Here is a 144,179-nt window from a genome sequence, read left to right as displayed (position 1 = left end):
TCCAGGGAATCCCATCCATTGGGCAAAATGACTCCTGGGAAGCTCCCGTAAAGCCTGGTAGCGTAAAGCACCTGACATGTTATGTAGCGGGACAAAGAGCGGCATGTCTCAGTGAAATGTGAGTCTGGCTACTGACACCTCAAAAAAAAGAAAAAGCTTTTGAGAGAGTTACATTGTCCAAAGTGCTGTCTGTCTAGATTAAATAAGACTGACTTTACAGGACACAAAATGATCTTGAGCCCCAGCATTCAACAGGCAGGAAGCAGGCTGATGATACTGATAAGAAAAACAAAGAAAATGTCAAAAAAACGGTAGACATTTCACAGAAGAGGAAACACTTACGGCTGATAGACAGATGAAGAAATGTTCACCTCAATATTGGTCAGGGAAATGCCAAGCCAGACCAGAAAAGAGATCTCAAATTTGGTAATTTGGTAAGCAAAGATTGCAAACTCCGACAATACTAAGTGTTCAAGCTAATGCAGATCTATGTGATCAATATATTGTTGGTATTTTTATGCAACTAATTTGGAAAATCATGAGAACCATCTCATAACAGTAAATATTCTAAGTCGGCAATTTCATTTTTTTAAGAAGTCTTGCTTATACAAAAGTGTTTATAGCTGTACTGTTTACAGTGGTAAAAAGATGGAAAAAACTCAAAATCCCATCAAGAGAGTGGATGAGTAAATAGTACACTTAACCAATAGGATATTGTACAGCAGATGCAATGAATGAAACACAGGGCACTCGATGTGGTCATATATTAAGAAAATATTATTGGGCAAAAATAAGTCCCTACAATTATGGACAGTATGATATCCTTTTAGTAATTTTTAAATAGCTACAGCAAAAAAATACACATTTTAGAAACACATGCAGATTAGAACTATGAACCAGATTAGAACTAAAGGTAAGCATGGGAATTCAGGGTGTTTGTTATCATGGGTTGAAGAAGTCAGGTGAAATAGAATGGAGGGAAGGTAGAACTAGAAGTAGATTATAGACAAGCTGCCAGCTTTCACTTTGAGCTGTGGTTCACATGGGTTTATGGTATTATTAAAAGAGGTAAAACTTTAAAAGAAGAAGTTGTTTTGGTTGTTTTTTAAAAGTCACAGATCATTAGAATTAAAAGCATCCTTAGGAGTCAGTTAGTTCTCTGCTTCCTTATTTTCCAAATGAGAAAATAGGCTGAGAACAGGGAGTGACTAACCGAAGTTACTCTGTTCTTGAGTGGCTCAGCCCAGCCGCTCCTGCTGTGATCCTCCCATCTCAGTACCAACATACCCAAGCCAGGGCTGCATCCTTCATTACTTCCCCCACATGAACCCACTTGTCAGTCCCGCTCTGCGGACACACCTGGGTCCACCACTTTGTACACCTTCTGCCAGCCGAAGCCATGAGCACCTCTTGCTTGGATCTCTGCTTTTGCCTCCTGAGTAGTCCTCTTACATTCTCTCTTGCTCCTCCCCAAACCTGTTCTCCACACAGCTGAGGGAGAAATGTTCTCTCTGATGAAACTTCTCGGCTGTCCTTCAAATGCACTTAGAACACAATTCAAATTCATCCTGGCCTACTCGGCTTCAGGTGAGCTGGGCCCTGCCTTCCTCTCATACTCATTTCCTGTCATTGCTGCCCTCACTGGCTTTCTTTCTCGACACTCCAGGCTGGTCTCTGCCTGCAGCAAATGCTGCCAGTACCCCGTCCAGGTCTCTCGGCCAGGCATTCCATCTCTGCACACCAACTGGATTCCGCCATGGAAGACTCTTCTGCCCATGAGCAGCCCTTGGCAATGATTGGCAGGAGCTTGAGGGTAACTGTCCCGGCTCCCTCACTCCTGGACGGGATCCCTCAGGTGCTCTACATGTTTGCCTAAGTGTCCCCTTGAGGCTCAGTTTGCGTCACCCACAGTTGCGTTGGCCTGATAACATATCCTTTATTAAGTCCTTTCCTTTCCTTGTTTTGTTCCCCACTCGCTTAATCATCCTTACTTCACTTTCCAAACAAACTGCTTTCACGTAGTTCTTTGCCTCAGGTCTTACTCAAAGGGTAGTGTAAGCTAAGATACCGCGTCAGGCCTTTGCACTCATGTTTTCTCTGCCTAGAATATTCTCCTCCCCTTCACATCTCCTTGTCATTCAGGTCTCAGCTCAAATGCCCCTCGGGTCTATCCCTTTGTTGTTATGCTCCCTCACTGACTTATTCTGGTTGAAATTATCTTGTTTACATAATTAACTTGAAAAGTTCTCTCTCTCCCCCAGGGTGTTATCTCCACAAGGGCAAGTAGTTTCCAGCACAAAGGAGAGTGCCTGCACATAGTAGGCATCCTTTAGATATTTGTTAACTTAATTAATGACTGATTTTGCTGGGAGGGATGTCGAATCCTGCATCAGCAGAACGATTTACAGTAGCTGTTTGTGTGTATGCATTTCTAATTGACACAGCAAATACTGGTCTGTAAATGGATACAGCTATTGTTTTTGAGTAGCTGATTCTCTTTAGTGGGTTTAATCTGCTTCCAACTACTTACAAGGGCTCACGATTGCTCTGCTAATTACAAATCCCGATAAACTCTCCATTAAAGTATAGCTTCTAAGTACCTTCCACCCGATAATACTGTTAGGAGGAATTACATATGGTTGAAAGTAAGAGAACCAGATTTATTTAATAACAGTCTTAACTTCAACTTGCCTTTCCGTCGATGTACCTGAATTAGTAAAACCACACTGTCTTTCTCTGCTTGTTTACCCACGTGAGATACTGATGGAGGTTTACCCTGGGGAATACAGATGTGGAACCAGGAAGAAATGCTCCGTGTGTGGTTCTTTGGAGAAAACTCACTTTTTTGTGTGCCTTGGCCCACCCCATGTTCACCTGGCATGAACCTGCTTTGACCTGGGACTCAAAGGGCACGTCCCTTTGCTGAGGGCATTCAGGCGGAGGCCTGTGGTGGGGGGGTCATGAGGCTTAGATTTCCTCATTTGTAAAACAGATTTATAATAATGACTCTATACTGTCGCTCTGGGCTGGAGGGGTTTCCCAGCTCCTGGCAAGTTCACTCTGGATTCTTTGAGACCTAAATACAACAACGGAATGTTGGGGGTGGGAGTAAAAGGTTTAAGTACCAAGTTTTATTCTCACCGTGGCAGGTCAAGTGCTAGAGTCTCCTCTGCATCTGGCAAGTCCATCTCTGTCTCTGTCTCTGTCTCTGTCTCTGCCTCCGCGTAAAAGGTTTAAGTACCAAGTTTTATTCTCACTGTGGCAGGTCAAGTGCTAGAGTCTCCTCTGCATCTGGCACGTCCATCTCTGTCTCTGTCTCTGTCTCTGTCTCTGTCTCTGTCTCTGTCTCTGTCTCTGCCTCCGCGCCAGCCTCCGCTCCGCCCCTCTGCTCCACCCCAAGCACTGGGCGGAGCTCTTTATATAGCACCACAGGCAGCATTGGCTGATTGCCGACGGGTGTGTAAGCTCCAGCCTATGCAGTAAGCTGATTACATCATCAAGCAGATTAGGGTGAGCTGAGGATCCTGGCCATACAAACTTCCATTTTCCCTACACATACCCTGATGTGAATGTTGTGGGCTAAAGTGTCTGGGGACATCCAGGGGCAGGTATCTGCCCAGAGGCTGTGCAAAATACTATTTCAGAAGTGGTGCCCGACTGCTTACAGCTGTTCCACCTGCCTGGTGGCTAGCTGAGTAATCTTGGGCAATTTCTCTGGGCCTCCATTTCCTCATCTGTAAAATGGGGTATTGTCTCCTACTTCCAGAGCTTTGAGGAAAATTAGACAGGTTAACACATGTGAAGTGCTTAGAGCAGTGCCTGGCACACAGTGATGTTGGCTCTTAACTATTGTTATTCCACGGAGGGCTAGGGGAACATCAAGGTTAAGGGATGGATGGAGGGTAAGGAGCCTCTAACAAGTCCTAGAAGTAACAGCCATAGAGTTTGGAGGAAAACTAGGAGGATCGTGTGTCATAGAAGCCACGGCAAGAGGAAGTTTCCAGAAGGAAGGGTCAACAAGGTCAAGGGTGCTGAGAGGTCAGGCAAGGTGACAGCCAAGGGTGCCATGGATTTCGCAAGAAAGAGGTCCCTGGTGACTTTAGCCATTGCAATTTTGGTGACATCTGAGGGACAGAGGCCAGTCTGCAGTATATTAAAAACATGGGAAGGGAGGAATTGGAGAGCATGGGGTGAAATATTTCAGTTGCTTGGCTGGAAAGGGATGCAACCGAGAAACAGCAGTGGCAGAGGGACAGTCAGGTCAGTAGCCGTCTGTTTTGCCAAACACACATTCCATCCAGCCATCATCTCCTATGAGACTCATGACCTCTGGTCAGCTAAGCAGGGGAAACGTTAGAATTCATAACTTATCCACGCAGACACTTATGTAAATAGAACTCAAGAGTGGCAGGGCTGGGACAGAAGCCAGGCTGCTCATTTCCTCTCTCTTTTCATGATGCTGGTATAACTGTTAAAGAAGGGACTGAGCAAGAGGGCGTGGGGTGCTCAGTGCCATCCACCTGCTTTATCACACCTGTATCTCAAAGGACCCATCTGTGGAAGGTGGATGGAGGAGGTGGCAGAGGAGGGTGGTGACAGGTTCCTTTAATGAAGGAGGACCTGACATCGGCTGGGTGCCCAACATGTTCATCCGATTAAATCACATATCCGGGGGTAGGCGAAATCTTTGGCTGAGATTTCTAGTTCTGGCTAGAAACAGGGGGGCAGGATGGACTCAGGTCAGTGGAAGGAACACCGTCTATTTTTCATATCTGCCCTCCTCCACAGTCCTTTCTCTGCCGTCTTACATCTGGCTGGCTGACAACAGCACTGGCCCTTGATTCTGCTGCAGGGCAGTTGCGGGTGTGTGACTTGAAAGAGGATGTGTCACTTAGAGCCGTGCTTGTGGGAAGTGAAATGCATCCTTCTGGCTCATTTGGGAAGTGTCTTTGTGTCAAGGACTTTGGAACAAGAAAACCGTAACGGTGTGATTTTGGAAAACCAGGGCAGAAGAGACCCAGTGTGGGCTGGAGGAGTGTCCAGGGAGTGAACTGATGGATGCCCATCCAACATGAAGCAGAAGCACGGCCGGAGGGCCGATGGGGCAGGACAGCCTTCATGGAGCACCGCCTGCGAGGTCTCTGCTGTTGCCATTCTGACATTCTTAGCTTTTGAATGCAGATCCCTTGTTTTCATTTTGCCCCGGAAGCTGGAAATGTTGTGAACTCTCCTGGTCATGGGCACGGGTGGGTGGAATGCAGACTGCGGACTTTGGCTGGGTCTGGCAGGCAGCAGCCCTGACTTCTGATGCTCCCCATGTGAACTTGGCTCCTGAGACTCACCCACCTCTGAGCAAGCTAGGTGAGAAACAGGACTTGGCCGATTTGGAATCAACTCTTCAGAGCAGCTGTAAAGATGCCTCAGACAAACCTAGCAGGGAGGGAGGAAACACAGGAACCCTCAGAAACCGCAGTAGGTAAGCTGGGCTGTGCTGGAAGCCTTTGCACACATTTCCATGTTAACCTCACAGCGATCTTAAGATAGAGTCACTGTGAACCCAGGTTTAGAGGACATGACTCAGAGGTTTAGCAAGATGATTAGTATTTGCCAGGTGCTACAAACTGCCAACCTGGGCTAAAATGCAGGTGTCTAGACCTCAAGACCATGCTCTTCCCACCACACTAGAGGACAAAGGTGAAGGCCAGGAGACCTGGCTGTCTGGGTTCTGGTGGCTGGCACATCTGAGGCCCAGCTCCAGTCTTGAGGGGCAAGGAGTGTGAGTTCAGTGTGTGAATCTGTAGTTGATTCAGCTCACTTGAGCCCAGGAGGCCAGACCTGGCAATGGCAGCATTTCTGGGGTGTGCCAGCTCTGAACTGAGCCCTGGAACCAGGCCTGAAGACACCGAAAGAAGGGCATCCTAACCTAGACCAGCCTGGGCTCCCATCTTGTGGGCACAGGATGCACTGGAAAATGGGCTGTGGGCCGAGGTGGGGCTCAGGCTGTTCACCTACCAATCCAGGAAGAGAAAGGCTCTTCAGGGGTCTTTTCCAGCAGCCTATGGGCATGTCACCTGAATCATAGGGGGCCTTGCTTTAGGTGGGCATATTTTGGAGTCAAATTACTGCTACTTCCTGCCCCTGCTTCCTTGCTCCACAGGGTGGAATTGTGGGGGCTTTTTTCTCACTGTTCCTTGCAAAGCCGGCACCATGCCCTAGCTTTCAGGTGGGGAACAGAAATCCCACAGGGCTTCCCACCATCCTAGGGGCCCTGATCTTGCCCACCTTTCTCTGACCACAGCCCAGCTCTCCAGACAGGAGACATTGCCAGAAAATATCACAGAGGAAGAGCGCTGCCTGGGTGTTAAGAGGCAGAGCTGTCTTAAGGGCTCTGTCACTGGGTTCCATGTGACAACATATTTTTCCTTTCTGGGCCTCTGGCTCCTCATCTGTAATGTGAGAGGGCCCACCCCCCATTTGTCCTGCTCTGTGGGGACTGGGGTCCAAAGGGAGAAGGACAAAGGGCCGCCGGTGTCCTTCTGGTGCCAGTCTGTGCACACCCAACCTACACCGACTCCTCGGGTAACTCACAGGTGTTTGGCAAGGTGGACATTTTTGATTCGGGGCCAAACAGCTCAAGAACCACAAAACTGAATCTGTGACACTTCTGGATCCAAGCCCATGTCTTGGGCTTCTTTGAACATCTGGCTTCCTGGGTGTTAGAATCTAAGTTTTAGCTGGAAGCATTTTAAATGTGGCTTGGCTCTTAGGGTGGGGAGGGTCTAATGTCTCAGGGGTTGGGATCAGCTCTGTTAGGCTCTGTTGCCTTGATCCCCTTTGGAGAGGGAAGGGTGACCCACCCAGCAGGCTCCTTCAGCATCATAGGCCTGACTCCAGGGGCCAGTCACACAAGGGATGGCTGACGGGCTGTTTGGGGCATGGTTTGTGGGCAGGAGTCTACCTGCACGTGGAGGTCCAGACAGTCACTTAATGCCAAACCAGAGAGGGTCTTGGTGGTCATCCAGGCTAGGGGCTTCTGATGGAGGGAAGCAGTAGGGGTGGATTACCCGGGGAGGCTTTTCAAGATACCCCACTGCCCTGGATTTAGAGTACAGAGGTCCAGAGTGAGGTTTAAGCACATGTCTTTTAGTACAAGTTTCCCAAATGGTCCTAATAGGATCCCATTTCCAAGGAAACAGTCACTGATTTAGGCCACCTTCCCAATCACCTTCCCAATAGGTGAGGACACTGAGGCCCAAGAGGGGGTGAAAGATTTGCTCAAAGGCCCACAGAAAATGAGCAGCGGGGCCCAGAGAGTCTGGCTCCTGATTCTCATGCTTTCTCCCCTGAAGAAACCCACCTCCTCACCTGTCAGCCCACCTAGACTCTTTCAAAATTCCCAGCCCGACTGCCTTCCCTTCATTCTGTCCCACAGCCTCTAGCATGAGCCCCTCAGTCCACACCACACATCTGGCCACAACCTTGTCCTGAGCAAAAGATTGCGTAGGGCCCTCCGCTGCCAGCAGGGTCAAGTCCCAGGGCCGGAGCCTAGAACCGGGATCCTGTGAGACCTGGCCCACGGTCCTCCTGGCTTCACTTCTGGCCACTCCCTGCGGGCCGGGATCCTTCCCCTACACTGCAGCGACACCAGCCTCCACACTGGCTAGTCTTGTGCTATAAAACAATTGTTCGATTTTCCTTAAGAAATATGTCACGTTTGTTTTCACAAAAGCCTATAAGCAGGTGTCATTATTATCCCCATTTGGACATGCAGCCCAGAGGTTAAGCAAGTGAAGTCACACAATACATACCAGGGGCTGGGGCCCTGAGCCAGGAGGTCTCCCCGGAGCCCACTCTCATAACCACGGCTCCCCATCCTCTCCACCCTGCCACTGGGGAAATCCCACCTTCATCCTTCCAGGCCCAGTGGAAAGGCCATGCTGCACCCCAAAGAGCCCCCTCACACTGGGCATGCACCACCTCTGGCCTGCGCATTACGGCGTCCTTACCTGTCGCACCCACTCCCTGGTTTGTGTGTTCGGTTCCCTCTCCAGGTCCTGGCTCTTGTGGTCAGGTCTCTTTGACCTGACTGCCATGCCGGAGCTGGCACCAGTGGCCCTAGGAGTATGTTTGCTGAGTGAATGAGTGAAGGAATGAACTAATGATACCTGAGACCTGGCACCAGGATCCCGCACCGCAGTGCCCCCACCAGCATCCTCAGACACTGCAGGCAGCCTGGTCTCCACCGGGTGTGCGAGGCGCAGGAGACAGTGTAACATAATCAGGACTTGGGCCTGTGAGCAGCAGAGTATGTGGAAATCCTAACCAAGCGGCCACTTAGTTGATGCTCAATGAAACAGTACTCTGCTCCCCTATTCCCCTCAATCCTGGACCATCTGAGGCTTCATCACATGAATTAGGCTGCACAGCCATGTCCCCCATCTGGTCTCTTTCCTGTCTAATCTGGTGCTGCCCAGCTTTCTGTTGGCACCTGTGAGCACAGTGTCCTCTCTGGCCCCTTCCTCGGCACCTGGCCCCAGCTGCCTCCTGGAAGTGCAAGCCTAGCCCCCAGCACAGTGTCCCGGCTCCCCAGTGCCTTGGAATGCACAGCCCCGTCTTACGTTTTCCAGGGCCTCTTGCACTGCACAGCCATTGAGCTACTGGGCTGACAGCAACTCAGCCCATCGTGCTCGGTGAAGTGTGAATGTCTCGGCTCGGCTTACAAAGTTCTGCAGCATGTGGCCGACAGGGCTCTAGCTGCACGGCACTGCCACTGTGCCGCTCACTCGCCGGGGCCTCCCCGTGCCTTCCACCTGGTCTGCTTGTTCCATCTTTATCGGCCAACTTCCTGCAGGCTGCCCTGCCTGAGCTCCCAGTGTAAAGCAGGCTTGCGCTTCGGAGTAGGCACCCTGAACTATCATCACTGCTTGGGCGCTCGCACTCCTCCCTTGTCTGGGAGCTCCTGGAGGGCAGGAGTCCCTGCGTCGTGGTCTGCATTTCTGCCCCAGGAGTGCAGTGACTGTTGGCTGGAGAAGAAGGAAGAAGAGGCCTTAACATCACTACTGCTGTCCTCTGCCATGGATGAGAAACAGAAGGCCTGGAGGTTAGGGGAGTCACACAGGCAGCAAGTGGCAGAATTAGGATGAGCTCCGGCCCAAATCCTGTGCTTGTTTATGCTGCACTCCACTGTCTCCAGCACCTCGCACACCTTGGTGGAGACCAAGCTGTGTGCAGTTTCCAAGAGTGCTGGTCGGGGTGCTGCTGTGCGGGATCCTGGGGCCAAGTCTCATTCCTGATGCATTCATTCATTTGTTCATTCCTTCACTCATTCACTCAGCAAACATCTTCTGAGGTCCAATGTGCCAGCCCCCGTGAATTTCTCTATCCTGATCTGTAAGGATCAGGCTGAATTGTAACTGGCAAGCAAGCAGGGAAGGCCAGGCTCCAGTCCACACCAAGGCAAGAGGCCTGGGAACCCCTGGGACCTCTGGAGGAGAGGCTATCAAGTTGAATCTGTACCTGAGCTCTGCTTGGTCTCCACCAATCCTCAGTAAATTGGTGCGTGTTTCACAAAAGATGACTAATACAAAAACCCTTCTACAGGTACTTTCTGGTTTTCTAACTGCTAAGGAAAAGTGTGTTCATATGAATAATGGTTCAGCATGCATGCTGAGAGCAAATCTTGTTTATCAGTCCATCCTGTGCCGTTCTGACCCATCTCATGCAAGGCCACACGTATTTTTTGAGTTACTTTTGCCCTCACCTTTGTGCAGGGCCTAGACAAGAAGAGGCCGAGTTGGGGTGGGGGAGATACCCCCAGGGAGCCCTGGGCTTCTGTGCAACAGGAGCCGTGCCTGGCCCTTCAGGTGCTGAGGGAGCTGAGGAGAGGGTGTGACTAAGTCTTCCTTCTCCCCCTTTTCCTGTCCTGGGCTCGTGATGGCAGAAGTAAAGGGGAGATAGGGGAGGTGATATCCTGGAGAGGCAGCCCCATCCCCTTCTTGAGTGAGCCAGGCTGCACCCCCAGGAGGCAGGGACGAGTGAAGTATTTCCTGAGTGGCCCCATTGGCCCAGCACCAGGTCCCAAGTGAGCCTAAAACACCGACAGTTACACTCAGCAGTTAAAGCACACACCTTTATCTCTTTTAACCAAAATGACAGTAGAGGAATAAAAAAGACTCCAGCTGCAAGGACAAAGGGCAGTGACAATGGCAGGTTAGTGGTCCCATTACTTCCAGTCCTTTCAGGTGGCAGGAGCCGGTGGGATGGATGGGCATGGCTGGAGCAGAGCAGCAGGTGGTGAGGGCCCGGCTGAAGGAGCATCTCAGAGGCGGCCGCGTGGCAGTCTGATCACCAGTGTTCAAGTCCATCACCTCGTCTCTGCAGTGAATTCCCGTTATGACCTTGGGAAAGTCAGTTCCCTCCTTCTGAGATGCCTTTTTCCCATTTGTAATATAAACATATGTCGCATCTATATCTGTAAAATACACTGGATACCTGATTCTCATCTTCTGGTGCCTGAATTACCGGGGGTTTTTCCTCCTAACATGTGTAGGCACATATGTTTTGATTCTGATTCTGGAACAGGGCCAAAGCATTTGCATTTTTCTAAAAACTCTCCCAGGAAACTTTAAGAGCCGTTGTTGCAAATGGTTTTCAGGGATCTTTCAGCCCTGACGTGAGGTGTTAGGCTGGAGAATACACTGAAAAGAAGGGCTGCAGGGATACAAGGCCTGCATGTGGGTGACCCAGGGACAGGGGGTTTCCAAGGAGGCTGAATGACTATCTGTTGGAGAGAGCAGAAGGGGCTTTATGGAGACAGTGGCATTTGGAATGGGTAGAAAGTTCTCAGAGGAAGGCAACGAGGAGGGCCCCACAGGTGATAGAGTAGGAACAAAATCTTAGAGATAGGAAAGCGTGCAGCATTCTCAAGGGACTGCAAATATTCAAACATGCAGGAATCAGTGGAGACGTTGCATGAGGAGCCAATGAACACCAGGGTGAGCAGCTTGTACTTCATCCAACTGACAAGGGGAAGCCATGCAGGTTTTTGAGCCAGAGAATATGCCTTCGGAGCAGATCAGCCTAGCCAACCCTCTATGGTTATATGATGCATGTGGGCCTCATGACTTTAATACATGGATGCGGCCCAGCCAGTTATATTTTCTTGAGCACCTACTGTGTGCTATTTATTCCAAGCACTGCGTGCAGTGTCTTCACGACTTGGCCCTTCTGTAGCTGTATAGTCGCATCCCTCTCCAGCCACCTCCCACTCCTGTCACTCTCCTGACCTCACACTCCAGGTCTTTCTGACCTCTCAGAATGAATCTGCTCCTTGCTGCCTGTCTGTCCTGACATAAGCTCCTTCCTCTATTGTCACGCCCCCTCCCATGTCAGCCCATCTGCGGGAGACTCTGCTTAGACAGCATTCCCCTGGGAGGCCCCCAACACCTGTGGACAGTGCCCCGTTCTCTCTGCCTTCCACATATCCTCACAATGGATGGTTTTACTTGTTTATCTGAGTGTCAAAGGGCAGTGAGTCAAGGTCAGACACCACACCTCACTGGGAGCTGTCTTCCCTGGGCCCATCCAAGGACCTAGAACACTGTTGAAGTGTGGAGTGATTGAAAAACTAGAAATACCAAGTAGTGGGCCAGGCACTTGACACAGCAGATCTCATCTAATTCTTATCCACATCCTGAGACACATGTTACTATTTCCATTTTGCAGGGCTTGTGACTTGGGTGGGTTTCCTCAACCACTAATTTTTAGAACTGGGGTTCAAACACCGGTGTGTCTTGGTCCTGGTCCAAGGTTCTGCTGCTCTGCCATTTCCTGGGACAGTAGCTCCATCTCCGCATGGAAAGACGTGGGGTGGGAGAAGCCCCAAACAGGCCACTTCCTCTCACCCACCTCTCTCCCTGGCTCACTCAGCAGGGACAGCTCCTACTCGTTTTCTCAAGATCCTTATCTGCTCCTCCACTCAGGGAAGTTACCCCACACCTTGCACACCACCCAGGAGAGGTGGCAGGAGTTTTCCATGTGGTCACTGGACACGAATAACGTTCTCTTCTCTCTGTGACTTCCCCACCTCTGCACAAGGTCTGGGAAACCCCACCGAGGCCTTCTAATAAAAAGCTCTGGCACTGCAGGATGGGTCAGGGGGAGCTCTTAGCTCCACCAGATGCATTGAGGCTGCTCCACAGGGGCCTGCGCCGCACTGCCCAAGATGAAGCTCGTCACTACGGCCCTGGCATGTCTGCTGCTGGCTACGATGTGGCCGCAGGATGTGGACAGCAAGAGCAGTGAGTGGGGCTGGAGGCACCTTGGGGAGGGCAGAGGTGCAGGCAGGCACTCTGGGGTTGGAGCGGACTCACTGCCTCCCTCTCCCCTCCTCTGGGAAGAATACTTGCAGGAGAGGCAGAATGGAGGACTTGGGTGGGGTGGGGCAGGGGCGCCAATCCGAGAACCGTGAGTCTGGGGCAAAGCCAGATGGCTGAGCTGCTAGCTTCAGCAAAAGGAAGCCCTGCCTCACCCAGGCCTTGCAGACTGATGGAGGGGAACTGGGAGGCTACGTAGGCCAAGCCTGAGGTCCAGAGCAGGGACTGGGTTTTGTTTCCACAGTGTAACAGGCAGAGTTGGCAGTCAGGACTTGGGGCTGTAACAGCTGGCTCACCTTGGGCAAGTGACTAACTCTCAAATTCTGGGTTCTCCATCAGTGAAATGGGATCGATAATGCCCACCCCCCGAGGCTGTTGAGAGAATACTGACCTAATACGAGGCACACGAAAGGGGCTTTGTAAACAGTAGAACTAGGAGGAAGGAACCAGGATTGGAACGCAGTTCTCTGGGGTTGCGGGTGGGAGAGAGCGTGCTCACGGCTCACAGCACAGTGGCTGTGAGTGGGGGCTGGGGGCCCGGGGAGGAGGGCCTCGTGGAGAGGGAGTGGGGAGCTGCCTGCTGAGTGTGTGGACGCTGTTGCCTGTCATTCCATCAGTTTGAACTCCTTGAACAGTTCCTAATCCTGCCCCAGGTCCATGGATCACAGTTGCCCTGCATGTACCAGACTCACTAGGCCCCCAGAGTGTGGGGTCTAGAGCCCTTGAGCCCCAATATTGGGGTGGAACTATACACTCATGGTGGGCTGTCAGAACTGGAAGGGCTTTTAGAAATCGGTCTAGGAAGTCCTATTTCACAGATGGGAGTCTGTGCTCATCTTGATCAAGGCCACACAGCTCGTGTGTGGGGAGCAGGGATCTGAATTCCAGTGTCCCAACTCTCCCTGAATATAGAACTAGGTGGCTGGTGACACAGTGCTGCACCAGAGCCCCCTGGATGTGGTAGTCCCCAAGCCTGGGCCTGTCCCAGAAGGCATTTTTTTGGTTGTTTTTTAAAGCATCTTGGATGCAAAAAACAAAGTCCTGGTTGAGAAATGGATGCAAACCATTTTTGTGCTTCTTTCCTAGTGATTGTGTCATCCTCCAACTGTTGCTACACATTTGTGGAGAAAAAGATTTCCCAGAAGAGAGTTCAGTGTTACAGAAACACCAGTTCCTCCTGCCCCTACCATGCTGGTATAATGTGAGTGGCCCTCCCTGTCAGCCCCCAACTCCCTCCTGCAGGGAACAGAAACCGGCCCACATGCAATTAGAATGGCAGACACGAGATGGAGCTATTCACCACCAGATTAAGGTTTCCAAACCCAGCCCGCGAGGCCGTCAAAACCTTGGGTGCAGAGCCGGGCTGGGCGCTTGGGGGAGCGCTGCGCTTCCTCGTAGGTACCAGGAACTGGGCTCCCCCAAGTGACTTGCTTCTTGGAGCACCAAGCTATCAAGAATTATATCTTAATACTTTGTACCCAGGGGAAGGAATTGTTTAAAATCTCCAGGAATTACTGCGTAGTGGAAAAAATAAGGGGTAGGGGTCACAATTAGTGCCTGCTTCTGGATTTGCCAACCTCTAGCCTTGGGCGACCGTGGGCACGTAACTCGCCTGCACCTTATTATCTGGACATTCCTCTGCATCTTTAGCTGGGGAGAGGCTTCAACATGAAGCTTGACTGAGGTCGCTTACTCTTGCCACTCAGTGTCTTTAAGGCACTTTCAGTGTATTATTTCTGCTGAGTTTCTTGGGGCACACACTTTCATTATCATGAAAACTGAAGTTCAGGGAAGCAGAGAGATTTGTCTAAACTCACTCAGATAATAAGGGCAGAGTTGGTCTATAGCTTAGATGATAGCCATATTTAGGAGGTGGGCAGTCCAGAAAAGAAACGCATGTACAAACACACACAGGGACCCCAAAGCAATGACTGAGGATCCCAGATGGACACAGACACATGAAAAGATGGAGCAGGAGTGGGGGCCCTCGGAGATATTCTAGGTGGAAATTTTCCGGGCTAGCTAATCCTCAGAATGTCTCCAGCCTTCACTCCACGCTTGTACACTGAACTGTGCTCTCCAGAAAAGGGGTTCAGGAAACTCAATTTGATAAGCTCCCCTGAGCTTGGGTGTCCCTCCCAATGTGTGAGCCACACGTCTCATGCAACGACTTCATTTTACAGGCCCAGAGAGGCAGCTTAGGGGCACCCAGCAGCGAGGAGTGGGAGGTGGGACTTGTGTGTGGCACCCAGGGGTGACTCAGATGACTCAGCTCTTTTGTTCTCTGCCCACAGAGTCGAGCTGAAGGGAGGCCAAAAGATCTGTGCCTTGAACACAGCCCGATGGATTAAGAATGTGTTAAAAGGGATAAAAACCTGCCCGTGAAAGCACATGTGAGCAGATTCTTTTCCACCCTGGACTCCAGAGACCTCATGGTGTCACCTGTCCCTCCAGCCTCTAACCCCACATCAGTCCTTTTGCCCAACTTTGCCAGGTTGTGGAGGGTCTGCTTGGTCTTGATAAGCTATGTTGTTGCACTTTACATATTTAAATTTTGGAATCTTCATCTCCTGCTTCCCTGGACCTCTTGTACCACAGGAATTCCGGGGTGCAAATTTGATTGGCACTGGGGGCCTGGGGACAGGGGCATGTGGGGGGGGGAGAGCGGGCACACTTGTTGGACTTGGTGCCAGTCCTCCTTGTCAATAGGATCCAATAAATGACTGACATCTCCCAGCTGACTGCCTTTGTCCTGGGGTGTGAGCGTGCATTCACAGCTGTGATGCAGATTCTCTGCTTCTGGGTTTGGCGGTGAGGGTAGGCTCAGTGAAGCAGCAGGCAGGGAGCTGGACTGAGTCCATGTCTGGGTGCAGGAGCCTCTCCCTCCCTTTCGTGCCCAAAGGGGCTGATGTCATCCAAAAGTCACAGCTGCCCTAGCGGGAGGGGATCTTGTGAGTTCTTCTGCCTCTAAGATGTTGTTAACCCCATTTGATAGATGAGGTGACCAAGGGCTGGAGAGGGACACCAACAGGCATGAGGATACAGAGCAAGTCAGGGAGAGATCTGGCACTCAAGCCCAGGGCTCCTGCTTCCCAGGCCAGAACTCCTTCCCGTGTTCCAAACTGCCAAGTGACCACCTGACCCAGCCTGGCTCAGGAACCCTCTCTCCACTGGAAAGACCCTGCAGAGTTGGTTAGCAGGAGCTTGTCCTGGGAGGGAAGGGTCCTGGTGAGTGTGCAGGCCCAGGTGGGTCCTAGATCTTACAGAGGTGCCAACGCAGCTCATCCTCTCACCTGGGGAAAGGCAGCCTTGGGAAGAGCAGGAGAACCCTTCACGAGCAGGAAGATGAGGCCCTGTCCCTTCCAGAGGGACAGTCAAAGGCTTTAGCTTGTATAATGCATAACTCTAGGGAGACTAGCAAAGGAGGGAAGTAAATTCTGGATCTCAGGGCTGGCACCCTTTAAAGGCCAGTGTGGTGGCTTTAGGGGAGAAATTCCCTGCTTTGCCCCATCTCCTCTTGCCTGGACTATTGTAGTAGGGTGCTCTCAGTTCTCCCTTGACAGCTTTATCCTGCCCATGGCCACAGGCTTCTCTTCTCGGCCTCCCCTGCCCTGGCATTCCCCTGCCCTGGCATCCCCCTGCCCTCCTGATGGCTCCAAAGCCTTCAGTACATACCTCCTGCCTTCAGAACTAACTCCAAACTCCCCATCTTGGTATTGCAGTTCCTCTAAAACCATGCCTCAACCTTCCTTTCTAAGCAACTCTAACGTTTCCGTTCTGGAGCCCGAAGTGACGAAATGGGGATTTTTCCTCCAGGCCTCCTCCTCACTTTTCTATTCTGCACCTCTTCTAGAGAATCTTTGCTATGACTATGCTGTGCTATCCTCCAAGGCCAGTTGTGCCCAAGTCCCACCCTCTCTGTCAAGTCCAGGGCTAACTAGGACTGGGGCATCTAGTGGTCCCCTGGGGGTCAGGTGCACGTAATGTCTGTATTACTCTGGGGACTGCTCAGTGCCGGGAGGCATATGGGTAGAGGCCAGTTAGAAGCTGATGCTAGCGACTGGAACACTCGTTCTAGAATATGCTGGGATGGCAAGCCAGGCCTTCCCTGACACATTCAGAGGAGCCCAGGTTGGCCACTGGAAAGGCCTCGCTATATCCTCATTCCTCTGGCGCCCCTGCCATCCACCTGCACCTCGGAGCACTGCTTACTGGTCGGGCTAAGAAACACTATTAGAGATTTTAAACAAAGTGTATTTTCTGCAAAGAGTCAGCAGGCTTATGAATTGCATTCTTCTGTTACATATTTAGTAACACCTTCCAATCACAAGGCACTCTCCTCCCTAGACTGCCTTCATCTCCATGATCCTCAGGGAATGCTCACAACCCCTGGAAAGTTAAGCAGGAGGGAGACCTGCTCCCTCCAGGGGAAAGATCTGGGGCTCATCAAGGAACCAATTGGCTTGAGCTCTTGCTTTTTTTTTTTTTTAAAAAAAGATCACCAGTATTCAAAATAAACACCAAACCAGCAACAATTCAAATACTATTAAATATTACTTATGACATAGTACATTTTATATCCCAAACAGAAACCACCCTACTTGAAAATGACAGCAAAATTAGTCCAGGGTATAGACAGGAAGGCTGGAGGAGAATAAACAGTCATTTCTCATACTCCAGCTTCGTCTCAGTGGTTGGAAGAGTTCTAGTCTTCTGGGTATGAGATTGTTGATCTAGGTGTTTCATGTAATTCTGGACCCACATCTCCTTTGGGGAGACACAGATGTCCTTGCCCAGTTTCATTCTGAGGCTGAGGGTGAAGGAGTGCCATACAGTTAGATGGAGCTCTTTGAGGGTTTTACCTAAGAGATGACTCACTGGATTCCAAAACCTGCTTGGCCCACATGCTGTAGGTAAGGGGGCCACCCTGGGACAAGAGGAAGTAGGGGTGTGGGAAGAAGGGGCCTGTGGAGGTAGTTGCCATTTTTGCCACCCTAGGAGGAGCTGGCCTGGCATCTGCCAAAGCGGCGTGGGGGTGTGAGCTAGGCTGTTTAGGGAGTGAGGTGGCCCTCTCTGGGCCAGTTTATGATGTAATAATAGATGGCTTTGGATTACATAGTCTGGGTAGATCTTATCCTCTGATATAAGATCCCAAATTAGCCTGACGTCTGTCTTCTGGGGCAGAACTTTGAATTGGAGGTGGGGAGGGAAGGGGAGGGGGGAAGGAGGTCGGGTTTTCTACCCACATGACAGCTTCTGGGGACATTGGCTGCTGGTGATTCGATAGCTCTTCAACTTCTGCAAGGGGATCCTCTTATTATTAAATGTAAAACAGCAAGTGGACAGGGCAATGAGTGCATCTAGAAATAAAGTCACAAAGAAAAGGCCTTTTAGGAAGTGCTCGGGTTTCCTCAGCATGAATGCAGCAGGACGTGTCTGTGGGGGAAGGAAAGCAAAGAGTTAGGAATGGATCTGATGTGCCCCAGGTCCAGTGCTTCCACCCCGGTCCCGAGGCGGGGTGGGACCTGGAACATGTGGCTTAAGATTTTGAAGTCCCTTCTCTCAGCGGCACGGTGGGGATGCCTCACTGCTGAGCAGGAGAGGCCAGTGTGACAGGTCCTGGATATGGCCCCCAATCTGCAGAGTTTGGGAAGATCAACTAGAGTCAAAGAGAAGACCCTGGATTTGGAGAGGGCAGCTTAGGTTTTATTCTGGTTCTGGGATGACTGCAGGTGTGGGGGTAGGACCCCTCCTAGGCCCCACCTGGGCTTCAGCTGTCTGTCTATAAAATTAGATGTGTTAAGTGCAGCTCTGAGGATCCCTGGTGCTCTGATAGGCTCAGAAGTGGGACAGTTTGACTTAGGCCTTCCAAAAAGGAGAGAGAAATGGAAGAAGAGGGAGGGAAAGAAGGAGAGAGACGGAGCTTACCTGGCTGAGCGAGCATCTGGGTGCTGAAGGTGGCTGTTGTGAGCAGCAGGCACAGAAGCGCTGCAGAGACCATCAGGTCGGAGGCTGGGCGTGGGACCTTCAGGGCGAGATGGGTTCTGAGGTTGGCTCAGCCTGTCTGCTCCTCCAGCTGCTCTGCCTGCCTTTTATAGGAAGCAGTCGGTGGGGGAGCTCCCAGAGGGATGGACAGGGTCATGGTCAAGTCCAGATGGAGAGGGGTCCTGAATTTGCTGAGCTGGAGGCTGGGCTTCCAAGGAGTTTTCCAGGAAATGCAGGCGGGAAGCTGTGGGCTGCAGCAGGGCGGGCACGGTTTCCTTCCAGCTGCCCAGGCCAGAGGAAGCGGGAACACAGATGTGCCGTCACCACCCCAGGCAGTGATCCAAGGAGCTGTTCCATGGCCTTGCTTTCTCCAAAACGAAAAACAACCCCCGTAGAGAAAGAGCACTGTGCAAGGGCTTCACACAGTTTGTATTTAGTCCTGACAAGGTGTCCCCCATTATCGCCACACCCATTTACAGATGAAGACGCTGACAGTAAATAACTTGTCCAAAGTCTCTTGGGGAGTGAGTGGTGACAAGGGAAGAGAGAGCCGGTGTGCTTACATATGAGTACAGGCGACTTCACGCTTGCATTGAGCTGCAGAACCCTCTTTCCACCCAAGTTTTATGAGGAAGTCCAATGCTTGAGACAAATCAAAGACACATTCTGATGACAGGGGCTCCTCACATAACATGCTTGTGCGATGTCCCCTTCTACCTCTCAGGCCCATGGAGATAGAGTTGAAAAGCACTGATTTGCCCAGGCTCCTTGTTTTCCAGAAGCACTATTGAGTTTCTAGAGCTGTTGGCAGGAGGGGGTGGGAGAGAAGGGCAAGGACGTGGTTCCTTGCTTCTGTGACTGGCTCCCTCCTGTGACGGATGTGTGCCCTAGCCAAGAATGGGGGCTGCAGTGGGCATGGTGGGAGGCCAGGAACAGCGGTGGACTCCCACTGGAAACCTACAGGGCCCTCTGCCTGAGTGACCCACTCCCCGTCTCAGTCCCGGCTCCCAGACTTGGCTCACTTCTTGCACCTGCCTGGAATACCCTCCCCTCGGTTTTCCATTCTGGTGAATCCTTCCACTCTGGCAAAACTCCAGTGAGAGTAAAAGCAAGGAAATAAAGAGCTACGATGAGCGAAATAGAAAGTGACATATATTAGAAAGGCTGGACAAATCCCAAAGTTGATTCTTTGGCCAGTCAATAGTGAAGCTAGCGCTCTCTTGAGACTGACCATGAAAATAGACAACAGTAGAAATAGAAGAGGGTGTCACCACTCAGCCTGCAGACACCAAAAAGAAAATGAGAACCTTATGCCAATAACCAGAATTTGGATGAAATGGATGAATTTCTAAAAAAATATAATTTACTATATTGCAGGAAAAAATGAAAGAGCAAGTCACTCTAAAACTATTAAAGAAATTGGATCAGCAATTGAAGATCACTCTGAAAACATTCAAGAGTTCTAACAGCTGGCTTTTCCAAGCATTCCAAGAACTCAATTCCAACTTCACACAGTCTCTTCCAGAGTATATCAAGAGTGTACACTCTTCAGATTGTTTTATTTATGAGTCCTACATAATTTTGATACAAAAACTTGTCAAGAACCACATGAGAAAAGACTGCAAGCTGTCCTTCCAGATGCATTCTATTCTCGCCCATCCTCTTTTCGGGAAGCCAACCTGTGTGGATCACGTTAATGGGACTGCAGGTCTTCTAGCTTCAGGTTGGGCTCGGACACTGGGAGCCTCTCAGGCACTGGAGAGGGAGAAGAGAACAGCTGAAGCACCCATTTCTCTGCTATTCCTCCTGGATGCAGCCCTCAACCAATGGCTTTCTCATCTAAGTGGCCTTTTTCATCTAGTTTCGGGGAACCAGTGCCTGTACTTTAGGGGTGGTCACCACACTGTTACTAGCCTCTGAGGACTGAAGCACCCCTCTGGTTTCTTTACACCCAGACCACATCTTGGTAAATAGGCTCTTAGGACACCTTCCTCAAATCATTCAAGTGTTACCTATTTCTTTCCAGGATCGTGACCAACATAGGTTTAGGTACTGGAAATGGCTCCTGGAAGTAGACCTTCTAAGGGGAAAATGGAAGTTCCTATGGCCAGGATCCTCACCCAACCCTAAACTACTTGATGATGTAATTGGCTTACTGCTTCACACCCAGAGGCAATAAGCTATTATTGACTGAGTCACTATATAAAGAGCTGTGCCCAGTGCTCTGGGTAGAGGCAGAGATGGAGGAGCATTGTGGACCTGCAGACTGCTGGATGCAGACATGATTCTTGTGCTCAACCTATCACCAGGAGAATAAAGCACAGGTATAAATCCTTTTACCCCAAGAACATTCCATTGTCATTTCTCAGTCTCACCGAATCCATAGTGAACTTGCGTGGGGCTGAAACCTTCAAGCAAGACACCTTCCAAACAGGGTTCTGGGGTTGGGTTGCTTATATGTTTTAGAAGCACCACAGTGGCATCTGTTAGCATCATGAATACTTAAGCTGTTACCAGTAGTTGTACAGCAGACTGTGTTTTGACAAGCCCTCAAGATGATTGTGATGTGCACTAAAGTTTGAGGATCATGGAATTACAGCATATCCCCTGGCCTTCTCTGATCTAAAATGAAGCCTCCAGAGAGCTCTTAAGGATGCTGCTCTTTCATCAAGGCCTCATCAAAGCATCCCTTAATGCCTTGGTAAAGGAAGTGTGTCTGGCCTTTCCTGGGAGTGCATCTTGCATACAATAGATCCAACCAAACAGATCCACTTTCCTGAGCCTTTGGACTCCTTCCTAACATCCCAGGGATGTTTCAGCATTTCAACTTCATTAACCGTAGGCTTATTTTCCAGTCTAGACTCCAATCAGCCAATCTAGCTGAACATTAACATCACTCCCAGGCACTAGTGCCAACACATTAAATCCTGAATCCTGGGCAAATATGCCCATGTCAATGAATTTGACCAATTGCACCTTGTATATTATTCTTACCTCGGATCTTCCTCCAAACTGAGTAGGTGAGACATTCAACCCACACATATGTAAGGGCTCCTGTCTGTCCTTCCCTCTGCTTCAGGACCTAATATCTCATGGGAAAGTGTGTTTAAGAGCCTGTAATCTGGGTTCAATCAGACATGGGTTCTAGTCCCATATCCACCATTTACTGATTATGTGATTTGGAGGAAACTGCTTGGTTCTGTTAGAGGAAACTGATGGCTAATTATTCCGGCCTTGTGATGTGAGAATTGAATAAGACAATGTGTGGAAAGTACCCAGCACAGGGCCAATGACATCCATTTCTGACCAGTTCCCAGCTGATGCTCATGCCTCTGGTCAGGCTCATGCCACTGTTGTAATGGAGCTGGTTTGGATCTCAGTGGGAGGAATGGGATCCGGGGGTTGCAGAGGCTGGACGATGGTGCTTACCAGGCAGCAGAGACAAAGTGGGCACAATTACTCCGAGGAGCCCCAGGACTGGAGTGCCAGTAAGTGTTTTGATCAGCAGGAATCTGTGACCGTGATTATGGGCTCCCTAGGCATGAGATAGATGAGGTGCTTACTAAGATACTGCTTCACTTTAGCAGAAAATTCTAGGTTTCATGGGCAGAAACCTAATGTAAGTCTATAGAACAGAATCATGGCCTTTCACCCAGTTACTAGATTTAAGCCAGTTCATAGATCCGGAGTGCCCAGAAGGGTGGGACCCAGTTCCCTTTTAGGAAGGACCATGCAATGCTAGGTTGCAAGATTAAATATAGGACACTTAATTAAATTTGAATTTCAGATTAACAATGAATACATTTTTAGTATAATTATACCCTTGGCAATATTTTTGCTAAATCTAGAAACTCACAGGTTTATACTGTAAATCTTCCCCAAGCCTTCCCCAGAAGAACCTGCTGCCATATAACCAGGGTGACTCTGCACTGGGGAAAGAAATACTGAGACCTGGGATTATCTGATATTGGCTTTAAATGGATGGTATTCTCTGGACCCCTGAAAATCCGGTCAACCCACCACTCAGAGTGAGAGTTTATGGAGGTTCTATACCAGTTGCTCAGTTATGCCAGGGCAGAGCTCAGCTAGCTCTTCTCCGGCTCAGTCACCTTTATACAATATAAGTCTCCTAGAACTATAGAATCCTGTGATTTTGGAACCATTAAGTTGCTGTGGCATCCTGCAACGTGCCTGTAGCCAGGGGAAATCTTAGTTCCCTGCTGTCTTAGATGAGAACATGTAAAGTTGGCTTCACTTGACAATGTGGTTTTCAGAGGCTTGTTTACCCACTGAAGTCTGTTCTCATGATTTTTCGGGAAGCCCTGATGTGTAACAGATTAAAAGTAAAATTGCTCAGGGAAGCAGAGCTGGGCCACCTAGTGCTTAACACTTCTCCCTGTCCATCTCACTGTACTCTTCAGGGTTCTAAGGACTATTGAGCCACAGCAACCTTTGAACTTTATAGAATGGATACCCGACCACTGGAGTGGCTGATGGAAAGGGAGGGGGCCAGCACTGACTGGCCTTCTCTGCCCTCAGACTCGGTCTCTCCAGAGAAAGGCAAAGCCTGCAGAGGAAGAGGATACTGTCATTTTGACCCTGGAGGAGGAAAGTCCATCTACCAGCCCTGAAAACAGTGCAAGACTGCTTGCCTTCCTTCTTGCTTCTGACCACCTTCTCTCCCAGATCCATGTTTGCTTCTAATAGCTCATCCCCAGTAACATTCTTCTCATCTGGCCCAAACAGGAATTACTCGAGGCCTGGCTTACATTGTGTGTCACTCACATAGGCTTCCAGCTGATGCCAAATCTTTCTCTGAAATGGTTAAAAAAATTTTTCTTTAACAGAAAACAAAAGCACTAATAAAAAAGGAACATATTGATAAATGGACTATATTAAAATTAGGAAGCTGTTTTCATCAAAAGGCATCTTTAAGGGTGTGAAAAGGAAAATCACAGATTATGAGAAGATACTTCAATTAACACACCTGACCAAAGATTCCCATTCAGCATATAAAAAATGCTTCTAATACATGAGAAAAAGATGCCAATCTAAAAAATCTTAAAAAATGGACAAAAGACAACATGGACTAGGACCCAATAAAGGAAGATATTGAATAAACATTTGAATAGATGCTCAACTGCACTAGTCATGAGTAAAAGGTCAACTTAAACCACAATTATCTGGATTACATGCAACTATCCTCATAATCAGAATGGCTAATTTATAAAGAATGACAGTATGAAATGTTGCAGTACCAAATGTGGAACAACTCTACCTCTCATACACTGCTGGTGGAGTGAATGTAAATTGGTGCAACAGCTTTGGAAAATATTTGGCAGTATTTTGGAAAATTATTGGGTGGTTGAACGTATGCTCAACTTGCACATATCTATGATCCATGTATGTAGTTCAATCTGTCAATTATCTATCTATCCATGTATCTATTATCTACCTTTAAAACCTTGAGTTCACATCAATACCTCCAGTTTCAGGCCAACACAATAGTATTTTTTCTAGCCTTCCAACATTCCATTTTTCCTCTATGGAAACTTCTCCAACAGCAAGTGACTTGGCATCCATTATCTTCAACACTTTTACTTATTTACTAAATTCCTCTCCATGTCACCATTTTAGTAGCTATGTGGCTGACTCAGTCCCAGTTCTGTTGGTCCTGACTTGTAAGCCACCCTCATACCCAGTCCGGCCAAATATGCTGGTTGAGTCCATGGTCTTGGCCCCACCGTTGGCCCCAAAGGGCTCACTGGTCTGATCCCCATCCCAGCCCCAGTGCTGGTGAATGCATCCACCCAATGCCCAACTGAATTGCTGGCCCCGACCAGTGAATTTGCCCAGTGATATCCAGAGATTGACCAAGAGGAAGGAGAACAAATGTTGACTGTATCAAACAATGAATCAGTAAGACAGAGCCTGAGACAAGGACCAGTGTGTAGATAGTTTCATCTGGTAATTGTCCCCAGGGATCAGGACTAAGAATGAGATGGAGAAGGTGGAGAGGCCAACGCAAGTATACATAGTCAAGGTCAGCATCACGGGCAACGGGAGGGATTCTCCTAGGACTACCTGAGAAGCCTACAGATGGCTCCCAGAGTCAGCCTGCGGGAGGATGGGCGGCAGAAGTCTTCACTTCTCCATCCTTCACTGGTGGAAGGTGGAACTCACCCAGAGAGTTCCCTCCCCAAAACATCTGAGTCTCATGATGTGCCTGCCAAGCCAACCCCTGACCCTAGATGGCACCCAAAGCAAGAAGCGAGGAGACACAGAGAGCAGATGTCAAGAGAGTGAAGTGAGTCGTAGCCTGTAGCAAACCATCTGCCTGAGCCAAGGGCAAAACCAGAGGTGAGCCCAGGAGAGTGCCTGTCGGCTTCAAGTGACTTTCCCAGTTCCTGGCCCCCTTGACAAGGGGATGAATCGGACTCACAGATATGAACCAGTCAACGTAAGGGTGTTGATTTTCAAAACACCAATATTCTAATTAAAGCACATAAAACAATAATGTAAATGAAATGACACATTAGTTAGGACATTGGTGTTTAATGTAATTAAACAATGTTCATTGTGATTTGAAATATAATGGCATAATGCCAGAGTGCAGATAGCTGGGCAAAGCTCAGAGCAAACAAATGGGCCATGGCCTGGTGTCAGTTTGGAGTGAGTCTTCATGCCTTGGATTTGTGGTCCAGCTGCTTCATGAAACCCTGGGTCCAGATCTCATGGCCAGCTGGGCCTTGAGGCTGTGGAAGAGAGTAGTTGGAACTGGATAGAGCCTTTTGTGGCTGGGAAGTGTTCCTCTTACCCAGCGGACACTTAGGTGCCTTATTGTTCTTGGGCTTGGGTCACTCTGCTGGCCTTTAGTGGAAAGCTTATCTCCAGGCAGTTGACATATCTGACTTACAGGTTTAAGGCAACTGGCTGGCTCGGTGGTTTGAGTCACAAGCACTTTACCTCCCCACCTTACTCTAGCCAACGGGCTTGACCAAGTTTCCAAGAGATGTGGTTCTGGAGCTGGAGGGGGCTTGTAAGGTCACCTGCCAGATCCCCTCACTTCCTGCCTGTGACGCAGCATTAGCTCCAACCTTGCGCGGCATCTTAACACCAGAGAGAGATGCGCCGGAAGTGACAGTGAGCGTCAGGATCAGTTCTGGGATCAGAACCCGTCTCCCGCCTTGCCATGCTTCCCAGCGAACTGGAATTGTGGCATCTCTCCCTGTGACCACAGTGACAGGCGCTGAGGAGCTGGATCAGCAGGGCAATGATCCTCTTTCCCTTAGAGTGAGGGGTGTGGCCTTTGGGCCTCAGAATGGTGGCCCCATGTCTCAAAAAGAAGCCAGCTATGCTCAGAAAATACAAAGGAATCCTGACTTTAAGAGTCAGTTAAGGAAAGGAGTTCCCATTCCTTCAAATCAATGCTTGAGAGTTTTTAGGATTTAGGGGTTAGTTTTTAGGAGTTGGGGGCACAGTAATGGAGATTGACTCATTCTGTGCCTCAAGGACATCTGCCCCGTCCGTGGTTGCTTTGTGAGATCTTCCGAGAAGGATGTATGTCCCGGGTCAATTGTTCTCCCCTTTCTGTAACATTTGACTTACCGCTCTGTCTGGCCTATTCTTCCCAGCTTTACCCTCATGACTCATGACCCCCCTGTTCCAGAGCCCCTGCCTCTCCCCCGCACCATTTCAGTGGCCTGCTCTCTCTCGGCCCTCCCTCCCACACTCCACCCTGTCCTCAGACACCAGGTTACTCCTCCTGATGCACACCTCTGCCCATGGCCCTTCTTTCTTGCCTAGCAAACCTCTTACCCACTGACTTCTGAATCTGAAATTCAAGAGCCCCTGAAATCTGGCTCCAGCCATTATTTCTAAACCCCAAACTCCTCCATCTTCGCATAGTCCGGCCAGATGGAGTTCCTTCCTCCAGCCTACAACCTTCCTCTCCCTCCTGCACCAGCTCTGAAGAACACTTTCTATTTGCCACTGCATTGCACAGACCAGTCCTATTAAAGACTCATCTTCAATGAAAAGCCTTAAGTGGGCTTCTAGGTGATAGACATCTAATTTCCCCTTAGATTTGGCTTCACTCCTCGGATATTACAGGTTTGAGAATTAGTTAGATGGAGACAACCTGGGGTCATGGAGAAAAGTGTGAAGACTCCTGCAAGAGATCAAGAGAGAGCCTGGGCAAAGAGGTGTGGCGAGAAAAGAAATGGGCTTCAAGCTCCTATTGAATAAAGGCAGGTGGTATTAGGGGCTGGAGCCAACGGGCTGAACAGCCTGGTCTGTCCTGCTAGATTCTCCATGAACCACAGTTGTATCCAAAAGACTTCTTAGAGGCTGGCTTCCAAGCCCTGAATTGCCAGCCATTGCTGCCTTCCTCCCTGCCCGGTTTAATGTTACCCCATGAAAAATAAGACCAAGTTGTTTAAAACTATGTATTTTTTCTCTTAGAAAATTCCACAGTCGTCTAATAATAATAATTTCAACAACAACACTGCACAGTACACCTTTGACATACAGGAGCCCTGATTTCCTAAGAATACAGACTTGTTTTCCTCTGATGACCCACAGAGGGTCTTACAGCACTACGGACAGGTGTGGAGAAACAGTGACATCACGCCATGAACTTAACTGTTTTCACAGAAGAGAAAACATATCACCGGACTTTGTATTTCACATTCATTAGGATTTATGGCAGGTACAGTCAAAACATCAATAATTTAAATATAATTAAATATAATTTAAGGAATATTGTTCCTTTAATTATTAAACGAAGTACCTCTTTTTGGATATTGTAATAAAATAATATCGCTCTGCACCTAGGCAAGGCAGGGGAGAATAAAGAGAATTTTCCTCAGGCTCTGACTGTCTCTCAGTCCAGGTATGAGGGTTCAAGGCTTCAGCATTTGGGACTTTCGGTCCAGATGCTTCATGGACTCCCAGACCCATTTCTGCTTGGTGTCAGCACAGACCTCCTTGCTCAGTTTAGTCTTGAAACTGTGAGGGGAGAGGGCACAGTTAGATGGAGTGCATTGAGGATTTTGCCCCTTGGCCCCTAAACCTGATCAGCCCTTGCTCCCTGGGTGACGGGCTTGGATTAGGACCAAAGTAAGTGGGGGTGGGGGATATGGGAGGTAGAGGCCACAGAAAGCAGCTCTGCTCTTGTTGATCCAGGGAAAGCCCCCCAGGCTCCTGGCTGGAGGAATTTGGGTGATCTGATCAAGCCCCCAGAAGGGGACCACAGAGTATGGACTCCTTCTGTGGGCTTTGTTTCTCTATGGGGTAAAGGGCTTTTTGCATTAGGTGGTATATTTTTCTGACTCGTTTGGATGTGCATCCTGACGTCTTTCCCTTGTATAGAACCCCAAAGTCTGACAACTTTTGGCTGTGGGCACCAGGGGATGTTCTACTTACATCACAGCCTCCTGGGGACACTGGCTGCTGGTGATTCGGCTGTAACTCTCCAGCCTCTGCATGGGGACCTTCTTACTGACCACACCGAAGCAGCAGGTAATCGGGATGGACACAGAATCTGCAAAACATTTCACAAAAAATGAGTGATATATGATGTTTCGTAAGCATGCATTTCTAAGGGAAGGAGGAGAAGGTGGGAGAAGACAAACACATGAGCTCTGTCTAGGACCCACCACTCCCACGTTCAGTGCCTTATTCTGATCCCACAGATAAAATGTTACCCTTGAGCTGGTTTCCTCTATTGAACTATGGGGCCCCTAATTGTTGACAGGGATGGAGAAATCTTGAGTAACAAGGCGAATCACTAGAAGGTCTCCTGATCCCAAACCTCTGATGCTGGACCTAAGTTCTAAGACCTTGTTTCCCAGCTTCTCATACCCATGGGTTTTAGAGCCAACCTGTGTCACATGCTGAGATGCCTCTGGGTCCTTCCCTCCTTACACAGCCACTGTTCTGGAAGCTACACTGGACTATAATCCAAAATATGAAACCTCAAGCAATTGTTTATTCCTCTCCACTACTGCCTGAAATGTCCTTCACATCCCTGATGAGAAATGGTGCTTCCTTCTGTGACACATTCCCATGCAATGTGAGTGCCATTGAGATGGTGGCTGCATTCAGTGTCTCTTCCCAAAGCTGGTGCCAGGACTGATCGCGGGGACCAGCCCCAGCAGCCTGGGTGTCTGGCTCTGGCTCTGGCCTGACTAGCTGTGACACGGTGGCTCTTCTTATTTCCCATCTTAGTCTCATTTTCTTCGGCTTTGCCATGTAGCCTATGCAGCAGGCACGGGGTGACTCCTGCTGGGAGCTAGTATCTGCCCAGATGTCAGTTCAGACGTTAAGCCTTAGGAAGAGAGGAGCCTTACCCGGCTGAGCGAGCACCTGGGCGCTGAAGGTGGCTGCTGTGAGCATCAGGCACAGCAGGACAGCCGAGCCCTTCATGCTGGAGGGTGAGCACGGGAGCTGCAGCTGAGAGTGGGAGGTTTCAGGGTTGGTCTCAGCCGCTCTGCTGCTCTGGTGGCTCTGGCCATTTTGCCCGCCTTTTATTGGGAGCAGAGAGCGTGGGCAGGGTCCTGATCAACGAAGGATGAAGTAAGACCCTGAGTATGCTGAGTAGGCACCAAGCTGGGGTGATTTCCCAACACCGAGAGAGGGACGCTCTGCAGTTTCTATCATTTTCTTAGACTATGTGGAGCAGTGGTGGAAGGGTGTGTGACTGTGTCCAGCAAAGTATAGGAAGTAACCTCATTGGACTCTTAAGGACAGTGATTTCTTTGAAATGGAAAATGATCTGTCAGAAAGGAAGAATGGAAGCTAAGGTCACAGTGGAGTGATGAGAACCGAGGGCCTGACCCGCCCCAGGGCCCAGGAGGCCTAGGATGGCGCCCTTTGTCTTAGCACTCTCTATCAGACTCTAGTCCCTTCCATCCTACAGTCAGGCTCCTTTAGAAGCCCACACAGGTGGCTTGCAGGAACCTGGGCAGAATGGGAGAATGCAGGAATCTTCAAGTCTCAGGGCCCTGGAATCTTGTGGCATGCAGCCTAAGAATGACAGCACGTGCTGATCGTGTGGGATGGTGGTTTCCAAATATTTATTCAGGCATTCAAGTTTCTCTCCAAGTGAAATCATATAAAGAAGCTAATATTTCATGCAGATCCAGGTAGAAATGGTTTATCTGAAAAATGCCTCCCAATTCCCTTCGTTCACACACAGTGGAGCAGGGAATGGGGGCTCAAAGGGAAGAAGTTAGGTTTGCAAATCACTGACCTTTTCTACTTTCCTCCTCTACGTATCTACCATTATAGAATATAGAAGTTCTACTGCCCTAAAATCCCCTGTTTTCAACCTGTACATCCTTTCTCTTCTCCCCCACCCCAAATCTCTGGCTATGACTGATCTTTTTACTGTCTCTGTAGGTTTTCTTTTTCTACAATATCATATAGTTTGGAATTATGGAGTACATAGCCTTTTCAGACTGACTTATTTCACTAAGAAATAATTCATTTAAGGTTGCATGGTGTCTTTTCATGGTCTGATAGTTCAGTTCTTTTTACTGTTGAATAATATTCTATTCTGTGTATGTATCACAACTTGTTTATCCATTTGTCTATTGAGGGACGCCTTGGTTGCTTCCAGTTTGGGGAAATTATGAATAAAGCTGCTATAAGCATTCATGTGCAGAATTTTGTGTGGACATAAAATTTCAACTTATTTGGGTAAATACCCAAGAATGTGACTACTGGATCATATGGTAAGGACTATGTTTAGCTTTGTAAGTTGCCAAATGGGCCTCCATTTTGCATTCACTGCTAGCAGTAAATAAGAATTCCTGTTGCTCCACATCTTTGTCAGCATATGCTATTATCATTTTTTTATATTAACCATTCCAGTAGGTGGGTAGTGATATCTCATTGTTTTGATTTGCAATTTCCTAATGACATGATATTGAACATATTTTCATATGCTTACTTTCCATTTGCATATCTTCTGTGAGATGTCTTTGGTGAGATCTTCCACCTGTTTTTAAATAATGTTGTTTGTTTTCTTGTTCTGGAGTTTTAAGAGGTCTTTGTGTATTTTGGATACAAGTCCTTGAAAGGGTATGTGTTTTACAAAGATATTCTCCCAGCCTGTGTCCTGTCTTATTCCCCAGTGGTGTTTTTCACAGAGTAGACATTTGAAGAAGTCCAGCTAATCAGTTATTTCTTTCATGAACTATACTTTTGGTGTTGTATCTATAAAGTCATCACAAACCCAAGGTCACTTAGGTTTTCTCTTGTTATATTCCAGAAATTTTATAGTTTTGAATTTTACATTTAGGCCTTTGATCCATTTTGAGTTAATTTTTGTGACAGGTGTAAGTCTGTGTCTAAACCCATTTTTTTTTTTTTGCATGTGTTTGTCAAGTCGTTCCAGAACCATTTGTTGAAAAGATTATTCTTTCTCTATTGATTTGCTTTTGCTCCTCTCTAAAAAACAGCTGCCTATATCCATGTGGGTCTTTTTTTTTTTTTTTTTTTTACCAATACCACATTATTTTGGTTAGCATAACTTTAAAGTAAATCTTGAAGCTGGATAGTGTCAGTTCCCTTTGTTCTCCAGTAGTGTGATAGCTAGTCTGGCTGTTTTGCCTTTCCACATAAGTCTTAGGATCAGTTTGTTAATATACACAAAATAACTGGGTGGGCTTTTAATTGGGATTCCATTGCATGTATAGATCAAGTTGGGAAGAACTGATATGTTGACAATATTGACTCTTCCTATGCATTAACTGGAATATTTCCCCATTTATTTAGCTCTTTATTCTTTCTTCAAAGTTTTATAGCTTTCATCATATTGATGTTGTACATATTTTCTTGGATTCACTCCTGAGTACTTTTTGGTGCTAATATAAATCGTATTGTGTTATCAGTTTCAGGTTGCAATTATTCACTGTTGGTATATTGGAAAGTAATTGCATTTTATATATTAACCTTGTATCCTGTAACATTGATATAATTACTTATTAGTTGCAGTTTTTTTTTTCTTATTTTTCTACAACGACAAGTGTGTCTTCCACAAAGACAGTTTTATTTCTTTCTTCCAAATCTGTAAATATTTTATTCCTTTGTCCTGTCTTATTGCATTAGCTGGGATTTCCAGTATGATGTTGAACAGGAATGCTGAGAGGAGACGTCCACATCTTGTTCCCAATGTGATGTGTTATTTAGAATTGTTTAACCTCCAAATATTTTGGGATTACCCAGCCATCTTTCTGTTATTGATTTCTACTTTAATTTCACTTTGATCTGAAAGTAGACATTGCACAATTTCTATTATTTTAAAGATTTTAAGCTGTTTTATTACCCAGTATGTGGTCTATGTTGGTAAATGTTCTATGTGATCTTGAGAAGAAATTGTATTTGTTTTGTTGGATGAAGTAGTCTATGGATGTCAGATCCAGATGATTGCTTGTACATATATTCTTTTGGCTTTTCCTGTTGGATCTGCCCACTACTGATAGAGGTGTGTGGAAGTCTGCAATGTGATAGTTGGATTTGGTATCTGACATTAATTTTGGTAAATTCTCAGCCATTATTGCTTAAGATATTTCTTCTGTTCCTTTCTCTTTTCCATAATCCTTTTGGTATTCCCATCCCATGTATGTTATACCTTTTGCAATTGCCCCACGGTTCTTAAGTATTCTGCTTCATTTTTTTTCCCATTCCATTTTCCCTTTGCATTTCAATTTGGAAAGTTTCTAATGACATATCTCCAAGCGCACTGATTCTTTCCTTAGCTGTGTCCACTCTCCTGGTAGGCTTGTTGTTTATTTTTGTTGCAATGTATTTGATTTCTAGCCTTTTGTTTTGGTTCTTTATTAGTGTTTTCATCTGTATGCTCATATTTGTCTGTTCTTGCACATTGTCCAATTTTTCCATTGGAGCCCTTAGAACAATAATCATGATTATTTTTAAGTCTGGGTATGATGATTCCAAAATCTCTGCCATTTGGTTCTGTTGCTTGCCTTTTGCTTTCAGACTGTTTTATCCTAATCTATGGCTTCTTTTCTTTTTTTTTTTTTTTTTGAGTCTTCAAATTCATAAACACATAGGTCACTTCATTTATTTAGTATTTAGGTCTTGATTTTTTTTTTTTTTGTAGATAATTATTTTTTATTGAAGGGTAGTTGACACACAGTATTACATTACATTAGTTTCAGGTGTACAACATAGTGATTCAACATTTATATACATGACAATTCTGGGTACCAGCTATCACCATACCAAGCTGTTACAATATCTTGATTATATTCATTACATCCCGGTTACTTATTATTTTACCATTGGAAGTGTGTACTGTATTTTTTTGTTGTTGTTGTTTTGTTTTGTTTTGTTTGTGAGGGCATCTCTCATATTTATTGATCAAATGGTTGTTAACAACAATAGAATTCTGTATAGGGGAGCCAATGCTCAATGCACAATCATTAATCCACCCCAAGCCTAATTTTCATCAGTCTCCAATCTTCTGAGGCATAACAAACAAGTTCTTACATGGGGAACAAATTCTTACATAGTGAATAAGTTCTTACATGGTGAACAGTACAAGGGCATATGGCTTATTTTCTTAACAGTGTCTTTCACAGAACAAAACTTTTTAGTGTAATAAAATCTAATTTATCATTTTTTTCTTTCATAGATCTTTCTTTTGGTATTATATTTAAAATTTCATCATCAAACCCAAGGTTGTATATTGTCTTTTCAATGAACATTTCTAGATTTTCCACAAGTTATTTATTATTCCCCAATAATCCTGAATGCTAAAGGCACCATAGGATTCCGTATATAAATGCACCATAATTAATTTAAGCATTTGTCCACAGCTGGGAATTATACAATTTCCATTCACAATAATAAACAATACTTGTGAGATAGCTGATGTAACATTATCATTAATATCTATATTCAATTCCACAGCTAAGAGATTATCAGATAAAATGTGTGCATATCATAAAGATTCTAGAGTTTGACAGAATTGAAAATAGAATTGACACATTGGAAAATGGACATTTGAAAATTCTGCATCTTCACTAAAAATGTGAATTTATTATTCTTAGAAATATTTGAAAGTTGCTAAGGGATGGTGTTTATCTTGTTAAAAGGTAAAACTAGGGGTTAACATCCAAAATATATGAAGAACTCACATGCCTCAACACCCAAAAAAACAACTATTCTGATTAAAAAATGGGCAGAGGGATGAACAGACACTTCTCCAAAGAAGAAATTCAGATGGCCAACTGGCACATGAAAAGATGCTACACATTGCAAATTATCAGGGAAATGCAAATTAAAACCACAATGAGATATCACCTCATACCAGTTAGGATAGCCAACATCGAAAAGACAAGGAACAACAAATGCTGGCGAGGATGTGAGGAAAGGGGAACCCTCCTACACTGCTGGTGGGAATGTAAACTAGTTCTACCATTGTGGAAAGCAATATGGAAGTTCCTCAAAAAACTAAAAATAGAAATAACGTTTGATACAGAAATTCCACTCCTAGGAATTTATCCAAAGAATACAAGATCCCAGATTCAAAAAGACGTATGCACCCCTATGTTTATCGCAGAACTATTTACAATAGCCAAGAAATGGAAGCAACCTAAGTGTCCATCAGTAGATGAATGGATAAAGAAGATGTGGTACATATACACAGTGGAATATTATTCGGCCATAAGAAGAAATCAAATCCTACCATTTGCAACAAAATGGATGGAACTAGAGGGTATTATGCTCAGTGAAATAAGCCAGGTGGAGAAATACAAGTACCAAATAATTTCCTTTATTTGTTGAGCAAAACTGAAGGAACAAAGCAGCAGCAAACTCACAGACTCCAAGAAGGGAACAGAGGTTACCAAAGGCTGTTGGAGGGGAGAGTGGATGGGGAGGGAGGGAGAAGGGGAGTGAGGGGTATTATAATTGGTGCACATGGTGTGTGAGGGGGTCACAGAGAAAACAGTGTAGCACAGAGAAGACAAGTAGTGACTCTGTGGCATCTTACTATTCTGATGCCACAGAGGACAGTGACTACAATGGGGTGGGGTGGGGATTTAATAATATGGGTGAACGTAGTAACCACAATGCTTTTCATGTGAAACCTTTACAAGAGCATATATCAATGATATGTTAATAACAAAAAAAAGCGAAACTAACCAGTGGAATAGTGGTTTCCTTTGTGGTTTTGACATCATGAGGGAGTCTTTTGAGAAGGAGGAATGTTCTATATTTAAAGTGGAGCTTAAATAGTTGTCTATATGCAAAGTTCATGAAATTGTGTACTTAAACTTTCTACACTCTATATAAATTATACTTCAATATAAAGTAAGTAAAATAAGAAGGCAAAGCTTTATTTTGCTTACATTTCAATTTATTTGCTTTTTATGTGTATGTTGGTTTATTTTTTTCTTGTGATAAAGGCTTCGTTTTCTTATATCAGATGGACTTTTATTTTTCATATTGATTCACAAGAGATTTTTGAACATTTACTTCATGCATTTCCATTTATTGCAAATATTGTGTGAACTTGTAACAGTAAAGAATTTGCAAAGCGTGGGCTGCATCAGTGTCATCAGGATTTCTTCTGGCCAAAAGGGAAGTTGAACTCTTTGGGTGGTGGCTTTTTAATCACTTTGGGGACAGTCCCTCTTCCAGGTGTCCCATGTAGCACTGCTCCCTGTGCAGGTATGTTCGCTAAAAGGCCAAGCTTGCATCAATTATGCATCAGAAATAAAGTCACTTTCTTACAGAATGCCCTCCAGAGCTCATTAATGTCTCCTCTGAGCTGCCTTTATGCGGAAAGTTCATCTCTAAGCAGATGACAAATATGTGAATCATAGTTATTGGGAGTCAAAAAGGTTTTTCAAATGATCCCTTTTAGTGGGAAATGATATTTAGAAAACAAGATCTAGGCATTAAGCATCCTTTGCCTCTACTCTAACTTGAAAGAAAATAGGGTTTTTAATAGTAACTCTACAAATTTTACAGTGTTGAGAAAATCTGACTCACACATAGTAGGCACTCAATAAATATTTACTGAATAAATGAATGGAATTAATAAATCAAGGTAGAATGACTCTGCAAAGTGTTCAAGACCAAAGACCAAACTTAGTTAAATTTGGCAACAGTCAGGAGGCTGAGGCCAGTACACATTACATGGGAAACAACAAAGATGAATTTTGGGGCAGGAAAGCAGTCATATTTCAGCCCCTGGGGGAGAGGAGAAAAGGTACATCTGAGAAGGCAAGCTCTTGGAGAATAAGAGGGATGGTATTGATGCCGGGGTTCTTGTTTGCGGAGTCAAAGAATGAACTTAGCAAACAGTCAAGGTAGGAGAGCCAGGGAGAGGCTTTCATTGAGAGATACAGTGAGAGGTCAGAGCTCCTGGCTCACACCAGGAGGGGACAAGAGAGCCCATGGTGGTGCTCTAGGGGTTTTATAGGCAGTTAAATATTTTGGGGAATTTGATAAAGGGCTTAGGGGTGTGGACTTGTTAAGTGGTCCCTGAATATTTCAAATTAACTTAACACAAGAAATTTACTTCTTTGATTTCTCTCTGAGATACTGGTGTCTCGGTCTGGGAGCATATCAAACAAGACTGCCTGCCCAGCCCCCAAGGTGGGCTGAGTTATTGTCTGTTTGCTAAAGAGTAAGTTAAGAATCTTACTTCTTAACTTCCTGGGTATTAAAATGCAATCTTATTTTTAAGATGGAATCCTTCCTGCTTTTTACTATGTTGTTTATGGCTGGGCTTGCTTGCCATTAATTGCCCATATTGCAAATGATCTTACCAGGTCTAAAGGAGGAAAAACAGCACATAGGCCTGGGCCTTTTAGCATGCTAAAGTGAATCTTACACATGATTACAAATGATTAGCGTAATAAAAAACATGGGCTACTTTCCTTTATCTGGAGAATATTAACTGATATTACTGAAGAATGACTCTAGAGGTTAATGTTCAACACAGAGTTTTGGTAGGGGGCTTCCCTGCTCTGACTGTAATTATCTTGCTTTGCCTTTTCCGGAGGCCCTCCCCCTACTCTGACTGCACCCACGGTCCCTGTCTCACTGCTATGAACCAGAAGAGTGGAATGTTTGGGGGCTTAGAGAGGATGTGGGGGTCAGATCCTGGAGCTGACACAACGAGGGGCACCAGGGCCCTAGTTCTACCAGGAGTGCAGAGATCCCAGTCGGTAAATCACTTTGATTATCCAATTCCCCTCTCTTGTTTTGTTTTTAAACTGAATTCAAGAAATCCCAACATAAAACGTTAAAATGAAACTTTAGGTCATGCAAAATCCTGTCTAGCTGCTTGGCCGTGCTGTTTAAGGAAGTGGCTATTCTGCCTCTTTTTTTTCCTCTTGGTGTCTTCCAATCAGCAGCTTCCTAAAGCAGCTTTGAGAACACCCCCCACCCCCCCACCCTCCGCCCCCGACCCAGCTCAGTGGTTGTGAAGCGTAGCCTGAGGTCAGAAACAAGTGTCTGTGAATAGAGGGCAAGAGAGGGTACTTTGCTGTGGAGCTAGATCTGGGTTCTTACTTCTTACGTGGTTCTAGAGGAATGTGATTAGATGGGCCCACATTGTGGGTATCACAACTTCTGCTTTTGTGTTTCAGCTCTGTCCCAAATATCCTCAATGGTCACAAAACTATAGGATGCGCTGGAAGAGACGTTTGTATTTAATTTATTCAACCCTTTCCCTTTACAAGCGAGAGAAAGAATTATAAAGGTGAAACCATTTGTCAAGGCAGTGCAGCTGCTCCATAACAAGCCAGGACTGGCGAGTGGCTGTGTCAGGACAAAAGCCATTATGAGATTCCAGGTTAGATGATAAGAAGCAGACAGAAGCTACAGTAAGGGGCCCAGAAGCCTCAGAGACTATCCAACACATCTTTTCCTCAGATCTCCCTGTAATATCATGATGGGCAGCTATTAGTAAGAGAGGCCTTAACCCACTCCAGCAGAATGACTCAGAATCCTTAGAGGTGATGCCTCAACTCACGCTCCAGGTCAAACGATGGCCAGTTTGGGAGCCACTACCTTTGTTCAAATTCCTCATTTACAGATTTGTAAATTGAGGCCCAGGGTGGGAGAATGATGTGCCCAGAGTCCCTCTGACAACTTAGTAAAGAACTAAAACCAGAGCTCAGAGATGCAATCACCATGCCCATTTATGCACTAGGCCCCTTTGCTTGGTCCCTGGCGGGACAGGCCCTAGAAGCTCTAATGTTTTGTGCCTGAAAATTCATGTTACAGGGAGAAGCAATTGTGAGCCCAGTGGGAATGTAAATAATTTCACAAAGGATTACTGATACGTCTCCCATGGGTTGCACGAGCAGATTCTCTTTCGGCTTGGGGACATGTAGCTTATTCCACCAAGCCCTGGCATCATCTTGCCCCACTCAATGCCTAATATTTGTGTGGCACAGAGCACTTTCTGAGACTCAGGAAATTATCTCCTAATGTCTGTTGTTCTTGTTCTTTATAACTTCATGGAAAAAACTGGAATGTTAGGATAAACTTCTCAGTGGTGTTGGGGGATACCGGGTAGGTGCAAGGAGGAGAGGTAGGCAGGGTTGCTCGACTTAATGGGGCAAGTCCACACTATTATGAGAACTTTGTGTTGATGGCAGCAGGCAGGCTGTTCAGTTGCTCCTGCCCTTTTGGGGTGTCATTGGGGTGTGGATGGAAGCCTCCTGGCCTGCTCTGAGGTCATGTGGGGTCATTTGTTGTGATCCTGGGTTTTTGGCTGGCTTGGTAGTGTGGACTCTAGGCACTGCCTCACCCTGCTCTGTCTCCTCTGGTGGCTGTGGAACAGTGTGGAACAGCATGGCACAGCATATCATAGGTTGTTCTTAGCCATCTTCCAGTAGTTTCCTCACTATAACTGAGTGGAGGGCTCTGGTTCTGCTCTAGTCTTTATTCACTTGGGCTGTTAGATTTCTTTCATCAGGAATATGCCTGGTCACCAAGGCAGGTCAAAGAGACATGGAGATTCTTATATTAACTCTCAAAGGCCTCTGCCTGGAGTGACATATGTCACTTCTGCTTATGTTTTATTGATCAAAGTGGGTCAGACATCTTGCCTGTCTTCAAGATGGCCTGGGAATATAATCCAGCCATTCTGAATAAGAACTGGAAATATCAGCTGGGATTTCTAGTCCCCACTGCATGCTCTATGTTATCCATATTGGTTTACTAACTGTTAAGCATTGTAAAGAAGCCACAGTTTTACGTGATATTCCTCGATTAAACAATTTCTAATATTTCATGTTCAAAATAGCCCACTCCTTTTTAGAAAAGACTTTTATGTTAACTCAAGGCCGAGTGGTGAGTCTAAATAGTTTCATCATATTTAGGGCACTCCCATAGCATTCTAAATTAAGCTGTGTTATTTTTGCTCCCCCACCCCGCTGCATAATTGACTTTACCTAAATGTCAAGGAACTATATTAATGACTACCATGTCACGTTATCTACATCAACTCAGTAAAAGGAGGAAATTATTACAAAGCCCTTAATGGATGCAGATGTTCCTTAGGGCAATGCTTTTATTTCATTTATGAAGTCACGATTACACTTAGGAAGGCTAAGAGCCTCCAGGTTACACACTGCAAGAAGTCATTGTGCTATGAAATGTTCTTTATCACATGCAAAATAGTCACTGTTTACATCAGTGTTCTTTTAAGTTTTGACCAGTCTATCTGATGTAATACTATATATTATACTCCAGAACATTCTGAACCAAAATGTTCTATTATCTTTATGTCAGAACAACTGTTTTTTTTTTTAATTTTTAATAATACCTTGTTTATTAAGTAAGACCTCATAGTTATTATGTTGGCTAGAAGCCAGTTTTAGGGGCTTTGATTCCTTCCTCTTTTTAATTTAATTTAATTTTTGAGAGGGCACCTCTCATATTTATTGATCAAATGGTTGTTTAAGAACAACTGGTTTTTATTCTACATTTTTAAAGATAAGAGTGTGTAACATTAAGTAGATGGTAGAAACTTTAGGCCAGAATAGTAAACATTCATGTATTCTAGCACAGGAACGACTGGAAAGCTGTGCATCTCTCCAGGCGCCGCCCGCTTGGGCGCCCAGCCCCGGGGCTCCCGGCCTGAGCACCTTGGGGAAGTGACCTCGTTCTCCGCCTGCAGCTGCCAGGCCGGCCTCATTCCGCACTGGGAATCTCCGGTAAGAAACTGTGACTGCAGCGTACAGCTCCAGAATGGGCAGCTTTAGCTCTGTGGTGTTTAATTCTATTGCTTTTCTCATTGCAGTCTCCGAGGTTGCGCTAATCACACCCAATCAGAGGAGAGGGGCCTCGGGTGCTTACGGAGGGGAGGGGAGGGAGAAGGGAACGGGGAGGGAGGGGACAGGGGGAGGGGTGGGAGGGGAGGGAAGGGGGAGGGAGGGGACAGGGGGAGGGGTGGGAGGGGAGGGAAGGGGGAGGGAGGGGACAGGGGGAGGGGTGGGAGGGGAGGGAAGGGGGAGGGAGGGGACAGGGGGAGGGGTGGGAGGGGAGGGAAGGGAGAGGGGAGGGGAAGGGAAGGGGAGGTGGGGGAAGAGGAAACTGCAGCCGGGTTCAGGTGGGTTTCATTTGAGGAAGGCCTTCCTTTCTTTCACTTACTGGAAACGTTGTGAGGATTTGTGACACTTCTAAGAACTTCTAAAATGTTTCCCTGGCATTTCCCCTAACTCAGAATAAGATGCCAGAAGAACTTCCAGTGATTTTTGAATGGTGGCACCCTTATTGTAGGAAACATAAAAATACACCAAATGCCTAAAGGAAAGGACTGAGTACATCTGCATTTAGGGTGACTGGTTCTTTCTGAGGAAGCCTGGAATTACTCGCTTTTGGCATTAGAAGTCCAGCGTCCCAGGAAATCCCTCAGTCCTGGGTAAACTGGGGTGGTTGGCCATCTTATCTGCATCTTAAATACTAAGATTGAATCTGGCTATTTTTACTTATTTTATCCCTTTCTTCTCTCTTCATTGCACTATGTGTATGTATACATGCATAAATTTATGTATATTGTGTTTTTTATATCACACTTATGCATATATGTGGTGTATACATATACACACAGACATAAGGAACATTTGTTGATATTTGTATCTTTTATCACTTCACATTGATCTTTCAAGTCTTGAATTGCTTGATATTTTTCAATTGCTTGAATTGTAAAGGCTTCATATATATACCACATATATACCATAGTTAAAGCATGTGGTGTCCATCGTGACAAAACTCCCAGGCCAGATGAATACACCGTTGAATTTTATCAGACATTTAGAGAAGACATAATACCCATTCTCCTTAAACTTTTTTAAAAAATAGAAGAGGAGGGAATACTTCCAAACCCATTCTATGAAGCCAGCATCACTCTACTACCAAAACCATACAAATACCCCTCCAAAAAAGAAAATTACAGACCAATATCCCTGATGAACATAGGTGCAAAAATACTCAACAAAATATTAACAAATTGAATTAAAAAATACATAGAGAGGATCATACACCATGGTCAAGTGGGATTCATCTCAGGGATGCAGCATTGGTACAACATTCAAAAATGCATCAACATCATCAACCACATCAACAAAAGGACAAAAACCACATGATCATCTCCATAGATGCTAGAAAAAGCATTCGACAAAATTCAACATCCATTCAGAAAAAACTCTAAACAAAATGGGTATAGAGGGAAAGTACCTCAACATAATAAAGCCCATATATGACAAAACCACAGTCAACATCATACTTAACAGCAAGAAGCTGAAAGCTTTCACCTAAGATTGGGAACAAGATAGGGATGCCCACTCTCCCCAGTTATTCAACATAGTACTGGAGGTCCTAGCCACAGCAATCAGACAACACAGGGAAATAAAAGGCATCCAGATCGGTAAAGAAGAAGTGAAACTGTCACTATTTGCATACAACATGACATTGTACATAAAAAACCCTAAGGAATCCACTCCAAAACTACTAGAACTAATATCTGAATTCAGCAAAGTTGAAGGGTACAAAATTAGTACACAGAAATCTGTCGCATTCCTATACACTAACGATGAACTAGCAGAAAGAGAAATCAGGAAAACAATTCCATTCACAATTGCATCAAAAAGAATAAAATACCTAGGAATAAACCTAACCAAGGAAGTGAAAGACCTATACCTTGAAAACTACAAGACACTCTTAAGAGGAATTAAAGAGGACACTAACAAATGGAAAATAATCCCATGCTCTTGGCTAGGAAGAATTATTATTGTCAAAACAGCCACCCTGCCTAAAGCAATCTACAGATTGAATGCAATCCCTATCAAAATACCAACAGCATTCTTCAACAAACTGGAACAAATAGTTCACAAATTCATATGGAACAACAAAAGACCATGAATAGCCAAAGCAATCCTGAGAAGGAAGAATAAAGCGGGGGTATCTCGCTTCCAACTTCAAGCTCTACTACAAAGCCACAGTAATCAAGATAATTTGGTATGGGCACAAGAACCGACCCACAGACCAGTGGAACAGAATAGGGAGTCCAGATATTTATCCAAGCATATATGGTCAATTAGTATACAATAAAGGAGCCATGGACATACAATAGGGAAATGACAGCCTCTTCAACAGTTGGTGTTGGCTACCACCAACAGGACAGCTACATGTAAGAGAATAAAACTGGATCATTGTCTAACCCCATACACAAACGTAAATTCAAAATGGATCAAAGACCTGAATGTAAGTCATAAAACCATAAAACTCTTAGAAAAGAACATAGGGAAAAATCTCTTGGATATAAACATGAGCAACTTCTTCATGACAATATCTCCCTGGGCAAGGGAAACAAAAGCAAAAATGAACAAGGGGGACTATATCAAGCTGAAAAGCTTCTGTACAGCAAAGGGCACCATCAATAGAATAAAAAGGCATCCTACAGTATGGGAGAATATATTCGTAAATGACAGATCTGATAAAGGGTTGACATCCAAAATATATAATGAGCTCATGCATCTCAACAAACAAAAAGCAAATAATCCAATGAAAAAATGGGCACAGGATCTGAATAGACACTTCTCCAAAGAAGAAATTCAGATGGCCAACAGGCACATGAAAATATGCTCCACATCCCTAGTCATGAGAGAAATGCAAATTAAAACCACAATGACATATCACCTCACACCAGTAAGGATCGCTACCATCCAAAAGACAAACAACAAATGTTGGCATGGATGTGGAGAAAGTGGAACTATCCTACGCTGCTCGTGGGTATGTAAATTAGTTCAACCATTGTGGAAAGCAGTATGGAGATTCCACAAAAAACTCAAAATAGAAATGCCATTTGACCTAGGCGTTCCACTCCTAGAAATTTACCCTAAGAATGCAGGAGCCCAGTTTTAAAAAGACATATGCACCTCTATGTTTATCACAGCACTACTTACAATAGCCAAGAAATGGAAGCAACCTATGTGTCCAACAGTAGATGAATGGATAAAGAAGATGTGGTACATAGACACAATTTGATATTATTCAACCATAAGAAGAAAACAAATCCTACCATTTGCAACAGCATGGATGGAGCTAGAGGGTGTTATGCTCATTGAAATAAGCCAGGCAGAAAAAGATAAGTATCAAATGATTTCACTCATCTGTGGAGTATAGGAACAAAGAAAACACTGAAGGAACAAAAGAGCAGCAGACTCACAGAACCCAAGAATGGACTGTTACCAAAAGGAAAGGGACTGGGGAGGATGGGTGGGAAGGGAGGGATGAGGGGAAAAAAAGCCGGGGGTGGGGGCATTACTATGAGCATTCATAATGTAGCGGGATCACGGAGAGGGCTCTACAACATAGAGAAGACAAGTAGGGATTCTACAGCATCTTACTATGCTTATGGACAGTGAATGTAATGGGGTATAGGAGGGGACTTGGTGGGTGGGAGTCTAGTAAGATAATGTTCCTCATGTAATTGTAACTTAATGTTACCAAAAAAAAGAAATTAGAGATTGGAAATATGTTACTAATAGAAGCTATCTTTGAACAGGAAGATAATAGATGATAACCAATTTATTATTTTGGATAGAGTATTCTTGGTTCAAGGCCCTTCTGTTTCATTAAATATATCATGCCATTCTCTTCTGGCCTGTAAGGTTTCTGTTGAGAAGCTTGATGATAGCCTGATGGGTTTTCCTTTGTAGGTGATCTTTTTCTCTCTCTGGCTGCTTTTAATACCCTGTTCTTGTCTGTAATGCTTCTCTGTATTCCTGTTCTCTGATTTCTATTCCATTAACAGTTTCTTCCACTTCATCCAGTCTGCTCTTAATTCCTTCCATTATTTGTTTCATTCCTCTTACTGCCCTCTGGAATTAATCCCTTAGCTCTTGCATATTTCTCTGCAGCTCCATCAGCATGGTTATGACTTTTATTTTGAATTCTTTTTCAGCAAGATTGGTTAGTTCATTCTCACCACACCCTCTATCTGGTGTTTGAGTGATTTTGGACTGAATCACATACTTCTGCCTTTCCTTGGTGATGGAATTGATTGCTGGCATGTGGCGTGTGTGTCAGCTAAGAGCACAAAGTCCCTTCCTGCTTGCTGATCGCCTTGCCCATCTCTGCTGTCTGTGCAGGTTACCTGCACACAGGTAGCAGCCTCTGGTTTAATTCCCTGAGCTGTCATGGGCAGGGTGGTCCTCGGGATTGCCTAGGGCACTGGCAGGAGTTGCAGGCAATCTGCATGTGTTTGCTGCAAGAGCAGAGCCCCTACATGCCTTCTGGACTTTGCACTGGATTCCTCTGCCTGTGTCAGTCAACAGGGTGCAGGGGGAAGCTTCTGGGTTAATACTCTGAGCTGCCCTGGGCTGGGGGCCTTTTGGATGGCTTAGGGCACTGTGGGGGTTGCAGGTGAGCAGCACGTGCTCGCTGTGAGAATAAGCCCCTTTGTGCCTTCCAGCTCTGCACTGTCTCTCTGCTGTCTGTGCCCGGAAGCTGCACACAAGGGCAGCCTCTGGGTCTGGCCTGGTTAGCTGCTTGCTGGGAGAAGACTGTGTGGTTGCTGTGGGCAGGGTTGCTCCCCGGCTGCTCTGCAGCAATGGCGGGTCAGCCAGTTTGCTTGCAGTGCTGGCAAGGGGCAATCAATGGCAGGCTGCTTATCACTATGAGGGGCTTCAGAGCTGCATTGCCACCCAGGGGATTAGGGCACCTGAAGTTCCTTAACATTCCCAGCCTGCTGGGATGAGTGTGCCAGGACGATTTTGTCCACCTGTTAAACCCTTGTCCCTTTAAGAATTTTTTAAAAATTAATGAATTAATTTTTTGGTATCATTAATATACAATAACATGAACAACATTGTAGTTACTAGATTCCCCCCATTATCAAGTTCCCACCACATACCCCATTACAGTCACTCTCCACCAGCATATTAAGATGCTATATAATCACTGCTTGTCTTCTCTGTGCTATACTGCCTTCCCCATGACCCCCCCATTATGTGTGCTAATCATGAGGCCCCTTTGTCCCCTTATCCCTCCCTTCCCACCCACCCTCCCCAGTCCCTTTCCCTTTGGTAACTGTTAGTCCATTCTTGGATTCTGTGAGTTTGCTGCTGTTTTGTTCCTTCAGTTTTTTTCTTTGTTCTTATGCTCCCCAGATGAGTGAAATCATTTGATAGCTGTCCCTCTCCACCTGGCTCACCTTTAAGACTTTTAAAGTGCCCGCTTTTCTTTTGTCCCAGGGCAGCCGGCTGTGGGGACCTATTTGCAGTCTTAGTCTCGGATTTTACTTTTCTTTTTCTCTAATATCCATTACACCATGCAATGTGGCCGTGCTCCCAGCGCAGATTACTAGGGTTGGTCATTTAGCAGTACTGTGCTTCCACTCCCTCCCCACTCTGACTCTTTTCCTCCCATGGGTGAGCTGGGGTGGGGGTGCGTGCTCGGGTCCCGCCGGGTCATGGCTTTGTATCTTACCCTTTTAATGAGATGCTGAGTCCTTGTAGATGTAGATGTAGCCTGGCTGTTGTACTGTATCTTCTGGGCTCTCTCTTAGGAATAGCTGTATTTGCTGTATTTTCAAAATATATATGGTTTGGGGAGGAGATTTCCACCACCCTACCCACACTGCCATCTTGAGAAGCTCCTCTTCACCGCTGAATTTTATCAAACATTTAGTGAATACCTAATACCCAACCTCCTTAAAGTTTTCCAAAAAGTAGAAGAGGAGGGAATACTCCCAAACTCTTTCTCTGAGGCCAGCATCACTCTAATACCAAAACCAGGTAAAGACACCACAAAAAAAGAAAATTATAGACCAGTATCCCCGGTTTGGGTCAGGCCGTTAAACACTACAATTGGACATCTAAGAGCTTTGCCATGAAATTTAAATTAGTCATTGAGAAAGAGGGCAGCTGCTTTGACAGGAAGCTCCATCCTGGCCTCGCAAACAACAATGAAGCAGTTTAAAGAGGCGAGATGTTTACCAAAAGCCATATCCTAAGGCTTGGTATGGGGAGTTCCTGGGGTTACAGTTTGAGGTTTGGATAATCTTAACCTAGCCTTGTTCTTATAGAGCAAATGAAAAGAAAATGAACTATCCAAGAATCTAAATTGAAATGCAAATAACACTCAGTTGTCTTAGGCAGGTTATTCTGTCCTGGAGAAATTACCTAGCTCCTCCTCCCCACATTCCTCACCTAACATTCTTTCACCATTTCTGATCAGGAGAAATAACAAAAAAATGAAATCCAAAGAAGCCATTCTACTGCTGGGTAACAGCCTCTGCATAAGGCTTGATGAGGAAGAATGTCTGACACCCGGCCCCCCTCCCCCAGCACCTGGTGCAGTGGGGATTTCATTAATTAGGGTCTCCTGTCCCATGTGCAGGACCGCAGGATTATGCAGAACTGCCAGCAAAGTGGAAGCAGCCCCGTGGTGTTTTAACACCCCTCACCTCCCCCCTCCCCACCCTGCTGAAAGGGCCCCTAAGGACTAAATCTGGATCATGCCTCTAGGCCAGATACCATGGGACTCTGATTTTTTAAGATAATATCTTTTGGAGAAATTATGGTTGGTTTCCTTTCCTTTTTCATAGGAAAGCAAGCTTGCAGGGGGTGGGTACACAGACATATACCTTTTCGGGTATAGTCTTGAAGCTCTCAGAACAGCAGAACAGCCCTCGTCCAGGTTCCACTAATTCCCTTGGACCCACAGCACTAACACCTAAGCCCTCAACTATTTCTCCTCTGTGGCCTTTGGGCTCACAGGCTATCTCAGGAAGCTGCTTCTTTCTCATCTCCTCATTACTTGATGGCATCACTACTTTTTCAGTCCCCTTTGGCCAAGAAAGTACAGTTCCTATTCAAGCAGGCTTGGGTGACCATGTCCTTTAGTCTAGCAGTGAAGGAATCACCTGAATTGGCTCTGCTTTGGTTAATAGCAAATCACATGACACCAGTTAGAGAAACCCCAGCTACACTTTTCTGAGAGAATGTGAGTCCCTCCTTGAACAGAGTAAGCTACAAGTTTGAGGAAGCAAGGAACAGACAAACCCAAAGTACCACTGACTTGGAGTTTTCCAGGTAGTGAGTCTTCAGCGATCCTCTCAGGCCTCATTTGCCACCTCTTGGTCTCCTCATTACTCATAAACACCTCCAGGCGGTGAGGGGGAACACTCCAGTGATGTAATTAAAGGAGGCATTACTTCTGAAGTAGAGACTGGGTCCTCTGTCTACACCAATGAATCAGAATGCAGGAAGCAGACAGCTGCCTCTGCAGGCTTCTTTGAGTTCTGCTGAGTTCTGATTTCTGATACCTAAGTGTCTTGCCAATGGGTTTCAGTCCTGGGCAAGTTCACTATGGATTCAATGTGACCAAAGAGATTGACAGCAATACGTTCTTGGGGTGAAAGGGTTATTCCCAACTTTATTCCCAGGTGGCAGGTCAGTCCCTAAAGTCCTGTTCACTCAGAGTGAGTCTGCATGCAGCAAGTCGGTCTCTGCCTCTGGGCCTCTCAGCCTGCACAGCCATCCTCTGGGCCTGTCTGTCCACACAGCCATCCTCTGGGCCCCTCTGTCCACACAGCTGTCCTCTGGGCCTCTCTGCATAGTCGTCCCACACAGCCGTCCTCTGGGCCTCTGTCCTCAGTGCTGTCACCACTCCAGCCTCTGCTCTGCTCTCCTGCAGCCTTGCAGCCCTGCCACCGTGTCACACCCAGAACACTGGGCAGGGTTCTTCATATAGAGTCAACAGCCATGTATTGCCCACAGGTGTGCAGTGAGCTAGTCAACCAACGCCAGGTGAGAATCCTCGCCACAGGAACTCTCATTTTATCCACACTAAGGCTGCTAAGTGATAATTTAACTCTCTCAAAAATATAGTATTTTATATACTTATACATAGGTTTCCAGGGTGACTTGGCCAAAGATGGTAGTATGAAAAACATATCACCAGATCCTTGCTTTGAGATTTGTCATCTCTCTGTGCCACTTGGCACAGATCATGGGAGGACATGTGTGGGGAAATAAGGTGGCCTAGATTAGATATAAGTTCTCTTCTCATCTGAGAGCCGGTGAACTGAAATAATGCTGTTGAGCTCAGTGGGTTTAAAATTGTCTGGTTGGTTTATGGGCTTGAAGATCAGATCACAGACCTGATCCAGATCCTGGGAGTTGGGAGATGACATAAAGATTTTAATTAAGATAACTCTGCTAAAGTGATGAGAGAGTAATTTAAAATAACCAATAATCTTGCATTAAAGTGTCCAGGAAGAGCTAAAAGTTTGAAAAGTGGAATTTCATGAAAACAAAGAATAAAAGACACCAATGCATCAAAAAATAAACATCTCTAGCCTTTCAGTCATCCTGTGTAATCAGAGAGTACCTTGCCCTAGTGTTTATCACTAGTGTGGCTGAGAAAAAATCTCCAACTCGTTCGCCTCTGAATAATATATAAATTACAGTTTCCCTGCAATGATGGCATGTCATTATTTTTTGAATGCCCAGAAAGAAATGTTCTGTCTGTCCTCTGAAGCTCTGTGTGCTGAGCCATGCTCGCCCACCTGTGGAGCTGGCAGAGCCCCCCTGTCCACCCTCCATCCTCTAGGTGCTGCTTTGTAGATCTAGCCTCTGTGCCCAACATTAACCAGTAGCGGCTCTGTTTAATCAACAACCTGGCCTCCTGCTCTGGGCTAATAATTTGCCAGCAAGCTCAAAATTCCCTGATTATCAATGGTATCTATGTAGAGATATTTTCCAGAGGGCAATTAGTAACTTGTGTGGGGGATAGAGCACTGAGGTAGTTTGGAGATGTGGCTTCTAGTTTCTACTTCATCTGACTCATGACCTTGGGAAAGTTATTTCATGAGTTGTTCCCTATGAAAAGACTGAGACTGTGAATAGACCTTAATTTGGTCTGTTAGAATATAATGAAACAGTCAAAGTAGCTAGATCCTGTTCTCCGAGTCTATTAAAGACTTCTATGATGAAATGGCATCTACTTTCTGATCCGAATCTATTCTCCAGTTCTTACAAAGCCAGACGTCCCAGTTATTAATTCCATTGCAAAGTTGGGAAGGGCCTGCAAGATGGGCATCTCTGAGGCTCTCAGGCTGGGCCCTGGGCTGCCCACTGTACACTCCCCACACACAGACACACACACTCTGAGAACCATAATATGGCTGATGAGTCTCACACTGGTTCATTTGTTCCAGCCAGAAACCACCTGTTTTCCTATTTCTTTTGAATCATGGTCAGAGAAGCTGTGCTTAAGGTCTCACAACTAGTATTGATGGGGCTGAAGATGACCCAGATCAGTGCTGTGAAGCAATTCCCACAAAACGTGTGACCCTCTGAAGCACCTCAATCTCACCATGCCTCAAAGAAGGCACAATTGAATGGACCAAAAAAAAAAAGTCCCTGACAAACTTGCAGCATTGAGAAAAAGAATTAGGTTGTCTTCTCTCTGAAAAAGTCAATGCAACCCTTTAGTGTTCATGGATTTCTACTTTTTTTCCTACTTCAAATGAGGCCAATTTAATAAACAAAAGTCAGACAAAATACATTTATTTAATAAACAAAATACATTGGTGAGGGGATACAGGTGTTTCCATAATAACTTGTTCTGGCACATGCTCCCTGCTGTGAGTGGCTCATAAGAATCTGGGTGGGGTATACGGAGAAAGGCTTTAGATCTTTTCACAAATTTCTTAGGATAGAGTTGCCCAAAGGTGATGATGACTCAGGCCACTGCTGAATTCTGTTTTTGCAGTTTTCAGAAAATACCCTATCTAACCAGTTTCTTTTTCCTACGTGCATTATGTGTGTGTGTGTGTGTGTCTGCATATTTGATAAATACACATACACACCAATTCCCCTTTTCATAAAATTTCCCCAAAAGTTAAAAACAAAAAACACAAAACCCAACAGCTAAATACTATGACATCCCAATTAGTAAACACAAAACAAAACGCTTTACAAAAATGAGTAAAATATACCACATGCACTCAGCTTCCACACGGTATTAGCCAAGTGAGGAGGCTGCTGGGGTGATGTCTGTAGTGGCGGCCAGCTCAGCGGAATTGCCATTCTCAGTTATTAAGTTACGTGTAAGACATGTGTGACCCACTGGATGTTTGTGAAGTGACGCTCGTGCTTCTGCTCATGCCCTGTTCGGTCCATCCCCCAGCAGCTGTCCGCCTCAGAGCCTGAGGGCCATTGCCAACTCCCATACTGCTACCTCGGGGTACCCAAGGCATTGGCGTGGAATGGTGACCTCCATGACTAGGGACCCACCTTGCATTGGATGGCCGCAGGCTTGTGGTGGGCCACCTATGGGATGCCCCGAGTGAGGTCCTGGACCCCCAGTTGGACTGTGAGGCAAATCAGAAGCTCTGGAGGAGCTGTGGCTGAATGCGTCAGAGGAAAGGTTACTAAAACCTAGTCTTTCGCTTTCAGACTTGAAAGCGTTCAATTGTGTTGCTCGACGCTCCAGCAGGCTTTGTATTCGTTCCGTAGATTCATTCTGAAACGTCAGTACCTCTTCTTCTATCTGTTGTGGTTTGGGGGGGGAAGCAAAAAGAAAGCTCATTTATTTTAAAAAATCTATAAACTACAGAAGCAATAATTATTGTGGTTTAAAGTGAATCATAAAATGTCCACTCAGGCTATTTTAAAGGATGTACATTTAAAAATCAAAGAGATGTACTGTAGGAATCATATATAACTTATATTGCTAAAATATATAAAAACAAGTTCTTAAAAGCAAAGGTCTTAACCTCTATTAAAATAATAAATGAAGGCAATTATCATCAATGGCTACTAAATCCACTAGGTAAAAACAATGAAAAAGAAAATGTATAAGGAAAATCTAGCCTTATTAGACATACCATCATGTCACTCTAATAAAATAAATATGGTATTGGTGTAGGAACCAGCAATTAGTAAAACAGAAACAGAATGAAGCTTGTAAGTTTTTAATGCAGAACGAAAGCACTAATTAATTTAATGGGAAAAACAACACAGGCACAAGTGGCCAACCACCTGGAGAAGAATAAAAATGGAACCTCATCTGATACCATATTCCACACAGATCAGAGCATTAAGGGATTAAGAGTGTAAGTGAAGGCACTGAACAAACAAAAACTATAAAGTTTCCATTGGAAAGTTAGGACACTCTATGTACTTAGAAATTAGTGGTTGGGTAGCCATCACAATCAGTTCTGGACAACTCACAGGCTTACAAATACATACAGCTGACTATAAATTTTTTTAATGTGAAAAAATACATAATAAAGTCAATGACAATGGGAAGAAGCTGATGGAGAACTTGTTAATGAATGAGAATACCTGATCCCACTCATCAAATATCACTTCAAAGTGGGACAACTAGACATTATACATCTTTTGATGTGATGCAAAAGGAAGTGTAACAGAGTAACCCTTACGAAAATTCCTCACCAAAATTTTTAAAAGGAAAAAAACTTTTTAATATAATCATGCCCCTAGATCTAATTACCAGATTACAGGAAATATAAAGTAAAGAGGAATGCATTAAGTGACACCATGAGGTTGGAATCAGCCAAATCCAAAGGTGAGAATTCCTACAGAGCAAATGACCCAGTCCACAATAATACAAGAAAGGGCAGGGGAGACCGAAAGGCTTAAAAGACAATCAAATGCAATGTCTAGACCGTGTTTGGGCCCCAGTCTAAATAAACCAAGAAGACATTTTTTAGATACAAAGGAAAATTTAAGTATGGACTGAGTATTAGGTAATCTTAAACATTTATTATAATTTTGTTAGTTAACACAGTGGAATTATGACTATGTTAAAGTAAAAGAGTCCTTATTTCCTTATCTGTGTTTGGAGTGAAATGATTCTATGCTGGGATTTGCTTTAAAATATTCCAGATACTCTGCCCCATATTCTGCCCCCCTAAAAAGCTGCATGTGGAGTGGGGAAACACATGAAATATTAGCAAGATACTGGTAACTGTTGAAGTTGGGTAATGAGTATTTGGGGACTTCATTGTACTAATTCTTAATAATTCCACTAATATTTTTGTGTATGTTTGAAAATTTCCATGACACAAAGATTTTTAAAAATAGGAAATAAAGAGTATTTTAAATAAATATTCAATTAGGTTTCAAGATATTTGAGGACTTAAACCAATAGTCATTGTTCTCTACAGAAACCTAGCTCAACGGATATGTTTAATTTTTGTGTATTTTTTTTTTACTAAGTTATCACTGATATACAATCTTATGAAGGTTTCACATGAGCAACATTGTGGTGACAAAATTCACCCATATTATCACGTCCCCTCTTATATGTCATTTTTTAAAGTGCCCTTTATAAAAAACACAATTTAGCATGGAAACACATGCAAATAAAAAACTACCACATAATGTGATCAGAAGTAATAACAGATTTATAAGGTGAAGCAGAAATACAAAGGGATGGAGTAAGTCACTGTATAGGGGAAGAAGAGTAGGGCAAAGAAGTCTTCTCAGAGAAGGTGACAGAGACTGGATTCTGAAGGAAAAGCACAAGTTTACCAGAAGACAAGGGAAGGGAAAGATATTTTCAGCAGAGGGAACATGGGCAAAGGCATGCAAAATGATAAAATGTGTGTGGGGAATTACAAATAGGACTTTGGTAGGGTGAATTTGAAAATTATTAAACTCTAAGTGCTCAAGTGTTACAAAGGTTTAAAGAGGGCATTTCGTAATGAAGGTTGAAAGAGAACTTAGATTAGACACAATGCTTCTTTTAAGGGAAAGGTATTAAATTGTCTGTGGTGACTTCTGAGTGGTGGGATTAAAGACATTTTAATTTCTATTTGTTTCTCTATAATTGCCAAATTTAAAAAAATGTGTATTTGTAAAATAACTTTTCTACTCTTTAATATCTACATATAAAATACCCAATTCATATAGAATTAAATTAATATATCTGCAAGGATTCAAATAACTTCAAATTTTTCTTTTAAATATTTTTCTTTCTTTTCTATTTTAAATTTTCAAAACTCCATTTATTAAGAACATTTAATTCAAAGGACCTAATAAATGATAGGCTTGTACTGAGGATTTAACTAATTTGAATGCCTTGTATATTATTTGAAGGAAACTCATGATAAAAATGTTAAACACATTAATGCTTATCCACTTTTATTCAGTAAGCACAGCTTCAATTTTGTTTTGAATTAGTTTTGTCATTTAAGAAACTCAGAATATTTTTCAATAAAAATTAAAACTAATTAAGAAGGGTGGTTTCACTGAATATAAGACTTCTGAGACTTCTCTCCTAACCTATCTTTTCTGAAATCAAATGTGATATTTTTGTGTGAATACTTTCAGTTTGAAATGTCCTATAAGATATTCCAATTGTCAGTTCTTATTTAAAAACTACCAACCATGTTATTGATACTAAGTGAAATATTCAGGAAAAATTAAAGGAAATGATAAAACAAAGAAAAGCCTATTTATACTTGGAAATACTGCCACTTTTTATGCATGTATGAAATTCACATAGAATTTTAACGTTTATAGTTATGTTGTCATTTTGCTGAAATTTAATGTAAATGAAGCACAAGAAAAGTTGCAGTAAGACCTCATGTGAGCCTCAACTGAGGCTTACTCTGCTGGTGACCTGGAGGACAGTTCTTGGTTCATTTGGAGGCTCAAAGCAATCTTCAAACAGAATTATTATTCATCTAGAAACAACTAACATTCTCTCTGGTTCCACCTCTATTTTCAGATGACTGTTTCTTATCTGTACAATCAGTAAGCACAAAGTACAGAAAATATAGATGTTACGATGTTTACAAATCATACCATGGGTGTATCACGGCCTTGGGAGTAACCAACTGGCTGACCCCAAACTGCTTTATATTCATGCACTTCACTTGAAATGTAAACATGAGCCCTAAAAATCAAGTAGCAACTCAAAGCACTGTAGATTTATTCCACTGTTTCTTTTATTATTTTTAATACTAAATGACCTTATGCATGTCCATTATCAAAATAATGTAAACCATCACAACCAGTCTCCTATATTAATATAGCCACTATAAGCATTAGTTCAATTCACTTTAAGTGTGATTTGTCTTTATTTTATTCAACACCTCATAAGCATTTTCCCCATTATTACTATCTTTGTAGCCATCATTTAAATGGTTGAGTAAGATTTTAAGTGGCTTGGTCATGAGCACTTAATTATTTTAGATGGTTAGGTGTTTTAAACCATTATAAATGATGCCATAATTAACATATTTATGCATATTGCTTTTACTGTATTCAGGATTTCTTTTCTCTAAATTCTTTGCTTAACATTTTCAAAGATCAATACATACTTCCAAATTGCTTTCCAAAATGCACTAACAATGTATGAGAGTTCCACTGCACTTCTGGCAATGCTATCAGCTCTATGCCAACATTTTACCTGGTTTTGTAGAACATAAAGGCCTTAGTTCATATATTGAAATTAGACTACACCTAAGATACTTATTAGCACTCTTTAACTGAGCCACTAGGTGGAGCTACAAATACAAATAAAACTACCAATATTTCTCTCTCAACACTGTTACAGAAATAGTATAGGTTTTTCTTTTAGTGATAATTTTGAAGCATAAGAGATGGAACTTTAGATTAAATTTCAAATATGCAAGTTGAAATCAGGCAGATTTATGAATTCTGTACATGGGACAACTACATTTTTCTAAAAATTTATATGTGTTTCAATCTGCCCATCTTGAACGAGAAACATAATTGAGATCAATTTCAGAGGCAAGTAACTGTCAAAGGAGCCAGTAATAAAGACAGCTGAGCCAGCGAAATAGCAACACCTTAAGACCATATTTTCTTAATATAAATGAGGTATTCTACTTTTATCACAAGAACTGTAGAAAACAGAGGAAAATCTATGGGCCAATTAATAGTCCAGAAGCAATGACAATTTTTAATAGACAGAACCCTTAGGCACATGGTAACTTACAAGGGACCAATGCACCTAAGACCATACCAGCTGCTGAGAACTTATGGCTCAGGAATTCTGGAACATAACATTCAATCCTGGATACAACTGATATTCTACTACTACTCAAAACAAATGTCTTTCCTCTCTTTCTTTCTCTAAATCTTCTGCCCATTATTCTTTCTCCAAACACACACAGACATAGAGCCTCAGTACCTTAAAAGATACAAGTGAATTTAGGGATTCTTGTTCTAATGTATATGACAGAATAAGTAAAAAAAAATAAAGATACATCTAGAAATAATATTTTCAGCCTAACTCTTCATCTGTGTAAAACTGGTTTTACCTTGTTTTCTAGTAATCTACCAATCTGTACAGTGCCAGACCAAGGATGAATGAATAAAGTATATTCCTAATCCTTATTCCTTGTCTCTCCCAAGCAATTACTAAAGTTTTTTCCTTTACTATCCAACTTTTTCTCCAATTTATTTAGGTAAGAACAAAAGTTTTTTGATTACTGCTTCAATTTACTTGCTCGTAATTGGTTTGTTTAAATTTTGTGTTTCTTCCTTTGTCAGTCTTGGAAGGTTGTATTTTTCTCAGAAGTTGTCCATTTCTTCTAGGAATCCATATGTTAGCATATAGGTTTTCATAGTATTCTCTAATAATTCTTTGTATTTCTGTGGTGTCTGTCGTGATTTCTCCTTTCTCATTTCTGATTCTGTTGATGTGTGTTGATTCTCTTTTTCTCTTAATAAGTTTGGCTAGAGGCTTATCTATTTTGTTTATTTTCTCAAAGAACCAGCTCTTGGTTTCATTGATTTTTTCTATTGTTTAATTCTTCTCAATTTTATTTATGTCTTCTCTGATCTTTATTATGTCCCTCCTTTTACTGACTTTAGGCCTCATTTGTTCTTCTTTCTCCAATTTCAATAATTGTGAATTAGACTATTCATTTGGGATTGTTCTTCCTTCCTTAAGTATGCCTGGATTGCTATATACTTTCCTTTGCTGTGTCCCACAGAAGTTGGGGCTTTGTGTTGTTGTTGTCATTTGTTTCCATATATTCCTTGATCTCTATTTTAATTTGTTCGTTGACCCATTGATTATTTAGGAGCATGTTGTTAAGCTTTCATGTGTTTGTGAGCCTTTTTGTTTTCTTTGTACAATTTATTTCTAGTTTTATACCTTTGTGGTCTGGGAAGTTGGTTGGTAGAATTTCAATCTTTTTGAATTTACTGAGGCACATTTTGCGGCCTAGTGTGTAGTCTATTCTGGAGAATGTTCCATGTGCCCTTGAGAAGAATGTGCATCCTGTTGCTTTTGGATGTAGAGTTCTACAGATGTCTATTAGGTCCATCTGTTCTAGTGTGTTGTTCAGTGCCTCTGTGTCCTTACTTATTTTCTGTCCAGTGGATCCATCCTTTGGAGTGAGTGGCGTGTTGAAGTCTCCTAAAATGAATGCATTGCATTCTATTTCCTCCTTTAGTTCTGTTAGTATTTGTTTCACATATGTTGGTGCTCCTGTGTTGGGTGCATATATATTTATAATGGTTATATCCTCTTGTTGGACTGAGCCCTTTATCATTATGTAATGTCCTTCTTTATCTCTTGTTACTTTCTTTGTTTTGAAATCTATTTTGTCTGATACTAGTACTGCAACACCTGCTTTTTTCCCCCTGTTGTTTGCGTGAAATATCTTTTTCCATCCCTTGACATTTAGTCTGTGCATGTCTTTGGGTCTGAGGTGCGTCTCTTGTAAGCAGCATATAGATGGGTCTTGCTTTTTTATCCATTCTATTACTCTGTGTCTTTTGATTGGTGCATACAGTCCATTTACATGTAGGGTGATTATTGAAAGATATGTACTTATTGCCATTGCTGGCTTTACATTCATGGTTACTAAAGGTTCAAGGTTAGCTTCTTTGGTATCTTACTGTCTAACTTAACTCGCTTATTGAGCTGTTATAAACACTGTCTGGTGATTCTTTATTTCTCTCCCTTCTTATTCCTCCTCCTCCATTCTTTATATGTTGGTTGTTTTATTCTGTGCTCTTTTGTGTTTCCTCTGGTGACATCTATTTAGTCTTAGGAGTGCTCCCACCTAGAGCAGTCCCTCTAAAATACCTGTAGAGGTGGTTTGTGGGAGGCAAATGCACTCCACTTTTGCTTGTCTGGGAATTGTTTAATCCCTCCTTCATATTTAAATGATAATTGTGCTGGATACACAGTATTCTTGGTTCAAGGCCCTTCTGTTTCATTGCATTAAATATATCATGCCATTCTCTTCTGGCCTGTAAGGTTTCTGTTGAGAAGTCTGATGATAGCCTGATGGGTTTTCCTTTGTAGGTGACCTTTTTCCTCTCTCTAGCTGCCTTTAAAACTCTGTCCTTGTCCTTGATCTTTGCCATTTTAATTATTATGTGTCTTGGTGTTGTCCTCTTTGGGTCCCTTCTATTGGGAGTTCAGTGTGCTTCTGTAGTCTGAGCAACTATTTCCTATCCCAGTTTGGGGAAGTTTTTAGCAATTATTTCTTCAAAGACACTTTCTATCCCTTTTTCTCTTCTTCTTCTTCTTCTGGTACCCCTATAATGTGGATATTGTTCCTTTTGGTTGGTCACACAGTTCTCTTAATATTCTTTCATTCCTGGAGATCCTTTTATCTCTCTCTGTGTCAGCTTCTCTGCATTCCTGTTCTCTGATTTCTATTCCATTAATGGCCTCTTGCACGTCATCTGCTCTTAAGTCCTTCCAGAGATTGTTTCATTTCTGTAATCTCCCTCCAGACTTTATCCCTTAGCTCTTGCATATTTCTCTGAAGATCCATCTGCATGGTTATGACCTTTATTTTGAATTCTTTTTCAGGAAGATTGGTTAGGTTTACTCCTTCTCAGGGGTTGTCTCTGTTAGTTTGGTCTGGATCAAATTCTTCTGCTTTTTCATGGCGATAGAGGTAGTTGTGTGGAGCTGGCGCATGTGATGGCTGGGAGAACGTCCCTTCTTGCTGGTTTGTGGCCTTCCTCTCCTGGGAGAACAGTGACCCCTAGTGGCTTGTGCTGGGCAGCTGCTCGAAGACAGGGTGTCTGATTCTTGCTGAGCTGCTGTGGATGAAGCTCTTCCCAGTTGCTCTGGGCATGGCCACTGCCTCTATGGTGGAGTTGCGCCAGAGGGGGAACGGGCCGGAGGCTGTTTATCAAAATGAGGGGCCTCCGTGCTGCGCAGGTGGTTGGGGCACCCGGAGTTCCCTGGGATTCCCAGTTACTGGGCCGATTGTGCTGGGGCGCTTCCATCCAGCTGTGAAGCCCCTGTCCCTTTAAGATTTTCAAAGGGCACTCGCTTTTCTTTGTCCCAGGGGTGCCAGCAGTGGGGACCCACTCACAGGTCTTCCTGTCCTGTTTCCCTAGCATCCAGCACACCACACACTGTGTGTCTGTGCTGCAGTGCAGATGGCTGTGGCTGGCTATTTAGCAGTCCTGGGCTCCCTCTCCCTCCCCGCTCTGACTCCTCTCCTCCTGCCAGGAGCTGGGGTGAGGGGCGCTCGGGTCGCACATGGCTGTAGCGTGTATCTCACTCCCTTTGTGAGACACTGGGTTCTCGCAGGTTGTGGATGTAGTCTGGCTTTTGCCCTGTGTCTTCTGGTCTCTCTTTTAGGAATAGTTGTATTTGTTGTATTTTCAATAATATATATGGTTTTGACTGGAACAAATAGTTCAAAAATTCATATGGAACTACTAAATATCCCAAATAGCCAAAGCAATCCTGAGAAGGAAAAGTAAAGTCGGGGGTATCTTGCTCCCCAACTTCAAGCTCTACTACAAAGCCACAGTAATCAAGACAATTTGGTACCGGCACAAGAACAGAGCCACAGACCAGTGGAACAGAATAGAGACTCCAAACATTAACCCAAACATATATGGTCAATTAATATATGATAAAGGAGCCATGGACATACAATGGGGAAATGACAGTCTCTTCAACAGCTGGTGTTGGCAAAACTGGACAGGTACATATAAGAGAATGAAACTGGATCATTGTCTAACCCCATACACAAAAGTAAATTTGAAGTGGATCAAAGATCTGAATGTAAGTCATGAAACTATAAAACTCTCAGAAAAAAACATAGGCAAAAATCTCTTGGACAGAAACATGAGCGACTTCTTTATGAACATATCTCCCCAGGCAAGGGAAACAAAAGCAAAACTGAACAGGTGGGACTATATCAAGCTGAAAAGCTTCTGTACAGCAAAGGACACCATCAATAGATTGAAAAGGTACCCTACAGTATGGGAGAATATATTCATAAATGAGAGATCCGATAAAGGGTTGACATCCAAATATAAAGAGCTCACATGCCTCAACAAAAAAAAGCAAATAATCCAATTAAAAATGGGCAGAGGAGCTGAATAAACAGTTCTCTAAAGAAGAAATTCAGATGGCCAACAGACACATGAAAAGATGTTCCACATTGCTTATCATCAGAGAAATGCAAATTAAAACCACAATGAGATATCACCTCACACCAGTAAGGAATATCACCATCCAAAAGACAAACAACAACAAATGTTGGCGAGGTTGCGGAGTAAGGGGAACCCTCCTACACTGCTGGTGGGAATTTAAATTAGTTCAAGCATTGTGGAAGGCAGTATGGAGGGTTCCTCGAAATGCTTAAAATAGAAATACCGTTTGACCCAGCAGTTCCACTCCTAGGAATTTACCCTAAGAATGCAGCAGCCCAGTTTGAAAAAGACAGATGCACCCCTATGTTATCGCAGCACTATTTACAACAGCCAGGAAATGGAAGCAACCTAAGTGTCCATCAGTAGTTGAATGGATAAAGAAGAGGTGGTACATATACACAATGGAATATTATTCAGCCATAGGAAGAAAACAAATCCTACCATTTGCAACAACATGGGTGGAGCTAGAGGGTATTATGCTCAGTGAAATAAGCCAGGCAGAGAAATACAAGTACCAAATGATTTCACTCATATGTGGAGTATAAGAACAAAGAAAAACTGAAGGAACAAAACAGCAGAATCACAGAACCCAAGAATGGACTAACAGTTACCAAAGGGAAAGGGACTGGGGAGGATGGCTGGCAAGGGAGGGTAAGGGTGGGGAAAAGAAAGGGAGCATTACAATTAGTATGTATAATATGGGGGGGGTACAGGGCAGGCTCTACAACACAGAGAAGACAAGTAGTGATTTTACAGCATCTTACTACGCTGATGGACAGTGACTGTGAAGGTGCCTGTGGGGGGGACTTGGTGAAGGGGGGATCCTAGTAAACATAATGTTCTTCATGTAATTGTAGATTAATGATACCAAATATGTATGTGTATATATATATATATATATATATATATATATATATATATATATATATATATATATATATGGTTTTGGGAGGAAATTTCCACTGCTCTACTCATGCCGCCATCTTGACTCCACCTCCCCACAATTACTTTTTTCTATTACTTATACCTGTTGTTGTATGAGTGCCCTGCGGTAGGAGACCCTCTGTTCAAGCTCCCGAAGCTCTCGATCATCTTGTGCCTCAGCCTGCAGCTTGATTTTGCTGTGATATGCATTCAGCAGCTCCAGTTTCTGCTGCAGCTGCATTTTCAAAACCTGGCACTCTGCCTCCTGTGCTTCATCCAAATGCAGCTGAAAGAGAGAAAGAAAACAGATATATCCTCCTATGAGCTATGAGCTATCTTTTCATGACGTCTGGAAAGGAGGAGGTGTAAGTTAAGACAGACTACTCTTCTATAGGGCACAGCTGTTCTCGCTTACATCTTGGAGTAAACGTCTCCGAAAAAAGGAAAACATAGTACCAATGATGGCATTATAAGGAAAAAGCTATCATAAGCTACTTGGATGATGCCTAAATAATCATTATTTTTTTAAAGAAAAATATAGATTCTGATTGATATAAGACTCTGAATCTTTTCTCTCCAGTGGAAATAACTATAGAACAGGGACAAGCATGCTACAGCTTATGGGCCAAATCTGAACAGCTACCTGATTTTTGTTTTTGTTTTTCAACAGCCCACTAATTAGGAATGGTTTTTACAATCTGAAATGGACATATTTTAAATGGCAATGTAAATACCCACATAATAACCCCAATTTTTCCTCCTGGCCCACAAAGCCTAAAATATTTACTATCTGGCCAATTAAGAAAATATCCGTAAACTTAACATAGCAGATATTTTGTATCTGCACTCAAATGGAACCACCTGGATTCCCAATCAAGTACTACTTTTCAAACTCTGCTTAACAAAGCTGCTTCTCCAATCTTGATATGCTGCTGGTGTATGTACTAAACCCCTGCAAGGCACCAGCAGAGAGCCTATGGAGAACCTCATGTCCAAGTGTATCAAAGAGGATTATATATACATCATGCATATTTCCAAGCAATGCTGAGAACAAGAAGAATATGGACCAGCAGCACTATTTCCCAAGGTGCCGCAGAGTTTTCATTTCCACCTTAATATTTTAATTGTTGGGATTTTATTAATGTGGTGGAAGGAAAGGGGCACTATATTTGTTTTGCCTAAGTAAAATAAACTTACGGCTTGAGTGGAGAGCATTTCACGAATGCTGTGGTCACACTGCTCAGCTAAGATGGCTAACTTCCGGGTCTGCTCCTCCTTAAGCCGTTTCAGAACAGCTTTGCGCTCACTCTTTGGTGTAGATTCCCGTAAGAGTTTTCTTAAAGCTTTGTACTGTCTGGTTTGGATTTTACAGGTGTCCTGGAACTGCTTTTTGATTTGGAGTTTTTTAGACTGTAAAGAAAAGAAGCAAGACATATAATTTTTAACATATGGCATTTGGTATAGCTTATGCTTACATGAAAAGGCTAGAATAGAAAAGAAGAGGAAACAAAAACTCAGATCATAAGGTGACAGGTACCTCTATACTTGGGTCAAACCATTGGATTCCATGCAATTTTATAACAAACTCTAAAACATAAGAATACCAAGAACTTCATTTATCATAGTACTTCAGGCAACATTTATTTTGTTTTTAATTTAGTGAAGTGAGTAAATATTAAAATTACCTTTGATAACTGTGTATATAGATGGCAGAAAATTATATTTCTTTTCATGCACTTAGTATATATAAAATAATTTTACTGGCCAGTCAGTATTTTATCAGATCTCTGAAGCAGAAAATAAGTATATTTACTCTGTTCCTTGTCTAAGACATTTTGCTCCAATTTCTTTTAATGACAATCTCAACTGTAAATATAGTCTGTGATGGACCCCATAAAAGTAGGGTACTAGTAACTGACTGATACTGTTATTACAATTGTCTTTTCCTTACGATACTGAACTAGGTAGAAACTACTTCATAAGGGTTTACTCTTTAGCACCATGAGCAAAAACCTGAAAGTTAACTAATCTTTCAAAGGTCAAAGAAAAGTTATGAGGCAAGGGAAGGGACAACAACCCTTCTTGCGGTAATGATAACAGACATGAACTACATAAGCAGTTTTGAGATAAAATAATTTGGGTTCAGAAACAGAAAAACTCTGGCTTTAAATCACAGGTTAATTTTTCTGTGAACTCAAGTTTTAACAAAACTTAGTAAGATGAGATATATTTTATAAGGTATATCCCTCAAGCCTACAAGTAACAACACTCATTTACTACACAAAGGCAGAACCTATAGTTGAAATTATTTCCCTCAATATATATATTGCCAGATATTGAATGGTTGAGTCAGTGTGCAGATGCATGTATGACCAAACACTCTTGTCAAGGAACTAGTTCACGCTTTTTGCTCCAATACTACAAAATCAAATATATATCCTTTTCTGCATTTTACACCAATTGAGGTACTAAGCCATAGTTATGTACCTTTATTCTGTGAAGGGTCAAGAAATGTCTAGCTAGAAAGACAAACTCTTGGTTTAGTTGGCTTAGCACTGCTCTTAAATACTGCCCTTGGTTAATAAAATTCCTCCATGTTAGGAATGGAACAATGAAATTTAGAATTCTCTTCTGACTTTGTGTAACAGACTCCATTCTTTAAAAAACTTTTAAATATTCAAATATTTTTGCCAAGAAAACTATAGTACTCCGTATCACTAGCTAATGACAAAAAGGAATGCCCTGAAATTTTTTTTTAACAAGATTAATACTTATACCAAGAATTAACTACATCCCACAATGTTTCGCTCAAGTGAAAGCAGGATAAACGTGTTCCAGTTGTTTCTTAATCACTTAATACTGACAAAACATCACCTGATGGCAGATGAAGAAATGGCAGATAGACAATAGGTGTTTACCCAAGTCATTCCACAGAAATGGTGCCCAGTGTCTACAAATACTGTCAGCTTATCTAAGTGTGCACACTGACGTCCTCCTATCCCCCTTAAAGTCTTGGAGAAAGCTGGAATAGTTGCCACTATTGCAGTTGAGCTATTACTTAGTAAATAAAAATTTACCTAAAAAAATTGCAACTGTTACTTACATAAATGAAATGACCTGGTGTTAAAATAGAGTCTGTTTTCTCCACAAAGGGACTAGGGTTACCAAAGGGAAGGGATTGGGGATCGTGGGTGGGGAGGGAGGGAGAAGGGGATTAAAGGGCACTATAATTAGCACTCACAATATAGGTGGGTCATGGGGAAGGCAGTACAGCACGGAGAAGACAAGTAATGACTCTGTAGTGTCTTCCTACGCTGATGGACAGTGACTGCAGTGGGGTTGGAGGGTGATAGTATGAGTGAATTGATAGTATGAGTGAATGTTGAAACCACAATGTGCTCTTGTGAAACCTTCATAAGATTGTTTATCAATGATACCTTAATTTAAAGAAAAAGAGTCTGTTTTGTTCAAATTGTGCAAGTAGGTAGATATATACAACTAAGAGGAACATGGTGATTTTCTTTCCCACTAAAGTAACAGAAGAATTTCTTTAATGGAAAATCTTGAGCTTAAGTATCACGAGAAGGAAGCTTTCTATCCAAGGTCTGACTATGATTGTGAAACATTATTTTTCCCCTTGATTTTTTAATAGTATCTGTGAGAATAAGACTAGTGTTGTACAAGCTTTCAAACTGAGAAGGCTGTAACAACAGGGAAAAAAAGGAAGGGTTAAACAGCAAACAACTAACCTATGCCAAGCCCCAGAGAAATGAAGTCGTATCAGATTTGTGGTCTGACCAAAGAAAACCAGGAAGCTTTCAGTGTGGTTTACTTCTGGGTGCTGCTCACTTTAAAATTGTAATTAATTTTATAGACATGCTTTAAATATCTTTTGGTGGGAAACTGTACTGTGTAGCTACTACAAAGACAAAATAAATCTGGACAATCATTAAGAATTCTAATTTTCATAAGCATTAACTAATTATGGTTATGTGGGTAGTCAACATATGAGCCACTCTGGAAGCGATGTTCATTAGCTGTTTTGAAGATACAGCAAAGTAACATTTTACTTAGATTCACAAGGAAAGGGTGAATCTTAGCTTTGCTTCTGTATTTTGTTCAGGACAACCTGTATGAATGGAGCTGAATAGGAATCAGAGATACCTCTGATTTTGCTTCTGGTTTTGACACAGATTACTTCTGTGAGTGAAGTTCACTTCACTTCAGGACAGTTATTCAGGTAAGTGTTGTTACATGATAGTTCTATAATTAAATTGTCAAAGAGTTTGAAAAAGGGGGTAAAGAAGATACTGTGGGATCTGGGCCTTATTGGATGTAAATAAAAGTTTAAAATGTGCAGACTTGTACAGATTAATTGACGTACTACTATGGATGACAACATATATAGTGGGTTGTTTCAGTTTTTTGTTTATTAAGATGCATGTGATTAAACTTCACATATTTATTACAAGTTATAAAATTTGAAAATTCCTTGGAATTGTTAACTCTGGTTAATTCTGGTAGAGGGGCCTGGACCAGGTGGCTTAAAGGACAAGGAGAGGGAAACCTTTAACTTTATAATAAATACACTTCGGCATCTTTTGAATTTTGTATCCTATGAATAAATTCGTCTGTGCAAAGCAAATACAAAATTTAAAGTCCTTAGATATTATATATCACCAACACTTGTCTTTCCTTATTTGTCTACAAGAGGGCATATAATAATAGCTTGCTTCACTCTGATGTGCTAATTAAAAAAATACACTCCAACTACACATGCCCTGGTCTTACCTATGCTACCAAGCACAGAAAGAATGGGAGTAACAATGTGATAATTCCACTATTCTTCTTAGGATGAGTATAGACAATGAAGGGAGAGGGAGTAAAAAGGCATTTTTCATTCACTGGTTTCTGTACTAATCAAGAACTTACTGCCTCTTTTGGATACAAATCACATTCAGAGGAAATAAGATCCCAAAACTATAGAACTTGGAACAACAGAGAGAAGCCAACAGGTTAGTATGTTGATATATATTTGTAGTATCAACATTGGACATCTGGGTACAGTTAAAATAAGAATTTTGAATCTCATTTATGGCACTTTCTGCAGTGAAAATGTTCTGGCCATTTTTTGGTACTCTGCTGAGAAATACATAAGCAGAAATCTGTAGCTACAGACCCTCTACATCAAAACTAACCAAGCATGCTTAAAATGAAAAGAAAAAAAGCTTATTCAATTTCTTTATGGCAGACATCTGGCTTAGACTTTTAGTGTTTACATGATGCCTTTTATCTGTTCTCCTTTGTCAAGAAGCTTAGGCTAAAGGTACCTTTAGACTCTTAGACTGTTGTTGAACCTCCATGGCATGCTTTCGCCTTAGTCCTTGTTCTCTCCGTTTATTATGCTCCAGCTGGTTAGTGAGCTCGGCTTGATGCTGCAGTCTGATCAGCTCAGAGCGCATCTTCTGCCTTGTGTTGAGCTGGCGGAACTCCAGTTCTTGCATGGATTCGTGATGTCGCAGTAGCGTTGCATGCTCCAAGTCCATTTGAGTCTGCCTCTTATTTAACTCCTAATTCATAACAAAAGACAAAGGCATAATTTACTGATGTACAGTGCCAGGCGAAAAAAATCCTAAGAAGCAGAATAACCAGGATATAGATGTAATCCTCTGATTTAATAATGGCTGCACAGTAAATATTAGGGTTTTATTACTGTAACTGTAGAAAATGGGCAATTGGTAGCATAATTTCCTTATCTGTTCATTAGCTATTTATACTATTTTTAGCAATAAGCTTAAGATATATCAAATCTGTCCCAAGAGACTTAATGTCCTTTCCACTCTCTTTCATTTATGTTTCCTAATTTTGTATTTGAAGAGGACTTCTAAGTCATCCTTTGAATTTCTTCAGTGTATACATTCAATTCTATTACATGCAGTATACCCAGTATAGTGTAGTGGTTAAGAACACAAGACTCTAATAACAATGAAGCAAATCTGAAGGAACAAAATGGCAGCAGACTCGGACTCCAAGAATGAACTGGTGGTTACCAAAGGGGAGGGGTGTGGGAGGGAGAAGGGGACTGAGGGGTATTATGTTTAGTACACATGGTGTGGGGGATCACGGGGAGAACAGTGTTTCACAGAGAAGGGACATAGTGGATCTGTGGCAACTTGCTGCCCTGATGGACAGTGACTGCATTGGGGTATGGGTGGGGACTTGACAATATGGGTAAATGTAGTAACCACATTGTTTTTTCACGTGAAACCTTCATAAGAGTGTATATAAATCATACCTTAACAAAATATTAACAAACAAACAAACAAAAAAGAACACAAGACTCTAGGGCTAGACTGCCTGCTTTCTAAACCCTGGCTCTGCTTCCAACTAGCAGTGAGTCCTTGGGTTAATTACTTAAACTCTCTGTGCTTCAATTTCATCACTTCTCAAATGGAGACCATAACATAGCTGTTTCATAAAATTAACATGAGGCTGAAATGAATTCATAAGTGGAAAGCTCTCAGAATACCTACCTCATGATCAGTAAATGTTACAACAATTTTTTCAGTTTAAAAAGATCAAATATACAACACACACACATACACTCACACACACTCTCTCTTTTTCTCTGTCGAAGGAAGCCAGACTTGGCCCTTTCGCCTCTGCTGCCCCTTCTCCAGGGGCCAACATTTGGTGCATATGTTTCCCAACCTTCCCCATGCTGTCATGACACAACTATTGCATGAAAACATATAGTTTTAAAATTGAATAAAAAAATATATTATAGGTATATAATATGCTTTCTTTACCGAAAAATATAATGGACAAATATCCAGATCAGATCAGGACATACAGATCTTTCTTTTAAGTTTTATAGTAAGCCTCTGCTTTGTGATGCCGTAGTTGTTCCATTTTTTGCTTTATGACAAATTTTCAATAAACATCTACACATGATACACCACATGATTATGTTATTATTTCTTTAGGATAGAATTTGAGAAGTGGATTTGATGGATAGAAGATACATGCAAATTAAATTGTAAAAGCTGCTGAATTATGCTCCAAAATGGCAGTAGCAATTTATACTCTTCCCAACGTTGCCCACTTTCCCGTGCCACTACTAGGACTTACCAATTTTGTAGACTGATCTTATCGAATTGATTCAATTGTTTTAATTTGAATTTCTTTAATTAGTGAATTTGAATAATTAACTTATATTTGAAGTTTAAGCCATTCTTGGAAAGAAATTGATCTTTGCTCATAGGTATACCTGATAATGAGAACCATTGTTTTCATTGGCATAAGTTTCTACATATGCCCAATGAATAATTTCATGATTATAAAAATATGTTAAATGGTAGTATATATCTTCATGGCACCCATTTTGGATGAAAAGACATAAATTATCCAATTAATTTTCTCACATTTAAAAATTAATACTTCTTTCACTCATGGATTTGATATTTATTAAATATTTACTTAATACATATTTATTGAATACCTGTTATGGGCCAGCCACTAGGTATAAGGCCTGGAGATATCTATCCACTGGATATAAAAGCCCGGAACAGAACCTGGGAATTCATATAATTTCCATTCTCCTTGGGGAGAGAGAGATCCCCCGAAAAAAGTGTGCATATGTGTGTGTGTGTGTGTGTGTGTGTGTGTGTGTGTGTGTGTGAGAGAGAGAGAGAGAGAGAGAGAGAGAGAGGGAGGAGTGCAAGAATATTTAAAGAAGGAGAAGGATTTGGTGATCAGAATTGGGGAGATATGAAGTGAGGGAGAAGGTGAACCGTGTGGGTTGGGTTTCCAGGGAAGAAGGACTTAGGCAAAGGGAAGCAGAAGCGCTCTCAGGCCTTGAGGGTGGGATGTGACTGACATCTTTTCAGGAAGATTCTGATTTCACACCAGTTAAACAAACCTCCATGACGAGGTCCTGCTCCAAGTTACAGCGCCCAAGGAATATCTTTCTTTGGAAGCGACGGCATTGCAGCCCTAGGCACTGTCTCTGATGTTGAAGAAGATCAGTCTTTTCCGCGGCTCGGAGATGCTGGATGTTCTCTATCTGCTTTGACAGCCATTCCTGTTTTTCTTTCCTTGGGGCGCTCCGGCTTTCATTCAGCGCCTGGCAAGATCAAAAACAACTGAGTTCAAAATACATAAAAATTAACTACATGAATATATTATTTGGCAGCTGGTAATCTTCAGTAAAAGTACTTAATTTGTGCCCTCTCTCAAGGGCAGGCAGGGCGATGACCTTAAGGAGGTAGGTAGTATTTTTCCATTTCTTGAGTTATCCATGAAGTAGGACAAGAAAAGAGAAAACATACACTAGAAAACATGCATACTTTTTAGCTTTGCACAGCCATATTTATGATGGCTCGTAGCTTTGAAAGCACACAATGATTGGTGAATGAAGTAAAGCATCTTTCTTTAAATCCCTCCCCAAAAGGGGAAGAAGGCAGTGCTTTCAAGTAAAAATCACACACGAATTAAAATCAAGGTTAAAATATAGTTATGTCTCACTTCTTGATTTTCAACAATAGAAATGCTAAGTTTTTGGCAAAGTTAAGGATGGGTTCAGTATAAAAGACTTTGGAAATTAAATGGAAAATCAAGAAAACTATAGGAAAATAGAGACCTTTTAGAATGGATTTAATATTCAGCACTATAACCACGGTACAAGGCAAGACCAATGTTTTTCTACAGCATTTTAAATATCATCTCACAAACTACCTAAAAAAAATTTATTTATACTGGACAAGATGAGAATGTTGACAATACATTCAATGATACAAACCCGAGGATGCTAATTAATACTAGTATATTTCAACCTAAAATGCATCAACCTTGTAGAGAATATAAATCAGCCATCTTTCCTAGGTCTAAGATGACTTTTCAGAGACTATTAACCTTATGGTTCTTCATCTGTTATTCAAGAAAGAAACCAATTATTCATTACTTTCATTAATAAGATATTCAAACACATAAAAATAAAAAGCTCATAAGCTTGTAGTTCTCAACTTACAGATGTCAGTGATAAGACAGGGATAATACAGGCATGTACACAAAGCTCACTTGGCTGTTTTTCAAAATCTTTTGCCAAGGAAACTCCCCACCCACCAAGACTCTAGTATGTCCCTTCCTCTATACCGATAATAATCATTCTAAATGAACACACACACACACAAATACACAAAACTACCCTCTAAAAGAAAATGAACTTATTAGTTAGACTATGAATTATATGCTTGAAGGATTATCTAAATCAACACATTCATTTATAAAACGAAAAGCTCATTTCACTAAGAAACAACTATAGAACTGCATTTTGTTGGTATTTATTTACAGTTGGGAATCCTATTTACCATCTTTTCAAATTCCATGTTCTAGTACTGAGTTTAGCTTTTAGATTACAGTAATGGGAATACATACCAGGTTATACTCTTTCGAGTCAGAAAAATCTTATCAATGAACCTCACTTGGCAGGATATATATAGCAAGGCTTTGTGCCACCAATATGTCCTTAATAAGACTTGAATATCTAATTATAGGTCAAATTCCTACACACACAAAAGCACTGTACCAAAGATATTATGGTTATATTATCAAGATTAATTTATCTGTGTGCTAATAATTTATTACATGGGCTAAAAATTTCAGCCCATCAGTTTGTAAGAGGGGGTGTAACTGGAGAAGTCTTGGTGGGTGGGGAATTTCCTTGGCAAGAGATTTTGAAAAACATAGCCAAATGATTCTTTGTGTGTATGCCTGTATTATCTCTGTCTTCTCATTGACATCTTTAAGTTGAGAACTACAACTTTATATGATTTTTTTATATTTATGTGTTTGAGTATCTTATCAACAAAACTAATAAAGAATTGGTTTCTTTCTTGAATAACAGGTAAAGAACCATAAGGTTAATATTCTCTGAAAAATCACCTTAGACCTGGGAAAGATGGTTGATTTATATTCTCTGCAATATAATAAATATGCAATAGCTGACACATATCATTTTCATGTCCTGACCACTATCCTGAATAATAATCCCCTTTCAGAAATTGCCTTGGAACAACCATGGCTTTCCTCAAAGTTAAAGTACATCTGCGATAAAAAGAAGTTCAAGAAAGCAGCACATAAAGGGCAAATACACATGAAATCATGTAACCACAAAGACATGATTAGCATGCTTTCCTATTAAAGAAAATGGGATGAGCAGAAATGCCTCTTATCCTTATTCTGTGTTAAAATCAGAATAAGAACAAATTATTGTAATCTGAGCCCAAAGTAAGAAGGTATGATTTACTTTTAAAGGAAGAAATGTATGGCTCTTTTTCACAGCTAAAGTATTTTTATTTCTAGTGACTCAGTTACTCAGTAAGTGCTTAGGAAAGCTATTATAAATAATAGCTTCATAAAATAATTTAAATGTTCAAGAGATCACTCTTTCTAGATCCCACTCAACTGAGGATATCAGCCATTGAGAATAGGTTATAATCAATGTCCTCACTTAAACTGATATATAGCTAGTGGCCACAAACAAAAGAAAAATTTATGCTAATGGTTCTATGAGTAGATCACTATTGAATATAATCAGTAAGCGGGTAAGTGGCTTGAAAAGTTCTATAAAGTAAATACCTTCTTAAGCTGTTCCTTCTGAAGTTTATATTCTCTCTTCTGGGACTTCAGAAAGCTGTTCAGTTCTTTCTTCTGCTGGGCCTGTAGATGTTGCTTAAATTTTTCCTCCTCTTTGGGCATCACTTCAGCCTATAGCAAAATTTTTTAATGGATCAAATTAGCTCAGCAGATAAGTTCAAAGCAGCCGTTTAATACACATTAGCAAGGATACTTCCTCCCACCTAAGAATATAACATCAGTATAATCATTACCAAAGCAAGAATATCCAGTAAATTATTAAGTATTACTCAGCATCCTTATTTGAATTTCAGAGAACCAATAAAATGGAACTCATCTTTAAAATGCTGATCTTTTACAGGGTCAGTGTTTTCACCTTCTTTCCCCCATACTGGAGTATGCTGCCTGACACCCCTCCAATAAAGCAAAACAAATGTAATTAACTTATGACCTTTTTTCTAGCTTGACTTGTATATTAAATAATGTAATACATTCATCTTCAAATTAATCCCTGACTTTTAATTTGTATTTTAAGTAATATGAAAATGTTAAATATTAAATCCCAGTATAATATTATCTTATTTCTGATGATATATGCAATAGTTGACCCATAAACAATGTGGAGATTAGGGGTGTTGACTCCCAACACAGTAAAAAAATCCTCATATAACTTTTCACTCCCCAAAAACTTAACACAGCATGCTGCTGACTGGAAACCTTACTAACAACAGGAACAGATATTCACACATATTCTGTGTGTTGTATAAATTATATACTGCATTCTTACAATAAAGAAAGCTAGAAAAAAGAAAATGATCTTTCAAACCATCTCTCAAAACATTTTCCAAGATGTTTATTGAAAAGCAATACGTGTATAAATGAGCCCGTGCAGTCCAAACCTATGTTATTCAAGGGTGAAGTATACATATTCATTGCAGAACATTTAGGAAATACAGAAACACACAAAGAAGAAAAATCTTGTATGATTTTACCAGCCAGAGACAACCAATATTAACATTTTGGTGCGGATCCTTCCTAATTTTTTCTAGGCATATATAGACATAGATATAAATATATAAAATGAATCTAAAATCATATTGCACATCATGTTTCATGAATTGCTTTCCTAAACATGTTAGTATCTACCACTTTACAAATTATTCAAGAAAGTAAACACCAAACACGATTCTAAATATTTTTACATTCTCTCACCAAATTATTTCAAAATCAAATATTCATTTACACCAGAAATTATTTTGCTAAATTCTCTATTACTGTGAGAGAGTGATTCTTCTTTTTTTGCAGGGAAGGGTGAGCAGGGTAGCTATAAATGCCTCAGGGTGGACTAGCCAGACATATTTGAAGATATAGTGTAAGTTTATTGAGAAGTTTACATTTTACTTGACAACTGTGATGATCAAAATAAATTGAAACAAATGGGAAAGCAAGGAAATTAGAAGACAAGTTTTCACATAACTCCTAAAAAAATGCAACTTTATCATATAGTCGAATGATACTTATTTGCAGTAAACAAATGGGCTAAATCTGGATCTGAAACCCTCTTAATCCCTCTTACTTCAACATTCTCTGTATATTATAGTACTCTTCAATTCTTCTGATATAAAAATGCTACTATAAATTTAAGTCCAAAAAGTATACAGAGAATGATGAATGATTTCTGAAACCGAAATTAAATACTGATTTATCAAACTCCTCATATAACCAAAGTGTCCAAGGCCTAGAGCAGAATACTTAATGACTTTTTTTTAGTAAGTTATCATTGATATACACTCTTATGAAGGTTTCACACGAAAACCAATGTGGTTACTACATTCACCCATATCAAGTCCCTGCTCAAAACCCCACTGCAGTCACTGTCCATCAGTGTTGTAAGATGCCACAGTCACTACATGCCTTTTCTGTGCTACACTGTCTTCCCCATGATCCCCCCCACACCATGTGTGCTAATCATAATAGCCTCAATCCCCTTCTCGCTCCCTCCCCAACCACCCTCTCACACCCCTCTCCTTTGATAACCGCTAGTCGCTTCTCAGAGTTTGTGAGTCTGCTGCTGTTTTGTTCCTTCAGTTTTGCTTCATTGTTATACTCCACAAATGAGGGAAATCATTTGGTATTTGTCTTTCTCTCCCTGACTTATTTCACTGAGCATAATACCCTCTAGCTCCATCCATGTTGTTGCAAACGGTAGGATTTGTTTTCTTTGTATGGCTGAAAAATATTCTGTTGTGTATATGTACCACTTCTTCTCTATCCATCCATCTACTAGTGGACACTTAGGTTGCTTCCATATCATGGCTATTGTAAATAGTGCTACAATAAACATAGGGGTGCATATGTCTTTTTGAATCTGACAGCTTGTTTTCTCTGGGTAAATTCCTAGGAGTGGAATTCCCAGACTAAATGGAATTTCTATTTTCAGTTTTTGGAGGAACCTCCATATTGCTATCCACAATGCTTGAACCAGTTTACATTCCCACCAGCAGTGTAGGAGGAATCCCCTTTCTCCACATCCTAGCCACCATAATTGCTCATAGTTTTTTCTATGTTGGTCATACTAACTGGTGTGAGGTGATAGCTCATTGTGCTTTTAAAATTAGTGATGTGGAGCATCTTTCCAAGTGCCTGTTGCCCATCTGGATTTCTTCTTTGGAGAAGTGTCTGTTCATATCCTGTGCCCATTTTTTAATCAGGTTATTTGCTTTTTGGGTGTTGAGGCATGTAAGCTCTTTACATATTTTGGATGTTAATCATTTGTCAAATATGTCATTTACAAATATATTCTCCCATACTGTCGGATGCCTTTTTGTTCTGCTGATGGTGTCCTTTGCTATACAGAACCTTGATGTAGTCCCATTTGTTCATTTTTGCTTTTGTTTCCCTTGCCCAAGGAGATTGTTCAGGAAAAAGCTGCTCATGTTTATGTTCAGGAGATTTTTGCATATGTTGTCTTCTAAGAGTTTTATGGTTTCATGACTTACATTCATGTCTTTGATCCATTTTGAGTTTACTTTCATGTATGGGGTAAGACAATAATCCAGTTTCATTCTCTTGCATGTAGCTGTCCAGTTTTGCCAACACCAGTTGTTGAAGACACTGTTGTTTCCCCACTGTATGTCCATGGCTCCTTTATCATATATTTACTGACCATATGTGCTTGGGTTTTTATCTGGGATCCCTAGTGTGTTCCACTGGTCTGTGGGTCTGTTCTCGTGCCAGTACCAAATTGTCTTTGCAGTAGAGCTTGAAGTCAGGGAGCATAATCCCCCACCTGCTTTATTCTTCCTTCTCATGATTCCTTTGGCTATTTGGGGTCTTCCGTGGTACCATATGAATTTTAGAACTATGTGATCTAGTTCATTGAAGAATGCTGTTGGCATTTTGCTAGGCACTGCATTGAATTAGTAGATTGCTTCAGGCAGGATGGCCATTTTGACAGTATTAAATCTTCCTTTCCATGTTTATTGGTATCTTCTTTCTCTCGACTGTCTTGTAGTTTTCAGGGTATAGGTCTTTCACTTTCTTCATTTGTTTTTATCCCTAGGTATTTTATTCTTATTGATGCAATTGTGAATGGAATTGTTTTCCTGATTTCTCTTTCTGCTAGTTAATCATTAGTGTATAGGAATGCAACAGATTTCTCTGTATTAGCTTTGTATCCTCCCACTTTGCTGAATTCAGTTATTAGTTCTAGTAGGGTAGGGGTGGATTCTTCAGGGATTTTTATGTATGATATCATGTAATCTCAAACAGTGACAGTTTAACTTCTTCTTTTCCAATCTGGATAACTTTTATTTCTTTGTGTTGTCTGATTGCCATGGCTAGGACCTCCAGTACTATGTTGAATAAAAGTGGGGAGAGTGGGCATCCTTGTCTTCTTTCTGATCTTAGAGGAAAAGCTTTCAGCTTCCCACCGTTAAGTATGATGTTGGCTGTGGGTTTGTCATATATGGCCTTTATTATGTTGAGTTACTTGCCCTCTATACTCATTTTGTTGAGATTTTTTACCATGAATGGATGCTGAATGTTGTTGAATGCTTTTTCAGCTTCTATGGAGATGGTCATGTGGTTTTTGTCTTTGTTTTTGTCAATGTGGTGGATGACGCTGATGGATGTCTGAATGTTGTACCATCCTTGCATCCGTGGAATAAATCATATTTGATCATGATAGACGATGTGGTTGGTATATTTTTTAATTTGATTTTGTTGAGTATTTTTGCACCTAGGTTCACAGGGGTATTGGTCTCTAATTTTCTTTTTTGTGGGGTATTTGCCTAGTTTTGGTATTAGAGTGATGCTGGCTTCATAGAATGAGGTGGAAGTATTCCCTCCTCTTCTACTCTTTGGAAAACTTTAAGGAGGATGGGTATTAGGTCTTCACTAAATGTTCGATAAAATTCAGCAGTGAAGCCATCTGGTGCACGAGTTTTACTCTTAGGTAGTTTTTTGATTACCAATTCAGTTTTGCTGCAGGTAATTGGTCTGTTCAGATTTTCTGTTTCTTTCTGGGTCAGCCATGGAAGGTTGTACTTTTCTTGAATGTTGTCCATTTCTTCTAGGTTATCCAGTTTTTTAGCATACAATTTTTCATATATTCTCTTCTAATTCTTTGTATTTCTGTGGTGTCTGTAGTGATTTTCCTTTTCATTTCTGATACTCTTTATGTTTACTCTCTATTTTTTCTTGATAAGTCTGGCTAGGGGTTTATCTATTTTGCTTATTTTCTCAAAAAACCAGCTCCTGCTTTCATTGATTCTATTGTTTTAATCTTCTCAATTTATTTAAGCGAGCTGTAATCTTTATTATGTCTCTCCTTCTACTGACTTGGGCCTCATTTGTTCTTCTTTGTCTAGGTTTTTTAATTGTGAGTTTAGACTGTTCATATGGAATTTTTCTTCTTTCCTCAGGAAGGCCCTATTGCAATAAACTTCCTTCTTAGCACGGCCTTTGCTGCATCCCACAGATTTTTGTGGTGTTGAATTAGTGTTGTCATTTGCCTCCATATATTGCTTGATCTGTTTTTATTTGGTCATTGATCCACTGATTATTTAGGAGCATGTTGTTAAGCCTCCATGTGTTTGTGGGCTTTTTCACTTTCTTTGAGTAATTTATTTCTAGGTTCATACCTTTGTGGTCTGAGAAGCTGGTTGGTACAATTTCAATTATTTTTGAATTTACTGAGACTCCTTTTTGTGGCCTAGTACATGATCTATTCTGGAAAATGTTCCATGTGCACCTGAGAAGAATGTGTATACTGTGGCTTTTTGGTGGAGCATTCTGTAGATATCAGTTAGGTCCATCTGTTCTAAAGTGTTGTTCAGTGCCTCTGTCATGTTACTTGATTTGTCCTTTGGAGTGAGTGGTGTGTTGAAGTCTCCTAAAATGAATGCATTGCATTCTATTTCCCCTTTTAATTCTGTTAGTATTTGTTTCACACAAGTAGGTAATCCTGTGTTGGGTGCATAGATATTTATAATGGTTATATATCCTCTTGTTGGACTGACCCCTTTATCATTCTGTAATGTCGTTCTTTGTCTCTTACTTTCTGTGTTTTGAAGTCTATTTTGTCTGACACAAGTACTGCAACTCCTGCTTTTTTCTCCCTATTAGATGCATGAAATATCATTTCCCATCCCTTTACTTTCAGTCTGTGTATGTCTTTGGGTTTGAAGTGAGTCTCTTGTAGGCAGCATATAGACGGTTCTTCTTCTGTTATCCATTCAGTGACTCTATGTCTTTTGATTGGTGCATTCAGACCATTTACATTTATAGTGATTATCGATAATTATGTACTTATTGCCTTTGCAGGCTTTAGATTTGTGGTTACCAAAGGTTCAAGGGTAACTTCCTTACTATCTAAGAGTCTAACTAAACTCACTTACTATGCTATTACAAACACAATCCAAAGGTTTTTTTTTTTCCTCTTTTTTCTTCCTCCTCCATTCTTTATATATTAGGTATCATATTCTGTACTCTTTGTCTACCCTTCACCTACTTTGTGGTAGTTGATTTAATTCTGCATTTGCTTAGTAATTAATTTTTCTCCTTTCTTTACTGTGCTTTCATGACCTCTGGTGACAGCTGTTTAGCCTTAGGTACACTTCCACCTATAGCAGTCCCTCCAAAATACACTGTAGAGACAGTTTGTGGGAGGTAAATTCTCTCAGCTTTTGCTTTTCTGGAAATTGTTGAATCCCTCCTTTAACTTTAAATGATAATCTTTCCAGGTAGAGTATTCTTGCTTCTGCTTCATTGCATTAAATATATCATGCCACTCCCTTCTGGCCTGTAAGGTTTCAGCTGCATAGTCTGATGATAGCCTGATTTGTTTTCCTTTGTATATGATCTTTTTACTCTCTGTGCCTTCTTTTAATACTCTGTCCTTATCCTTGATCTTTGCCATTTAATTATTATATGTTTTGGTGTTGTCTTCCTTCGGTCCCCTGTGTTGGGAGATCTGTGCACCTCCATGGCCTGAGAGACTATCTCCTTCCCCAGACTGGGGAAGTTTTCCGCAATTACCTCCTCAAAGACACTTTCCCTTTTACTCTCTCTTCTTCTTCTGGTACCCCTATAGTACAAATATTGTTCCATTTGGATTGGTCACACAGTTCTCTCAATATTCTTTCATTCCTAAAGATCCTTTTTTCTGTGCCTCAGCTTCGTTGTATTCCTCTTCTCTACTGTCTTTTTCATTTATTGTCTCCTCTATCATATCTAATCTGCTTTTAAATCCCCCTATTGTATTCCATAATGAATGGATCTCTGCCTTGAATTCGTTCCTGAGTTCTTGAATATTTTTCTGTACCTCTATGAGCATGTTTATGACTTCTTTTTAAAATGTCTTTCAGGAAGGTTGATGAGTTCATTTTCACTTGATTCTTTTTCTGGCATTTTTGGGATCAGGGGTTGAACCTGAGAAGAATGTGTATCCTGTGGCTTTTTGGTGGACTATTCTGTAGATATCTGTTAGGTCCATCTGTTCTAAAGCGTTTCATCCCTTTGATGTTCCTTATCTATATGTGGCACCCTCTATTACTCAGAAGGTCTACTCTCTGGAGCTGCTTAGCCCATGGAGGGAAGTCGGGGGTCGCAGGGGAGTGGTGCTGGTCACTGGGGGTTGGGAAGAGCTGTTTCCTGCTTCCTGGCTACTGTGCCTCTCTCCACAGCCAGACCAGTGGGCCGAACACACAGGTGTAACCCTGTATGCTTTGCATTTGTAGCTGCTGTAGGCAGGGCTTCCCTCTGGCTGGACTGACACCAGGGCAGGGGCAGCTGGTTTGCAAGCCAGTGCCAGCTGTCTGGAAGGTGCAGCAGGCTGCGTATCATGGTGGAAGGCCTCGGAGCTGGGTAGCCAGCCTGGGGGATGTAGCGCCTGAGGTTTCTGAAAAGTTCCCAATCTGCTGGGCAGAGTGTACCTGGACAATTTTGTCTACCTGTCCTTTTTCCTGAGCAGCTAGCCCTATGTAATCCTTGCCCCTTTAGTAGTCCTCTCACTGTTAGGAAGTCTCTCATACTGCCTGCCTTTCTTTTGTCCCAGAGCAGCCAGATGTGGATCCCCATTTTCCACAAGCAGCTGGAATCTCAGTCTCTCCAAGTGTTCCTCCTGTCTTAGCTTTCCAACCCCACTAACTGCCAGAGCACCATGCAATGTGGGTTTGTGCTCCCACAGCACTGCAGCTCTCCAGGGCTGGGTGTTCAGCCGTCCCAGGCCTCCACCCATCCCCACTCCATTTCTCTTCCTTCTGCCAGTGAGTTGGGGTGGGGGAAGAGTGTGGGTCCCTCCAGATCACGGCTTTCATATGTTACCTTTTAGAGGTTTGTTTTTTCTCCAGGTGTAAGCAGTCTGGGGCAGCCTTTTTTCCTGTTGATCTTTTAGGGTTAGTTGTATTAAATATATTTTTGTATTATATGTGGTTTTGGGAGGAGGCCTGTCACCTGTCACGTCATCATCTTCAATCTGATCTACCTGACTTAACCACTGTTACACGATAAAACTATCAAGTCATCAATCCCATATCTACAGGTTCCCAGACTCAGCACTGGAAATTTTACCTATTATATAAATATTTCTCCCTTTCCTCAACTGATTTGCTTGGTTCTGGGGAACAGACACCCTAATAGCAAAATGCCATCTTGGTTAATTTGAAATAGTCACAAGTTAGAATAAATACATTAGTAATACTGATCAGCTACCTCTTTTTCCAGAGCAGCCTGATGTTTCTTGATAAGTTTCGCCATTTCTGCCGCAAAGTTGTTACACTGAGTTTCAAAATCTTTTTCTAATCTGAAACGATGTTCATCCATCTCAGCCTTTAGCTTGTTTTCCAGAGTCACCAGCTTTCTTCGATGTTGCCGCCTCATTTCGATGTAACAAAACATTTGTTCTCTAGGCTCCTGTTCTTGTATTTGCCTTGTAACCTACAGCAATGGAGAGGAAAGAGTGAAATAAAGCAAAACCTTTTTCTTTCAAAACCATCTTGGACCAGTCCACTATCAACTAAGCAGGTAATTCATGTAGGAGAACCCAGTCAACAGCTTCTAATAAAATTTCATCTGAAGAAGCAGACAAACTAGCTGGTTCTAAAATTTAAATGGGAATGTAAAAGACCTAGAATAGCCAAAATTTTGAGGGGGAATAAAAAGTTGGAAGACGTAAACTTCAGTAATCAAAACACTGGTACTGGTATAAGGACAGACTGAATAGAGCAAAGGTACACAGTAAAATCTGGAAACTGACCCACATATATTCAGTCAATTGATGTGCTACCAAAAAGTCAAGTTAATTCAAAGAGGAAAGGAAAGTGTTTTTAACAAACCCTGCTGTAACAACTGGTTCTCTGTATTCAAAGTGAATCAATGCTCAATCATTCTATATACAGAAATTGATTTGAAAAGAATGACTTGACCTAAACCTAAAATCCAGAATCATACAGCAGAAGAAAACACAGAATATTGTCATGATCTTGGGGCAGCAAATATTTCTTGGAAAGGACACAAAAAACACTGATTATAATGAAAAAATGTACCAACTGCATTCTCAAACAGAGACAAAATTCATAATGTAAGATTAATCATGTAAAGTGAACAACTGAGTAGCATTTTGTATATTCATGATGTTCTGCAACCACTGCCCTTAGTATAAAGAAAAAAATGTACAAACTGGATTCTTAAATAGAGGCAAAATTCACACAATGTATGATTAATCATTTAATGTGAGGAATTCAGTAGCATTTAGTATATTCATGATGTTCTGCAATGACTGCCCGTGTCTAGTTACAAAGCATATTTAACACCTCAGGAGGAAACAGAAAACCCTGTATGTGTTAAGCACGTGCTCCCCATTCTCCCCTTCTCGTCACCACCAATCTATCTTTTGTCTACGGATTGATCTATTTTAGATGTTTCATATACTATGTGACCTGTTGTATCTGGCTTCTTTCACCTAGCATGTTTCTAAGGTTCATCCATATTGTATAGCATGTATTAGTACTACATTCCTTTTTATAGGTGATTAATATTCCACGGTATGCACATACCCTAATTTGTTTATCCATTTATTTGTTGCTGGACCTCTGGGTTATTTCCACATTTTGGCTATTGTGAATACTGCTGTTATGAACATTTGTGTATATGCATTTGCTTAAGTACCTGCTTTCAATTGTTTTGGGTGTATATCTAGGAGTAGAATTTCTGGGTCATGGGGAAATGCTATGTTTAACTTTTTGAGAAATCGTCAAGTGTTTTCCACAGCAGCTCACATTTTACATTCCTACCAGAAATACAGAGCAGGAGTTCCAATTTCTCCATGTGCTCCCTAATTGTTATTTTCCATTTTTGTTTTTGCTCTTCTCTTTTCATAGCTAGCCATCTAACAAAACAGCAGCAGACTCACAGAGTCCAAGAAGGGACTAGCAGTCACCAAAGGAAGGGGGTGGGAAGGGTGGGTGGGGAGGGAGGGAGAAGAGGATTAAGGGGCATTATGATTAACACACATAGTGTAGAAGGGGGAGACGGGAAGGCAGTAATAGCACGGAGAAGACAAGCAGTGACTCTATAGCATCTTACTACGCTGATGGACAATGACTTCAATTGGTGTTAGCAGGGGACTCAATAATATGCATGAATGTAGTAACCAATGTTGCTCATGTGAAACCTTCATAAGATTGTGTATCAATGATACCTTAACAAAAAAACAAAATAGTTAGCCATCCTAGTGGCTGTAAGGTGGTACCTCATTGTGGTTTTGATTTGTGTTTCCCTAATAACTACTTATATTGAGCATCTTTTCATGTGCTTCTTGGCCATTTGTATATATTCTTTGGATAAATGTCTATTCAGGTCATTAACACATTTAAAAAAATTGAGGTACAGTTGATATATTAATCCTAATAATATTTTGGTAGAGTCTTTAGGGCTTTCTCTATGTACTATCGGGTCATCTCCAAACAGTGACAGTTTTGTTTCACTTCTTCCTTACCAGTGTGGATGCCTTTTATTTCTTTTTCTTGCCTGATTAATGTAGCTAGGACTTCCAACACTCTGTTGAATAAAAGTGTTGTGAGTAGGCATCCTTGTCTTATTCCCGATTTTAGAGGAAGCTTTTTTATGGCCTTTACTCATTTTTAATGGGTTGTTTAAATTGGATTTTAAAACTAAAAAGTTTTAATTTATTACAGATGGAGAAAAAATATTTGCAAGACATATCTGAGATATAATACTTGTACCCAGAGTATATAACAACTCCTACTAATCAGTATTAAAAGATGAACACCGGAATAAGAAAACAGACAAAAGACTTAAGAAAACACTTCACTGAAGAGATACACAAATGGACAATAAACACATGAAAAGGTGATTCTGGTGCCATTGTCAGTCATAGGGAATTGCAAAAACAACTATCATGAGATTCCATTTCATTCCCACTGGAACGGCTAAAATAAAAAAGACTGACAAACCAAATGCTGGAGAATATGTGAACCAATTGCAACTCTTATACATTGTTAATGGGGATGTGAAACAGTACAACCATTTTGGAAAGCTGCTTGACAGTTTCTTATGAAGTCCAACATACATATGCCCTATGACTCAGCAATATTACCCTATGTATTTGTCATAGAAATTAATACATCATGTTCACATAAAGACATGTACAATGTTTATAGTATCTTAGTATGCTGATGGACAGTGACTGTAATGGGGTATGTGGTGGGGATTTGATAATAGGGGGAGTCTAGTAACCATAACGTTGCTCATGTAATTGTACATTAATGATACCAAAATAAAAAGAATAAAAGTATTTATTTCATTTTCCACTTGCCCCTTAGCAACCTCTCATCTACTTTCTATGAATATGACTATTTTAGATATTTCATATAAGTGGAATTCTAATAACATTTTCCCTTTTGTGTCTGGCTTATATCACTTAGCATGTTTTCAAGGTTCACTCACATTGTAGCATACATTAGAATGCCATTTCTTTTCACAGCTGAATAATATTCCATTATATGTATATATTATGGTTTGTTCATCCATTCATGTGTTGATGAACACTTGGGTTGGTTCCATCTTTTAGCTATTGTGCCCAGTAACTTTTTGGTAATATTGAAAATAGTGAAGTTAAAAAGGAAGCATTTCCATCAATTGCAAAAAGGAGTTACCTGACCTTCAAATGTTTTCAAGAAAATTTAAAATCTTACACGTGAAAGTGTAGCAAACATCCGTATTTCCTAAACCAAGAAGGTGTAATTTTCTACAGTTACACTGTTTTACTTAAAAAATGTAAACATTATGGAAAATGCAAAAATCACTTTTGATTGTCACCCACCTTAACCCTTTCTCCACTTCCCAAAGGCAACCATTATCATTAATATCGTGTTGTATACTTACTATTTTTAAATACCTTCATTTTCATCTATGTAACTTCAGATAATACATTATATGGCATTTCTTTCTCTCTTTCTTTTAAGATTTAAAAAATATTCTTTTTGCATTCCAAAACATGTTCCCTAAATGCAGACATTAAACTGGGAATTTAAAAGCCTTTTGCCACTTTAAAATAAGTTGCCTAAAATTATGTTCCAAACTTCTGAAACATCAAAGGAAAAAAAAACCCAAACTCTTAGACTAACCAGACTAAGAAAATTAGTTACCAAATTTGAAATTTTTTTCACTGAAATCCAAATACTCACAGGTTTTAAATCGATGACAGAACTACTAGGCGTGACTGGGTGGTTTCCCTCCATCATGTCTAGCTCTCTCTCATCATCTGAGGCATCTGGAAAACAGCTGACACTAGTGCTTTGACTACTGGCCCCGCTGGACATACTGGGAACAGCCTGATGACTTTCAACACTATTCACTGTCCCTTTCCATCCAACACAGTAATCTAGTTCCTGAGGGAAAAGAGCATTAGATTCAAATATCTTTATCTCCTAAATACTTGATTATTAGCACCTAGCACACTGCTTGGCACACAGTCTTTAGAAAGTTGGTGGTTTATTTTGAGAAATTCCTTGTATTTGCCAAGACCAGGAAGTTTATCAATTGTTAGTTGACAGATAAAAAAAGTGACCAAAAAGTAAATACCAAAAAGCCCAACCATGTCAATTCCAAGTTATTTCCAAAGTGTAGTCTTTTTCTATAATTTTTGACATTAGTTTGAAATCCATTTCTACTACACATCTCACAGGGTATACACAGGGACGCTGCTCATTTCTCAATGATTCCAATGGTGAAAACAAACACCAACCTTTTTTTTTAATCCTATAAACATCACTTTTACTTATTTTTTATTGAAGCCTTTTATATTTCTTTTCTTCTCAGAATATAGTCTTTAGCCTAAACTTTTTCCACTAAGTAATTTAATATTAATTCCTATCTATTTCTGTGTAAAATTAAAAATTGTATATTTAATCATAATTAGAAGACTATTCTGAACAAATCCGGCAAGCTTTGGTATCTGGGCCCCAATATTATAGTCTTACCATACCAAAATTATTTAAGATAAGCAGAATAATAAATACAGACCCATGGTATATAGAGGGTCTTTTCTTACATCCACAGCCTAAAAAAGTTGCTGTTATTCTAATGTTTAATGACATTAGGATTTTATTAATTTCACTTTACTGAAGTATTTCGTATACCTAAAATAGCCCCAATTTTCTAGTGACTACTGTTAGATCTAAAAGGCAATATCAAAAACACCAAAACTGTATGCAAGAGAGTCTTTTATTTTATAGTTCATTAATCATATAGTGCTTTTAAAAAGAAAAGTAACTACTACTCCTGTTTTCAGAATGCAGGGATCTTTCTCAGTAGAAAGCAATAAAAAAGAATCAAAGCTTTGGCATTGTGACATGAGCAAAGAAGAAAACAGAAAACACTTAGACTAAAAAAGATAGCTCCACAAATAATAAACTTTATATTTTCCTTGTGAGAAAGTTCTATAACATTTCTCCAGCAAATTTGGAAACATGGCAAAATGGAAAGAACTTGGTCTCAGGAGTCATATATGAATCCGAACACATATGCTTCTACAGTAATAAGTTAGTTAACCACTCTGAGCCTTACTTTACTCACCTATAAAATGAGTATTTTAGAACCATGTAGAGGAATGAATCCCTGTACACAACTGAAAAGAATCAAGTGTTCTTAGTAACAGAATAAGAATGCTTGGTAATTTTTTTCCCTCAGGATAAGTTTAGTTAAGTTACATGTTTATTTTATTTACTTATTTATTTTTAAAGAAGCAAGAAATTTCCAATTTAATAAACACTTATCAAACATTATATAAAAGGCACTGGGGGAAAGGTTTATACAATAACCAAGATAAGGACAATGGTTGGTAATTCTAATGACTTCTGTGTGAGCACCGTCAACTTCCAAAGCCTGTAATTTCAAATACTTCCAGAAGCATGTCCCAAGCCATCAGACAATCAGGAAAAAAGTGCCCCGTAGCCCAGAATTTTGAGAGGGACTAGATTAAATAAAAGTTAAACAGGTTTCTTTAATAGACTTCACAGAGCTTTACTATGCTAATGTGCACCACCAAGAGGATGGTTTAAAGAATGGAAAACCTTTTTCCCCATCTGGGTGGAACCTTAGAGAATCACTGTTAAGGCACAATTTGGAATCCATTGATATAAAAGATTCTTGGCAAGAAAAGTTGCATAAGGAAAGAAGTCAATAAAGAGACCCCAATACTTGAGCCATTTCTAAGTTATTACCTCTTCTTCCTGTGACTCTACTGCTGGTCCATTATGTGCCTCCTGGGAAAGCACCTTTGTCCTCTGAATAAGATCGATTAACACTGTTTCAGGGCGCTCCCGACGAACAAACATGTGCTGGTTAAGAGTAGAAGGCAAAAGTCAGGTTGAGACCTACATATTTTTTCATTCAGAACAAATGAATCCCTTCTTAGACCCTAGAGTTACTATCCTAAATAATGATAGATAATGCATGTAATCTGTAGCTACCTAGTTCTGTTATGCTTTTTACTTCTTATATTTATAAAATTTAATTTACATGTATACACTCTGTGCCTACATAACATCCCCCGTACTTTTTATGAAAACTTTGAACATGACACCTTTGTTGGCCAACTGAAAATGCAGAGTTGAAATAATCAAGAGTCTAAGTAAACATTAAGAATTAAGTCCAATTACATCCCTAAGTAAACGCTCACAAATTCTTAGAACTGATTTCATAGAGGAGACATGTTCAGTTCTGAATTACATTAGATTTCAACAGGAATGTATTCAGTGATGGTGAATTATGTAACATACCACTTGGGTATTTCGGGTTCCTTTATGTTGCTTAAATGACACTTCATAAAACACTAGCAGTTGATTAAAAGACATGTATCAGTGATTTTTACCATTAATACTTAATACAGCTTAACATTATCAAATACAGAAAAGTAGAAAGAACAATTCTGCCATAAGATTATCATTGTTACTTTTGGTATTTTTTGGATATTTATTTCTTCTCAGAAATTTTCTGTGTATAGATTTTGTTTTGTAGTTAGCACGGATTGCAGAAAGATGCCTTGTGCACTGGAGTTCATGAGATAATCTTGAATTCTTTTAAGACTTCTACCTCCTTTACTAGCTCAAATTTATTTCTTCTCTGAAGAGTTGTAACTATATATTATTCTCTTTTCATTGCTGTAAGTATTATACTATTTCAACTCATAAACATAATGCCTACAGACTACTTCATCAAATGTTCATGCCAAAATTACATAACCGTTATTCTAATTCTGGATAATTATTTTCAATTTTGCATTCTGAGACAAATAGCTTCATACAGTAAGTCACTTTTTTCCATCTTAGTTTTTTTCCTTATGACAGACTGTAACAGAAATGTGATCAGGCCAAAGTGAAGGATGCACTTGATAGATACTTCCTATCACTTCCAATAAGGTCAATATACAAAATGGACCAGGTAAGTGAATATATATATGCATGTTTGGGATCTGATCACCCAAGGCCAAGTATCCACTCCTGGAGGGTTGGGTTATTACCGAAAGGGCTTCTTTTACCTTCATTTGGCAAATGTAAGAAGCCAGTCATGTTCTTCCTTTTCCTGAGCCTTAGCTTGGTATGTACCACTATTTATGATATTTGGTCTTTTTTTAATCCGAGAATAATATATCTTATAATTCTAAGTTAGTTAACAGTTTTCTATGAATGGATCGTGCTTATTTTTCACTAACATAATTCGCAGCTCTACTAAACCTTTTGTTGCTACCGTGAATACCTATTTTTTGGGCTTTCGTTTGAGACTGTAAGTGTGCTTATGGCCTAGAATTCCCGAAGTGTTACTGAAACTTTATACTGCTCTTCTACATACTGTAGTTGCAAATAACCTTACTGAATATGTACATGATCCTTTCAGTATCCTTGCATCTTGAACTGTGTGTTGGTGAAAATAAACTGAACTTCTTTAAAATTCTAAAACATTCATGCAGAAATTCTTATTTTCTAGTGAAAAATCCACAAAATTCCTTAGGGTCACAAAGAGATAGAGTTAACTGCTACTCAATAATGCCTTATCTAGATGTTTTGAAAACTATATTAAATTGAATAATACTATTATTGCTATTAATAAGATATCAACCTCAAAATGAAATAAATATATCTTGTAATTCTGCTTTTAACAGTTTTCTACAAATGCATCCTGCTTATTTTTCACTAACATAACTCATAGCTATAGTAAACCTTTTGTTGCTATTGTGAATACTTATTTTTGAGAACAGAAAGCATATACTAGTAATTTATTTAAATTAGGTAACCAAGCCTACTGAAAAATGAATAGAATTCACATTACTTTTAAAATATTTTCATTGCTATGTTAGAAAAACATGTTTCTCAAAAGGAAATAAAAATGTGATATCCATTTTTAGCAGTTCTTTTGAAATCTCCTTTCTCCCACAGTATTTACGTAAATGTATTACACATCATTTCTCTTACTTTCATATTATTTTATATATGACAGATGGATATATCAAGTGTGGTACATACAAAAATTAAATCCAAAGTTAAACTATGTTTTGCCAATTCTGAAATGCCATGGTTCCACATGAATTAAAATTTATAGTTGTAACTCATGAATATATGCTTGCACATATAAAAATTAAGCCATTTAATACGACTGAATTGAACATTTAACTATATATTCTATTCAGACATGGTGAAAGCAGTTAATTTTGAAAAACAAATGAAAAAACTTAGTAACTTAGAAACCAAAGTTTCCAAGAAAGAAGAGTATTATGAAATTAGTATTTTAGCAACAACTGGTACCGTACTTAATACTGATTCAGAATCAAAGAAGAATAAAACACATTCTTTAAAACAATTTCTTAGGTGTACAAAACAGAGTATAACTGACCTTTAAAAGTTTCTGTGATGTAGGACGATCTTGAGGGATTTTCTGGAGGCAAGAATCTACAAAGTGTCGAAAATGATAAGACCTATTGAAAGGAAAGTATCAAGTGAACATATTGCTATTTCCTTTAAAAACATATCCACAAATCAAGGCATGTGCCTATAGGTGGGAGGGAGAATAGAAATGATTAAAAACAAAGCAGACAAAATACACTATATATTTCATCATGTAAGTCTATAAAAAGTTATGCAAAGTAACTAATGAATCTTTACCATTTCCCAAAGATAAATTTGCACACATTATTTTAAAATCCTGCTCTCACATACTTAAGTATCACAACTCCTTCTACGTTGAGGTGAATTAGGGAAGTCAATCATTTTCCTTTTCACATTCAAATCTAAGATAATATTCTTCTTAGTTTTTTTTTCTTTTCCCTAGCCACGTCTCTTTCTTGCTTGACCCTTGGATCATCTTCCATATAGCATGTTTCAGAACATCACGCTATTTGTTTTGGAAGGAACATTTTTTATACCTATGTTTTTAGCATCCTTGAGCAAATGGATAAAAGTTCCAGAAAATAGTAAGATTTTTTAAAATTAGAATTCTGTAACATACTATCATATAGTGTTAATGATGAGAGTTCAGTAAGGCAGTAGGTAAAAAATACTCCATCAATATTTGTCATCAATAGTCAAATAAGATTTTTAATTCTTTTATACAAGATTGTCATCAATATTCAAATAAGATTTAATTCTTTTATACAAGAATTCTTTTTTGAATCCCCAAGTATCAGCCAGTGTAAAGACAGCCTGTGTTTAGTGTATCTATTATTTAGAAGTACCATAATAAACTCTTTGTGAGGATTTCTTCAAAACATCTCTACAGAAGGAGCAAACACCTGTGAACGTGCCTTAATTCCGTAATGATAAAAAATAAATTTTTGCTAATTTATGCATTTTACTTGTGAATTTTAAAGTATTTGTTAAGTATGGTAGGTAGTCCCCTAGAACTTTTCAAATGCTACATACACCTGAAGAATTTCCCATTAAAATTTTCTATCACTGATAAAAATCCTTGTTTCCTAAAATCATCCGTTTTCAATAAACTTCTTTACATGAATAACAGTATTATCAAAGAAGCACTAGGAGATGCAACATCAAAGTACATTCTGAATAATAAATAATGACAATTAGAATGATCCAAAAATTATCAATTATCTGGTAACTCTGATAAATTATCTAATCATTTTTACCTATGTTTTATACCATATCAATTATAAACCATTCCCCAATTAAATATCTGTACAGGTTGTGGCAATCTATATATTGCAGTTATAAAATGTGAATCTTTAAATCATGCTATTTATTACGTAATTAGGGTTGTATGTGTTGCTAAGGTACAAAAAATATATTAATTTTTATACAAAAGCCATACTTTTTGCTCCCATGTAGCATCATGTATCTTTTATTTCTAAACTGAGTTACTTATATGCTATGAAAAATAGAGGTAATAAAGGATATACATGATGTATGGATAAAATTAAGCTATTTTAATATTTCTTCAGGTTATATACACTTCACCTCATTGAAATGAAATCACTTTGATAACATTATGAAAAATATTTAAATTTTACCGTGTGAACAATACATCTCTCAGCCATACTCACCATTCAGTAGACTGTAGTGTAGGGGATTCACTTCTGATTATGCGACTGAAGACACTTACTGAACTATTACTCTGTAAAGGAGGCTTCATTTCCGCTGTAAAAGAAAGAAAAGTTCCTGTTAAAATATGTGCCTGTTATACAGGAGAATGGAAGTACTGTTAGTTTTTTTTTTTAAATAAACCCAAACTTAGCAAAAAAGTTGAAAGTAGAGTTCAGAGAACTTATTCAAGGGAGTCCAATAGAGAGGAAATTGCAGCCCTGATGCACATCATCTCTAAATAGTGTATTTTCCAATAAGCAAGAACATTCTAAGAGAACCTAGTACATTCATTAAATCAGACCATTGATATGAATACATGACTATTATCTAATCCTCAAACTCCATTGTAGTTTCAATCAAGTGTCCCAATAATGTCCTTTGTAGCAAAAATGAGCTTCAACCATCTGCATCCTTCAAGGAAATAGTCCATTTTTTCTAAGTTTTAAACTTACATAAAATTGTTCATAAAATTTCCCTATAATCCTTTCAATATGTGTAAAATCTGGAGTCATGTCCCCTGTCATTCCTGATATTGGTCGTTTGTGTCTTCTTTCTGCTCAATCTAGCTAGAGGTTTATTAATTTCATTACTTTTCCCAAAGAACTAATTTGTGATCTCATTGATGTTCTCTACTGCTTTCATTTTCTCTGCTTTGATCTTTTGTGGGTCTCTTTATTTCTGCTTACTGTGGATTGAATTTGCCTTCTTTTTCTAGTCTTAAGGTGACAGTTGAAGTCATGACCTTGACAATTTACAAGTATAATTTTGACTCTCAAATGTCCCTCAGTTTGGCTTTGTGCTGTTACTAAATTTCGTTTCAACATCTCTGGCAGGAATATCACAGTAGCAAATACCACACTTTTCTCAGTGTATTCTGTGATGTAGTTCATGGTTTCAGATGGTCTTGTTATTGATGGTGTTCACTTTGATCACTTACGGCCATTCCACAAGTTTTCATAGTAAAGTTTCACTTTTTTCCTTTGTAAAATATCCTTTGTATTGTCTCTGACAATAAGAGACCTCACTCTGATTATCCTTAATATATGTGATGAATCTCCCCTGTACATAGCCAGTCTCCCATCTTGGCCACCACCCTTTCCGCTTTTCCCCATCAAGTTTTCAAACCCCATTCCAAGTCTGTCTACTTCATCCACTCAGTTTCTGACACCCCATCCAAACTGGATCACTTTCTGCGGTGAGGCCCTCCTCATCAGTCCTCAGGAGGGAAGCCCCCTTCCTTTCAGTCAGGCACCGCCATGTGTCAGGTTTACCCACCCCAAAATGTGGACCTGCTCCTTGACCTCTGACACCCCATGCTGGGCTACTTCCAGGTATGAGTGCTTCGGTTACCCCACCAGGACTCTGATCTCCAAACGTGACTGCCGCCCTTCCTGCATAGGTTCTGCTTCCACTTACAAGGCACTCTGTCTGTGGGAACTCCCTCCTCTCCTCACAGCACTCTGACACGCCACTCCGGGCTACCATGACTCAGCAGGTGACGTGGACACCTGCTTTATACTGTCCTCCCAACAGCTTTAAGAATGACTAGTTTGGTCCAGGAAGGGGAAGGGATTACTGAAGAAATTGTTAATAAATAAAATAACTTGTGTTTCTACTGTGATTTATTAAAGTATTCAAAAATTCTAAATGGTGTACCATCAATATATCAGACCAGAGGATGATTTTTGATTCTGTCGTTTACCATAAACCTGACCATCTCAATTCAGTCAAAGAACACTGCACTTCGCTAAAAACCATAGAGATTTACTCAATCTAAACTGTGGGAGCCTTCAGTGGATTCAAAGGACATTTTACATTTCAATTATTTTTTTAATTAAAGTATCCTTGATATTCAATCTTATATTGATTTCAAGTATACAACACAGTGGTCCTACAGTCACCCATATTAAATCCTCAACCCCCCCCCACTGCAGTTACTGTCAACATAGGAAAATGTTACAGAAGCAGTGCTTTTATTTTCCATGCTATACTACTATCCCTGTGACCAATTTATGACTGAAAATTTTTGTGCCCTTTTATTCCCCTCACCGTCAACTACTCACCCCAACCCCTCCCCCATAGTAGCTTTCTTCTTTCTCAGAATTGCTTTGTTCTTTCTCAGAACTGCTTTGGCTATATGGGGTCTTTTGTCGTTCCACATGAATTTTAGAACTATTTGTTCTAGCTCATTGAAAAATACTATTGGTATTTTGATAGGTATTGCACTGACTCTGTAAATTGCTTTGGGCAGGATGGCCATTTTGATGATATTAATTCTTCCTATCCATGAACATGGGATTATTTCCATTTATTGGTTAGTTTCTCTCATGAAGAAAGTATAGGTCTTTCACCTCCTTGGTTAGGTTTATTCCTAGCTATTTTATTCTTTTTGATGCAGTTTTAAATAGAATTGTTTTCCTGTTTTCTGTTTCTGCTAGTTTGTTGTTAGTATATAGGAATGCAACAGATTTCTGTGTATTAATTTTGTATCCTGCAACTTTGCTGAATTTGGTTATTAGTTCTAACCATTTTTTGGTGGAGTCTTTAGGGTTTTCTATATGTAATAATATCATGTCATCTGTAGACAGTGATAGTTTTACTTCTTCCTTCCTGATCTGTATACCTTTTGTTTCTTTTTCTTATCTAATTGCTTTGAATGTTATTTCCAATACTCTGTTGAATAAAAGTGGTGAGGGGATATCCTTGTCTTGTTCCCAATCTTAGAGGAAAAACTTTTACCTTTTGGCTACTAGGTAGGATATTAGCAGTGGGATTGCCATTTATGGACTTAGTTATGTTGAGCTATGTTCCCTTTATACTTATGCTAAGAGTTTTTATCACAAATGGATGCTGAATTTAGTCAAATGCTTTTCTGTGTCTAATGAGATAATCATGATTTTCAGCCTTCATTTTGTTAATGTGGTGGATCACACTGATCTACAGATAGTGATCCATATTTGCACCCCTGGGATATGTCACAGTTAATCATGATATATTATCTTTTTAGTGTATTGAATGCTTTAGAGACCCTTCATACATGGTAAATCTATAACCATAGACATATTCTAGGTGTTTAACAAATACTCATTAAATGTTAGACACAGATACCTCAAAATTAATACCACATTATAAACTATTTTAGACCTAATTTAATACAGCAAATATAATACACCTAACCTAATATATATATATATATAGCCAAATAACCAATGTGACAATTTTAATAGATTTATTGCTCCCCTTAAACACTGACATAAAAATAAAAATTTGTAATTTTGTACAGAAATTGAGGTAAAACATTGATCAAAACTTACTACACAGTAATAAAGAGCAATGCTTACCTAGTTCAATACATGTTATTCCAAGAGACCAAATATCTACTTCGGTACCATATTGTTGTTCTTCATCCTTGGCTAAAATTACTTCTGGGGCCATCCTAAAACATAAAATGTCCAAGTATACTATTCTTTAAAAACATAATGACCGTCTCCATGGAGAACACCTGTGTGAATTCCACATGATATAACTGGACAAAAGAATTCTTGTAAAGGGAAATAAATGCATTACAGGTTGTGAGGTAAATATTTACCATTGCATATACAGTGCTAGACTTATTCTTACCATTTGTCATGATCATGTAACAGCGTCCTGGAGGAAAGATTCCCCAGAGCAGGGTTGTATTCTGCATCAACTCAAGTTTGCAGATTCTAATATTGTATATCCTTTATGCCAGTGATTCTCAAACATTTTCATTTTAGTATCTTATTACAAAAGTCTAAGTTTTGCTTGAAAGGGGGCATTTTATCACTGGCACTTGTTTCCTTGAAGTAAACCAGCTCACTACATTTAGCTGAGAAAATATCTGCCACAATAAGCAACAACGAATAAGCAGTTTGTCAGTCTTTTTTGCAAATAGGAGTAGTGTTCTGTGATAAAAGTGGCTACGACAGCCACTCATAACTAAATAAATCATACAATTATTAACTTTATAGGTGTCTTGGTTATAAAATGAAATGCTCATTCACATCTTCAGCTAGACTCTAATGTTCTCACTGGTATGCTTCACCTTATACTTCCTTTGTACTTGTTGTTAAGCACAGACAGACATTTAGAACAGTTTCTGACTGCTTAGTAAGATTGTCACCAGGCATATGTGTGTTCCTCTGTGTAAAAACATGTAAATATGTACACAGTGCTGTGTTCCTAATATACTATATACAAATTCATACATATGTAACTTCCAATTGCCAATAATAGAGGGCTTCTAATGTGTTAAGATGTTGAAGTAAGCTTGGGGAGTCAGTAAGTTCAACAAAGTTAAAAAAGTAGTTTTGTTTTTAATGCACAACTTTCCAGCTCCTTTCTAGTATAAAACATTGATCACTGACTTGTGAAAGGGGACCACGAAAAAGAATGATTTCTCCAAAGAACCCTTTTTTTATACAGGGGAAGAGGATTCTATCTAAACTAGGGTTCAACATAAGAAAGTTTTGGTCATACAGAACAGTAGCCTTCAACCTTTTTATTTTCTTACTTCCAATGAATTTATTTTAAAAATGTACCTGCTTGTACATTTTTGAGTTGGTATCGAAATTTTATAAACTTAGTTGCAAAGGATATAGTGTACACATATGTATATACATTATTTTGTATATGTGCTTTACAGATATGTACAACTTGGAGCTGAGGACCTAGCTCATTCAATTCATTAAAAACACTGCTGTATAATAACCTAATTAGCAAACCCAGTCTGCATGGTCATATCAACCATTCAAATCAGAATTATTTTCTATCAGGAAATGCCAAACTTCATTTTTCAATGTAAATAACATGTTAATGTGTCCTCATGGCAATTGTCCCAGTTATAAATGAGGTAATTTATGATCCACTAGAAAAGAAGATGGGAGGGAAGATAATTGGGGAAAAGAAAGAGCAAGGAGTAAAAGGAAGTGAAGAGAGATGACTGTGAAGGCAGAAGGCCCTTGCCAAAACTTTGTGTCCTAACTCTTCAATATTTCTGATGCTATATACTCTAGATGTTATGTATTCTCAAGTTGTCCCTCTGGTGATGGTTTGAGGCTTTTAATCCTCAGAACAATGCATCATTCTACTATTCAGGATGGGTGAGAAGCCTTTCTTTAACAAAATGGGAGTTGGGAGATTTGAAAGGTAAGTGGAGAAGATGATGCAGTAGACCTAAGACACCTCTCAATATATACAGAGAGAAAACACTTTTGGAAGTTGAAGATGTGGAAAATTATTCCCTTCAGGCTTGCTGACATTAATATGGAATTATTTATGAATTAAGTTAGATGATGTCTAGAACTCGTTTCAAATAACTGGAGGTGGAGGGAGGGCAAGAGGAGCAAGTACACAGGGCAGCTGGGCCCCGGGGTAGTGCTGTTAGGCTGAGCTGACCGCTGTGTGAGCCTCCCTTATATTTTTGTCTATTTCCCTGTATACTTGAAATTCTCCAGAATAAAAAAATTTTTTTATATTTGTAATTAGCTACCAGTCTTCAGATACTCGTATTCAGAGATACTGACACACAGTAAGTATAAATCTAAAGAAAATTTCCATTTAGCACTTCTATCCTCTCCCTTCTTAAATATTTAAATGTTTTCACTCCTACACCCAATACATGATGTAGATGATAAGAGGAAAGAAACATTGGGGGGACTAATGAAACAATAGGAGATACAAGGGCAGCACTCCAAATCTATATCTGAAACTAACTGTAGTGCTTAGAGTAATGTCTAAAGCAGCACTGTATTTCCAAGAAAAAAGATAAAGCATCTGAAAAAAGTATAACCACACACTGCCTATTTCAATTATGGGGATCAATACCAGACAGGACTATTCTTACCAATTCGGCGTTCCCACAAAAGAACTGGCACGAGAGGCCATGGAAGCCAATCCAAAGTCAGCAAGTTTCACCTGGCCTTGTTCTGTCAGAAGGATATTTGCTGCTTTGATATCTCTGGGTTTAAAGAACACAGAAAATTATTTGTCTTTCCATCATAAGATTATACTGAAAATGATAAAAATCATATAAAATTTTATAAAACACAGAAGGAGAAATCAGAATAATGAAGGCCTTTGATAATCTCTCAGTATGAGATAATGAGAATTAAGATCCAAATTAAGAAGTGAGATACACAGAATTTCTGTAAGTATATAGTAACAATTTTCTAAAAGAGAAGATAAAATAGCAGTAGAAACAGAAGAAAAAATTAGGTAATTAATAGCACATACTCTATATTTGAGTTCCTGTTCATTGGTACAAATAATGGTTTTAAAAATTCAGCTGAAAATTCTTATGTAACTGTAAGATTTCTGAGTATACCCTTAACATTAAAATGGAAAAAAAAGAACCTCATTCCCTAAATTTGTTTTTTTTAATTACTCATATCATTCCAAACTTTAGCATAGTTCTCCTACCTAAATATGAAATGAAAACTGAAACACATGGATAAGGTAATATCAATGATCCCAAATTTACTTTTAAGCTCTTTCTAAATCAACAATGTACAAGTGAACTAAGAAAATTATAATGGAATTATATGCCCAATGGGTACCATACATTCAAAAAAAATAAATTTCTAAGCACTTGTCAATTCATACTACATAGTACTATAATGGATATAATAGTAAGTCAATCTATTTTCTTCCATTTGATTTTGTTAACAAATGGTTGGTTCTTTGAAGTTGAGAAGACCTTAGGTTTTACTTCCAACTCTTCGATTCTCTTACTTACTATGCATGTGGATTTCTCTTGGACCTTAGTATTCTCATCTAAAAAACTGATAACCCATTAATTTGCAATGACTCTACTATATAAGTTTACTATGTATTGTCTAGTTCTCATAGATAATTTTAAAAATGCTAGTTTCCTTCTAAAACCAGGGAAAACCAATACCAATGCTAAAAATGTAGTTTATGATGGTTTAATCTTTAAATTACTATTCACTATCAAGGATTATCAAGGATTATCTCAAAAGCATAGAGTCTTAAGTAGCTTTCACTTGTCTCTGTCATGGAATCAAATCTGGCATTATGAGTCACTAGGAGGACAAAAGATCTATCTAGGTTAGTTCTAGTCTAATCCATCTTGCTTGTAAGCTTTGGGAAGTTAGTCACAAATTGGGGCATCAGTTTCTTCATCTGTAAAATGAAAAAAGTAAGAATACATCATCCCAATCGTCTTTTCCGCTTCACAAATTAAATTATTCTATAATTAAATTTCTATCACAAATCTATAAAGTGCACATACTTCACACAGCCTGGCAGCATGTGTAGAAAAAGATAAAAATTATCCTCAACAAAGAGATCAAATAAATTAGTATATTCTTTTTAAGACATGGATAACCTAAAAAAAAATATGAGTTTGTAAAACTCCAGAATACTTTTATTTACCTAAAACAAATAAAGCTTTCAGGATTAATAAATTCTAGGTCTGATAAATTCAATAAGCCATTTGCTTATTGACATATGATCATTTTTAAAGTACTTACCTATGGATCATGGCATGAGAATGTAAGTAGGCTAAGCCCTGGAGAGCACCATGTGTAATTGCTGCTATTTCCATTTCTTGTAATGGCTTTTTGTGAACTTAAAATAAGAATTCATTTAAAAATGATTATTCTATAGAACATTTCTATTTAAAAATATATATACACATATCTAATATATGGGGAAATCTTTAAAAACTAACATTTAGCAAGAAGGAACTTTTTGCTTTCCAAGATAATAAAACAAGGCAGTTTAACTTTATAACAAGTGTGCAGTTGTGCCTATTTGTTATAGTTCACAGGCAATTTTCCTCAAAGTTAACAAACAACATTTAACAATTATTTTGTGATTATAAAAACAATGAAAGAGAAGCTTTCCCTTTTTATATTCCTACATATCTTCATTCTGAACAGAAGGAACAAATCAAATTTAATGATAAAGAATGCAGAAAAATGCCTGTTAAATCATAATGAACGAAAACTCATCTGTATGCTGAAACATAATATTTAATGAGGACAGTGCACACCACGCTGAGACTCTAGAAAAGACAAAGGTTTTCACTCTTCCTGAAGAGTTTTAACATTATTAAAAAAATCTCTTACTGCACAAATTCTCATTTTATTATACTAATATTTCTCTTTTCTTAATAAATAAAGGAAACTTACCTTTCAGGAAATCTGAAACAGATCTTATACAATATTCCATTACAAGCTACATGGGAAAAAATGATAAAAACATTAAAATACACTATTAAAACTAAAAGATTCTATATGAGATAAAACAAATTCACCAAGGAGATCGAGAAGACACTTTGAAGTAACAAACTCTAGTTATCAATTACCTTTAATTACACATTTTTGGAACTTGTTAAATGCATACATGAAGTTAAGCCAATACTACATTAATCTTTTATAATGCCAACATAGAACTGCTTGCAGATGTGTGTTTCACATAATTACCAACCAAAGCTATAAAGGAATATACATATTCTATTAATATTAACCTATAGTAGCAATACTGGTATTGTTAGGAAACAGAAAATTATCCTCTGGTACTATATATACAAAGTTTAGGTTACAGTTTAAATCTTTCCTATAAAGCCAACACAGAGCACCTCTTATGTGCAAGGTATTTTATATATATTAACTAATTTAATCCTCATAACCACATTTGGAAGTAGACCCTATTATCATCCTTGTTTTACAGATGGAGAAACCTGAAAGACAGGGAGGCAGTCTACCCTGTCGGCCACTGTTTTTTCTTTAACCACAGCCTCAAATTTTGGAGTACCATCACCACTAAATTAAACCAAACATTACAAATCTAAATCTAAGTTCAGTATATTAAAATGATAATCAGCAATAGCTTATTAAAAGTAAAAGGTCATTCCTGTTGAAAGAAAATTTATCGTTCCTCTTAAAAGACATAATTACTATGCCTATACTGTTCTAAGATTACTACCTTATCTTAGTTTTAACAATGGGGCAAAATTAATTTCCATTTTCTACAATAAAATGTCTCAATTTTCTACCTTTAGGATCATTCAGCCAAAGAATCACAATCAGTTCAGATTCCTTCAGGATTCACCACCAATATTCCACACAAGATCCTTGTGGTTAAATAGTTTACAATACATTTATGTCAAAAATATATGCTGATTTTCATCCTTGAGTGATAGGATTGTTCTCAACAAATGTCTGATAAAGCATTTGAAGAATGATACCGCTAACATACATCAGAACATTTTCCCATGCACGTAATGATCAGGTGAATCTCTGAAGTAAACTGGCAAAAGTTCTATTATCTCCTACTGCCCAAGAGTTCCAGGAAAAGCTGCTCCTCCTTTCTCGGTATGAACTAACATTTCAAGGTGCTTGTGCATGGCTTTACACAACTATTTTGAGACATTTTTGAATTAATTATAAACTAAATCTACTAAAATTACAGCAAGGGGAGAACAGATACCTACCCATGCTGTGTGCTCACTTAAATAGCAGCCTTTGTATTCTATAATGTTGGGATGTTTTAATATTTGTAGAAACCTGACTTCCTTAATAATGTCCTGCCATTTCTATGGGGAGAAAAAAAGAATACAGGAAATAATTAGGAACAGTTCCTTTTCCTTAGAAAGCTATACAAGTAAAAAAGTAATTATTAGATCAATATGTTAATAAGAACATACAACTTTGTTTCATTTGTAATATTTAAATGTCAAACTAATACATTTTAAAGAACTTACATCCGTATAGTTTACAACTCAATTACATAAAATTCATTCCAGGTAGGACATATTTTTATTCTCATAAAATTTATTACCAATGAGTCTTATCAAAATTTTACAACCACACACTAAGCCTGTTGAAAACTATATACTATATTTAGTGGTTTTTCTTCAAAAGTTCAACCTCTCCCTTCTTTGGTGCAGCTTTATTGTTGCATAATTTACATACCTTAAGTTCAGCTTTTGTGTTTTTGGCTTATATTGTCTACCAAATGTTAAGTTTTTCCTGCTGTTTAAACTCAAATCAAGTAATTACCTAAATTCCTTGCACATATTCTAAAATGCTAGTGAACACTTAGGTTATAACAGAGGGAAGTTCCCAGAAAAACCAAGCAGCATGAAAACATTTTCCTACAGGATTTTACGAACAGCCTTCCCATTGATGCCTACTAGTAAATAACAGATGAACCTTCAGCAATTAAAGCTGCTCTATGACAACTTCAGAAACTTAGGCCATATCCTAACTATAGTTACTTCTAAGAAGCAATCAGGGAACTCTGAAAATACAGGTACTTGGGCCCATACCCAGAGACTCTAGAAGCTTAGTAGATGTGGGATGGGAACTTGGAATCTGTATTTTGTTCTTGTTTCAGCTTTTCCAAGCTTTACCACTCACTTGTATCCTATTTCTAAAGGTAGGGGAACTAGAATACAGAACTTTAAGAAATGTTTTGTACTAGAATTTAAGATCCTATATCTCCTATGTTATTTCATAAGCCCTCAACAAAATAGAGCAGAAGATATTCACAGTGTAAAATGTGTAAGCTGGAAGATGCTAAGTTTAAAAAGTGTTTCATGGGCTTTACATTTCAAATTTGAATGATCTGGGAGGCAAACTCTCAAAACAAAACAAAACAAAATTAAAACATGTATTCTTCAATGTAAAAAACACTTCCAGGAAGGATACAATATTAGATGAGAGAAGATGCTGCCCTAGGTGAAACTTTTTGTTCTAGGTGTGACTAATTAAACAGACTCCAACACAAGTTGGCTAGGAAAGCTAGTTTTAAAGTTATGCTATGGAATGGCAAATAAAATTACAGTAAACTTGTAAAAAAATGGACTTTGTAAAGGGGTTTTAGAAATTATTAAGAGTTTTTTTAGGTATCAACATAAAGGAACAGTGATCAATCACAACAGTGTTATCAACCCCATAAGTGTGATTATCACAAAAAACAAGATTGACCACAAAATAGGGATTCCAGAAATATACAAAACCAAAACCTTTAAAAATTAAAGACTGATCCAGCAATACCCTGAGATATTAAGTAAAAGCAGGGACTCAAAGAAATATTTGTGTACCTATGCTCACAGCAGCATTATTCACAATGACCAAGGGGCAGAAGCAACTAAGGGTCCGTTTACAGATGATGGATGGGCAAAATGTGGTGTTTTTACACAGACACACACACACAGGCACAAACACACACAACAACATGGATGAACTTTGAGTGCACTATAGTAAGTGAAACAAGCCGTCACAAAAGGACAAATAGTGCATAATTTCAATTACATGAGATACCTAAAGGAGTCAAATTCAGAGAGACAGAAAGTAGAAAGGTGATTTCCAGGGGCTGCGGGGAGAGGGAATGAGGAGTTATTGTTTGATGGGGGTAGAATATCACTTTTGCAAAGTGAAAGAGTTCTGCAGATGGATGGTGGTGTTGGTTGCACAGCAATGTGAATGTCCTTAACGCCACTGAACTTACACTTAAAGTGATTAAGATGGTAAATTTGTTTTGTGTACTTTACCACAACTAAAAATAATTAAATTTTTGAAGAATTCAAGAAACAGATAACACTTAGGAAGTAGACATTTTATAAACTTATGCAATTAAGAACTAATCAGAATACTGAAGAACAAAAGTACATGCAATACAGTATCAATCATTTTATTTTTCAGATTATTACCACTGCCTTATTTTTCAGACTAGATATATGCTGCCTGATGATTATTTGAAACAGCCATTAGATAATTTCTCTACCATTAAAAATTTATATCCAGTATACTTACTGTCAAATGTACCTTATTCTAGTTTACTTTCTTAGACATGATAATCCCTCTACTATAGAATAAACTGCTAAACAACAATTTAAAAAATTAAACTCGTGTCAGCAGCACATATCTAAAACAATTAAAAGTAAGGGACACAGTTGGGAGGTTTCTAGAATGTCAGGAATGTTTACAGCTCTAGGTACAATTTAAATGGGCACACTGAGTCTGTGGAAGAAAATTCACTGAGATATACACTTAATATTTGTATATTTTTCAACATTTTTTGAAAAAATTCCCACCTATCCCCAATTTAAAACGGTATGGGTTCTTTAACATGCCAATACAAACACATATATTTCACCTACCTTCGTAGACTGCATTCCAGTATAAGATAATTTCTTGATAGCCACCACTTCATTGGTGCGCACATCTCGTGCCTAAAAAAGACAGAAGAGCATTGTAAAAATTATCAGATTAAATCTGGGAAATCATTTCTCGGAGAATAAAAGTATTTATAAACTACCATGTCAAAAAAGATATCAAAACTGCTTTTAAAGAACATTAAAAAATAACTCAATAGATACAAAAAACATCAAATTATCAAGGAGCTGGTACTTTAGAAATAAAAATAATGAATGTTCATCTTTGAATGAGCTAGTTGAGAGGAAAAATATGGAAAGTTGAATAGAACTGTAAACAAACAAAAAAATGACTAGTACATACAAGTCTATGCTAGGCCTATAAACTTCAAAATTTCAATGAAATGGACAATTCTCTAGGAAAGAACTACTAAAATTGATCTAGAGAAGAACATTTGAGTAAAACAGTGGTGGCAGACTGAAAAGAATACTAATTGTCTTTAAAATAGTTGTGAGTGGAAAAGTTTCACCAGGGAACTTCCCAGGATAAAAGGGGAGAAAAAAGGAAAGCTATCCCATTAATTTTATGGAGGCAGTCTAACCCAGCAACTAAACCCTCACCAGCAGCACAAAATAGAAACTTAGGTACCAATTTGACTTATAAATTTAGACAAGGGAACTCAAAATAAAATTTTAAAATAAAATATTACAGGGCATTAAAACAATATTTCACTTGGAAAAATACATTACCACAGAAATGCAAAATTTTGATACAGGAAAACATTTCAGAATTTGCCATATGTTTTTACAAATCAAAGGGGAAAAATATATACTTATATATGTAAATGCTCAATAAATGCTGAAAATGCCGAAAAGGCCCAACTCCAAATGTATTCAATGCAGGGAAGACCAAACTCTTAGAAAACCCACACGGGAAAGGTAATTCCTCAACATGATAAACTATTAACTAGAATTAAGACAAGACAGCTAAAATGCTACCACAATTAGTATTTACCACTGTTCTGGAAATTTTGATAAAAAAATAAAAGCATAACAGAAACATAAAAGTTAACTCTTTAGAAACTAAGAGCCAAGTTCTCATTACATGTTTAAAAAAAAAAGATTATATATAAAGAGGGCACAAGAGGATAGCTGCAAAATATTTCAAATGAGTTCAGTAAAAAGGGTTAATAATCTCTAGTCATCTGTGGGAGAATTCATCTTCAATTCAGTCTTTAATGAATTCCCAAAGATAAAATGTTTTAAATTTAAAATTAGATTATGGTGATAGCTACAAAATTCTAACTTACTAAAAATCTATGCAATGCACACTTAAAATTGGTGGACTTAGAGTATGGAATTTAAATCTCAAAAAAACTGTTAAAAAATTACACAAGCACATATGTCAATTACACCTAAATAGAGTTCCTTAAAATATATATATATATTTTTAAGTGGGTTCTGGGAACAACTAATGACATTCCAATTTCAATTACTGGCAGACTGGTTAATGAAAACATGCACCACTTACCATAATGGCTGAGGTGGATCTATCCGCATAAAATCTTGAATATGAATTTATTTTTCCAAAATGTTCTCTACTCATCTATTTGTGAGCCCCTTGATTTTAGTCAATAGGTCTAACCAGCTATATTCTTTTCTAACAGTTTTAATGAGATACAATTTACATACCACACATTTCACCCATTTGAATGTGTGTAATTCTATAGCTTTTAGTACACTGACAGATACATGGCAATACTGATTGATATGACAGATACATGCAATTTACTGATAACTACAATTTTAGAACGTTCATTACCTCAAAAAGAAGCTCCAAATTGTTTCTTTTAAAAATGATTAAAATGGTAAATTTTATATTATGTGTATCTTACCTCAAATTTTTTCCCAATTAAAAAAAAAAGAAACAAAACCCCACACCCTTTAGCTATCACTCTCTTATCCCTTTTCCTCACCCCTTCAGCCCTAAGGAACAACTAACCTACTTTCTGTGTCTCTGGAGATTTGCCCATTCTGTACACTTTGGAACCATATAATATACAGTCTTTTGTGACTGGCTTCTTTCACTTAGTATAATTTTTCAAGACTTGTGACAAGTGAATGTTGAGCATCATTTCATGTGCTTTTTGGTCATTTGTACATCTTTGGAGAAATGTCAATTCAGATCCTTTGCACATTTAAAAATTGGGTTGCCTTTTTATTATTGAGTTGTAAGAGTTCTTTATATGTTCTAGACACAAGTCCCTTAGCAGACATATGATTTCAAATAATTTCTCTTATTCTGTTGGTTGTCTTTGCACTGTTTTGAAGCATAGAAGTTTTACATTTTGATCAAATCCAATACCTATGTTTTTCTTTTGTTCATGCTTTTATTGTCATTTCTGAGAATCCTTTGACAAAACCAAGGTCATGCAGTTTTACCCTAAGAGTTTTATAGTTGTAACTGTTATATTTAGGTCTTTGATACAATTTAATGTTCATATATGGTAAGAGGTAAGGGTCCAATTTCATTGTTTTGCTGAAGAGCTACCTTTCTAATTAGCACAAGATAAAGTTCAAAAGTGGGTATACTGAATGCAGTGCAGTATCCTGGAGTAGATTCCAGAACAGAAAAGAGCACACAGACTGGGAAAATCTGAATAAAGTATGTAGTTTAGTTAATAGTATCCGTGTATCAATGTTGATTTCTTAGTTTTGATTAAGGTGCTGTGGTTATGAAACTTGTAAACTTGAAAGGATTTGGGTGAAGATTATAGGGTAAAACTTTACTATTATTGCAAAATCTGCAAATCTAGTCTTACTTTAAAACAGTACATTAAAGTCATGGTAATTTATTAAAATCCAAACTCATTAGATTACATTAAAATTAAATCAGATTAAGATGAGATTACTTTTGCCTATCACACACACACACACAAAAAAAAAACGCACAGAAAAATATTTAATGTCCACAGTCATGTTTCTCTCTCCCTTCAGGATTACAAATTGTGCTTACTCATCATGTTTTATACATCTCCTCTAATCTGGAACAATTTGCTCAACCCTTCCTTGTCTTTTATAACACTGGCAGTTGCTGAGACTACACAGCAGCACTTACCTTACTAAATTTGTGTTTGTCTGAAGCTTTTCCAAGATTAGATTCTGGTTACACATCTCTGGCTGAAATACTACATGAGTTATATTGTGTCCTTTTCAGGGTATCATATCTGGAGGCATACAATGTCTGTTCATCACTGGTTACTAATTTTCATCACCCACTCAAGGTATTTGACTGTTTCTTTCCAATGTATATAGTTATACCCCTGTTTCCTACTTTGTATCTAACAAGCAATCCGTGCAGAGATACTTTTAAACTATATAAATATCCTGCTCATCAAACTTTCCCCCGAGGTTTAGCAACCACTGAAGATTCTACCCAAAACAATCTTTGCAATGATTGCTGCAATCTTCAAAATGCTGGTTTTTCCCAACTCTACCATTCCCTTCACATGTATCAGTCAGCATTCTATTATAAAGAAAAGCCCTCCCTTTCCAACTATCTATCCATCCTTCATCTATCATGGAAATTAGGAATTCCTATTTTATTCAATGGGTTATAATCAATAGATGTTTATGTTGATGCTCAAATTGTTCCAGATCTGGCCAGTGGGAGCACCTTCAAGCTGGTTCTAGCATCCTCTTGAAAGGGCCCCCTTTTTTAAAGCACTTTTTAACCTTCTGGTACAAGATATTCTAGAGCTTATCTTTAATGATCCTTGTCCCCACAATAGAATTAACCATTACTCCAAGAGCTCTTGATCCATGTAGTGAGGAATTCAAGATCTGAGTGCTAAGTGTGCTTGTTGCTACTGGGATATCAATGCAACTAGAATCTTACAGAAGAGAGAGCTAGGAAATATATATGTCATACAATTAGTTCATATTAATGCCACAAATTCCTATCCAATACCTGTCTAGTCCCACATGGTTCTTCCTTACTTTTGCCAATTTCCTATTTCTATCATTCTTTCAGTTAGGATCTGACTCCAAATGACATCAAAATTACTCACTGCTCAATCTTGAATCACACAGTTTCAGAACTGTCACACCCATACCAATATGAAACAAATTTACTGAGAAGAGTTCAAGATTTTCTTGCAGTTTCCTCTTCCCAAGGAGACAGAGGGTATAAAGTTAAAATACTATGTATGAAAGTTACTCATATTAGTTTTGGTTTTTACTCCAATGTGGTTATAGCCCAAATACAGTTGGATTCATAGTTCCTGCTTACCTTTTCATGACTCCCCCCATACATAATGACTTAATTTTAACTTTTAACTATATAGAATATTTATTATCAAAAGAGGTAAAACAAGTTATCATTCTGTCCTCTATCTACTTCTTTCTAGTACCCACAGTATCACTATTCTGTATCTTGAATTGTTGTTGTATGGCATATAACTTGTCTAATTTCATCGACCTATACATTTAATATATCTGTATTTACTGTATACAAATTATACTTAATAAAGTAAGTCAATTTAAAAACACTACTGACACACATTGAAGGGCTACATGACAGGGATTTTTTCAACAGGGTTCTCTTATTGGGCCCATTTCTAAGAGTCTGTATATTTTTTTCCTTTATTATTCTATATTTCTCCACATTAGTATTAAGGAGAACAACAGGAGAAGTGTACATTCAGACAAAACTGTAGCACAGAAAAAAGGTTGTTTATGAAATACCTGTTTCTGAGTGCCTCTTCCCTTATTCTGTGTCCAACTCAGAAATCAACAAACATAACCTACACCACACACACACATAAAGCATGTGTACACAAAAATATTCTGAAGGATGTTTATCTAAATTTTAACAGCAGCTCTCCTTGGGTAGGAAGATTACAGAGGGGATTTCTACTACCTTATTTTTACCTCTAATTTACAAATGGGAAATAAATAAAAAGTTCAAATTGTTACAAATTTGGAACACATTTTCTCTAAGGAAATAATATTTCAAATTGTTGTTTTATTCTTAAGGTACCCATTAAAACTAAAAAAGCTAAATCTGTAATACTACCAAAATATTAAACATCTATACAAAACTTGTTGCTGAGGGAAAAAAAGCAGTCTTAATAGGAAGAAATAATGAATGAATAATAATGAAATGTGTGTACGGGACTTTACGTAAGTCAGTATTTTGCAATATTTGAATCAATAGCAATGTAAGTCATAAAACTGCTAAAGTAGTGTAAACAACATGGAAATTAAAGCAGAATATCTTTCCCATTTTTTTCAATAATCTAAGAAGCTCAATAAATAAAATGATCTTTTCATATACACTTAATGCAAGTGACTGTAAAATAGACTATTGCCTATATCTCTTTGTATTACAGATTTTTGCTCTTCCAGGACTGGATATTAAATAAATGCTGGTCACTGACATTAAGCCTTTAACACTTACAGAGTACACTGCTCCAAAGCTCCCATGGCCAACTTCTCTGAGATCTGTGAAGAGCTTCTCTGGATCTTCTTTGAAGAAGAGTTCTGCAGTTTCAGGGTCCTTCAGGCCCTCTTTTGGGATAGTTGACAGCATCCTGCTGGGCAATCAGCTGTCTGATTCTAATGGTATAGCGCTAGCCCAATCCTTGGTTCATCCGTATGAATGAAGCCACTTTGGCATAAACTATTGTAGAGAAATAAGAAAAGAAAAAAGGAAAATCAAAAGTTGCTAAGAATAATTAGTATAACATCATTTTCTGACTACATATATAAAATTATCTTAGACGTGGAATTTCACTGAAAAGAAGTGTTGCCTAGTAGGGCAGGAGTCTTAAACCCGGCTCATCATCACAATCACCTACGCTGCTTTAAAAAAAAAAAGATTCCCACTATACATAGTATGTAAGTACATACTATACATACACTTCTAAAACTTAGATAAATCTTTATGTCCTGGAAGGCTTTCTGTATCAGTACTTAAAGATTTATCTAACTCTGATGCAATAAGCTCATCAGCAAAAGAGGTAAATATAGTAGGAAGACCATTAAAAACATGCCCAACAACTCAAAATGTACCCATAATATGTTTCTGACAACAGGAAGATTCCCACCTATTAATGACCTTCAAATGCAAGAAAATAAGGCAATAGATTTAATTTGGTAAATTAAATCAGTAAGATTTCTTTTCCTTTCAGATACCACATGGCAGTGTTTAATCAACTTTAACACAGACATTCCTAAGAAAACTGAAATGCGAGAAAATAATGAATTTAACATAGACAGATAACTGTTTCCTTCATAACCTGATTCACATTAAAATATGGCCTCATCAAATCTGCTTCCTTACATAAGTAGATACACTACAGAATTCCTGGTGGTTCTGATAGCAGTTCCTTTATATCAGATTACCAAATTTTAAAAATGACTGCCATAAATGAGAGGCTTCAGAACCTGGTTCTAGAATGACACTGCTTACATAGGAATTCTGGCAACAATTATTTACCAGCTATGAATTTGGGTAGCCTCATTTTCCAAATCTATAAAATGAAAGAAATAACCTACCTCCTAGGGTAGCTGTGAGGGTTAAATGAATTGATAAATGTTAAGTACAGACTAGTACTCAGGAACAACGAGCAGTACATTGAATGTTAGTTATCATGACCTCCTTAAATGTACCAATTAAAATGAAAAACTCCAAAATTGATTTCATTAAACTCATAAGGGAAAATAAAGCTCTAGCCAGTTTTTTCCATGTCCAAAGCATATTTTTTAAATTTTTAAATGTTTAAAATTTTTTTAAATTTCAGAAATTTTTTAAACTAAAGAAAAATTCTTAAGTCTGTCTCATTTTTAGTGAAGTCAACTGAACCAATTATAATGCTTGCTATTAAACTTCTAACTACATAAAACACATTTACATATCTTTTGCTCCTCCCTAAATTAATACTACATTGCAGTAAAAACTCAAATCATTAGTTTGTATTCCTTTTCTAACATATTTTCAAAGCTGCCCCATATTCTACACTTTTACCAATCTCTCTGCTCTGGAAGTTAGTTCCCTGGAACAGAGCTTCAATTACAATTCTTCCAAGAATATGTGACCACAGGAAAGTCACTTAACTTATCACTTCTAAAATGAGGAGACTGAAATAAATTCTATATAAACTCTTACTATTCGATTAATATACCTGTGACAAACAAAAAGCCTTCTATGTTACTTAAGAGCTTATTTAAGAACTCTGAATTATCAAATTATAGTACCTTTATTACAAGCATTATTTTACATAAAAATTTGTAAGTACCTGAATGATTTGCATCCTCTTTTCTATGTGCCTAAGAAACTCCCATTCAAAATCTTTCAAAATTTAGATTAAAGGTAATGTTTGTGAAGTTTTAATTTCAGTAGGACGAGCTGGTCACTGTCCCTTCATGCTCCAAAACATCCTTCAGCATTTACTACACCACAAGTATCCCTCTGCTCTAGACAAGTAGGCACAGTGTGACTCATTCATCTTTGCATTACCTTTGTACATCCTACACACTACCTCTTACAGTTAATATACAGATATTTGTTGGACTAAATGATTACTTAATTCTTCTTCCTACAGCCCCTTAAAAGAAATTTAAGAAATTTTGCTCAAATTTGAGAAAAATAAAATAGAATGTTTTTAAAACTACAACACAAACTCTGATTAGGAGACTATCCAAACACCTTTTAGCAAATTTTTTTAATCCACAAAAGACTAACTCATTAAAAAATTTCTATGTCAAAAAATTTGAGTCAAACACAACAACAGAAACATCCACATTAAGGGTTAATATTCCTCAACTATATATACATATCATTCAAATCATTCACAAAGTACCGAATCCAACAATATATAAATGGCCAAAGGATATCAATATTCCATAAGCAGGTAATATAAACAATTGGACAGAGAAGTCAAAACCTGAAATATAATGGGTGTAGTCATGAGTTTTCTGATTCCGCTTTCCTCTATCTCCTGGCTTTGACCAAAGAGTTGCCTGAGTAACTATTTTGATAGTGCTGATGACAAGAAAACCCTTAAAAGGAATCCTGCTCTTCTGTCCCAAAGGGGACCCTGTGATCTTCAGGTTGTGAGGAAATATGCCGTTTTTCCCCTTTTCTTTTTTTCTGAGCCACAGACATGCAGTGCCAAAGGAACAGAACAGCCCTGTGAGAAAAACCTCACTCTCAGGCCAGGAAAGCTAGGAAACAGGGTCTCTGTCATTCACAAAGGATGAGGGGAACTGTCATTGTGTTTTTTCTCATTTTCTCTCTTCCTTCTGCACTTTAAGCAAGAACAGTCCCAGTTATGGGGGAGCTGTACAAGGCAGAAGTCTAAACGCGTCTGTGTCTTTCTGATCAAAGTAACTGGGAAAAGGCCACTGGAAACTGAAGATTATGGAGGAAATCATGGAGAAGAAAACAACTGGAAAAGACAACCCCATTCTGGGTATGAAGTAATACAAATAACAACTTGTGTTTGTTGAAAATAGACTCTGAAAGTATAGCAAAGACTATGAGAAAGAGAACTAATAATGGATGACATATACTACTGCCTAAGTCCTAGGCTATCACTGAGAGACATAGCACAGGGCAAATGCAAAGAGCTCGGAAAGTTTTGAAAACAGAACTAGTATTAGAAGCACCACATACAGAAAGTGAGACAGAACATGTCATCTAAAACAAACAAATCATGATTGGACTAACACCAGTAAGAATGGCTAGCATTGAAAATACTAAGAACAATAAATGCTGGTGAGGATGCAGAGAAAGGGGAGCCCTCGTACACTGCTGGTTGAATGAAAGCTAGTTCAACCATTATGGAAAGCAATATGGAGGTTCTTCAAAAAACTAAAAATAGAAATACCATTTGACCCGGAAATCCACTCCTTGGAGTTTACCCGAAGAATGCAAGTTCTCAGATTGAAAAAGACATATGCACCCCTAAGTTTATCGCAGCACTTTTTTACAATACCGAGGATATTGAAGGAAACTAAGTGTCCATCCGTAGATGAATGGATAAAGAAGATGTGGTACATATATACAATGCAATACTACTTAGCCATAAGAAATGAATCGTACCATTTAGGCAACATGGATGGAGATGGAAGACATTGTGCTAAGTGAAATAAGCCAGGCGGAGAAAGACAAATGAAAAATGATTTCCCTCATTTGTGGAGGATAACAGTGAAGCAAAACAGAAGGAACAAAATAGTAGCAGAATCAGAGAGTCCAAGAAGGAACTAGTGGTTACCGAAGCAGAGGGGTGTGGGGGGAAGGGAGAAGGGGACAGAGGGGTATTATGTTTAGCACACATGGCATGGGCGATGACGGGGAGAACAGTGTACCACAGAGAAGGAACATAGTGGGTCTGTGGCAACTTGCGGCACTGATGGACAGCGAATGCATGGGGGTATGGGTGAGGACTTGATAATATGGGTAAATGTAGTAACCACATTGGTTTTTCATGTGAAACCTTCATGAGATTGTATATCAATCATACCTCACTTAAAATTAAAAGTAAGTAAGTAAAGAAATAAAACAAATCAACCTTCTTGAGAAGATGCAAACATGACTCAGAAATGACAATATCATATTCAAAATGGCCAGAATAAAATTCAAACTTTACTCCACATGCTGAAACAAACAACACACACACACACACACACACACACAAACACACACACAACCGCACAATGTGACAAATTATCAAGGGGAAGAAAGGACAGATGTTTATTTTGAGATGCCTCATGCTGGAATTATCATACAAAGACTTTAAAGCAGCTGTTATAAGCATAGTAAATGTGCTAATGGTTAGCACTCTTGAAAAACCTGGAAAGACAAGTTCTTAGCAGAAAAATACAAACTATAAGAGAAGATCCACATGGGAAAATTTAGAACTGAAAAATATAATTAAAAGAAAATGCATGGGCTCAACCACTGAGCAGAGATGATAGAAGAGTCTGTAAACTTGAAGATAATAAAGCAATAGAAATTACCTACACTGAAGAAAAGAGAGGAAAAAAACATTGGAGAAAATGAATACATCCTTAGAAACTTGTGGGACAGTATCAATTTGTCTAAATTTCACATTACAGGTGTTATATAAAGGAAAAGAAAATTTAATTATTTTAGAGAAAACAATTCTTACTAAAAGCAGAAAAGATCACAGATTTGACAGAAACATAAATTTAGAGATTCAAGACACTCAGCAAGTCCCAAACAGAGCAACTTCAAAGAGTTTAGGTCTGAGAAGGCCTAAACTCAAAATCAGTAACAAACAGTCCGGCCTGATAAGGCCTAAACATGTCATAATGCTGAAAACCAAAGATAAACTAAAATTTGAATGATTACAGATTTCTCATGAAATACAATGGAGGCCACAGAATATGGAATAATATCTTTCAAGTGAGGAAAGAAAAGAACTGCCAACCCAGAAGAGAATCCTTTATCTAAGCAAAAGTCTTGTGGAATGAATGCAAAAAAAGGAGAGAGAGAGAGAGAGAGACAAAGACACAGATGATGGAAAGCTAAGAGAATTTGACCTCCATTAAGGGAAATGTGAAATATTAAACAAAAGAAAGCTAAAGGCTATATTAATACCAGACAAAATATTCAGAGCTTCAGAGCTATGAAAATTACAAGGAGTAAAGAGGGACATTACATAATGTTATGAGTCCATTCATCATATTCTAAATGTACACTCACCTGACAAAAGAGCTTCAAATTACAGGAAGGAAAAATTGATACAACTGAAAAGAGAAAAGTCTGTAACTCGAACACCACCACCATAGACCAACACCACCAACCAACAGGACCGAATGACATTCAGGTATGTCACCTGGCCACAACACAACGGGCATTCTTTTCAAGTGTGCTTTATGACATTCACTGTGACATCATACCTTGGGCCATAAAACTAATCTTAACAAGTGAGAAATTACAATTCATACAAAACGTTTTCTGATAAGAGGGTAATAAACTTAAAATCAGTAACAAAACAGTCAAAAGCAAAACAACCTCAAGTTTGGAAATTGCATACACTACTAAGTAACCCATGGGTCAATAAAGATATTTCAAGGGAAAAGAGAAAATAATATGAATTGTGTGAAAATAAAAATATAACATCAAGTTTACAGGATTCTTACTCAGAAATTAAGGCACTAAACCATAGTAGAAAAAAACTCCAATGAATAACCTAAGCTCCCGTCTTAAAATCTAGTAAGAGAAAAGCAAACAAAACCAAAACTAAATATAGAAGGACATACAAAAGACAGAATAGAAATCAATGAAACTAAACGACAAAATCAGAAAAATCAAAGCTAGTTTTCTGCAGAGAAACAAAAGTCAGTACAACTGAAAGAACGCTGCCAAAGGGGAGGGGTGTGGGAGGGCGGGTGGGAGGGAGGGAGAAGGGGATTGAGGGGTATTATGTTTAGTACACATGGCGTGGGGGATCACGGGGAGAACAGTGTACCACAGAGAAGGCACATAGTGGATCTGTGGCATCTTGCTGCCCTGATGGACAGCGACTGCATGGGGGTATGGGTGAGGACTTGATAATATGGGTAAATGTAGTAACCACATTGGTTTTTCATGTGAAACCTTCATAAGATTGTATATCAATCATACCTTACTGAAAATTAAAAGTAAGTAAGTAAAGAAATAAAACAAATCAACCTTCTTGAGAAGATGCAAACATGACTCAGAAATGACAATATCATATTCAAAATGGCCAGAATAAAATTCAAACTTTACTCCACATGCTGAAACAAACAACACACACACACACACACACACACACACACACACACACACACACAACCGCACAATGTGACAAATTATCAAGGGGAAGAAAGGACAGATGTTTATTTTGAGATGCCTCATGCTGGAATTATCATACAAAGACTTTAAAGCAGCTGTTATAAGCATAGTAAATGTGCTAATGGTTAGCACTCTTGAAAAACCTGGAAAGACAAGTTCTAAGCAGAAAAATACAAACTATAAGAGAAGATCCACATGGAAAAATTTAGAACTGAAAAATATAATTAAAGAAATTGCATGGGCTCAACCACTGAACAGAGATGATAGAAGAGTCTGTAAACTTGAAGATAATAAAGCAATAGAAATTACCTACACTGAAGAAAAGAGAGGAAAAAAACATTGGAGAAAATGAATACATCCTTAGAAACTTGTGGGACAGTGTCAATGTGTCTAAATTTCACATTACAGGTGTTATATAAAGGAAAAGAAAATTTAATTATTTTAGAGAAAACAATTCTTACTAAAAGCAGAAAAGATCACAGATTTGACAGAAACATAGATTGAGAGATTCAAGACACTCAGCAAGTCCCAAACAGAGCAAATTCAAAGAGTTTAGGTCTGAGAAGGCCTAAACTCAAAATCAGTAACAAACAGTCAGGCCTGATGAGGACTAAACATGTCATAATGCTGAAAACCAAAGATAAACTAAAATTTGAATGATTACAGATTTCTCATGAAATACAATGGAGGCCACAGAATGTGGATAATATCTTTAAAGTGAGGAAAGAAAAGAACTGCCAACCCAGAAGAGAATCCTTTATCTAAGCAAAAGTCTTGTGGAATGAATGCAAAAAAAGTAGAGAGAGAGAGAGAGAGAGAGACAAAGACACAGATGATGGAAAGCTAAGAGAATCTGACCTCCATTAAGGGAAATGTGAAATATTAAACAAAAGAAAGCTAAAGGCTATATTAATACCAGACAAAATATTCAGAGCTTCAGAGCTATGAAAATTGCAAGGAGTAAAGAGGGACATTACATAATGTTATGAGTCCATTCATCAAATTCTAAATGTACACTCACCTGACAAAAGAGCTTCAAATTACAGGAAGGAAAAATTGATACAACTGAAAAGAGAAAAGTCTATAACTCGAACACCACCACCATAGACCAACACCACCAACCAACAGGACCGAATGACATTCAGGTATGTCACCTGGCCACAACACAACGGGCATTCTTTTCAAGTGTGCATTATGACATTCACTGTGACATCATACCTTGGGCCATAAAACTAATCTTAACAAGTGAAAAATTTCAATTCATACAACACATTTTCTGATAAGAGGGTAATAAACTTAAAATCAGTAACAAAACAGTCAAAAGCAAAACAACCTCAAGTTTGGAAATTGCATACACTACTAAGTAACCCATGGGTCAATAAAGATATTTCAAGGGAAAAGAGAAAATAATATGAATTGTGTGAAAATAAAAATATAACATCAAGTTTACAGGATTCTTACTCAGAAATTAAGGCACTAAACCATAGTAGAAAAAAACTCCAATGAATAACCTAAGCTCCCGTCTTAAAATCTAGTCAGAGAAAAGCAAACAAAACCAAAACTGAATATAGAAGGACATACGAAAGACAGAATAGAAATCAATGAAACTAAACGACAAAATCAGTAAAATCAAAGCTAGTTTTCTGCAGAGAAACAAAAGTCAGTACAACTGAAAGAACGCTGCCAAAGGGGAGGGGTGTGGGAGGGCGGGTGGGAGGGAGGGAGAAGGGGATTGAGGGGTATTATGTTTAGTACACATGGCGTGGGGGATCACGGGGAGAACAGTGTACCACAGAGAAGGCACATAGTGGATCTGTGGCATCTTGCTGCCCTGATGGACAGCGACTGCATGGGGGTATGGGTGAGGACTTGATAATATGGGTAAATGTAGTAACCACATTGGTTTTTCATGTGAAACCTTCATAAGATTGTATATCAATCATACCTTACTGAAAATTAAAAGTAAGTAAGTAAAGAAATAAAACAAATCAACCTTCTTGAGAAGATGCAAACATGACTCAGAAATGACAATATCATATTCAAAATGGCCAGAATAAAATTCAAACTTTACTCCACATGCTGAAACAAACAACACACACACACACACACACACACACACACAACCGCACAATATGACAAATTATCAAGGGGAAGAAAGGACAGATGTTTATTTTGAGATGCCTCATGCTGGAATTATCATACAAAGACTTTAAAGCAGCTGTTATAAGCATAGTAAATGTGCTAATGGTTAGCACTCTTGAAAAACCTGGAAAGACAAGTTCTTAGCAGAAAAATACAAAGTATAAGAGAAGATCCACATGGAAAAATTTAGGACTGAAAAATATAATTAAACGAAATTGCATGGGCTCAACCACTGAACAGAGATGATAGAAGAGTCTGTAAACTTGAAGATAATAAAGCAATAGAAATTACCTACACTGAAGAAAAGAGAGGAAAAAAACATTGGAGAAAATGAATACATCCTTAGAAACTTGTGGGACAGTGTCAATGTGTCTAAATTTCACATTATAGGTGTTATATAAAGGAAAAGAAAATTTAATTATTTTAGAGAAAACAATTCTTACTAAAAGCAGAAAAGATCACAGATTTGACAAAAACATAAATTTAGAGATTCAAGACACTCAGCAAGTTCCAAACAGAGCAAATTCAAAGAGTTTAGGTCTGAGAAGGCCTAAACTCAAAATCAGTAACAAACAGTCAGGCCTGATAAGGCCTAAACATGTCATAATGCTGAAAACCAAAGATAAACTAAAATTTGAATGATTACAGATTTCTCATGAAATACAATGGAGGCCACAGAATGTGGAATAATATCTTTAAAGTGAGGAAAGAAAAGAACTGCCAACCCAGAAGAGAATCCTTTATCTAAGCAAAAGTCTTGTGGAATGAATGCAAAAAAAGTAGAGAGAGAGAGAGAGAGAGAGAGACAAAGACACAGATGATGGAAAGCTAAGAGAATCTCACCTCCATTAAGGGAAATGTGAAATATTAAACAAAAGAAAGCTAAAGGCTATATTAATACCAGACAAAATATTCAGAGCTTCAGAGCTATGAAAATTACAAGGAGTAAAGAGGGACATTACATAATGTTATGAGTCCATTCATCAAATTCTAAATGTACACTCACCTGACAAAAGAGCTTCAAATTACAGGAAGGAAAAATTGATACAACTGAAAAGAGAAAAGTCTATAACTCGAATACCACCACCATAGACCAACACCACCAACCAACAGGACCGAATGACATTCAGGTATGTCACCTGGCCACAACACAACGGGCATTCTTTTCAAGTGTGCATTATGACATTCACTGTGACATCATACCTTGGGCCATAAAACTAATCTTAACAAGTGAGAAATTTCAATTCATACAACACATTTTCTGATAAGAGGGTAATAAACTTAAAATCAGTAACAAAACAGTCAAAAGCAAAACAACCTCAAGTTTGGAAATTGCATACACTACTAAGTAACCCATGGGTCAATAAAGATATTTCAAGGGAAAAGGGAAAATAATATGAATTGTGTGAAAATAAAAGTATAACATAAAGTTTACAGGATTCTTACTCAGAAATTAAGGCACTAAACCATAGTAGAAATAAACTCCAATAAATAACCTAAGCTCCCGTCTTAAAATCTAGTCAGAGAAAAGCAAACAAAACCAAAACTGAATATAGAAGGACATACGAAAGACAGAATAGAAATCAATGAATCTAAGCAACAAAATCAGTATAATTAAAGCTAGTTTTCTGCACAGAAACAAAAGTCAGTACAACTGAAAGAACGCTGCCAAAGGGGAGGGGTGTGGGAGGGCGGGTGGGAGAGAGGGAGAAGGGGATTGAGGGGTATTATGTTTAGTACACATGGCGTGGGGGATCACGGGGAGAACAGTGTGCCACAGAAAAGGCACACAGTGGATCTGTGGCATCTTGCTGCCCTGATGGGTCACCGATTCCATGGGGGTATGGGTGAGGACTTGATAATATGGGTAAATGTAGTAACCACATTGGTTTTTCATGTGAAACCTTCATAAGATTGTATATCAATCATACCTTACTGAAAATTAAAAGTAAGTAAGTAAAGAAATAAAACAAATCAGCCTTCTTGAGAAGATGCAAACATGACTCAGAAATGACAATGTCATATTCAAAATGGCCAGAATAAAATTCAAACTTTACTCCACATGCTGAAACAAACAACACACACACACACACACACACACAACCGCACAATGTGACAAATTATCAAGGGGAAGAAAGGACAGATGTTTATTTTGAGATGCCTCATGCTGGAAATATCATACAAAGACGTTAAAGCAGCTGGTATAAGCATAGTAAATGTGCTAATGGTTAGCACTCTTGAAAAACCTGGAAAGACAAGTTCTTAGCAGAAAAATACAAAGTATAAGAGAAGATCCACATGGAAAAATTTAGAACTGAAAAATATAATTAAACGAAATTGCATGGGCTCAACCACTGAACAGAGATGATAGAAGAGTCTGTAAACTTGAAGATAATAAAGCAATAGAAATTACCTACACTGAAGAAAAGAGAGGAAAAAAACATTGGAGAAAATGAATACATCCTTAGAAACTTGTGGGACAGTGTCAATGTGCCTAAATTTCACATTACAGGTGTTATATAAAGGAAAAGAAAATTTAATTATTTTAGAGAAAACAATTCTTACTAAAAGCAGAAAAGATCACAGATTTGACAAAAACATAAATTTAGAGATTCAAGACACTCAGCAAGTCCCAAACAGAGCAAATTCAAAGAGTTTAGGTCTGAGAAGGCCTAAACTCAAAATCAGTAACAAACAGTCAGGCCTGATAAGGCCTAAACATGTCATAATGCTGAAAACCAAAGATAAACTAAAATTTGAATGATTACAGATTTCTCATGAAATACAATGGAGGCCACAGAATGTGGAATAATATCTTTAAAGTGAGGAAAGAAAAGAACTGCCAACCCAGAAGAGAATCCTTTATCTAAGCAAAAGTCTTGTGGAATGAATACAAAAAAAGGAGAGAGAGAGAGAGAGAGAGAGAGACAAAGACACAGATGATGGAAAGCTAAGAGAATCTCACCTCCATTAAGGGAAATGTGAAATATTAAACAAAAGAAAGCTAAAGGCTATATTAATACCAGACAAAATATTCAGAGCTTCAGAGCTATGAAAATTACAAGGAGTAAAGAGGGACATTACATAATGTTATGAGTCCATTCATCAAATTCTAAATGTACACTCACCTGACAAAAGAGCTTCAAATTACAGGAAGGAAAAATTGATACAACTGAAAAGAGAAAAGTCTATAACTCGAACACCACCACCATAGACCAACACCACCAACCAACAGGACCGAATGACATTCAGGTATGTCACCTGGCCACAACACAACGGGCATTCTTTTCAAGTGTGCATTATGACATTCACTGTGACATCATACCTTGGGCCATAAAACTAATCTTAACAAGTGAAAAATTTCAATTCATACAACACATTTTCTGATAAGAGGGTAATAAACTTAAAATCAGTAACAAAACAGTCAAAAGCAAAACAACCTCAAGTTTGGAAATTGCATACACTACTAAGTAACCCATGGGTCAATAAAGATATTTCAAGGGAAAAGAGAAAATAATATGAATTGTGTGAAAATAAAAATATAACATCAAGTTTACAGGATTCTTACTCAGAAATTAAGGCACTAAACCATAGTAGAAAAAAACTCCAATGAATAACCTAAGCTCCCGTTTTAAATTCTAGTAAGAGAAAAGCAAACAAAACCAAAACTAAATATAGAAGGACATACGAAAGACAGAATAAAAATCAATGAAACTAAACGACAAAATCAGTAAAATCAACGCTAGTTTTCTGCAGAGAAACAAAAGTCAGTACAACTGAAAGAACGCTGCCAAAGAGGAGGGGTGTGGGAGGGCGGGTGGGAGGGAGGGAGAAGGGGATTGAGGGGTATTATGTTTAGTACACATGGCGTGGGGGATCACGGGGAGAACAGTGTACCACAGAGAAGGCACATAGTGGATCTGTGGCATCTTGCTGCCCTGATGACAGCGACTCCATGGGGGTATGGGTGAGGACTTGATAATATGGGTAAATGTAGTAACCACATTGGTTTTTCATGTGAAACCTTCATAAGATTGTATATCAATCATACCTTTCTGAAAATTAAAAGTAAGTAAGTAAAGAAATAAAACAAATCAACCTTCTTGAGAAGATGCAAACATGACTCAGAAATGACAATATCATATTCAAAATGGCCAGAATAAAATTCAAACTTTACTCCACATGCTGAAACAAACAACACACACACACACACACACACACAACCGCACAATGTGACAAATTATCAAGGGGAAGAAAGGACAGATGTTTATTTTGAGATGCCTCATGCTGGAAATATCATACAAAGACTTTAAAGCAGCTGTTATAAGCATAGTAAATGTGCTAATGGTTAGCACTCTTGAAAAACCTGGAAAGACAAGTTCTTAGCAGAAAAATACAAACTATAAGAGAAGATCCACATGGAAAAATTTAGAACTGAAAAATATAATTAAAAGAAATTGCATGGGCTCAACCACTGAACAGAGATGATAGAAGAGTCTGTAAACTTGAAGATAATAAAGCAATAGAAATTACCTACACTGAAGAAAAGACAGGAAAAAAACATTGGAGAAAATGAATACATCCTTAGAAACTTGTGGGACAGTGTCAATGTGTCTAAATTTCACATTACAGGTGTTATATAAAGGAAAAGAAAATTTAATTATTTTAGAGAAAACAATTCTTACTAAAAGCAGAAAAGATCACAGATTTGACAAAAACATAAATTTAGATATTCAAGACACTCAGCAAGTCCCAAACAGAGCAAATTCAAAGAGTTTAGGTCTGAGAAGGCCTAAACTCAAAATCCGTAACAAACAGTCAGGCCTGATAAGGCCTAAACATGTCATAATGCTGAAAACCAAAGATAAACTAAAATTTGAATGATTACAGATTTCTCATGAAATACAATGGAGGCCACAGAATGTGGAATAATATCTTTAAAGTGAGGAAAGAAAAGAACTGCCAACCCAGAAGAGAATCCTTTATCTAAGCAAAAGTCTTGTGGAATGAATGCAAAAAAAGTAGAGAGAGAGAGAGAGAGAGAGAGAGACAAAGACACAGATGATGGAAAGCTAAGAGAATGTCACGTCCATTAAGGGAAATGTGAAATATTAAACAAAAGAAAGCTAAAGGCTATATTAATACCAGACAAAATATTCAGAGCTTCAGAGCTATGAAAATTACAAGGAGTAAAGAGGGACATTACATAATGTTAGGAGTCCATTCATCAAATTCTAAATGTACACTCACCTGACAAAAGAGCTTCAAATTACATGAAGGAAAAATTGATACAACTGAAAAGAGAAAAGTCTGTAACTCGAACACCACCACCATAGACCAACACCACCAACCAACAGGACCGAATGACATTCAGGTATGTCACCTGGCCACAACACAACGGGCATTCTTTTCAAGTGTGCATTATGACATTCACTGTGACATCATATTTTGGGCCATTAAATTAATCTTGGAAGGCAGCTATGCTCACCACTCTACCACCAGCACTATGAAACTAATCTTAGCAAGTGAAAAATTTCAATTCATAGAAAAAATTTTCTCATAAGAAGGTAATAAACTTAAAATCAGTAACAAAACAGTCAAAAGCAAAGCAACCTCAAGTTTGGAAATTACATACACTTCTAAGTAACCCATGGGTCAATAAAGATATTTGAATGGAAAAGAGAAAATAATATGAATTGCATGAAAATAAAAATATAACATCAAATTTATAGGATTCTTACTCAGAAATTAAGGCAGTAAATCATAGGAGAAAAAGACTCCAATGAATAATCTAAGGTTCCATCTTAAATAAATCTAGAAAGAGAAAAGGAAATAAAACCAGAACTAAATGTAGAAGGACATACTAAAGATGGAATAGAAATCAATGAAAACTAAACAACAAAATCAGTAAAATCAAAGCTAATTAGCTACTTTGAAAGAACGCTGCCAAGCTATCCAAAGAAAACAAGAAGAAACCACCCAAAAGAGGGGATATTAGTATATCCCTAAAGACATTAAAAGGATACGGAAATACAATGGAGAGTAAACTCACAAATTTGATACTTACCTGTCAGGGGAGATACCATGATCACGAAGGTGGTTTTCCCAGGGCAAGGCTTATCCATTGCACTCCGGATGTGCTGACCCCTGTGATTTCCTCCAAAAAAATAAAATAAAATAAATAAATAAATAAAAATAAACTCACGAATTTGACAAAGTAGCTGAAATGGGCAAATTACTTGGTTGTTCTAGTTATAAACTACCAAAACTCACTCAAGAAGAAATAGATATCTGCCTCCTGCACCCAGATGACAAACTGTAGCTGCTCAGTCTCAGACCGCAAAGAAGCACTGGCTTCCACTGCCTCGGCCCCTACAGCATGGCCCTCAGCACACTGCTGCAAAAAAGAACAAGGCCATCCCCACAGTGACAGCAGGGGTGTCTGCGGCTGGAGGCGAGCAGGGGGCATGGGACGCACAGCAGCGCAGGCTGGAGAGCTGGCTGAGCTGAGCAGGGAAGCCGTCATTGGGCGGTGCAGCGTCATCAGAGGGGGCCATGTCTAACAGGGTTTACCCACTCTCAACACTGCCAATGGAGCGGTGAGGCCTATGGTATCCAGCACACCTCTAGTGGACTTCCTGATTGCAGCTGGAGGATTCCATGTCTATATTCCCAGATGTATTGAGTGGATACTGCCTGCACCATGCTGGCTTTGAGGCCATGAAAGCACATGTAATTCAGCTCATCTCCCTAGCTGCCCATCAATTCATCTCAGATATTGCCCATGATGCCCTGCAGCAACACAAAATGAAAGGCACAGCCTCTGGCACCTCCCAAAGCAAAAGCAAAGGCCGTAAGTACACTTAACCATGGAAGACTTGACCCCGGCCCTCAGTGAGTATGACATCAGTGTAAAGAAGCTACACTACTGACAGGATTGGTTTAAAGATGGTGGCAGGAGAGGTGAGACAGAGGCTTCCTCTTAAAACCACATATAGTATGAACATATAATACAACTAATCCTGAAAGAGCAACAGGAAAGAAGAATCTCTAGGAATGAAAAAATATTGAGAGAACTGTGTGACCAATCCAAACAGAATAATGTCCGTATTATAGGGGTACGAGAGGAAGAAGAGAAAGAAAAAAGGGAAAGTGTCTTTGAGGAGGTAATTGCTGAAAACATCCCCAATCTGGGGAAAGAGATAGTCTCTCAGGCAATGGAGGTGCACAGTTCTCACAACACAAGGGACCCAAGGAAGACAACACCAAGACATATAATAATTAAAATGGCAAAGATCAAGGATAAAGACAGACTATCAAAAGCAGCCAAAGAGACTAAAAAGATCACATGCAAAGGAAAACCTATCAAGCTATCATCAGAACTTCTCAGCAGAAACCTTACAGGCCAGAAGGGAATGACAGGATACATTTAATGCAGGCAGGTAACAAACAGCAGGCTGCTTATTGCCATGAGGGGCTTTGGAGCTGCGTTGCTACCCAGGAGGTTAGGGCGCCTGAAGTTCCTTAAAATTCCAGCCTGCTGGGCTGAGTGTGCCAGGACAATTTTGTCCACCTGTTAAACCCTTGTCCCTTTAAGACTTTTAAAGTGCCCGTTTTTCTTTTGTTCCCAGGAGCCAGCTGTGGGGACCTGCTCACAGTCTCTGTCTCAGATTTTACTCTTCCATTCCTCTAATATCCAGTACACCATGCAATGTGTGTCTGTGCTCAGGTGCAGATTACTAGGGCTGGTTACTTAGCAGTCCTCTGCTACCACTCCCTCCCCACTCTGACTCTTTTCCTCCCACTGGTGGGCTGGGGTGGTGGGAGTGCTTGGGTCCTACCAGGTCACAGCTTTGTATCTTACCCTTTTAATGAGATGCTGAGTTCTCACAGATGTAGATGTAGCCTGGCTATTGTACTGTATCTTCTGGTCTCTCTTTTAGGAGTAGCTGTATTTGCTGTATTTTCAAAATATATATGGTTTTGGGAGGAGATTTCTGCTACACTACTCACACTGCCATCTTGTCTCTGATTTATATTTTGGAGCTCATGTTATGTGCAAAGCACTGTTCTAAGCACTTTGCTTAAGTTAGCAAATTTTTTCTTCATTGTGGCAGGTACTAGTACTACACATGTTATAAACAGGGGCCCTAAGGCACAGGGTTTAAGTAATTTGCCCAATGTAAGAGAAAGAAAAATAGCAAGGGGAGGAGTCAGAAATCCAACACTGGGTGAAGGGGAGAAGTGACACAGGGAAGGGAAGAAAGCCCTTGAAGTCTGCATTAATAAGCAATTTAGCAAGGGCCCCAGGGGACCCACTGGAAAGCTGCTTAGAACACACAGCCAGGACTCAGCAGGGTGGTGAGCAGGGTCCTTGTTGGGTGAGGGTCACAGCTGAAGCATTAGAAACTACTTGGCACCTCTGAGCTACCCCCGTGTGGGCTCTGCATTCAGGCAATGTCCTGAGGCACAGATGTAAGAAGCCACCTTCATAAGGTAGAGTTTGTAAGTGACTCAAGGTGACCCAGGGGATGAGGGATGGCAACATCTACTACCACGAATTAGGTCCAATTCATGGGTGTTCAACAAATACTCATATCTTCTACAGGTACCTTTTTTTTTTTACCCAGACATTCCTGGAAGTCAGTACAATTGATTTCATTAGTGTATGTCATAATGTGATCTGTTTCTATAGTACCATGGAATTTTCATATTAAAAAAGACTCACAGATTAGAAAACTGTCAGGTCACTACCCAATTATTGCCTCATAAAAATGATAGTCTCCAGGCAGAAAAAGACAAACGCCATATGATTTCATTTATTTGTGGAACATAAAAACAAAGCAAAACAGAAGGAACAAAACAGCCTTAGAATAGTACTGGAGGTCCTAGCCATGGCAATCAGACAAAACAAAAAAATAAAAGGCATCCAGATTGGTAAGGAAGAAGCTAAAGTGTCACTGTTCGCAGATGGCATGATATTGTACATAAAAAACCCTACAGAATCCACTCCAAAAACTACTAGATCTAGTATCTGAATTCAGCAAGTTTGCAGGATACAAAATTAATACACAAATCTGTTGCATTCCTATACACTAACAATGAATCAACAAAAAGAGAAATCAGGAAAAAAGTTCCATTCACAATTGCATCAAAAAGAGTAAAATACCTAAGAATAAACCTAACAAAGGAAGTGAAACACCTATACTCTGAAAACTACAAGACACTCATGAGAGAAATTAAAGAAGATACCAATAAATGGAAATACATCCCATGCTCATGGATAGGAAGTATTAATATTATCAAAATGGCCATCCTGCCTAAAGCAATGTACATATTCAATGCAATTTCTATCAAAATACCAACAGCATTCTTCAATGAACTAGAGAAAATAGTTCTGAAATTCATATGGAGCCACAAAAGACCCCGAATAGCCAAAGCAATCCTAAAAAGGAAGAATAAAGTGGTGGGGGGGGGGGCGGATTACATTCCCTAACTTCAAACTCTACTACAAAACCACAGTAATCAAGACAATTTGGTACTGGCACAAACAATACCATAAACCAATGGAACAGTTTAGAGAGCCCAGATATAAACTCAAGCATATATGGTCAATTAATATACAATAAAGGAGCCATGGATATACAATGAAGAAATGACAGCCTCTTCAACAACTGGTGTTGGCAAAACTGGAAAGCTACATGTAAGAGAATGAAACTGGATTATTGTCTAACCCCATACACAAAAGTAAACTTGAAATGGATCAAATACATGAATATAAGTATTTGCAACCATAAAACTCTTAGAAGACAGCATAGGCAAAAATATCCTGAATATAAACATGAGCAATTCTTTCCTGAACCATCTCCTCGAGCAAGGGAAAGCAAAAATGAACACATGGGACTACATCAAACTAAAAAGCTTCTATACGGCAAAGGACACCATCAGCAGAACAAAAAGGCATCCTACAGTACAGGAGAATATATTTGTAAACGACATATCCAATAAGGGGTTAACATCCAAAATATATAAAGAACTCACACGCCTCAACAACCAAAAAGCAAATAACCCTATTAAAAAATGGGCAGAGGATCTGAACAGACACTTTCCCAAAGAAGAAATTCAGATGACCAACAGCCACATGAAAAGATGCTCCACATTGCTAATTATCAGGGAAATGCAAATTAAAACCACCATGAGATTATCACCTCACACAAGTTAGGATGGCCAACATAGAAAAGACTATGAACAAAAAATGCTGGTGAGGATGTGGAGAAAGGGGAGCCCTCCTGCACTGCTGGGGGAATGTAAACTAGTTCAACCATTGTGGAAGGCAATATGGAGGTTCCTCAAAACACAAAAAATAGAAATACCATTTGACCCAGGAATTTCACTCCTAGGAATTTACCCAAAGAAAACAACCTCACAGATTCAAAAAGACATATGCACCCCTATGTTTATCATAGCACTATTAACAATAGCCAAGATACAGAAACAACCTAAGTGTCCATTAGTAAATGAATAGATAAAGAAGTGGTACATATACACAATGGAATACTATTCAGCCACAAGAAAGAAACAAATCCTACCATTTTGCAACAACATGGATGGAGCTGGAGAGTATTATGCTCAGTGAAATAAGCCAGGCAGAGAAAGACAAGTCCAAATTATTTCCCTCATTTGTGGAGTATAACAACGAAGCAAAAGTGAAGGAACAAAACAGCAGCAGACTCACAAACTCCAAGAAGGGACTAGCGATTACCAAAGGGGAGATGTGGGGGAGGGCAGGTGCTGAGGGACGGAGAGGAGGATTGAGGGGTATTATTAGTACACATGGTGTTGGTGGGATCATGGGAAAGACAATTTAGCACAGAGAAGACAAGTAGTGACTCTGAGGCATCCTACTACACTGATGGACAGTGCCTGCAATGGGGTATGGGTGGGAACTTGATAATATGGGTGAATGTAGTAACCACATTGTTTTTCATGTGAAACCTTCATAAGAGTATATATCAATAATACCTTAATAAAAAATACATAGAATAAAAAATAAAATAAAAATATACAGCATTAGATTCATAGACACTGAGAAGTGACTAGTGGTTACCAAAGGTGAGGGGAGCAGGGTAGAGGGTGGGGAGGAGAGAGGGACTGTTAAACCATTATGATGTACATTTGATTTAAAAAAAAGTCATAGTCTCTAGGAATGTTCATAGTTGCATTTATTCATAACAGCCAAAAGGTAGAAACAACCCAAATGTCCATCAGTGGATGAATGAATAAACAAACACTAGTATATCCATATAAAGGAATATTATTAGGCTATAAAAAGGAATGAAGTATTGATACATGCTACAACATGTATGAACCTTAAAACATTATGGTAAGTAAAAGAAGCCAATAACAAAAGACTATAAAATGTATGATTACATTTATATGAAATGTCCAGAATAGTTACATCCATAGAGACAGAAAGCAAACTCCGAGTTGCCAGGCTGTGGGGAGAGAACAATGGAGAATAATTGCTTGATGGATATGGAGTCTCATTTCGGGATGATGAAAATGCTTTGGAATGAGAAAGAGATGATAGTTGCACAACACTGTGAATATACTAAATGCCAATGAATTTTGCTTTAATGGTTAATTTTATGTTATGTGAATTTCATCTCAATTAAAAATAATATCTCACAGATAATATGTTATCCAGAAAGGGAGAGGAGCCAAAGGCAGGTCTGAGGTGAGCCACACATGAAACAGGAGAATGACCTTCTCTGTCCAGACAGTTCTATCAGAAGGGATCCCCTAGTGTCAAAGAATTACAAATTAAGAGAGAGCAATGAAGTGGTATTTCTTGTCTCCGAAATTGGGATGCATCTTTACAAATAATACTCAACCTTGGCATGCCTATAGTGAAAAGAGCATTTGCATGACCTTCTGGTGAGATACAAATTACTCTAGACATTCTGGAGGTAGGTTTGCATTTTGGGTTTTAAGAATGTTAAATGCTCATGCCTTTTTAAATGAAATATTTCCTGTCCAGTTTTTATGTGCAGATGTGTCACTCAAGACTGCATTTTTAGCTGGACCTTAAAAAAGAATGTGAATATGTCCTAAATCCATGATCAGTGGTGTAATATATATTTTTTCTTTTTTTATTTTCTTATTTTTTAAAGAAGTTCATGCCCTTCCCTGGCCAGAAACAGGTCCAAGCACTTAGTCTGTAACTGAGGTGGTATTTCAAATCAGTGAGGAAATCTTTGACTGAAAGAGAAAAGCTAAATAATGGTATTTGGGAAATTGGCTATTTGTAAAAAATGAGCTTAGATACCTTATAACAAAATAAGTTCCAGACGGATTTAAAAGCTAATGAAGAAGACGGGCGAGGAGGAGGAAGAGGAGAAGTGAGGAAGGGGGAGAAAAGAAAAAGAGATCTAGGACATAACTAGGTACATCTTTGGTACTCAGATGGGAACAGTCCTATAAGCAAAAAGCAAAGGGAGAAAGAATAAAGGAAAACATCAAAAGGTCAGACCACATAGAAATGTAAAGCATATGTATCAAAAACCACCTAAAGCAAAATCAAGAGGTAAATTCTAAGCTTTGAAAATATTTGCAGCACATAGGACAGACTTGACATTCTTAAGAGCTCCTAAAAATCAATTAAGAGGAAAAAGGAAATAGGAAAATGGACAGACGATGTGAATAGGCAGCTCACAAAAGGGGAAGGCCAGATGTTCGCATCTATTTTTAAAATGCAGCAGACACGTGGTCTTGCGGGCGAAAAACGCAGGAACATAAGCCAGGCTTTCAACATAAAAGTCTTTCCCAGCTGAGGGAAGCAGTGGTCCGGGATGCCTGCGCTGGCCCTTGCCCTGGGGCGCTGGAGAAACAGTTCTACCCCTTGTTGAGGCTTAACCCAGGGTGAAGTCCATGGCCCCCTCGGGGAGGTGGTCCCTCTCTGTTCACCAGCGCGGACAACAGGCTTCAAGGGAGCAGCTGGCCTCCCAAGCGCACGGCGGGCGGGCGGGCGGGAGTGGGGCTGAGCCCTGCCGCCTCCTGCGCCCTCCCACCGGCTCCGGATGGGGCGCCGCGGCCACCGGGGGGCGGTGCTGCCCCGGAGACGCCGGCCTCGGCCCGCGGCCATGCCGACACAGAGAGGCCACAAAGGCCCCTTTCTTCTCCGCCTGGAGATGAGTCACTGCCGAGGCAGATGTTAGAAACGGCCGCGTTCCAAGGCGCCGGGGGCAGCGCGGGAGCGGGGGCCGCAGCGGCGGGCGCCTCTGAGTCACCCTGGACTCCTGCTCAAGACGCATCTGCGGCTCCTCCGTCCTGGCGGCCGGGGAACTGGGTCAGGCCAGGGGCCTGGTTTACTGTGTAGCAGCAGCGACCAATGGCAGGAGGTGAGTGGGAAGAGCATCTCGATTGACTCCCTAGCTCATTCATGTGACAAATACCTAAGGAGTCCTCAGTAAGGGCCACGCAGGTCAGGAGACACTCTGACAGGCATTCTCTAATGAACTGTGAAAGCCCTAGCCACGTGAGTTCAGAATGTGTCATCTCAGGACCCTGGAGGCTGGGCTTGCCTGAGCAGGTCCCCGAATCACTGGTCTCCCTGTCACATCTCAATTTCAACTGCCCAGACTGGGACACCTCCTCCTAGCATTGGCTCCCCTTGGGACCAAGCCCGGCCCCACCTCTGACTGGCACACCCAGGTGGTCCTCACTCTGATACCCGCCCCGGCCACAAGCCTGCCCCACCCCCATCATCCTGCTCACCGTGGGCTTGGAGCCTGTGTTTGTGTCCCAGTCTGAAATGGCCACCTGCCTCCCACACCTACCCAGGCCCATCCAGTCTTCTCTCTGCTTCTGACCCTGCTCTGGGATGTCCAAAGACTGCATTTCTTTTTCGCTCCAAAATTTTCACTCTTTGCTAATAAAAAGGACACTTTTGTCACCTGATCTAAAGGTGTGAGCTGCTGGACCTCAATGAACCTAGAAGCAGCCTGGACAGACCAGGTCAGCTCAGCTGGAAACCAGACAGGGGGCACTCTCTGGTTTCCAGACACCCAGGAAGGAAGGGCCTCTCTGGATGAAAAGGAATCCTCAGGGAGGAAGTGGTGGGCCCAAGTGGCACAAAGACCTTATGCTCCAGGAGAGGCCGTTGGAGGAGGGGCTAAGTCCAGAAGAAACTAGCTCTTCGGCTTCTCTACTTCCTCTTTTCTCTCCCACCCCCACCTTGAGGTTGGGGCTGACGCTGAACCAACATTGCCCATGGCTATAGATATGGGCTGCTATAGGGCATTTCTCAGGCTGTTTTGCTAACACAGTGTCATCTTGTCCATTGCCTCTCTACCCCCACCCTGCCTCTCAGTGGCTGCTGAGCAGCAGAAATGGCTCTGCCTGCATTATAGGTGGACATGCTGGGGCTCAGAAGGGCTAAACGACGTGCCAGGAAACACTGCAGGGTGGCAAAGGGGGTTAACTCCCAGGTCCCCTCACATGGCCCCCTTAAGAGAATGTGGGCAGCAGAAATGGGAAAGCAGTACATGGTGCCTTTACTGGGATGACTTGTTCCGCGATTGAATGTGTCAATTTGCCTTTAGCATTAAAAAACAGTTCCTTGGATGTTTGCTGGAGAATGTCCAAACAATACAAAGGTGTACAAAATAGAATTCAAATGAAAAGTCCAATTCTCCCCAAGCTCCCATCTCACTAAATAGCTAGGAATAAATATCTTTCCAAGCTTTGTTAACAACTAAATAAACAACTAAACAAACAAAATAATTGAGAATACCATTCTAGAACCTGCTCTATTTTCTTTAGTTTTATCTCCTTCTTATAAAGGCTCGCAGCATCCTACCATGTGATTGACCTGGCCCTCTCAGATGGACAATTAGGAAGTTTCCCAGTTTTTACCTTTACAGGTACACACCCTTGGTGCACTGTGGGAACATCTCCAGGGACTAACTTCCTGCTACTCTCTTTAAAGCTTATGACTGCAGGGGGCTGACAGGTGCAGGGCAGGGTACATCAAGCCTCCACACAGAGCAATTCCAGATGTCAGCCTCCAATTGTCCCTCCCTCCACCTGCTCCCCTGCACCCTGGCCTGCCCCTCACCCCTCAGCCAAGAGGCAGCCTGGTGTAAAGCTTCTGCCTTTGTGCACAGCCTCTGAGGTCCTCTGGCACCCTGACCTCCCACCACCCCAACCTTCCTATTTGCCATCAAACACCTCCATCGTTCTCTGGCTATCAGAACCAACAACTGTCCAACCAGGAGGACCAGCCATTTAGCCACAGACTCCAGAAGTCTCCCTTTTGCAGCTGAGCAGCTCTGCCCACCGGCTTTGGTAAACAAACCCTCTTTTCTCTCCTTTTAAGGCAGTAACAAAGAAACAGTTTTTCTCCGAATGCAAATCAGGCCACACTGGCTGTCTCAGAGTTGGCCTAGCTCTGCTTGGAGTGTGTCTGCTTATTGTCTTAATGAAGAGTCTGGGGACCACACAGGGGCATCTGGTGAGTGGTGTGGGCTGGCCAAGCAGTGGGGTCCCATGGAGCCTGTCTGCATGCTTAGCTCCCAGCCAGGAACTGGAGGTGCCTGGGCCTTTTGCTCTTTGAGAGGGGGGGAAATAATCTATATATATATTTTTTTTTTTGGTATCATTAATCTACAGTTACATGAGGAACATTATGTTTACCACACACCCCCCATCACCAAGTCCCCCGGAAATACCCCATTACAGTCACTGTCCATCAGGGTGGTAAGATGCCATAGAATCACTACTTGTCTTCTCTTGTGTTGTACAGCGCTCCCCATGCCCCCACCCCCTACATTATGTCTGCAAATCATAATGCCCCTTATTCCCCCTTATGCCTCCCTTCCCTCCCATCCACCCCAGTCCCCTTCCCTTTGGTAACTGTTAGTCCATTCTTGGGTTCTGAGAGTCTGCTGCTGTTTTGTTCCTTCAGTTTTTTTCTTTGTTCTTATACTCCACAGATGAGTGAAATCATTAGATACGTGTCTTTCTCTGCCTGGCTTATTTCACAGAGCATAATACCCTCTTTCTAGCTCCATCCATATTGTTGCAAATGGTAGTATTTGTTTTCTTCTATGGCTGAATAATATTCTATTGTGTATATGTACCACATCTTCTTTATCCATTCACCTACTGATGGACACTTGGGTTGCTTCCATATCTTGGCTATTATAAATAGTGCTGCAATAAACATAGGGGTGTATATGTCTTTTTCAAACTGGACTGCTGCATTCCTAGGGTAAATTCCTAGGAGTGGAATTCCTGGGTCAAATGGTATTTCTATTTTGAGTTTTTTGAGGAACCTCCATACTGCTTTCCTCAATGGTTGAACCAATTTACATTCCCACCAGCAGCGTAGGAGGGTTTCCCTTTCTCCACAACCTCGCCAACGTTTGTTGTTGTTTGTCTTTTGGATGGTGGTGATCCTTACTGGTGTGAGGTGATATGTCATTGTGGTTTTAATTTGCATTTCTCTGATAACTACTGATGTGGAGCATCTTTTCATGTGTCTGTTGGCCATATGAATTTATTTGGAGAAGTATCTGTTCAGATCCTGTGTCCATTTTTTAATTGGGTTCCTTGCTTTATGTTTGTTGAGGTGCATGAGCTTTTTATATATTTTGGATGTCAACCCCTTTATCAGATCTGTCATTTATAAATATATTCTCCCATACTGTAAGATGCCTTTTTGTTCTATTGGTGGTGTCCTTTGCTGTACAGAAGCTTTTCAGCTTGATATAGTCCCACTTGTTCATTTTTGCTTTTGTTTACCTTGCCCGAGGAGATATGTTCATGAAGAAGTTGCTCATGTTTATGTCCAAGAAATTTTTGCCCATGTTTTTTTCTAAGAGTTTTATGGTTTCATAACTTACATTCAGGTCTTTGATCCATTTCGAATTTACTTTTGTGTGTGGGGTTAGACAATGATCCAGTTTCATTCTCTTGCATGTAGCTGTCCAGTTTTGCCAACACCAGCTGTTGAAGAGGCTGTCATTTCCCCATTGTATATCCATGGCTCCCTTATCGTATATTAATTGACCATATAGGTTTGGGTTAATATCTGGACTCTATTCTGTTCCACTGGTCTGTGGCTCTGTTCTTGTGCCAGTACCAAATTGTCTTGATTACTGTGGCTTTGTAGTAGAGCTTGAAGTTGGGAAGCGAGATCCCCGCACTTTATTCTTCCTTCTCAGGATTGCTTTGGCTATTCGGGGTCTTTTGTAGTTCCATATGAATTTTAAAACTATTTGTTCCAGTTCGTTGAAGAATGCTATTGGTATTTTGATAGGGATTGCATTGAATCTGTAGATTGCTTTAGGCAGGGTGGCCATTTTGACAATAATAATTCTTCCTACCGAAGAGCATGGGATGAATTTCCATTTGTTAGTGTCACTTTAATTTCTCTTGAGAGTGTCTTGTAGTTTTCAAGGTATAGGTCTTTCCCTTGGTTAGGTTTATTCCTAGGTATTTTACTCTTTTTGATGCAATTGTGAATGGAATTGTTTTCCTGATTTCTCTTTCTGCTAGTTCATCGTTAGTGTATAGGAAAGCAACAGATTTCTGTGTATTTTAATTTTGCATCCTGCAACTTTGCTGAATTCAGATATTAGTTCTAGTAGTTTTGGAGTGGAGTCTTTAAGGTTTTTTATGTACAATATCATGTCATTTGCAAATAGTGACAGTTTGACTTCTTCTTTACCAATCTGGATGCCTTCTCTTACACTTTTTTACTCCAGGTTCTATGTTGTCTGCCTGTACCTCTTGTTCTTATAATCCCATTGCCTCAAGGAAAGATTTTTATATTAGTCAAATGAAAGATGGTAACCTTCCCAGTCTAAACACAAAAACCCCGTGACTCTGACCCACTTCACAGGCCTGCCTGAACCCTCTGTCCTCTCCATAACCTAATATTGCATCCACTATCAGCAAATTTTTCCCTTCACTCATGGACTGGGTTGGGGATGTGAACTCCAACGAGGAAGAAGCTCCCTGTTGAACCAACTCGGTACCAACCCTTTCAGTGACAAGGTAATACCCAGTGCTGGTGCCGTTGTGGTGAGATTGTTATACCCACACACATACTGCTGCTTGTGGTTTAAGTGGACTCCACACTTTTGGAAAGCAATCTTGGGACAGCACAAGAGCCACAGAGAGTAGTAACTTTGGATCCGCTGGTCCATTTTTGGGATTATAAAACCTTTGTTCCTCCTTAAATGTCTAACCAGAGGGAAATTGTTCATTAAACTGAAAGCTCCTTTGATACGACTTTTTCCTACATGCAAAGTCAAGCCTAGGCAGTGGTTCATAGTAGGCCATCCATAAATTAAAACCTACAGGGCTGATGAATGCACTGTAGTGGTTAAAGGTGCAGCTCCAAGAGCCAGCCTGCCTCATTCAAGTCCTAGATCTGCCATTGACTAGCTATACGGCCTGAAAAGTTGTCTCTCCTCTCTGTGCCTCCATTTCCTCTTCTGTAAAATGAGGGTGATGATTAGAGCAGGACCAGTCTCATGATATTAAGAATTAAAGAAGGTAGAATATGTGAATATGAAATGAGGATAAATATTAGCTATTATTACTATTACTGAATAAACTACAACATTCTGAAATACCTTGTGGTGATTATAAATAACTCATATGAGGGAGCACTATGGACAAAATATTAATGACATCATTGTGTCCTCTTCATTGTGCCTGCCTCTTCCCTTGCCCTCTCTGGTACATTTTTTCTCAGCTGTCACACAACTGAAGGGCAAAACTAACCCTGTGCCTGCTTGAGCTCCCTAAAATGCCAACAAGTGGCTCCACAGTTCTTTACCTCTCCTGCCCCCTCACCCAACTTGGCAAATGCCTACCCACCCTCCAAACTTAGCATTGCATCTAACGCCTCCCCTTCCATGACAAGGCTGAACTTCTCAGTTTTTCTGAATCATACCAATTGGAATGAGAGATAACAGGCTACTGGTCCTGCCTGCCCTCAAGGTCTGGGGCTCCAGCCATGTATACAAATACTGCCAATGCTTTTCTGACCCCTTGATATCTCCCTTCCCTCCTTCGGCCATTGCAAGGCAGCTGCCCCTTCTCTTGAGACCTTGCTCTGCCCCAGGGCAGGCACCACTGCTCTCAGGAATGAGTCTGGAGAGGTATGAGCTGCAGAAGAGGGCTATACCATGTGCTTTGGAAGAGGCAGCCAGGAAGGGAGACCATGGAAGGACAGTGGTACCACCCCACGTGGAGTTGCCCAATGTCCTCTCTGGTGCCCTCCCTCATTGCCCCTTCCGATCAAAGGCCCCGTTTGCTGGGGGGTATTCCTGGGGCAGTGGCTCCAACAATACAAGTGAAAGAAAACAGCATCCCAGTTTTTCAGTTGGGGCCCTGCTACTAATTTCACCTTGCCTTGATCAAGTTGATTGACTTCAGTGAAATTAGGGGGTTTGAACCAGACCAGAGATTTTCAACTGGAAACATACTTCTGTGTGGCCTGGGTTGTGGTTTAGACTCCCCTCTCCAGGGAAGGGGCCTGGCAAGTATGTTTCAGAAATTCACAATTAACTCTCATGGTCAACACTGGCCTTAAATTATGCATTCTCCGGTGAGTACCATGGAGCTCACTCACTGTGAACTTGGGGTGGGGTGGTTCTAGAACCCTAGTGCAACCTCAAGAACTTGCAGCTGGTACTGGTTCCAGCAGAAACCCCCCACCCGCCCTGGGCTGTATTCCCACCCCAAGTCCTGCCAGGCTCTCTGCCTTCCCCTCTGGTGGAAGGAGGCTCCACCAGGAGCCCAGGGCTTGCGTCTTGGGGGCAGGAAGCCAACTTTGGTTTCCATCCAGTTCTCTCTTCTCCCCTCATCCCTCCCTGATCATCTGACTGCTCACATGAGGCCCAGAGTGGGGTGTGGCTGTTTTTAAGGCCTTTGGCATTTATTTCAGGGAGAAAAAAAAAACAACAGCTAAACAACACTAAAAAAATTTCTCTCATTTGCTTCAAATTTGTATTAGGTAAGGGGATAATCATGAACACCAAGGCCCCTGTTGCTGTGGAGATGTGCTCTTTTAGGAATACTATAACAGCTCCCTACCTCAAGCTAGACACTATGCTAAGAGGCTCGATCTCATTTAATCTTGATGGTTAACCCTGGGCCTTAGGTACTATGATGATGTCTAAATTCACAGGTGAGGAAGACAAGGTTCAGAGACTTGCCTAAGCTTGGAAGTAGAGCAAAAATAATAAACCAAGTATTTCTTGACTCTGAAGCTAATGGTCTTATAGATGTATAACCAGACTCTGCCTTGGCCTCATCTGAGATTGTGTCCAAGGCCTCTCAGTATTTATTTAGTGCCTAGAAAACAGGCCAAAGTGACCCACTTTCCACAGAAAAGTTCCAGATCTCTCTCTCTCTCTTTCTCATAATCTCTCTCCCCTTGCAAAATGAGATACCAGGGATGGGATCTCTCTGGGAAAAGAAACAGTATGTAGTTTTTCTGTTATCTTTGTACTTTTCCATATGGCTTTAAAAAATCATGAGCATTTATCTTTAAAAACAATAGTCATGAAGATGTCACTTAAAAAATGTATGTGGAGATTTATATTTATTGAGCATGTATTTAATTTTAGATCCTCTTTTGCTCTGCTAGGAAACTCAAAGTTGAACTTTGTGCTCAATTGCACATTGGGTATTATACTATTGCAGGGCCTGGAGTCAGAAAACCGGGGTTTGAATCCTGGCTCTACCATGTACTATAAGGCTGCTCTTTGGCAAGGTTTACCCTCTGTGCTTCAGTTTCCTCAGTCTTGAAGTAGGGATAACGGTATCTGCTTCATAGGGTAATTGTGAGGACTAAATTATACAGGTGAAACACTTAAACAGTAAGTGTTTACAGATGTTAGCTATGCTTTAATTTTAACAGATTTTTACTTTCTGGATTTCATTGTCAAGCCATTTTTCAGGAAGCGCTCAAGGACATTATATCTCTTCACTTGTCTCATCTTACCTCACACTTCATTTACCACTTCTTTCTGGTATCTTCTACTCCTGACATTATCTACAACATCCTGCCAACCTTTTTATTGTATATAAATTTCACTGACTTTGGATTTCATCAAAGCCTAGATGCCAGTGATTATAACCTGTACTGGGAGTTTGTGCCACTTCAGAAAGAAAAACATCTGAAGAGTCTATCAATTCTAAAATACATGCTAGTTTCAGAGATGTTCAAATGTGAAGGCATCAAACAGTAACTTTCTAATCCATGAATATAGTGAGAATGATCTGATCCTTTATTCCTGACAAGGGCCTGTCCTCCTCTGATTGGCATCTGTCTCAGCTGACTTGGGTCATTCTTTACTGGGCACAGAGCCACCCAGGTCACATCCAGGCAAGTGAGTCTAACCTTGTCTGCACAGCTGGTGCAAGGGGCTCAGGTTTCTTCTGGATTTGGCAGTTTGTAACCTGGCCTGGAGTTGATCTGTAAAGACAGGGGCTTGAGCTCAGCTGACTTTCTCACCTCCAGGGGCTGTTTTGCCTCTTCCTGTTTCAGCTTATATGATGCCAGTGACACTGTTCAAGTGGGTAATAATGCTATGCTTGAGTTAAGTTCCTAAGGAGAGCAGCGTGGAGGAAAACACTAACCAATGTCTGGTGTGATTTCCCCAGGCAGAGGACAAAGACAGGGCTCAGTAGTCATTTTCTTTGTGTTCATTTCAATCACCAGATTCTATCTGGAGTCATCCCTTCTATGGTTTTTCCACAATTTAGTGAAAGATAGGGTATGGTTAAGCCTGATATCAAGATGAAGTCAGGGGGCTGGCAGACTCAGGCAAGGGCTAACTTAGGTGTCTGATGTTGACTAAATGCTTTTCCTAAATAATAGTGCTGATCCTTGGCCATTAGAGAGAGTAACCAGGCTCTGGAGACACAGTAACCGGAATTGAAATCCTGGATGTTATTTCTTAGCTATATGATCTTGAGGAGTAAGTTGGATCTCTCTGAACCTCCAGTTATAAACTGGGGATATTGCTTGAGTTGTTGGCAAGCACCAGGAATAGCAATGGGAACTCGGCTAGTGCTCAACAAATGGTAGTAACACATGTTGAATGCCCACCACTTACCCAACACTGTAAAGATCCTAAAGGAAAGCTAAACACTACTCATGTAGGGGTGGCATTATTACAGCAAATTTTATATCAAAGCTCTAGAAGTTACAAGCTATTAAGCAACCATGGCAGCAATCACCCAAATCTGTCCTGGGACTGCAGCCTCAGCCAGCACTTCTGCAAAGTCCTCTGGGCAGCAGGCCCTGGGGTGAGAAACTGGGCCAACCTACTAGTGAATGTTCTCCTGACCTCAGGCCAGACGGGCCAAGCCTAGAAGGCTGGGTCTTTGCCAGTTTGGAGCAGTGTGACCTAGACTGTCTCAGGGAGCTGTTTCTCCAGGAAGCACAAGCTGGATGGGCCCACTCTGGGCCTCTCATCCAAACTCCCCAACCCAGGGATACTTCCATGCGGGCTGACCGGGAGCCAATCGCTCATCTTGCCATGGCTGCAACAGTCATGTGACCCAAGTGCCAGCCAAGGGCAGAACCCATGGAAGACGGCTGCTGGACCCCCTCAGGTCTGAGGCACTTGCCTTTTAAATAAGGCACCAATATGCAAGGAGCAGGGCATATATGAAAGGCCAAGAAAGTGGTGTGGAAATGAAGACTGATGGAAATTAAGAAAAAGGGGCAAGACCACACTGGGCTGGGGCAGCTTACCTGTGATCACCAAAGAGGCCATACATGTAATGGGCCCTAAACCCAAATATCTACAAGAATTGGGATGTCATTTGACTGCATAAAACAGGGAACCATGCTTATGTCACAAATAGGGGATGGTGGGAACAGCATTTGACTTGGGGACTGCAGGCCCTTCCACATAGAAGGTCCATAGAATGTTTGCTGGTTCTCTTCTAAGCACAGTTGGTATCCTTCAAGAGAGGACTTGAAACCTATCTAACTTTTGTGAAAACATCCTAGGGGTCTTAGGGATAAGGAAACAGTTGGGAACATAAAGAAATGGCTATCTGAGGATTCTAGCAGAACTTCCATCTATGTAAGAAGTCTTTAGGAGGCATCACTGCTGGTCCTCTAGTAAGCTTCACCCGTGCTTTTCCTCAACAACTGAGGATGAATGACAGTATTAAATGGACACTGAGTCACAACTTAATGGATGAGCATCCCATTTTGTATTAGTTTAGAGACAGTTAGGTTTAATGCAAATGTATATGCCTTTATGGTTTCCATTTTATATTAACCTCATCTTGGCTTGTTTATATATTTATCACTCTTTCTCAGGTATTTCTAAATATTTATCATCCTTTTTTTTTCCCTAAGAACTGAACAATTGGGAAACATACAGACAAAGCAACTTGTTGGGAGTCACCACTTCATCCGTCTTCACTTCAAGGCATTTAAAGCCTATTTCTGACCTATAATAAATGACTTTTGTGGTTCACACTTTATTTTTGGAAAACAATTTTTAAAGAGTCATTTGTGCTTCAGTCTCATTTACAACAAAACAAAAACTATCACCATTTTCACTGTATTTTAAGTTTTCCTAGACAAAGTCTAGGCTTTACTCTCAGACCAAAAGAGCAATTTCTCTCTGGTATTAGACAGAGAAAATTCCTAGAACTCTCTCATCATCTGTAAAGGAGAAGCAAGGATAGTCATAGTTGTAGTCTCAAATATGGAAAATAATGCTGGACTTAATCAAAATTGAATTAATTGTTCTTCCTTCCCTAACACCAGCCTCAATTATTTTTTCCCAAATCCTCAGCTGTTAAAATAACAGGCATATGTAAATGCCAAATCACCACTACACAAAACTGCTCAGCAACCGACAATAGAAATAGATCACTTTATACCCAATTAAGACCAGGCATTTTACTTTTGGTTAAAAACAAGCTTTACAGAGCAATGGGCAGGTTGAGATTGCCTACTCATCTTCATTCCTCCTAAACATCTTACCATATATGTAAGTCAAGGTTATGATGACTCTTTCTCCAGGTTGTAGTTTACTACCAACAACTTTTTCCTCTGAGGACAAAGATTTAAGAAAAAAAAAAAAAAAACCAATACATTCTGAATGGCTGTGGTAACTGATTTTGAAACTGACATACAGTAGTGAACTTTAACTCTTACTGTAGACACTATTTTTGTTTTATAATCTATAATCCTATAGTTAAAATGCATTCTTAGGCCAGAACCTGGTCAGAATTACTTGGGATAAAATGTTTGTCACCCACAAACCTTCACTTGGATTAACCTGAAGGTTGGATTCAGTCTATGGCTTCTGGCTTTTGAGACAGGGTTTTACCTCACATACTTTTTCTTATCCCTGTGCCGGATGGATGACAGCCGAGTCCTCTACACCTTCAAGCCACTGCCTCAGCCCATAGGCAGGCTAAGGTGTAGTCCAGCCTTCTTGGTCTTGCTGCCCTGAGGACAATGCAAACCAGTTGAATCCAACATCATCTCATTCATAAGCAGGCAGGGGATTTCAAGGATCAAAATTTTTTGCCAACCTAAGATCTAGTTACAGGTCTTAAAGTCATTTTCAGTCACTTTAAGTCATTTGAAATTGTGGAGAGCTTAGCTGCTGAGTGTGAACGGCATTTTCTATGTTCACATGGGAAACTAAAATAGGAAATCAAATTAGAACATAAATAGTATCTTGCCGGTTCCCCAAATGATACGCTTGTAGCAAAGAATAGAAGAGCGAGCAGCCAGTCTTTAGAAAATCACAGAGCTAGAATCTGACTGTCAGTCGCCAACCACATATTCCCTTCCTTCCTTTGGTCAGTCAAAAATGTTATTGCTACCATTTTCTTCTCAACAAATGGAAATTTTTAAGTGTGTTTCTACTTTACAAATTCTGTGATCTTTCTTTCATCTTCATACTAGTTTTCATGGGAAAGGTAGCAAGCAATTCTGGCCTCAGAGAATGTTATCTTCCAAAAATGCTTTTTTTACTTGATCAGATATGTTGAAGAGTAAATAATTTAATGGTATGTAGAGTAATGGTATTTTATTATCATTTAAAAATTATAAAGCAGATATATTATAAAGTAAAATGCAAAAAAAAAATCACATTAGGTTTGAAGATAAGATGCTTCTATACTTCTTTTTGTAAAATACAAGTGACTCCCTAGAAGCAACTTAGGCAGATTTTCCACTGGCTTTCAAATTTATAACCTAAACTCTTGAACAGAGTCAACTATGAGAACTGCCAAATAACTCCTTAGTGGAAACAAGTTAAGTCTTCAAGAGCACACACGACTAATAAAGTTTTGCTTATTTTGCCTCTCCAAAGGGCCCACACCACTAGATTTTTCTTTTGGCTACTGTACTCCGATAGGTTTATTGTAAGCAGGTAAGAGCCCCTAAATCTTTTTCTTCTCATTATTTTCCTTTTTTTCTAGAGCTTTTCTATACTTTTAAGGTAAGCATTAACAATTCTCCCAGAACCACTGTAAAGTTGAACTCATAAAGCATTAACTCTGAAGTAGTGTGCTATATATACTTGTGCTATTTATTACCCTTACTTAATTTGCTTGCAGTGCTCCATCAATCTTATAGAAAGCATTAAACCTTCCAACATATTTAAGAAACATCTGCAAGAGTGGGTTTGTTTTTTTACAACTCTTTAATTAAAAATCTCAACAAAAATATATAATTAAGCAATTTACATAACGCACATTCTTAGTATCTGCAGGTAAGATTAACAGAAGGCAAAAACAGATATACTGTATTGCTTCTCTTTGGCAAGTCACCAATATTATCCACTGCAGAAACATCTGTTATGTATAAAAAAACAAAAGTAACAAGCAAAAAATATGGCCTTAAAATAACTGTCCCTTAGCACAAACAAAATATTCAGTAATAATACAGTAGATGGATTTTTCCAATTGACTAAATTTATAATACCTTATACCACTGGGATTAAAGTAGCAAGCTCTTTCCAAAATTAAGGTCCATAGCAGTAGTTATGGGGTGGGGGGAGAAACTCCTTTTCTAGGTATATCCTGGCTCTCTTTTCTATTTAATAATGTTACACTCAAACTCTACCCCTCAGATACCATTCCTATAGAAAACAATCTTTTCCCTACACCAAAACTGTGTTTTCTTGCAGGTCAGTTGTCTAATGAACCCCCTCCAACCAAATACGCATTTTATATGGGGCAATTCAGCATTCTTAGGTCAGTATTTACCATCTAACTCAGTGTCCAAGAAATTAAAAAATTTCTTCCATTTGGATACTTTCTTGCATTTTACAGCAAAGATACATATGTGGCTCTACTGAAGCAATAATATACATGTTGGAACTAAAAGTTAGAAAAACAAAAGAAGGGTCCATTCAACACATAGCAGCTTATATCTAAATATATACATGTATGTATATGTTTTCACAGTTAAATTTTAGAAAAAAATTTACAATTGATATGTTCAGGAATATCTCCTATAGTCTATAAATAATATTTTAAAAGCTGAACTGATCAAAATGCAGTACAAGAAAGTATCCAATTAAATACATCTTATAAACCTTGAAAAACAGTTATTTGAAGTCAGTAAAGCTTGAGGTTTGTGAAAAGTATGTCCTGTCAGTCCCTACTACTGGGGAAGAAGACTAGTCTTCTAAATATGATAGGAGAGAAACTCCAAAACTTTGGAAGGAATTGGCAGCCCCTGGACTTCTTGAGTGGACATCACTCTCCGGATTGACATGCGACACAAATGTTGAAGGCTGGGGACTTGCCTTGGAGTTGCCCAAAAATACACGCTTCCATCATGTGTCCTAAACAGAAACAAAAAATCACAAGCTCAGTCACCCAATTACATGTATTCCAACATCCTGCAGCTCAATTTAAGGCTAGGTATTAGAGTCACAAACTATACATTAAGACTTAATTAAGGAAACCTAACCAATGATCTCCTTTATAATCCTATTATATATGATAGTATATAATATTATAACACTATATGATATTATATGTCATACAATAATAGTACTACAAAGAACCCTTATGGAAAGAAGATCTACAGACAATAAAATACTGGTTACTTTGAATAAAGCTACCTTAAATTGCCTCCTGAAGAAAGTAGAAAAAAATCAACTTACCCTGCAGCTAAAACACTGCCATCAGTAGAAAAGGCACAGCAAAGACCACTGCTCAAAGGTGCAACTTGCACTGGATAATCTTCATCAATTCTCCAGAACCTCACCATTCTAGAAAGGAAATCAACTGTCCAGTGAGTATCTAGTAGGATATTTAAGGTAAAAGCAACTTTCAAAATTCATAAAGAAATGCCACTCAGTTCTGAGTCACAAAACACACACACACACATGCACGGATCACTGCTGTAAGCAATTACTCTAGCGTGCTTTATAGAACATTTTATCGTCTACACCCACTGATAATTTGGATCAACTCAAACTGAGATTATAATGAAGGGCTGCCTTCCCTTCCCAGTGCTCAGATCTATAATGCTCACAACCAGAAGCTTTCTTTCTTACACTTAAAACACAATCAGTATCTGATCTGTTTTACTCTCTTACCAAGACATTTATAAAGCTTATTCACCTAGGTAGAGTATGTCTAGAAACAGCAGACAACTGATATTCAGAATCTATCTGAGCAAACAGGAAAACAACCACTACTGGTAAATAAATAAGAACTCTCCCTTGTACGTTTGCTAACATTCTGGAAAGAAGACAATGAGTCACTTTCAGAACTGATGTGACCAAATTGCTTAATGCTTTATCCACGGACACTGTATGATAAAAGCATAAAATGGAAAGGCTACATCTAGCTTCTGCTTCTTGTTAATAAGCAGCAAATCTCACTCATGTGACATTTTATTTTTTAGTTTCAATTGCAGTAGATACAATGTACTCCCATTTTACCATTTATTTCATTTTGAAAAAGACCTTCTGCTTCAAACCTTTATATTACTGAAAAAAAAAATATATGAGCCACTGTAGAAATAATTTAAAATTTCCCCAGCCTGCCTAAACAAGTTAACAAACAAGAAACACAGGAAAGGCATACATTATCTTTTGTTTACATGGATACTACTGAGGCTGGTATTCTTTAAGATACACCATCTCCCAAGGTCTTGTCTAGAGAAAAGACATTAAAACTGAAACTGCAGGTAGGGCTTTATTTTTTTAGCCTAAAGAATGTTTTCATTAAGTAGAAGGATGAAAGGAAATCTTTTAAAAGACAATAGTAAACATGTCAAGCTATAATTTACACACTTACTTATCATCAGCAAGGCTTGCAATATGCAGTCCATCATGACTAAAAGATACAGATCGCACCCATCTGTCATTTGCTCCTCCAGCAAATATTGGAGTGGGTGGAGGAAACAGGTGCCTGGGGTCAAATACATGTTTTCAGTGAAATGAGAGCCACTTCAAGAAACAAAACTACCCAGGTACAAAGTAATCTATCTCAGAATAATGGTTAAATTAAAGGGGC

General features: G+C 40.0%; 3 protein-coding genes, 1 long non-coding RNA gene and 1 pseudogene across 5 annotated transcripts in view; 1 reads left to right on the top strand and 4 right to left on the bottom strand.

Moving 5' to 3' along the window:
* Positions 1 to 16,904: 16,904 nt before the first annotated feature.
* LOC130683677 (uncharacterized) lies at positions 16,905 to 18,623 on the bottom strand. Its single transcript, XR_008997568.1, has 3 exons — positions 18,303 to 18,623; positions 17,621 to 17,734; positions 16,905 to 17,184 (listed from the first exon to the last, which is right to left on the bottom strand). It is a non-coding gene; the product is annotated as an uncharacterized LOC130683677 (long non-coding RNA).
* An 8,303-nt stretch (positions 18,624 to 26,926) lies between these two features.
* On the bottom strand, positions 26,927 to 28,841 carry LOC130683676 (C-C motif chemokine 8-like). Its single transcript, XM_057501939.1, has 3 exons — positions 28,712 to 28,841; positions 27,786 to 27,903; positions 26,927 to 27,368 (listed from the first exon to the last, which is right to left on the bottom strand). The coding sequence occupies exons 1-3, from the start codon at positions 28,785 to 28,787 to the stop codon at positions 27,263 to 27,265; spliced, it is 300 nt and encodes a 99-aa protein (XP_057357922.1). The 5' UTR covers positions 28,788 to 28,841; the 3' UTR covers positions 26,927 to 27,262.
* Positions 28,842 to 49,331: 20,490 nt separating this feature from the next.
* Positions 49,332 to 107,289, bottom strand: LOC130683481 (serine/threonine-protein kinase TAO1-like). The gene is given in 19 exon segments (XM_057501133.1): positions 49,332 to 50,163; positions 50,166 to 50,426; positions 60,336 to 60,518; positions 61,430 to 61,642; positions 65,563 to 65,802; positions 68,154 to 68,357; positions 70,871 to 70,999; positions 79,082 to 79,306; positions 83,077 to 83,280; positions 85,114 to 85,230; positions 87,779 to 87,860; positions 89,442 to 89,535; positions 92,823 to 92,917; positions 95,348 to 95,461; positions 96,996 to 97,092; positions 97,659 to 97,704; positions 98,963 to 99,064; positions 101,636 to 101,707; positions 107,091 to 107,289. Coding segments are annotated over 19 exon segments (2,796 nt in total). The 5' UTR covers positions 107,223 to 107,289; the 3' UTR covers positions 49,332 to 49,977.
* A 14,392-nt stretch (positions 107,290 to 121,681) lies between these two features.
* On the top strand, positions 121,682 to 121,813 carry LOC118935876 (U1 spliceosomal RNA; annotated as a pseudogene).
* Positions 121,814 to 140,710: 18,897 nt separating this feature from the next.
* WSB1 (WD repeat and SOCS box containing 1) overlaps positions 140,711 to 144,179 on the bottom strand; it is a 13,506-nt gene continuing 10,037 nt past the window's right edge. Inside the window, exons 7-9 of one of the 2 annotated variants that reach the window (XM_036906315.2) lie at positions 143,961 to 144,074; positions 142,817 to 142,924; positions 140,711 to 142,492 (exon numbers count right to left, since the gene is read on the bottom strand). In XM_036906315.2, the coding sequence (XP_036762210.1) occupies positions 142,333 to 142,492; positions 142,817 to 142,924; positions 143,961 to 144,074 (382 nt within the window). In that variant the 3' untranslated portion in view covers positions 140,711 to 142,332. The remainder of the gene's footprint in view (positions 142,493 to 142,816; positions 142,925 to 143,960; positions 144,075 to 144,179) is intronic. The other variant, XM_036906316.2, reaches the window with a different exon arrangement.

Source organism: Manis pentadactyla, chromosome 4, assembly GCF_030020395.1.
Source record: "Manis pentadactyla isolate mManPen7 chromosome 4, mManPen7.hap1, whole genome shotgun sequence".
In the NCBI taxonomy this organism is placed as follows: domain Eukaryota; kingdom Metazoa; phylum Chordata; class Mammalia; order Pholidota; family Manidae; genus Manis; species Manis pentadactyla.
This window is presented reverse-complemented; position numbering and strand designations above follow the sequence as displayed.

Bases quoted from the DNA above. Each gene is read 5' to 3' on its own strand.
- LOC130683676 (XM_057501939.1), bottom strand. From the start codon at position 28,787: ATGAAGGGCTCGGCTGTCCTGCTGTGCCTGATGCTCACAGCAGCCACC. The intron at 27,904-28,711 runs GTAAGGCTCCTC...AATGTTTTGCAG, and splicing joins CCAGGTGCTCGCTCAGCCGG to ATTCTGTGTCCATCCCGATT. The intron at 27,369-27,785 runs GTAAGTAGAACA...CTCCCCTCACAG, and splicing joins TGTCCCCAGGAGGCTGTGAT to TTTCAAGACTAAACTGAGCA.